This window comes from Parus major, chromosome 1A, assembly GCF_001522545.3.
Source record: "Parus major isolate Abel chromosome 1A, Parus_major1.1, whole genome shotgun sequence".
Lineage (NCBI taxonomy): Eukaryota > Metazoa > Chordata > Aves > Passeriformes > Paridae > Parus > Parus major.
The window spans coordinates 53,120,071-53,264,249 of NC_031773.1; the positions used below are offsets into that span (position 1 = coordinate 53,120,071).

General features: G+C 36.5%; 5 protein-coding genes across 11 annotated transcripts in view; 3 read left to right on the plus strand and 2 right to left on the minus strand.

Moving 5' to 3' along the window:
* Positions 1-23,191: 23,191 nt before the first annotated feature.
* PARPBP (PARP1 binding protein) lies at positions 23,192-64,826 on the minus strand. Of its 3 annotated transcripts, XR_002001774.1 has the most exons (12): positions 64,737-64,826; positions 63,492-64,014; positions 56,196-56,423; positions 55,207-55,314; positions 53,678-53,848; positions 51,965-52,119; positions 41,444-41,627; positions 37,126-37,304; positions 35,843-35,924; positions 27,121-27,262; positions 24,716-26,456; positions 23,192-24,618 (listed from the first exon to the last, which is right to left on the minus strand). XR_002001774.1 is itself a non-coding variant. In XM_033514539.1 (11 exons), exons 2-11 carry the CDS (start codon positions 63,639-63,641, stop codon positions 26,152-26,154), a joined length of 1,704 nt encoding a protein of 567 aa, XP_033370430.1. In that variant the 5' UTR covers positions 63,642-64,014; positions 64,648-64,666; the 3' UTR covers positions 24,920-26,151. The 3 variants fall into 3 exon arrangements, 2 of the variants coding, with proteins under 2 accessions (XP_033370430.1, XP_033370431.1); XM_033514539.1 differs by lacking the exons at positions 23,192-24,618; positions 64,737-64,826 and adding an exon at positions 64,648-64,666 and having other exon boundaries at positions 24,920-26,456; XM_033514540.1 differs by lacking the exons at positions 23,192-24,618; positions 56,196-56,423 and having other exon boundaries at positions 24,920-26,456.
* Positions 24,531-25,604, plus strand: PMCH (pro-melanin concentrating hormone). The gene is made up of 2 exons (XM_015628980.3): positions 24,531-24,789; positions 25,323-25,604. Exons 1-2 carry the CDS (start codon positions 24,538-24,540, stop codon positions 25,602-25,604), a joined length of 534 nt encoding a protein of 177 aa, XP_015484466.1. The 5' UTR covers positions 24,531-24,537.
* Positions 64,827-64,914: 88 nt separating the features above from the next.
* On the plus strand, positions 64,915-86,011 carry NUP37 (nucleoporin 37). 2 transcript variants are annotated; one of them, XM_015628219.1, is made up of 10 exons: positions 64,915-64,993; positions 66,503-66,714; positions 68,369-68,493; positions 69,834-69,906; positions 73,494-73,588; positions 80,892-80,982; positions 83,202-83,383; positions 84,294-84,344; positions 84,762-84,855; positions 85,658-86,011. In XM_015628219.1, the coding sequence occupies exons 2-10, from the start codon at positions 66,559-66,561 to the stop codon at positions 85,769-85,771; spliced, it is 981 nt and encodes a 326-aa protein (XP_015483705.1). In that variant the 5' UTR covers positions 64,915-64,993; positions 66,503-66,558; the 3' UTR covers positions 85,772-86,011. The 2 variants fall into 2 exon arrangements, with proteins under 2 accessions (XP_015483705.1, XP_015483706.1); XM_015628220.3 differs by lacking the exon at positions 64,915-64,993 and adding an exon at positions 65,069-65,093.
* A 4,084-nt stretch (positions 86,012-90,095) lies between these two features.
* WASHC3 (WASH complex subunit 3) lies at positions 90,096-119,205 on the plus strand. Of its 3 annotated transcripts, none has more exons than XM_033514298.1 (7): positions 90,096-90,222; positions 91,688-91,786; positions 94,043-94,108; positions 95,376-95,501; positions 97,054-97,164; positions 100,398-100,462; positions 119,183-119,205. In XM_033514298.1, the coding sequence occupies exons 1-7, from the start codon at positions 90,172-90,174 to the stop codon at positions 119,184-119,186; spliced, it is 522 nt and encodes a 173-aa protein (XP_033370189.1). In that variant the 5' UTR covers positions 90,096-90,171; the 3' UTR covers positions 119,187-119,205. The 3 variants fall into 3 exon arrangements, with proteins under 3 accessions (XP_033370189.1, XP_015483709.1, XP_015483707.1); XM_015628223.3 differs by lacking the exon at positions 119,183-119,205 and adding an exon at positions 103,390-105,169 and having other exon boundaries at positions 97,057-97,164; XM_015628221.3 differs by lacking the exon at positions 119,183-119,205 and adding an exon at positions 103,390-105,169 and having other exon boundaries at positions 90,097-90,222.
* Positions 119,206-130,055: 10,850 nt separating this feature from the next.
* DRAM1 (DNA damage regulated autophagy modulator 1) overlaps positions 130,056-144,179 on the minus strand; it is a 14,774-nt gene continuing 650 nt past the window's right edge. Inside the window, exons 2-7 of one of the 2 annotated variants that reach the window (XM_015629197.3) lie at positions 138,489-138,556; positions 137,144-137,286; positions 135,132-135,309; positions 134,070-134,128; positions 132,688-132,780; positions 130,056-131,361 (exon numbers count right to left, since the gene is read on the minus strand). In XM_015629197.3, the coding sequence (XP_015484683.1) occupies positions 131,314-131,361; positions 132,688-132,780; positions 134,070-134,128; positions 135,132-135,309; positions 137,144-137,286; positions 138,489-138,556 (589 nt within the window). In that variant the 3' untranslated portion in view covers positions 130,056-131,313. The other variant, XM_033514631.1, reaches the window with a different exon arrangement.

Sequence of the window (144,179 nt, forward strand, 5' to 3'; positions counted from 1 at the left end):
TATTTTTTTTAAATGTTCCTTTAAACTGTAAATGTATGTGACACAGAAAGCTTTACTTTACATCTGAAAAACAAGAAAGTATTTCCTTTGTGCAAAAGCAATAGCTGAAATTTGAAGGAGGCATAGATTTCAGATTCATGCAGTATCCTTTCTATAGCTATATTATTTTAGGTTCTGTCTTGTCTCGAGCAAATTCTCAGCAGAGACTCAGGGCTACACACGGCCTGCAAAATGTTTGGCTCTCTAAAATATATTTTTTCTAAAAAATGCATATTTTTGGTGACTTACCTTTCAATAACACAAAAATCAAGGCCAGTTCCCTACCTCAATAGCAATGGAAATCCTAGGATTTTACACACACTTATTACAGTGCCAGTGTGAAGATATTTACAGTTAGAAGGGTATTTCACTGCTATATTGTTGTTTATTAGAGAGGGGAAAAAAAAATTAAATCTGATTTCTCCTCTTGGAATTCCACAGATGTAAAGCAGCCAAAAGTGAAAATTTCTGCACAACACAGAATTAAGGAAAACCAGACGGGAAAGGAAAATGAAGTATGCTGAGTGGAAACCTCCAAATGAGAAAGCTTCAGCCTGCTCTGAGCAAGAAAGAGGAGGAGTGACACCAAGGAGAAAACATCCTTAGAACCTGGAGCATAGGGAACATTTGCCAGGGATGACTGACTAGGCTATCTCTAAGGAAGATTATGCAGTGCACATTTGGTTCCTCTGCCCCTTGATTTTAACAAATGCTTTTTTGCTTACTTGCTTTCAGCCTTGCCTTTTTATTCCTCTTCTAGCTCACACCACCCCTGTTTGCTCCTTAGCTTTACTTCTCTAATTTTCTGCAGCAATTTTAGCCTCAGTATATTCAGTGAGCTTCGTTGAATTTGGCACTCACCTGATGATTTAATGTGACAGACACAGAACCTAAAGAAGGTTTGGAGAGAAGTTGCAGCTCCCTGACTTCAGTATAGCTGAATGCATGACAGCTCAAATGTGATGCAATTCTGACCAATGGAATAATACCACTCATACGTTACGTGCAGTGGATGACAGCAGCTCAGAATATTTCAATTATGCATTCCTTATATTAGAAAACTAAAAATAGTTCAGCTATAAGCCTGCCTAAAAGCCCCATCCAAAATAAAGTATGATCAGTTGAAACCTCTCATATTAGTGGAACCAAAGAATGATTTCAGGTCGACTGGTGTTCGGTTTTGTTTGTTTTACTAGAAAGACATAGAGCATGACTACTCTGTAAAGCAAATATTTTTACAGTCCATCAACCTTGTAACAGATAAGTAAAAACACAAGTTGGGGAAAAAACATCTACAATCCTTGTGAATGTGTTTATGGCATTCAATTCAGAGAGGAAATCAAGACTTTCAACTCTGACATCTTGTTTTGGAACTGGCTAATTGAACACATAGTGTCTCTCTGTACAATACCAGCTACAGGTTTAGCTCCTACATGTAGCAACTGGTGAAGGCACTGTCAAAAGAAAAATCCTGAGTCTGTGCACAAGAATAAACTGGAAACTTATCCTTCCCAACATTATGAAAAACACACTCATGATATGGCACTGAGCTTTAGAGTGCTAACACGCCAAGGCTCATGCACCAGGCAACATTACTGTCAGCCAATTTTACATGCCAGATGTCTTAGAGGAAATGAGATCCTGGAAGAGAGAAACCAATAGAAAAAAATACTAGATTTATTTCATGAAAACATGATCAAGTTCTTTTAGTGTGGAGAAAACTACAGACCAAATTCTGAAAGCCTTAAATACCACTAAGTCAAGAAATTCACTGATTATAAATCATAGATTTTGGCTTGATATGATTAGTGTAAGACAAGACCTGTAGTACCATGCAGTTAATGCAAATGTTCTGGGGATAACAACATTTCCCACAATCACTAAGCTCATAAAAACATAGGGGAATGGGAATAGGAAACTGGGGGGAAAGTGGGATTTTAACCATTATCTTAAGTGGGTTTCTATGCAAAGCTGTATTTGATAAATTAAAACATTACCTAAAAGTTAATAAGAAGAGCACATGGGACTAACCAATAAGATAGAAAAAAAAAATCCTCTATTTCCATAGCTAATCCTAGAATGGTTTGGGTTGGAAGGGACCGTAAAGATGATCTGGTTCTTGTCCAAAAGCAGGGACACCTTCTAACTAAGCCAGGTAGATCAGAACCCAATCCAATCAGGTCTTGAACACTTGCAGGTATGGGACATCCACAACTTCACTGGACAATCTGTTCCAGTGTCTCACCACCCTCACAGTGAAGAATTTCTTCTTAATATCTAAATGGAATTAATGTATCTTCATTTTCAAATCAATCTGAGAAAACTGCGAGGATGCTGTATCCCTCACCCTGAGTAGTTGATCAAAACCTTGATATATTTCAGAGCAAGATGTTTTATTACTTATTTTTATAGCCTGCTATTTGTATGAAATTATGGTTCTTGTAAGTCATACTTCAATGGAAAAAGAAAAAAGTATTATACTATTGATTTTTCTGCTGTTTGCATTTATGTGTGTAAAAATTTGCAAGAAAGAGACTCAAAGCCTTCCACACATTTCTTCAGGATAAAATTCTAAGACGCTTGTCCAGAGTGAGATGCCCCCCAAGTAAGAAAACCTGAACTAGATTTAGCACTTGTTACTATGGGTAAGCACCATAAAAATTTTGCCTGATCTGTTTCATTTGAAGACACATTTCTTGTCTGTCCCTCAGTGACATCTATTGAAAGATGGTGCATAGAGAAGACTAGATATTAGTGCAAATTTGCAACTGGAAAATAATTATGCTCAGAAGTTAAAAATTATTAAGGGGAAGAAAATTTTGAAGTAAGGGTAATTAGGAATCTGATAAGGGTTACTGAAAAAATACGTTAGAAAAAAACATAGCTAGCTACTGACAGTTGTTTTACATTTCATAAAGATTATATTGGAGATTATTTAACATTTATTTTCAAGGTAATGCAGACATGCTGGAAGAGAGAGAAAATGCTTTTTGGCCATTTTGAGGGAGTGAAGAATAGACTATCAACCAAAAGGAAAGATTGTATGAACAAGGTGAGTCAAGATGAGGTTTTTCTAGTGCTGGTTATGTGAAAAGACATCTCCTGACAGCAGAAATCAAAATGCCCTTGAAATAAATGGAAGTAAATGAAATTAATGAAATTTTACTATTCAACAGCATTAATTACAACCATTGCACCTTAACTGCAGACTTACAGTCTTACTTACACAACTTACATAAATTTATACAACTTCAGACACCTACCATATTTTTTTTTCATTTTTTTAAACTGGAATGAGAATTGCTCAATTATTATACACACTTTACACACTAAAATGACATGCAGAGGTGCTAGGAGATATTTTAATAGGGAGGGGGGAAGAATGCGATGTTTCAGGATCAGCATATCTATAATAAAATTATTAGGAATAACAAAAATACATCAATAAGAAAGTTGGGATAAATTTTAGAATTGTACTTAAAATATGGTTTCCTCACCTAAATAAAAATAATTTCCAATTTTTTACATATGAGGAAAGAGTGAGAGAGCTAGGGTCATTTAGCCATGAGAAGAAACATTTGGGGGAGAATGTGTGTAAATCTCAAATGCAAGCCGCTACAAAAGACCAAGCCAGGCAATTTTCAGTAATCATTGAAAGTTAAAGAGGCAACAAAGGAAATTGCTCTCATATGCAACAAAACCCCTTTTTTAATGTCAGAGTTGAACACCAGAACAGGTTGTCCAGAGAAGTTGTAAAGTCTTCACGCCTGGAGATAGCCAAGCCCACCTGCAAATGGGCTTGACCTCCAAAACAGTGTGCTGTAATTGACCCTGCCTCAAGCAAGGAGGTTGATCCCTTCACACCACACTGAGTCCATGCTTTTGTAACAACAGAATCAAATAAAGGAGGTTTATTTGATAAAAATTACAGTAGATAATTAAAAGTTAGAGTAATTAATTAATGACTTGAATTTATATTTGCCAAATGAAGTACAATAGAAGTATAGATGCTTTAGCAAGAAGTGGAGAGGTAAACAAATCTCAACAGCAAAGTTTGCTGTCTCTTTCCCAAATGACCAGCTTCTCTCATTCTAAAAGAACTATGAAAGCAAGAATTATTTTGAATTTCTAGGTCTAACAAGTAGCGCAGAGATGTCATCTAATAGTATCTTGAAAGTAATTTTAGTATATTTGATGATTTATTCAACGTTATCTGCAATGGGTTTGCCTTAGCTAAATGAAGAATATGACAGATCATTGAGATAATCTAATATTCCCCTGTCCCACAAGGTCTCTTACAGCTTCTCACCGGATTTTAAAGCTTTAACTGTTGACCATTTTGTATCTGAACTTCCCCAACTTTATGCTGGACTATTATTAAAGAGGTTGCTGATTAGCTAAGACCACAACTGCCTCTTCACAATACATTCTTGATAGTTTTGCCATAAAAATGGAATCTCACTTTCATGTAAGAAAACGTAAGCAAAGGAAATGCCAACAGCATGACGCCTTCTAAATGGAAACATCCACATCTTTTTGGGTTTATTTTCAAACTTCACAGAAGTAAATGTAGATTGGTAGCTATCAGTTAAGCACTATTTGTAGATGTTCAGCATTGAAGAATTATAGGTGACTAACCTGTGCCAGGATGGCTCTTGAAAGAACATTTACTTGTGTTAGAGCCATGTAAACCCCCATAGTGAACTGTATCAAATGTAGACATTTTATGTCAACACAAAGATTTAAAGGAAGCAATATTATTTCTGGTATCACTAGCAAAATAAAAGGTAATTCTAGAGAAGAGAATTAAAACTATCAAAATAATTGAGAATCATCAAAATTAAAAGAATATTCCATTGCTTCCAAGAGGATGTTTCATATTTGGATTAACACACATTCCCACTGTGGATGAGCCTTCCCCAATATTTTTTAACATCTTACTTGACCTACATTTAAAACCAACATTGAAATACTCATATTCCCGTGTTTGCAAATCAATAAAATTCTCCTAGAAGTTTCTAGCCCAATGTCCTTGAAAGCACTTTGATGATGAAGAAAGCAGTAACCAGCTGCTGCTCACAGATGCTGAAAAAGCATGGAACAAATGATACTGATTGTAATGATATGTTGCAAAAGCAATAGCAGTAGAGCACTTCTGTTGAAGACAGCCTTCCTGTTAAACAGAAGACCAAGCACAGACTCTTCCTCTTGTTCTGTATAATATCACTGCTACAGATTGCAAATCTCTTAAAAAGCCAACAGGGTTTCTGACTAAAATTGAAAAGAAATTAGAAGACATCCAGCTAAGGGCCAAACAATATGAGCTGAGACTCCAGTGTTAGTGGAAATTATATAAAGCTTTCAGTTAGCTAGTAGGAAATGGGAATTGCAATCAGACAACATCCAAGTACAGATTTCTTAAATTTAAGTTAATCTACTAAAATTATTTTGTTTTCCTTAAATTTTGCTTGAGACACATTTCTACTGAGAGCTACAAATCTTACTTTCCTGTTTTCTAAAAGATATATTAATTTTTCTTAAAACATTAAAACATATTTGATTGAAAACTGGAGGTTGTCTGCTGCCCAGAAAATGCCAACATAAAAAAAAAAAAAACAACAAAAAAAAACAAAACCACAAAAACAACCCACAACCAACCAACAAAAACAAAAACAACCCAAAAAAAACCCCTACCAAATCAAAAAAATACAGGAAAATAAAAATCCAGGTAAGAAAAATATAAATACCAATTTAGAATTAATTACACAAGATTTTAGTTTTCCAGTAGAGAAAAAAGTGTTCTTACAGTGTTTGTTGGCCCAGACTAAAAACATAATTTGACATGGTACAGAATGAAGTCATACTAAAATCTTGGAGGAAATACAAGATGTTAGCCATCTTAGGAGAAATAAGTAATTGAATCTCTTTGCCAAATTTTATGCACTTGGAAATACTGGGACTGACAATAACACCTAGCATCTTAAAAAATATTACTTACAGTGAAGAATACTCCTTTCAAAATTTATTATATTTGTACAACAAAGGTAAACATGCGAAGTGTTACTATCATTGCTGCAGTGACGGTTCTCTGAAGAAATATGTAACTTATAAACAGGGAATAGTGAATTGTTAGCAAACATAGATTTTACATTCTGTACAAAGGAAAACAAAGTTTTGGAATTGAGTGGGTAAGTATATAATTTTAAAGACGAGAAATTCACATGCTTTGATGAGAGATGATTACAAAGTTTGGACCACCTCTGAACAGCCAAGGACCATTGGCTGAACTACACCAAAACACATTTAAAAACAAAAAGGGAGGGAAAAAAGTGGGAATAAATGAATACTTATTTCAGACCATCTTAAATACCAAAAACAAATTTATGTCACCAAAGTGCATGCAAAGAATTTATTTGCCTATCTCTTGGGCTCACAGATCTTGAATTTTTCATTTCTGAACATGTATTTAATGCAGTTGAGATTACACAAACCTGATGGAATCAGCTGCATGACTAAGTAACATCCTCACTGGGTCTAATATTTTTAAGGGGAATCAATCTGATAAGAAAAGAGCAACATTTTCTGTCAAAAAAATTCAGACTTTTGAGTTTACTGACAAACCTGACAGGTAGTCTATTTAAAGCTTATTGAAGTCCAAGATGCAGTTACTGTAGTAGTTGAATGCCAAATCAAGAAAGGAACTCTTCAACCTTGTTATGACTGAGTTATGTCACAGCTGGGGCAGTTTCAATCTCTTAATACTTAATTCACTGACTCTGATAACAGGGTAAGATCAGAGACCTTTTGGGGTGAAAATGTGCCGTTTATCCCTGAGAGAAAGAGCACCTCTCTGTGTCTGGTTTTGGATAGGTCAATATTATATAAACTTCCAAAAATTACACCAGTTTTGGGGGGTCTACAGGTATATTTCCATTATCACCACAGCCAAAGGTGCTGCCAGACTTTATACAGATCTTGACAGAAACAGGCAGAAACTGAGGCTTAATTGAAAGTCTTTTAACTTTCTTCTGCCTCTTGGTTGTAAGACTTGTACTTGGCCATCATATTGCACCAGATACTCTTTGATAGGGCTCACTTGACCTTATATTCTTCTGTTCCTGACAATCTTTTTTTTCCATTTGCTGACTGCATATGAGATGCAATAAAACTTAAATGACCTTAAATAACTTTGCTTCTCTCAGGAAAGTTCCACCTTGGTAGCTACATAGACCCATCAGCTGAAGAATTCCAAAGCACAAGTTCCTTCTTGCTGACTCCACTGTTCACAGCAGGGCTGCTTCCTAAATTCTAAAAGAAAAATACCTGATTAAAAAAGAAAACCCTGATTTTTAAACCCATTAACTCCTTTCCATCATTTAATTGGCATTTCCACAGGATTCTCTCTTACATGTATTGTAACTTCAGAGCCAGCCTCGTGTCTGGGGACCCAAATCTCCATGCTGCCATCCAAAGTCAGATCATGCAGTAGAAGCAGGTTGCTCTCAGCAGAAACAAAGAACTACTCTGACAAAGTTATACACAGTAACTCTAAGTGAGAAACTGTCATGATAGTTTTTTTCCCTTATAATGGTCAATCTTAAAAATGCTTTAAAGTATTTCCCCATCTGCAAGTTTCTTACTACATTTTCATAAAAGTCAAGATTTCAATTTAAAAATGTCATATATATATATACACACACCATTAATTCTTACTGCATCTGGAATTGTTTGCTGCTTTAAATGATTCTTTAAATTTTAATATATTTGCTTAGCAAAGGTTATTGTGGGCAGACAAGATAGACTTCTAATGCCTGCATTCAAAATTTTAAAAAGGAGGATGTAATGAGTCAGAATTATGAAACAATGCAAGAAACTAAATCTAGTAGTTTGGTCTACATTCTAACTAGAGTTATTTGAATTACTTTTGGCACAAAATATGGCTAAATATATTTATTAATTTTCATAACTATGCATTCATCTGGAAAAGAGATATTAATATCTCTGGCACAAAAATTTCAAAATCTAAGACAATCCTTCCCCTACAGTCTTTTTCAGTGTTTTTCCATCACACTGAAATCCACATTACTGCAAGAAAACAAATATATTATTCTACTAAGTACAAAATAGCCAGACTTCGTGCAAATGTCAGCTCTTCTGACTAACTCTTTGTTGTTAAATAGGAAAAAGTTAAGTTCTCAACAAAAAAAAAGGAAAAGAAACCTCTTTTAGTTTCAATTACCAAATTCTTTTCATCTTTAAATAAGTAAAATGTTCATCTTTGTTGCTATCAAAATGCTACCATGACAAATAGAAAATTTTAATGATAAGGAGCAAAAAAATAGTCCAAGAAGAAAATTACTTTCATCACCCAGATCAAGAAGTATCACAGTTGTAAGTAATACACAGAAGTTAGAAAAAAGTGCTAGTGTGGAATTTCTGCTTCGACAGCTATTAATCTGAAAAACTTAGTATTTTAAGTATGCTTTTCTCATTCTTAGACTTCTAGTAACTTTATAGATTTTTGACAGTCATCCAAATTCACCAGTGCATAGCAGCAGCAAGTAGCTACAGAGACGTTAATATCCTTTCTAGTAAAAGTAATGTATTTAAAAGTCATAGTAACTTCAGAAGGAGTAATTATTTATGCTTCTAAGTACTTTGAGTTTACTCAAGTTCCAAAGTCATATTTTTGGACCATACTTGAGCACTTTTAAGCAAGATTTGGAGCCCAGTTTTGATGTAGTCTAAATTTAGTTTTAAGCAGCTCTGGCCTACCCAAGCTACACTGATCCAGGCTGATGCAGTGAAGGTTAGGTTTTTGGGGGTTGGGTTACAATTTTTGTTTTCCTGTTTAACAAATTAAAATTGTTTTTAAAATAACCCAGTACATAAGGATGCAGTAAGAGATATTGGAATAGTATAAGTTTTTGTGTTTTAAGTGTCTAGGCTAAGCTAAAAAGGCTGATATATTCCTTATTTCATGCTCTATATGGCTGCAAGCACAAGAAGTCTCCAGGAAAAAAAAGAACTAACCATGATAGCGTTATGAATATTGGGCAGAAAGAGATTGTGAAGTTTGGAGTAGAAAGAACTGACCAGTTAAAATTTGTGTGGTGGAAATCGTCTCAGTTTTTCACAAAACATGAATCTGAAATATATATTCATATGTAACAGCTTTCAGTAAACAAAACCCTAGGTGCAGCTATCTAAATTCAAGATCCTGAACTATCAGCTGCCAATAAATCAGGTTCACATCTACTTATACTGAATATTCACCATCTAGAAAAATAAATCATAATATATTGTTGCATCAATTTTTGTGAAGGATAATCAAAGCTTATAACTTTGCCAGAAGAATCTGTTTTATCTGTATTTGGCCAAAGTATTGTAACTTGCTCAATTTACAGAAACTATATTTCCATAGAATTAACCCTAATTTTTTTCCTTTGGTCCCTATAAATGAAATCACAGTCTCTTTTGCTTCTTCACTTCCAAATTAATGCTTGCTTTGTTATAAATAATCTAACGTGAAAAACTATATACACAGTGAATTCTAGGGAAAGATGTGTGTATATCAGAAACCAATGGAGGTTACACTTCTCATATCCCCAGTTAAGGCTGCCTAAAAAAGCAAACAGTAAGTCAGAAATGGAGGTATGCCCAGTCTCCTTAAAATGTTACCTTGCCACATAAAGGAACTCAGGGTTAACTGAGGACTAACTTTATTTAACCACCTGCCAATATTGCCATCATGATCATACCAGTCCTTTTAGCCCATTTAAGCAACAGAAAATGGAAAAGCAAACTCTGACACAGCAGCAGTAGAGGTACCACTTTATCCTATTGACCATGGGAACACATGATAACTTCAACTTGCAACCCAACCCAGAAGCTGATATGCATTTATCACCAACCTAAAGTCATATTCAAGGTATAGGGCTGAATTGTGGTAGGGGGAAGGTCACAGTTCTGCTGTCTGTGCTGTGTCTGTTCAAGGACAGAAGGAAAGTTTCAAAGCTGAATCAGTACCTTTTACCAGCACTAAATTAATATTTGGAAAAACAAGACATAAAAAGGCAATGATTATAATATTCTAAATGAGAGGCAGTCCTCTAGGCCAACTATTATTATTTTTGCCTTCAGGCTGCAATTCTTTATGCCACTAAGCTTCTGGTGACTCACACCACCATATTGTACCAACAATGCTCTCAAAATGCAAATTGCTAATAACTTCTTTTAGCCCAATACAAACCTCGGAAACAAGCATAATTCAGTGCAGTGTTTTCAGCAGTACCATAAACATCTTTGCTTTTAAGTTTAAACTAATGGCACTCAAAGTTTTATCTCATGCCTAAAGCTATTATCATACTGAATAGCTGTGATATAATATTTGGAAAGGAGTACCATTCTTGCATATAGCACACTGCTTCACAGAGTTAACATACCTTTAATATACTTGAATGGGTATCAGTAGAACACAACAAATGCTTTCCCTTTTTAAGTATATTTCTATTATTTTTACCACTTTACCATTTTCAACTATTTGCCTTATTGTGAGCAACTATTTCTGGAAAATCATCCTGTACACTGATACCTATTGCACTGGGAATAAACACAAGGAATTAAGATATCTGCATGCAATTGCAGGACCATGATATTGTTATGCTCATGGAGACATGGTGTGATGGCTCATACACCATGAAACAGATGGAAACAGGCTCTTTACAAAGGACAAGCCATGAAGATGAGGCACTGGAGATGTCCTTTATGCCACAGAACACTTGGAATGCATGGAGGCAACTGAGAGCATTAAAGAGCAGCCCAGTGTGGGTAACATTACATTGGATGTCTGCTCTAGGCTACCTGGCAAGGAAAAACAAGCACATGAGACCTTCTACAGACAGCTAGAACACGAGTTCTGATCAGGGGTACTATTTTCACTTAATAAAAAGTAAAAGATGTTCCAACAAAACTAAACAGCGTGCAGATCACCTGACCCTTGGGCCACACATAGAAGACTAGCCTCACATTAATTTTGTGCCTTTTTCCCATTATTTTCAGATCAGACAAGGCTAGGTAATAAATTCAGTTTCTATTCAGATACAATGTTAAACCACGAGTACATTTCTCAGTGAATAATCTACAGGTGAATAAATTACTTAAGTCTAGTGAGGCACATGTAAAATATGCAGTGCAAATGTACTCACTTCTCATCAATTTTTGGAGCCAGACAGCTATAAACCAAAGAACTGAACAGGATGGTGGATGCCAGAGAGAAGTACTTGTTTCCCAGCCTTCTGCTAAATAAGTGTTTTTTTTCAAATCAGTGTTAGATAGTATTACATTAATGCAATTTTTTTTTTCTTTTGAGGATAAAATTAAATGCTAGTGACAAGAACTACTATTCACCATCATTGCACTAAATTGCCTTGATCAGGTATGAAATCATTAAACTGGAATAGGAAAAGACCTGTTATAATGTTGCTGGCAATACCACTGTAGAATACCACCTATCCCAGTACAAAAGAGCAGTTGATGAGCTGATATACACTGACATTAAAAAAACGTTTTAAGTAACTTTGATGGCAATAGAACAGTGTAATCTTTGTAACACAGTGTTAGCACCACTGCTGCATAATGCAGGAGTTACCAGTTAATCACCAGCTCTACTGTTGACATAAGTTAGAAATGGGGTTAAGTGCTTTGTTGATATAAATCCACTTTACCTTTTATTCTCTAAAGAGGATGAAGCAGATGTCATTATTTATCATCTCATTTTTCAGCAGTTCTTTGTCATCCCTCTCATAAATAGTATTTCTGCTACTGTAGTTTCTCACTTTCAGAAGCACTTAGCACAAACACAGAATAAATTCTCAAAAAAAATATTTTTATGGCTGTCTTTATATGTATTTTATATGAAAGATCACACTATAGCAAGTGTTCTAATTAAAATGCAATAATTATATATCTGTGAATGCTTCAGACAGACCTTATTTTGATTCTTTTATTTAGTGCTTAACTAACACATTTCACTTCTGAAAGTGACAACTGAACCCCTTGAATAAATTACACAAAATCTACTTACCTTATTTACCTCACCCAAACCATTGTACATATCAGGGAAGTGAAGAATAAAAGAACACAATTGCATGAAGCTTCTCTTATTAGCTAAGCACAGGACCAGCTCCTTTTTTAAACTTTGCCACTCATAGTTTATACTCATACCAGTGAATTACTCATTGATTTATTGGTTTAGAAGGCCTAATTCTCCATCATAAGAATATTTTCAAGGACTACAGATACATTATGTGGTAGACAAATGAATTTAAAATTAACAAATTGCGTTCTATAATTTCCTACTGTTTTCTTTTTCAAAATTATCTCCTCAATTCCCTTTAAAACCTATTTTAATTCACCACTTAAAAAATGTATTAGTATTTTTAACCCTTTTTCCTTTATCTTAAAAACAGGTATTGTATATATGTAAGGCAATTATAAAACCCCATGTTTCACTAGCGTAAAACTAAAACAGTATTTTTGAAAGTGAATTTGAAATATGCTAGAATAATGGTAAATTACTAGAGCAGATACAGAAATTATGTCAAGAATTTTACAAATTTTATTAGAGACACTGAGAAAAAAAACAAACAAAACTGACAGAAATTATCAGGAAACCTTAAAACTACAATGCTTCTTATGAAAAATGCAAGAATGCTGTATTGGAGAGAACATCTCAATTCTTGGAATAAACAACACAGAAACAGTGGAGCATGTTACACTAATGAAAAAATTACACCAGACAAAGAAAGATTAGACTGTAGAAGTGAAAAAATGGCTCTTAGCATCCAGAAACAATTTTGTATGTTCTATGCCAGAAAGAAAATCAAATGTAATACCTCTTGCATACCTACCTATGGCAAATGAAAAAAACAGCAGAGTTCTGGTTATTACTGTTAAAATTTAAAAATACAGCCTCTATTCTCTTCACTCCAAAGTGTTTTGATGATGAAAAAAAAAATCAAATACTGGGCTGCAGTCACACTCTCAAATATGTTGTGCATTATTCTAATCACCTTTGCAGGTGTTTCTTCTGTTTACAGGATACGTTTTCCAGTGGGTGATTATGCAGCCAGTCACGCTAAAAGAGGATTTTCAGACAGACACTGTGCATTTCAGCTTCTTGCTTTAGTGTAGCCATTGGGACACTTCACTACCCAAATACAGGGGCTGCATAGACTGGAGGATTGATTTCTCATTAGTTTTGTGAATATCAAGCACCACATGAAAAATTACATAACACACTTCATGCTCATCCAAGCTTTATAGCAAAACCGAGGAAACAAAAACAAAAAACTCTGCATTTAATTAAAATTTACTTTTATCTTAAGTGTTGCAACTGATTTGACAATTAAATCTCCTTCCTACTTGGGAATCCTACAGGAACAGAAAACACATAATTTACCATAGGTGTTTATATAAACTTCTGATTAAATTTTGATTCATCTATCAAAGAAAGCATTGGTATCTCACTTATTCCCAAAAGCACAGGAGTTCCCATGAACTTCCAGACTTATCTTGCATTTTCAACTCAATGTCAATTTGAAAAGTTCATTTCTTTCCTAGGCTCTGCAAAGAGAATATCATTGAACAAGATACAGTTCCAGAACTCTTGATTTTAATTTACAGACTAACCAGGAATATTAGGAAGGAACATACAATGTAAAAGCAAGCTGTTTTATAAAAGATAACAAAAAAAATGAAGGAGCAGCATAATTTTTGTGAAGGTAAAGAATAAAGGAGCCATGGTCCTCTTTGCACCTGTGAAAATAATATTAGATATGCAGGTACTATCAGTAAGTACAGAAAAGTTCTGTTTGCTCAGCATGCAGGGGTCACACCAAGAAAGGACTTAGAGATGAACAGAAAAAAACCAGCAGTAATGAAAGGAACCACTTTTACCTGACCAAGAAAAAAGCAAACAAAAATGGTTCTCCAAATAGGGCATAGCATATGATCACCTTGAAAGGGAAAAAGTTCATTTACAGCATATAGCCTTTCCTCATCAGCAAGACCTGAAAGCCTCTCTAAATCACAAATTAACCTTACAACCATCAGCACCAGCTGGCAGAAGTTATCCTCTAGGCTTTCCCTTTGGAAGCCTCCAAGGACAAGTGTTCTTGTGCCCAGACTAGTGAACATAACCCTTTCCTACAAGCTAGAGTGTTCACAATTACAATCAACACTTACACACTTAACTGGTATCTTACTTGTCTTTTAGAAAAGTAGCCAGCTGTCTCCAAGATATTGCCAGACACTCAAAGGGGATGCAATATAACAAAATTTATTACTGACCTTTGACTGCATTATCTACCTTTGGGCACCCTTTGCTCAGCATGTGGGGATTCCAATAACTGCTGTTATTAATTTCATCAACTACATTACAATTATCCAGCCTAAGTTCTAGTCAGTCATATGCCAACAACATTTGTTTCTTAAGCCTGTGACATTTTAACATACAAGATGACGTACTTCATTGTCTGGCTAAGCCAGAAATATCAGGGCAAAAGATCTCAATGAGGCTCATTTTTCAGACCCAGAATACTCAAAGAAAACTAATGTTACTATGTTTTTTAATATGTGTAGTTGTACACAGATGGCTTGACTTTAATGAAGCTATTGGTGGTCAGTACAATAAGTATTTTGGATTTATATTAATTTTCTACCTATGAGATCCTTTGGACTATTGCTAATTAAATATTCTGTTGGATTTTTGACCAAGGAAAGGAAGAAAGATGCATTCAGACATTTTAATTCTTAAAACAATTGTTCTATAGGAGGTAAGTATATAGGGAATGCATTCAATGATCCCACTTATGTATGTCATGGATTTGACATTTGTGAGACACTAAGATCTCAGCCTCCAACACATGAAATTTCTATGTGACAGAGACCCCCTACATTTGCAAATTATTGTAAATCTTGGCACATACAGGTTACGAAACTTCATTTTCATTTGCAGACTTAATTCAGCATTAATCATACTTTTCCAAATAAATAATGAAATTAATCATCTACATAAGTTTCTTATATTTGTATTTTAAGCCATAACTCACAAATACTTCTAACATGAATAAACCCTACTATTTCTCTACCTTTTCACTATTCTATTTCACTGTCTGATAGTGAAATTCTACTGTTTCCTAGAACAGGTATGTCTAATTGTAATTTTAACTCCAGTCATCTCTTCTGGTTGATAAAAAGCTTACTGATTTGACAAGCTTAATCTATAAATTATTAAAAAGAAGAAACAAGTTAGCGTTTAAAATTGAAAGGAAATGTTACTCAGCTTCTCTTGATAATGAAAACCAGTTTTTCATTAAGCACTACAGCTCTCACAAAAATATGTAAAGTTAATGACAATACCTAGCAAAATGTAGAGCTTGATTATTTCTAATGAAAAATTATGTAAAGAACTGCAATTAAGTCATCGGAAGCATGATTTTGCATAATCATCATGTGGAAAATACTGCAGGGATGATCTTATTCAATATAATCAATGTCATATGTAACTGTTTAGCTTTTGTACCCATTTTAGGATGCTGATGATAAACAATTTCCTTACCATTCTAGAAATGTTTGCCTGTTTATGAAAGAAAATGCGATAACAGGAAAAAATCTAGATGATTGCAATTGACACATTTTCCTAACATAAAAACACTGTTGGTTTTTTGGATTATCTGTGACTTCATCCACAAAAATACTCAAAAGATTATGTAATCAGAAATAATAGTGCAAGGAGAGTGCCAAAAAAGGACTAATACATAATTGTGCTTAAGCAGCAGCTTACTATCAAACTATTACAATAACACTTAGAAACCTTTCTTTCTCCGTCAACTTACATATGCAACTAGGAGGCAAAGAAAACAGCTTGGCATCTAACCTGGACATTCTCATATCTTATCAAAGAGTTTTTAACATATTACTCCATGACTTTGAGGATAAAAAGTATTCAGTTCAGAGACAATATTACATATTATACATGAATCAGAAATAAAGTCAGATTCAGAAGTCAATTATGGCATATTCTTTGTACAAAATTGCCCAGAAGCATGGAACTATACCACATGAATTAAATTCTCTCTATTTTCTTCAATCTCTGTTTCTAACAATGTTCAACAACTCTAGGGAATGTAATAAATGTGAACTTGTTGCCCATTCATTAAATATGAAATGAAAAAAAAAAGTTCACCACTTTCCACCAATTAATATATACGGCTAAATATGTGACACTTCATAATTTCTCACCAACAAATATAATGTTTCCACTGTCAAAAGTCTTCTGTGCTCTGGAATGTTCTATGGCTTTATTAAATATAGTAACAAACTATGTTAATGCAATTACATTTTAAAATAAACATCATGATAAATATGTGCTAATAAGAACCCACAAATATAAATAACTGAGAAGAGTTGTTAATGGTAAAAACTTCATGCAGAAAGTGGTGATATTGCAAGACAGATTTTTTTACTTGCAAGACAAAGTAAAAGTGTATCACTTCAGGTTAAAAATACCTGTGCTAAATGTTAAACTCAGACATTCATTAAGTGAACTAGAATAATTTTCACTACAAAAGATAAGAAAGAACAAATTCATTATCATCACTTACAGATAATGTTATTAAACTTGTTTCTACTCACTTTTACACCCTGAAGAAAATGTTTTTGTTGAATATTACAGATTACTTTCTAGATGAACTAATAAATCAGGTAGACAATGCAGGTTAAATATATATCTAGTGAAACAGGAGATACAAATGAGAGTTAAACTAATGGCATACTAATATTTAGGAAAATCTCAATTTAGCAAACATATTCCCCTGTGGTGTAAAAGTGAATTCAGCAAATCTGAATCCCTCTTTTCCCCAGGACTATCACATGGATTTGTCCAAAGCAGAACTCTAACCACAGCAAAGTTAATTTCTCTGAAATTCAAAGTTGTGATCTTGCCATGTTCTTTTCTTCCAGGGTCCTGAACACCATCATTTTATGGTCACTGCAGACAAAGCTAAGACAATCTTCATACCCAGTTCCTAATTATCACCACCAAGTCCATTAGAAAACTTTGCCTCATCAGTCAGCCCATGTCAAGAAGTCATCAGTGCACTCCAGATGTCTCCTGGGATGAGTGTGACTTGCTTTGTTGTCCTTGAAGCAGGAAGGAATTTATAGATTTTATCATAAAATTCAATCTTAAAACCTGATTGTTCCTTGCCATAAATTTCTTAACACGTTTATTTGAAATTAATGTTTGCAATTATAGATGGCAACTCTGAACGAACAGGTAGCGGTCACCAAACTTGACCATGACTGCATATTAGCAAAATCTGAGAAACTGTAAACTAGTTCAACTGAATCTAATCTTAGCAGTTCAAAATAGCTAATGGTTGAAGATTCAATAAACACCAATATTTATGAAATAATTGAAATTATTAGTAGCTCAAGTTTACAAATACTTTTACTTTGGCATGGGTAAGCAATAGGTAAATGTAATCTCTGCCTCACATTTTGGTCAAGAAAAACATTTGTCAAAAATATACATGAGATTTCAAGACTGTACCTACATAATTTATCCCTACATAACTAAGACACCGGTGGGATGTTTTTTCCCCTCAATAGTCCCATTATTTTGAAGGGCTAACTTGTTTGAAATGTGATATTGTAAACAAAGATGCAATACATGGTAAGGAACATTCAGATCCTAAGTACAACAACATTGGCAAATCACAATAGCTCCAGAAAGAGCTACTATCCATGCAAAGTAGCAACACATCTTCTGGCTGAAGCTGTAATCGTCATTAGTTCTATTCTTTGCATACGTGTATTTTTTATAAAAATCATGATCTCAAACAGAACTATCAAAAGTACTCAGCTGCCTCATACCAGTAAGTAGAGCATAAAAGGCAAGAACCCTTGCCTACTTTGCTCACTTAAAAATCACTTTCAACTCCATGTCCACAGCAGGCAGTGCCAGCAGAAATGAAACAAGAATATAGTATGGGAAGTGTGCTGATAACATCTTAGAGAATTGGACATACTGTCAGCAAATAATTATTCTTTGAACATGAGTCAGTACGGATGCAATAATGAATGGCAGACAGCATCCTCCAAAATGGTGAGACAGAATAATTTCAGCTCCAAATAATGCTTCTAACCAAAACCTGGCTACTGAATCAATGACCAAGTCCGTGTTTGGTGAACGTCATTGCAACAATACATTTATCAAAGAAGGTAGTTATTTTTGATTCCCTTTGGGAAAATGACACTTAATATTCAAAATATGATGCATGTAAAACAAGTGATAAACACAGGAATATCCTAGGCTAACCATTTTAATTTTTTGCTTGGAAATAACGGAATCTTATAAAATACAAAACTCTAAGGTGAACCTTTCGTAGTCCTGTATCAATGCAAACGATGATTGCTATTTCACTAACAGCAGTGCTATCTTCCATAAAAGCCATCTCTGGTTAAAACAGCACTAGATCATAGCTAGAATAAGATAATTTAAAGCAGGTTGGTTTTGCTTCTAATTAAATAGCATCTGGTGTAATTCTTTACCTTGTAGCATTGTTCTTTGTAGACCTTGATGCTCATCCATCCAGTGGACTGCTGCCATGACTAACAGCCCTGGCGCCAGTGCATATAGACTTGTTCAAAGCCTGCAGAAAGCACTGGATAACAACAATCCACCCATCTGGATTGTCAACACTAAAGAAGCAGACATCTGCCAGAGTAATTTGGCTGACTCTGACAGGCGCTCATTTATGGGAATTACCAGGCATGCTGGCATGAGGGACATGGTATGTCCAGAAAGTAAGTTGATTTCTCCTGGACAGCTTCCATCAAAATCTCCAGTATGACTGCCATTCTGTGCAGGAGCTCTTGAGAGCTTTTATAAGTATCTGGCTGTACTTTTGAGTATCAGTGGTAGCACAGTCTCTTCTGCAGACAAAGGTAATACACAGTAGAAACTGTATGATTAACAGCCTGCAATTCCTCTTCCTCAGAGTCTGTGAGACAGATGTTTCAATCATACACAAAGTTCACATACTTGGGATGAAAAAGGCCTTACTGGAATTGATATAACAGAAGCAGGTACAATTTGGTTAGATTGCTGGCATAGATAATAAAGAAAATATGTTCAAGGATACGAGAGTCACTAAATCATAACATGACTCCTAGACCTTGGATGACTACCACAAGCATTGCAATAATTAAGAGAACACACATATTGTAACGTTCTGTACCACTGTTCTAAGACCATATGAATGGCAGGAGTAACATCACAGAATGGTTTGGGTTGGAAAGAACCTTAAAGATTATCCGGTTCCAACCCCTTGTTGCTAGGGTAAAGAGTAGAACAGCCAAAATCATAAACTGGTATGGCAAACCAGAGAGAGAATACTTGGTGGGTCCCTTTGTAAGTTTTAAATTTTACTTCACAGTAACAACACTAAAAGATAAGTGATTCTTTTTCCAGAATGCACAAGGAGAAACCCAGCTCCACACCGTAGGTATGTGGGCTCAGCTTGCCATGTGAAAACTACACTAGAGCATTTCTGTGTGTAAACACCTCTGACGTCTGTGTTTATTTAAAGAAAAACTTGCAAAACAGCATATCTCAAAAATGTACCTGACATCCAAAACAGTATAAAAATATTTCATGGACTCATAATGCAACATTATTGTTCCATAACAACCAGGATTCCAAGCAGCTGAGACTTATACTGTCATAAGAAAAAAGCATTAGTAGAAACAATTCAGATGAAAATACAATTGTGTTTAAAAGAGACTGAAATATAAAAATAAAAAACTAAAATCAAACAAAAACCTAAATAAAAATTGATATTATTGGTAAAAAACCCAGGTGACAGACAGCAAATTATTTGGATTTTGACGAAGTGCCAATCACTTGCTCTCCTAAAAAGAAATTGCATAGAGTTGGATTTTCCTCTATCTCCATGAGAGCAGCTTCTTATCACACAAATTGACTCGAAGGATCCAGCTCAGTAATAGAACCTGGACTGACATGTGTGGGACAACTACATCAATAGGATTCACAGATAATATGGACAATACTGATAATAACATTCCTTTACGTTACCCTGGCCCCTTTCACATAATAGCACAGAGAAGAACTGCTGCTCCTCTCGAACACCAGCTGAGGTCAGTCTTACAATCACAGTGCACCAGAAACACCATTCACTGCCATTCAGGGGGCTTAATCCACCAATGGCTCCAGCACCATTGGTAAAGAACTGTCAAGAATCAATATTCCTAAAAAACTTCTGCCTTCATGTTAGATATGCAAAACAAATGACTCACCTCAACACTACCAAAACCATATGAACAGTTAAAGGTGAAGAGTAGAAATCACAGGAATTTTAGCAGGCTTGCACTAGATAGCCAGCTTCAAAGCCTTTTATAGACATCCTGTGCTCAAATGAAGCTCAAAATTGCAGTTGCACCACCTGCTTTTTCCTGTATTTTGTTTCTTGGCTGAAATCTTCTCATCTGCCTGGAAAACAAAGGGGCCCAGTCTTTCGTATTCTTTAGTGTTCTCATAAGGAAGTTCCTGCAGTTGGCTGGTTACAGAATAATTGACTGTACCTTGTCCACAACAATTTTGTGGACTTCTCTCAGAAAAGCAGATTTTTACATGAAAACAGAATATTTCATTTTCACCAGTTTTTTTCTTAATTAAGAAGCTAGTATGGCTTGAGGAATCTCCCTTCCTCTTTTCCTCTTTCCACTTCATTGATTAATTTGGCATCCTAAATAGACTGACATAAGGACTTTTTTGCAAAAAGTCCTCCAGAAGAAGAAACTTAGTTGCTGGGGGAGGAGGAGACACATTTTAGAGGGGGTTAATATGTTTTTAAAAAGTGAATCAGTTCATTCTAAACATAGCGTATTGGCAAATTATTCCTAGAAGAACAGACTATTTTATATAATAGAAATAATTCTAAAAAATGACAGACAGTGAACCAATATGCTTATCACTAACTTTGCTAGAGGAAACTATGCCTAAATTGTTCTCTTCTGCTGCTGCACAGTTTCTGAAGAGGTATTTGCATTTTTATGCACTTCCTCTAAATGAAATTCTGAAATGCCTTTCAAAACAAACAGCAGAAAATATTTTAAAGTCTTCCCAACTGTGAAATTAATTTGTAACACAAACAAGTATAACATTTCATTCTATAAATACACAGACTATAATTCAACAGAGGACTGAAACGGATACCCTGGATCTTGGGCAGAAATTTGGTAAAAATCATCTAGTTTGTGGGGTTTCACCCCCATCCTTTTCTTGTACATTCTCCTGATGCATTTATAGAGGATGACTTTTAAGCTCTCCAAATATTTAGAGCTGTGCTCCTGCAAAAGTCCAGAGCTGTCCTGTTATATGCAGCATTGTGCTTATTTCATGCTACTTCATGCAATTTGCTGATTCCAGGTGACTATCAACTCATCAAAAGGAACAACAAAACAGTGATAGGCAAGAGTCTTAATTTCCTACAGTCAATAATAAAGTGTGCTAACTAGCTCTTATCTGCCCCATGAACTGCTGACACGCTCTTTCCATTATTAGCACAGAAAATCTCCACTTTAACACCTGCTTGTTGGGTTTGGTGGGAGGGGTTTGGAACTAAAACACTGAGGTATTTAGACAGACCAACACATAAGAAGGGATTAGTATTTCCACAACTCAGACAGAAATACAGCTGTTTGTATAAAATGTACAAGATCCAAACTAAAAACAAACAAACAAGCCCAGACCACATTTTAAAATCAGAAGTAGTAAGCCACTGGGAAAATGAACACTGACCAAATATTTTTGTGGTGTTTTAAGATTCATTAAAATGATTTATTAAGGTTGCTCAAACAGTTTCTTTTGTATTGTGAAGATTTTCAATTCTGATAATAGAGAATAATTGACTTTATACAGTACATACCTGCTCTATTTATTCTTCAGCCAGAACTAGGCATTAGGTTCAAGCATTTGTACATGGCAATTACAGTAGCTACAAGACCAAATAAAACTATTACAATTGTTTTGTAATCCATTCCTAGAAAAAATCAAAATGAGAATAGAGAAATTCCAGGCATGTTATCGCCTAGATTTAATTTACTTACATACAATACATGAGATTTCAGATGTTAAGAGCTCGTATTTTGTTGAAACTAGATGCAAAGTAGAAGCAAGAACTTCTCAAAATGATTGTTATTGTTGTGAAAGCAACAGTATTATATGGGTTAATATATACTAAAGAATAAAAAAAAATTCCCAGGTAATAGTAAAACATAGAACCCAATGTATTAAAACATTTTGCGTATTTCCTAAAATTAAAAGTTGCAAGATGGAGAAATAAAAGTGTAGACATCAGAGTTCTAGGATTCCCAAAAGCATTATGAAGAGCTGTACACAACACACATTGCAAGTCTGCAGGTGCACAAATGTTTTCTGCCTATTCAGAGCAGTTGCTAAGTCATTGAATTTACAGACATGTGCTCTGAATTTCTAGGCAGCCTAATTAGAAGTTTCTACTCATTATCACCAGAATCACCTTGGATCTGTAATACCTTAAAAATTAACAATGACTTCAAGAAGCACTAGAAGAACTTGAGGCAAGTAGCATAAATTCTTTCACAGACATCAACTTGTGTCTCATAGCAGACAAGACAGACGCTGTAGATGGACTTCCTGAATGATCCAGGTCAGTTGTACTTGTTGTAGCTGTGCTTTGTATTAAATTACAGAAGCATTTGAAAGTGAGCCCTGTGTGAGATGCTGCACATCTGTGGGTGCCAGAGCTTCAGAGGAGCAGAGGCTCCTGTCACCTACCCAATTATTGGGCTGATTGTTCATTCTCCAACTCTTAATTGATAGACCAACATATAATAAAGAACAGCTTGCTGCCAACAGCTCCAAAGCACTCCTCCTGTTCTGCCAAGGCTGAGCTAAATGAAAAGTACCTGCAACAGAGCATACATGGCTTTTGCTTTATTAATTGAACAAAACTGTACAATTAATTGAACAAAACTGTACAAATACTTAGAGTGAGGGAAAAACATAAATTAGCAAACACAGATTGGATGAGAAATATCAAACCATATACAATCAACTCTCAAATTTGTCTCCTCTGTAGCCAGGCAATTAAAGTCAAAGGAAAGAAAACATTTCAATTGCCCAAAGGCAAGTACAAGCTCTACAGCAAGGAAATGAAAACAATAGGAAGCAACAATTCTGTTTGTGAAAGATGCTTTGCCTGGAAAGGATTAAATGCACTTTCCTCATTTGGAGAAAAGAGGGTACCAAAAATGTTTCTGAGTCAAAATCTGCTTAGTCCAGCATGACATATTTTCCTATGAAACATCTTACCAAGAAGGTACTTTGGAAAGGCAGGTGCTTTTCCACAAAGTTTAGCAGGGAACACTGGCCAGTTTCCCAATGCTTTGCCTTGAATAGTAGCATGTTTAGTTCCCCCCATTAGGCTAAAGGATAAAACATGAAGTACTAGCTAAGAGGCACACAACCACTGAATGTTTCTATCACTGACAAAGAGATAAGCTAAATTTCAGCTGACCCTATTTGCTTTCCAGCCAAGGCAGAAAAACCCTAAATGAAACAAAAACAGCCAACAACAACAAACCATCCCCACACAACAACAACAGTATGCAGAAACTTCTACATTTCCTTCCACAGGGTAATAGATACATTTCAAAGACATTTTAAACTAAAAACTGAAGTTTACTTTTCTTTCTACATTATTAGCAAGCATATTTGACTATGTTATATTTGTAGAAGAGAAAGGTCCACTTTCAATAAGAAAATACAAATGTTAATGAGGTGCTAATAAATATTTCTAACCGTTCACTCTGTATAAAGCAACCTGACATAACAGACATCAAAATACAAATTAATTATTTCAGCTTTAACATGGTAGCTAAGCTATCATCAAAGCTCAAGAATTTCAGCTCTCCAGTGAATCCAGTTTTGATCAAAAGCTATGATACATTACACCTTTACAACAGTCCTCCTTACTTATGTAGATGAGTTCCTCTTCTTAAATTGCCTTAACCAGAGGTAATTCTTTATAAACACAAATGGACATCACTTTCTCTGTGAACTTTGTTATACTGATCCACCAAAGGGAACTAATCCCTTCTAAAAACATACAAAGAAACAAATTAGGTACGACAAAGAAATGTTGTAGTTCTAAACAGGTGGGATTAGAAGGATTATAGAAAAGGTTACTCCTCAATATGAGTCATTTTAAAAGAATGAACTCATCAGCCACTGAAGTAGTTTCCATTCAACCTGTAAAATATATAAAGTGTGCCATTACAGGAATGGAAAACAATTATTTACCACTGGAAAAGTTCTTAGAATTTGAGAAGTGACGAACCTCTATGCAAGCGTTAAATAACTAAAAAATGTACATCTCATCATATATCCTAATGCTCTCCTTTCTCTCTCTCTTTTCTCAAGGTTTTCTGTTTTCAGTTTCAAAATCCCTGCAAGAGATAGAAGATGAAGATATGTTGCTGCCTACATTAAATCTAGGAAAAACTCTACAAAACAGAGACAAACCTATGAACAGAGGAGCTATACCTTTGCTCAAGTACTACAAGACTGAAGACCGCAGTGTTTTCAATGATAAGAATGCTGGAAACATGAAGTTTTCGGTGAGTTCAGTTTTGAATTTTGGCTTAATCGTAAAACTGAAATTCATTTATACCTTTTTAGAAAAAAAAGTACAACAATTTAAAGCAATAACCAGGTAAATACACAAAAACACCAGTTTACATAACATAGTAAAGAAAATAAAATTTAAACTCTATATATCCAATGCAAAGATTCTAAATGCATAACTTTGAGAGTTCAATTAAATCTGATTTCCAGAGATAGTAGCCAAAATTTGGAGGATATGGGGGAGGAGGGGAGGGGAGGAGGGGTGTGGGAGGGGAGGAGAAGGAACCTGTATTTATAGTTGATGCATGCCCCCATATGCAGCAATAGGTTTTTAACTTTGCCAAACACAAGACTCCTCATTTAATTATGTCCATTAAACCATTTTTGCCAAAGATGTAATGCATATCATTACTTTTAAGATATGATTCTGAAACATAAAATAACTGCATTTTTGAAGTATAAAGTACAAAATGTGTGTGAACACAACTGACTTTAAAGATAAACATCTTGTCTTCCCTCAAAACAGGACAGAGGTTCCAGACATGATTTCTTCAATCATGTTACGCCAATCAACTTAGGTAGAAATCAACTACCTTATCCTGCACTGAAGGGAACCATGGCTTTTCCAGTTGACACTGAAATTCAAAATATTGAGTCAATACAGGAAAGAGAGACCACAGAGGAAGAAAATTCAGCTAAATTTCCTATAGGAAGAAGAGATTTTGACAGTAAATATATTTTATTTTTACACAAACAATTATTTCATTCTGGTAAAGTACACTGCAATGTCAATATAGCGATTTGGTAAAGGTACATTTAGAGACTCATTATTGTTATGATTTGGTGCATGGGGGAGGAAGCATTTGTTAAATTAATATTTCCAGAAGCCATAAGAATTATGGTTCTTTGATGATTTAAACTTTCAGGCTCTCTTTTTTTCCCCCCTCTAGTCCTCAGGTGTATGCTGGGAAGAGTCTATCGACCTTGTTGGCAAGTGTGAAAACTACTCATCTCTCACCATCTCTGAAGATTAAACATTTCATTCTGAATTTAATGTAATTTGAAGTTACTGAGTGTTAACATAGCTGTACATATGCATCCAAAAATAATTTTTTGGATTGCATTGCAGAGGAATACATAATTCATTACCAAAAGTAACAGTGTAATTATTAACAATGTATTGTTATTAAAAAATAAAATACTTCAGCATAATCCAGACTTGTAAGTAGTTGTCTAATATAATACACAAGCGGCTTTCAGTTATTTATGTATGAAAGGAAGTAATTAATGAATTTCACCTCTTTTCTTGCAGTATTTTATAAGTGTCAACATAGCCTGTATGTGAAAACAAAAACTTAGAGTTGAAAAAAGCGAGTTAGTTTTGCCTGACCAGCAATCAGCTTATTCTTACTTGCAGCTTTGGTCTGTTTTCTTTTTCCACCAGTTTTGCTGTCCAATTCCTTCTTAGAGCTGTCTGAAGTCTTAAGTCTTTTAGTAATTTTTTGCAAAGATGGTTCACTTTCCTTGTCACAGATTATTTTGCCGTTATTCAAATCCATCTGTTCATTCCCAGAGTTCTTGTTCCTTGGCTGACAACTCAGCTTTCCCATCTCTGTATAACTTCTAGTCTGGTGAACACTTTCAGAAATAGTTCCAAGCCCTAGTACATCAAGACATGAATTTGTACCTTCTGTCATGTAAGAATATCAAAAATATATGTGAGGAAATAAAAAGTTACCTGGGATCATACATCCTTTTTCTATAAGGACTGCCATGTTATTTCTTTTTAAAATCAAAAGTATTGTATTACCAATAAAACAAGCAATGCTGGTCATTGCTATTACATTTGCTATGTGTCCATAAGTGCACCGCCAATTTAAAATTACATTGCTCAAAAACATATAATAAATAACATAGGGAACTAGATTTATAACTTTAAGATGTTGGAAGAGAGGGTTAAAGGGCATAAAAATTTTATATATTATGAAGTTTGTAGTGGAGTAAAATGAATTTTCCCCCTTTTAATGGCAAAAATATAAATTTCACTTGGCTTACTTCTGTAGAAAAACAACATGTCATATATGCAATATATATCACTTTTTTACCTCAAGATAGCATCAACATGTTTTTCAAACATTTATATTCTCAAAGCATTGATATTACAATTTTATTGCCAAAATATTTAACTGGCATATGAGACATTGAGAATAATGAGACATTTTTGTTCTTTTTCTTGAAAACATTTGAGTTCTACTAAAGACTTTTTGGATAGTATTTAAAGTATTACCCATCACATTTATTTATTCAATCCTACCACAGCTTACCTGTGCACTTTTCAGCTTCTAAATGTTGCTTTGGTACAGGATGTTTGCAGGTTGGAATTGCATGGGAATGCTGACCACTCATTTCACTCAAATCATTTTTATATGTACAGGCAAACTGGGATTTAATTGAAGGTTGCTTCATCTGCAAATACCAATTTGCTATTAGCTTTCATGATTCACAAAAGTTAAAAGACAACACTTGCAAGGCTAGTATAATAATGAGCTTTCCCATTCTTTTCACATAAAATACCAGAAAAATAGATAAGCTCACATTAAAAAAGAAAATTAGATATTCATTTACAAAGCATAAGGTCTTTCAAGAATAATTATTATTCTATTAAAAGTACTAAAATCATTCAAAAATCTTTTTTCAGCTCTTTCAGAAAGGTACACATTAACTCTTACAGCTTCAAATTAAAGTTTTCTTTCTTAAGTTAGCCCCATCTTCTGATAGACTCCACTATTTTGAGTAGGTGGTGTAGCTACTACAGTCAATTTTCATACTTCTGCAGCTCATCATCTATAATTATATCTAAAAGGGGAATATCAAGTACTAGTTCAGATTTCCCATTTATTCACAAAATGAAGCCATTTTACCATTGAATGCCAATGTCTAACTTCACGTCTTCCAAAACAAGCCCGTTTAATTCAAGTCACAGGTAAAATTTCCTCAGCTTATTAAGTTACATCTTCACATCAGCTGAGAATTTCAGGTCAAGCTCTGTATTCTTTAAGTTCTGCAAACCATATTCTGCCCTGACTTCCATTTGAAAGTGCACTGGGGATTATGCAAATTATACTGAAAGAGGTAACAGGGAGCAGATAACTACAATAAACCTGGATTTTTAGCTAGTAATTCTATCTCAAAAGCACAGGCGAATTTAAATAAATTTGAGCTTAACAGGTGCTACAGTAAAATCATCAGAGAAAAGAGCAAGTAATAAACACTGTTACAAAATAGATATTACTAGATAAATAGATAGAAGGAGCAATTTGTTGAATAAGAGGTTTACAGATACTTTTTCTGATTAGAAGGTTTGCACTATTAAAGTCTACTTTTCTTCTTAGCACAAGCAAGATTAAACCTCATAGTTCAGATTTGACCCTTAGAGATATAATTTTCTTCTAACTCAAATTCTCATATTAGGAGAGAAGGAAAGAGAATAATGTTCCCAGAAACCTCATTTCACAGAGAATTTAGTCCACAAAATTCAGTCACAATTGATGCCACTTTGATCAGATCCTGCTTTCATACATATGGGGTAACAGACTTGAGCTTATAGCTGAGATGTAACCTAGATATCTCTTTATGGTAGTGCTGTTGGCCAAGGGAATACACTGAGTATTTGGAGAAATACCTCATTCATTTACAGAAGTAGGTTATCTTCCTGGTTTAATACGCCTGGACATAGTTTTACTTTAACAGTCAGTATTCCCTTCAAGAGTCAAAGAGACCAAGTTTTCCCTGTTGTCTATCACTCCCAAACAACAATTTATTTGGGCCAGATAACAGACTGGGAAAGAAAATGAGATTTAACAGGGCAAACTAGCAAGCCTGACTCTAAACAACTCAAATCTCTTAACAGTGTTAATCTCAAAATCTTAAAACTCAGAAGTGTTAATTTACTTTCTACTTCAAAATATTTACCACAAAATAAGCACTACATACATAAACATTTACAAGGTTTGTAGGCTTCAAGATTATGCCTCAGCTCACTGACTCTAAGTAGAATTAGACAATATTAACCATCAACTCCTGGCCCTGCACAGGACACCTCAAAATCACACCACATGTCAGAGAGCATTGTCCAAACACTTCTTGAATACTGTCGGGCTTGGTAGCGCAACCATTGCCCTGGGAAGACTGTTCCAGTGTCCAATCAACATTCAGGTGAACAACTTCTTCCTAAAATCCAATCTAACCCCTTCATAAAGCTTAATATCATTCCCTTGTATCCTATTGCTGGTCACTTGACAGAAGAGATCAGAGTCTGCACCTCCTCTTCCCCCTGTGAAGAAGCTACAGACTGTGTAAATCATTATACTCTTTTCAGAAAGGGTTTTGAAGGATTTGAAGGTTTTGAAGAGCCATAGTCTAGTTTAAATTTTGTGAACATAATATTGTACAATTACAATATTAAGATAAGAGGCTTGCATTTCCTTTAAACTTCAGATCACTGTAATTTTAATGAAAAATATTTTCCAATATTTGATATGCTTCTGAAAAACTTCATCTTAATCCTTTAAAAATGTCTCAATTCTCAATTATTGCTCAGTAAAGGACACACATCAAAAATTATGCAACAATATCTTGAATGGCTTTCTATCACATTCATATTACAAGAGGCAAATAAGCTACAATTTTGCAAAGCTGATGAATCTATAAAAAATACAGCATGAAGAACATAAAATTTGAGCAAGAAAGCCTGATAGTCATCATTCTATAACCAATAATAAATGCAGTTATTTTTTTATAAACAGTATTTCTTTTAACCACTCCCATCTGACCCTTCACTAATTCATTTTGTAGCAACAGAATATGTGGAGTCAAAGGACAGAAGTCAAGCTCAAATACTGAAAAACTCACAACATAAACCCATCTGTGTTTCAGCTTCACTGAAGCTTGAAATATGTCTATTGCATCACATACCACTCAGGCATTTGCAAACAGTACACAAAGCTCTACCAAATCAGACTGTGGATGCTAGAACTAATCTAGAGGGTGAATATATAGTCTAAGACAACTTGTTGAAGCAGACAAACTTCTCAACTAGTCTAGGAAAATATGTTCACTAGTATAAAAGACTGTATTACATTGGGAGAAGGAGCAATAAGCAAATTTTAACAGCCTGAAGACTGCACAAAGGAGCACAAGTCTAGAGTTGAATTAGAAAGTAGAGCTTCACTGGAATGTTTTTAAGTAGAAAGATCAACCTAAAATTTACTTGAAGCACACAATAAAGCCTGTCAACTGTTTGAAAAAAGCTCTTAGAAAAAAACACCCTTGGAGTTTTTTTACATTAAATTCCCTCAAATTCACTGCTTTAAGAGTGCTACTTCCATGACCCACAGCTCTGTAAGGGAAAAAATGTTGGGAGATCAGTTTGTTAACTAGGTAGCTGCACACAAATGGCCTAGAATAAACTCAGTCTTATTACTCCTTTTCCTCTTCCCAAGCAAGTCAGATGTTGCTCTTATCCCCATACAAATAAAGAAATTCAGCAGCATTTCAGGAAAAAAGAGGTTCACTGATACCACTCAAGCTGGGAGAAAGTAGGATAGAATTTCCAACTGTTTCAGCACAAGCAGGTTGATTAGAAATACTAATAAGCAGCTAAAGCAGTACATTCTCCCACCTTGACATCTGTATGTAGAGAAACGTTTCAGTTGTTCAAGATGCCCATATAAAACATTCATTTTTATGTGAAATATTAATGGTGCATGCTCTATTTATTTTTAAAAGTTAGATTATAATCTGTTCCAGATCTCCTTCCAGCATCTGCATACAGACAGTACTGCCAATATTTAGTCACTAAGAACGTTGAGATTTGGTTTTTATACACTGGAATGGCATAATAGAATTTGAAAACCTACATCAGTAACAACAAACATATGTTTTTATTTTCTAGCCAAACAACTAGAGTACTATTTGGAAGAGAAAAAGAGATAAAAAGAAAATTGATTTTCTCTATCCTTACCCTTGTCCTTAGACAAAAAAAATATTCAAGGTAAGTTGAAAGAGGACATTGAAAAAGGGAAAGGAGTACAAAGGGAAGAGTAACAAAACAATAAATTATATCTTTGCCAAACCAAGGCACGTTATTAAAAAAATATCCTGGATAACTCAGGTAGTAGCAAGTTTTTATTGTACTGAAACTATTTTTTTTTTTAGCATGATATTGTACCAGCCTTTTGCTATTCCAAAATAACCTGCTACTGTTTTGAGAACAAACCTCAAATCACCTCATCATTGGCTTTCAAACAGAGCTCACAGCTATGGATACTAAACAAAGTAGTTTAGGGGTCTTGTAGAAATAAAAATGGCATTTTCTACACAAATGTGGTTTAACTGACACCAAGTCTTTCCTCAGATTTGGTGCTGGACCTTTTCATTCCCTTCACTTCTCTACTAAACTACCAGTCAACTTTGGTGTTCTCCATAATTATATTCCACTTAGGAAATAAATATTTCTTTCAACAATAGATGAGACTACTACCTGAAGAAGATTGTTTTCTCTAATCCTGTGACTCTTCTGTTCACAATTACAGTGGGCATACAAGAAAACTCTTGATAACTTCCTGTTGATAGTTTTCCAAGTCACAGTTTATTTGTACTGGAATCACAAATAGGCAGAACAATTCTCTCAAGTAACAGCATCTAGAGAACTAAGCAGTGAAAAATAACAGCAGTGCATGAAGCTAGGTATTAAGTCATTTTATAGAGACATGAAAAAGTCACATGAGAAAGGCAGACCAGGATTTCTGCTTTGTGGAGCTTTTTTCTTGGAAGGATTTCTATACACAGTAAAATTACAATGAACTTCAAGTATGCCAAGATTTGTTAGAGTTCTTAAGCCACAAATTCTTCTAAAAACTAGAACTGCAGCTATGTTCCCAACTGGAGGGAAATAGTGCCTCATATAGGAAAGGTTGTCTCCGGTTACATTAAGAAAAAAACACGCCAAACTACTGAAAGTCCTTGCAGCTGTTTCAGGGTAAGTCTGCTAACAATGCAGCAGGATTTCTAAAACAATATATCAAAAGGCCAAAAAGATCTTTATAAAAAAAAAATCTGTTACACTCACATATACTGCATGCTTACAGCCTAATAACTTTAGTTCTTCCTTTCTTAACTCCTGAAGTTCTCAGTTTCACTCAGTTCCATTAGTTCAGGAAAAGTATTTCACTGACAACTTGAAAGTCTCATTAATATTTTGCAGTGCAGCTCAAAGATGAAAATCTCATAACATTTTTTGCTGTCCTAAGTTGCTCCTCAGCCTAAACAGTTGTCACAACCTGTTCATTCCCCTCTCACACCACTAAACCGGGCTTTAATAACCGATTGAAATCAACAAAATAACTAGTCAACAACCAGGTATCTACTCATTTCACTTAAATAGAAATATGGTTCAAAAAAGTGGACATAAGGCTGGATGAACCCTTTTCAGATCAAATAACTCCCCTGACAAATTAAGCTTATGTATTTCTATAAAGCAGAAAGGACAGCTGACAACACTCAATACATGTTCCACAGACCTTTCTGAATTAAAGACTTCTTCTACAAAACACCATTCACCAGAAGAAATTTCACTTAAACAATAGATAAACTTGAAACTAAATTGTCTCCCAAGGGAAAACCAAATTTCATATTCTTACTCTTACCCACTTCTGCTAGAGGAAATGAAACAATGCAACATGCTTCTTCCTCATCAAGCAGTAAAGAGCAACAGCTTTGCTTCCAAACAAATGCCAATATAGTTAGGTGATCTTTCTGTGCTTCTTCCAGTATTTAATGAGGATTGAAAGACAAAATATATTTCTTTGTCATTCACTGTTGCCAGGAATTTGTTTTGGCACAATGGAAATATCCACAAGATTTATTTTATTTCTGAGCACCAATCCCAGTTCATAGCTACCTGTTTATTTTATCCACTGTCCTTATTTTTAGTTTCTATAACACTTACTGATGACGTGCCCTAGGTCTAAATATTATCAATCTGATAATTTGAATCTGAGAAATCAGTTCCTCTTAAGGAAAGAGTGGGCACAACAATTTTTTCTCTTGCTTTTTAAAAATTTTATTTTTAACTGAGGTGTTTCGCTTTTTAATTTTTAATTTTTCCTAAATTTCTTCATTTAGATAATAGGGACTTGGCATACAACCAAACTAATCACCACTACTGTGTTTTAGTTCCCTTCTCAAATATCATGGAAAAGGTAACTTTTATTGAACAAGTCCCAGTGAGACATCCTTAAATTATACTTTAGACTAACCACCTAACACCTATCAGAGGTAGCATGGTAAAAAGGCCCTTAGAGAAATCTTTTGGAAATAAAGCTGCCATCACACATATGGCAAAAGAAACTTCTCTGAAGGATCACAGATACTGAGAAGAAACATCATATTGCTATTCACTTATTCAAATAACATATCTGGTATCTCTTCTGAATCAATTACTAACATGAGTGCACTATGCAAAATTTGTACCTGAATTTTACAAGCAACCTGTACACATTTCAAGATGGTTGCATAGAATAATAATGGAGACTGACACACAGTGTAAGAAGGTGGTAAATATTACTACAGCACTTGAGATCTATAGCCATGGACAAGGAATTCTTTGTGCTATATGCTGTACAGTAAGGATGGAACAAAATTTATTTCTACCAAGAGACATTATAATCCTAGACAAGAAATATATGGATTCACAGAGGAAAGGAACTAAAATTAGTCACTGTAATGGGAATTTATCTCAACAAAAAAGCGCTACTAAGACTTGGGGAGAGGTTGATTTAAAGGTACTGAAAAGTTTGAAAGGAGTATAATGAGTTCTGCAGATCTCCATGGGAAATCCCTTCAGCCAGAAGAGAGACTGTAAAAGGGTTTATCTGAAAATTAACAAATTAACAACAAAGACTGGTATTGCAGGCTGAATATAAGCAAGGACAGAGCAAAGCAGCAAAACAAATAATCAATGGATTCAGACAGGCTGAAACAAGTAGTTTATATGTACCACAGCTTAAAGGAACAGACTGAGGTGCAAACAGTAGGATGGCATCTAGTGTCTAACCACTTTGATAATAGCTTTTTGAACAGCAATCTCAGTGAAGGAATGTAGGCCAAAGTTGCAACTATCAAGTCCAAGAAAAACACACAGCAGGACATCAAAAAGTAAAATGAACACCTAATAATTTACACTTGAGTAGACAGAGATAGAGAAAAACATTCCAGAAGTGTCATGGAGTGAAAATATAACACATACAATACCTTCTTCAGCATTATATAAATATATCAGGAAGGGCAGACCTACCACCTCAAGATCAAGAGTTAGGTATCCACAGGATAGTGTAGAATTAACAGAAGATATCAGTTTTGACAAAAGGGACACTTAGTTTACACTTGATCTGTGAATTGCTGATAGCTGGAGTTCTGTTTGTAGATGCATGCAGCCACAAATAAGGTATAGAAAGAGAACATAAGAGAAAGATGGGGACTTAAATGTCTTCATAAAAAAAATAAAAAGAATATGGAGGAGTAGAAATATACAGAGAACTGTAGAAATTGTGAGAGGTAGAGAGAAAAAAACCCAGAAAAATAAAATGAAAGATCCACATTTTAAGAAATAAGATTTTATGTGAGAGGCTGAAAATCAAATATGAATGGCAGAGAACTGAATCTCACTTATAAAAGTCATTAGCTGTTCAGTAACAACCATTTTAGTTGACTCATTTTTGCTTGTTTCTATCAAAAACAGGTCAAACCAGAAAATGTCTCAAAAGTGACAGGTAATTACTTTTAGATAATTTTTGCACTTTGATACTGAACCCAGCTGTTCATGCATCCAATTACAAAACTTTCATGAAGATGAGAGAACGATGTATTTCAAGACTTCATGCAAACAACATGACATGTTTTTCCTATTTGCTGAGTAAAGCTTCAATTTAAATACACTGTTTGCATAAAATATTCTTTATCAATTTTTCATAATTTGCCTATGAGTTTTAAATTAAATTTCACACTAATTAGTGTGTGTATCCAAAATGCTGATTGTTGACCCAATCCAGAAAAAAGGACTCAAAATTAAGTCGGAGCATATTTAAAATGCATGCCACAAATACTGACAGTGCTTTTCATTTTTATCTTTCTACTTCTTAGACATACACTATGTGTTCAAATTTATCTAATGTCCAGTGAAAGATTTTCCATTGTGCTGTTCTAAAACCAGTTCTGATGACTTAGAACATCTCTTCTTTACATATGAATTAGATCTGTGTTTTTAGATATTCTCAGGACTAAGTCTGTAAAAAATATTATGCTCTACTTTTATTTAGCTTTCTGTTGAAATACTGCAGAAGACAAGCTCTGCCTCCATCCATAGTCCCAACATTTAAGTTTGCCAATTTTAAGGAAAAATAGTATGTAAAATGCAGTGCACTGAAAGACAGAAATTTTGAGAAACGTTCTTTTGAATAGAGCCCTCCACAATACCAACATACTCTTGTAAAATTCCATGTCATCTACAAAAAACAAACATTAGAACATTCATCGTATTTTTCACAAGCAATGTTATAGAAATGTCCTAAATTTGGTACAAATAAAAAGCATCAAAAGAATAAAAAGCAATGAAACCATCATTACTACTTTTTCAATGTCTGTTTTAGCAGAACTAAAATCAGGTGCCTGTATTCAGTTTTATCTTTGTTTTTAGATAGCTTGGTTTATTTCTATGGTCCTGAAATACACAGATAGATTAATTCAGTACACTTTCACTAGAAAATTTTCATTAGGAAGTACTTTTAAGTTTAAAGCCTCTCTCTTCTGGAGTTTTATATATTTCTATTCATATTACAGTACTGCTCTACTTGGGCCAATCACTCCAGGTTAATTACAAGCTTTAGCTATGGGATGAAAATCTCAAACACCTGGCTGAAATGTAACACTTTTATTTTATCACTATAATTACAATGCCTCTATAGTTGCATAGCAGTTCCTACTGAGTACCTTAATTACTTTTTCATCCATGGACTTCAGAATACGTTGTCTAAGAGGTTTTGGAGAAGATCCATTGGATCGTGCTGGAGATCTATATTAAAAAGAGGTAAGTATTTAGAACATGTAAAAGCAATTCATTAATAAAATTTTTTTCCATACCAAGTTCCTCAGAAACAGAGAGGCAAATACCTTTACTCTCCAAGCTTTACCTTATTTCCAACCTTCCTAAGGAATGGCATGTACTGTGACAAGTGAAGACAATTTCTGGTACTCGTTTTGCAGTGTGTTTCAAATATTGCAGTTCTACAGACACAGTATTATTATTATTATTTGTAATGCTGGTGATGATCTTCTAAGCCACCATTCTACTTATACCCTGCTGAATAATATCTGGTTGATATTCAATATAATTTTCCACAGATTTGCAAACTTCTCAGCAGAAATACTCACATAAAATGTTGCCACTCTTTTACATGTCATGTAATTAGTTACGTACATCAATGAAAAATTTGATGCCTATAATAAAAAAATTAATGATGCATATAAAGGGAAATTTTTTGGTCTTGAAATAAGAACTGATCTATGCATTTTTAAGTAATTACTTCTGTCTTTACCGTCATGAAGAATCAATGTGCATATGAGAATAGGTTTTTGAACAATAATTAATTATCTAGCTCATTTTATTCATTATTTTCATAAATAAAATTTTGTTTATTTAGCTTGTTATTTATTTTATTTATTTCTAGTTGTCTGTGGTGCAAAATTTCTGCCAGCCTTGCAATGGTTCTCCAGTTCTAATTGCCAAGATATGTAGCTTCAAAACAGCTTCATCATGTTACTGTCTACACTATTGTTCTGGTTCATGAATCCTCTTTGTAACCAATAATGTCAAAATTTTCAGCATCCTGTTTTTTCAACAACTAATGATTCCTCAAGATCAGGGACCAAGTAAAGCTTCTTCAGTGCATTGATAGGTGAGCATCCTTGCTGGTACCCACAGATATGGGTTTGAGTGTCTTTCATAGAGTTAGTGCAGCCCAGAAATGTACTATCTCAAAAAAAATCCATGTTAAGAAAGTACCTTGAAAATACAGAAAATGCAAATGAAGACTTAGAAAACTTTTCAAAAACTCAGAACTATTATAAAATTGCTTTCCCTTTACACTTAAATCTCACAGCACACTGCACATTGATTGTTTGCTTTGTTTAAGTAACGTCAATGCTTTGCTGGACTCCCAGATGCTTAAAAAAAGCCCAAACAAACATAACAAAAGCAATCTCCTAATACTCACCTAAAGAGAGTCAAAACAGAGGTGATGCCACACAAATTTAAGCTTTCATTGTCACACAACAGATCTGCTTTGTTCTGTGTAGGAGGATTGACAGCCTCTTCATCCAGAAGAGCTAGCAAGACCTTTACAGTATCTCTGCCACAATATGCAGTGCCATGATTTATGGAATGCAATTTTGGCTGAAAGTAAATAAAAAAGGAACATAAAACAACAAAGTTCAACTAGCCAGACCAATAGCTCACCTCCAAAATCAATCCACATTAGCACAAGGTGTGAGAACCTCCTCCTTTCCTTTTGCAGTAAGCCTTTATGGGGAATCTCTCCATGGGAAAGTTTCTCTCATCCCAAGTAGTTAGTGGAATTTAGATCTCTGATAGCTACATGTATACACTGACCAGCAAGTCACACAGAAAAATATACACATTTATGCTGAAATTGTGCAGCAGAAATGAACATTCTATTTTCTAGTAGACAAACACATTCTGGTGAAGTCCAACCACTCTGACTAACAATCTGCTAAAGCAGTTGGTTAAAAGTGAGATTTCCATCAAGATTTGACAACAGAGGTACTTGGCACAATTTCCTGTTGTTTGGGTGAATTCCTCACGATTTTCCACAAAATAAAGAATTCCTTAAAGAAAAAAAAAACAATCCGCATCTGGAAGTGCTCAATGCAACCATCAGCAGTACAGATGGAGAAATCCATAGCCACTGTGGGACTTAAAAAATTGAAAGTTAGCTATATTTTTCTTTAAAGGTATGAAGAATTCCACAGAGAAGTTTAGGGCTTAATACACAGTGGTAGTTTTATAAAAAATATTTGCTCTTATTTACTAATACACAGAAACACTGAATACTCTGACTTAATTCTGAAGGGCAAGACAAGCAATGAACTGCATTTATCTAACCAGTTAACTGCTTTTAAACACAGTCTTGAAAAGATAATATTCTATTTTTCTCTCTATTTAATTACATCAGTGTATGTAGCTTTCAAGAAACCATAGCAACACATGTCAGCTACTATAAGTTATAATCAATAGCTAGAAATAGCAATTTCAGAAATAGTTATTACTTGGCTTTACAGAATTGCCCTATTTCAGTATCAAATTTTATTCTGAACCTCTTCAGTCATTACATCATCATAACAGATTTTTATTAAACATAGATTTTCATTAAACATCATGTGTGTCACTGTGAATTTGTCTTAATGACAAAAGTACATATTTGGAGTCATCTTGACTAATGAAACACAAAGGAAAAATCTCTAGAAATAACTTTTGGAAATCTCAAGTACTGCAACACCAGAGACTCACTCTGTATATTAACCATGGACAAAAGTCCAAGGCAAAATAAGAACTCTAGGTAAGACAACAAAAAGATCTCTGTAAGACAAAAAAAAATCTTGTTTGTAAATAAGCTTAATCATTAATCAAATTATTAAATAAAAGAGGTGCCCAGTTTTTCAAGGGTAGTGACCACTAGCTAATTCAGACTATTCTGGTTAGTTCCATCCAGAAGATCCAGCCAGATTCCATTTACAGTAGTAATTTTCTTAGGAAGAAATAAATCATAATTCCTATTAGTCACTTGTGCAGGCTTCAACACAAAATAGTGCTTCCTGCTGCATAAAGCAATAACTTTTCCTGGAGCTCCAGATTCTTATACACCAGGTATTTGCAGAAAAACTGAGCTATGATGGAAGAAAGCTGACACTGCCTGGAGAAAAGCAAATATTTTTCTAACAAAGTTATGCTTTTCAGGTACATTTTATGAGGAGGCAGCTTTACCAGGAACTAGTGGAAGCATAATTTTCAACTCTATACTTAGGATCATGTTTTAAATTTGCACTCAAAGAAATTATTCAGTCTCTTGCATAGGAAAAACCCTAACATCCTATCAAACCAGAACATAAATTGAATGTAGATATTTTTTTCTGAAGCTATAGCATCAGGGGATTTCCTTATTAAGTGAAACAAAACCAAAACCCCCAAGCTCTATGCAAGAATCAGAAAAAACATTAAATCTTTGCTGTACTGAGATCTTAATAGAACAATACAGATGCTCTAATTCCTAATAGAGCTTGAATTAATTTGGAAAGCTTACTGGACTTTTTCAATTTTACTTTCTTTTTTCTTTACAAAAGGCAACCTATCCCACCATATGTTTAGTAAAATGTTCCCGCACACCACTTTCACTAAAATATGCTACTAGATACCACTATCTTAACATTTGTCTAAGCTCCCTTTTCCACCCCTTCTCTATGTGAATCATTATGCTTAAGGATAATTGTTAAAAAAGACAATTCATCACAATCTTCACAGACTTCAATTACACCAACAAAAAGAATTCCCCACACGAAAATAACAAACACAGCACTGACGGGGACAAACAATTGACATATTCTACCCCTCGGCCCTCCACAATTACAATAAAAAAAGCACATTTCCCCACACTTGGACTATTCTCTATCAATGTTCAATCCACATTTTTCCCATTACCTCTCTCAACTACTGTCCTGATCTCTATTCCCTCAGGCCCCACTAAGGACTGTGCTGGCTGATCCCAGTTTGCTGCCAGGTGCTTGCCAAGCTGCTCTATTCTTCCTTCTCCTAAACAGAACAGCAAGTGAAAAAATCTTGAAAAAAGCTCATGGGAGTAAGATGAGGACAGGTGGTTCACTTACAAATCACGGGCAAAATAGATTTGACTCTATGAAATTTACCTAATTTACTGACATTTAATCATAATGGGACCCCTTCCTTCTTCCCAGACTCAACATCACTCAACTTTTCCACCTCCTTCCCTCAAATGGCATAGGGGGACAGGGAATGAGCTCCTAACACTTTGACCTTCTGCTTCTTCCTTATGCTCTTCCTCTTCTCTATGTGGGATACCTCCCATGGGATACAGCCCTTCATGAACTTCTCCACTGCAGGTCCTCCTCACATCATCAGGATACAACCATCTTTGCTATCTTCTGCCTCAACAAGGATACTGGTAAACATTTCTACAGAGTCCTTAGACTATGAACTTCTGGACAACAGTAAGAAACAAATACCATTTTGGAAAAGCAATGGTGAATTTCTATGAGGAATGAAATTTTAATAAAATGCTTTTACTTGGCTTATAATGAACTACAGAATTTTTTTAAATTTTATTGGTAACACAAGTAGCTAAATAAAGACAGAACTGATGACAGTTATCATTTTCTAAGACAAATAGAAGGATATGAAAGGGAAACAGGGAAATACACTGAACAAACACTCATAGGAAACAGGAAAATGAGGTTGAAATATATATCCAACATTCTCAGTGGAAAAACATGTTTAAACCAGCTTAACTAGCCAATAGGGTTTTAGCTGTCTTAAAAAAGAAAAAGGACACTGAAGGTTTGATTAAAACTTGTTAAAAAATCTTTTGTTACCATGGCATAAATCCAATAATTTCACAAAACAAAGCATCCTAACAATTCTAAACACATTCAATTCAAGGGTATCTATATTTTTTTAAAATTTGCTAGAAAAACAAATTACATTACATATCTTATACATCAACAATGTAAAATAAAGTTGATTTTTTAATCACAAAACAATTATAATCTAAGCCTGAGTAGATTCACAGTACATGAACAACAAATAGAAATGCTGTATTATGCCCTCAACACCTCACTTACAGAATTTTCAATACCCCAATTCCTTCCATGAAAACAAAGTCATTAATAGTTTCATTAATGTCATGAAACACTAAAACAGAAAAACTTACACATGATTTGTTTGGGGCTTTAATTCCCTTCCCACTACACATTTTACCATCCTTATTTCTTACATATTTCACCTTACTTTGAATGCCTTACCCTTTGAAATACTTGATGATGTACTAATTAAAACCTGTGTATTTTAATAAAAAATTACTGATAGATGTTCTCAAATCTTAATTCTACTTTCATGAGGGTTTTTTTTTGTAAATTTGTTATACATTTACTGCTTTGACATTAACAGCAAATCTGACACTTCTAATTATCTACATTTATAACTGCACAACCAAATAAAGCTTTTAAGAGTATTTCATTTGCAATTTTGAAGTAAGAAATTTAGTTTATGTAAATCAGCTGTTTGATAACCACAGTGTAATCCTCAAGTTTAAGTCTTTCAACAAGTTTAAAATCACAGCATAGAGGAAATGACTACTCTTACACAGTTAGGAAAAAGATTATACTCTATAGATAGTCCTTGAAAAATGAAAAAGAAACAAAACAGGCAAAATATATTTACTTTCTTATAAAGCTAAATAATAAAAAGAACAAAAGAAGTCCCATTACCCGTGCTGGACTGACTCCAGTAGTGCTAGCAGTCAAGGCTTCCTGTTGTGAATCGATAATATTTTTAATCTTCAAATCCAAATCTTGTACAACTTCCTCTACTGCCTGACAGAAAGGATCCCCATTGCTTCGGCCTTTTATCAAATGCATCTTCACTGTTGACAGAATTCGCCCCCCTGCGATTCTGAAAATAGGCACAGGGTCATCTCCACATTAATCTTGGCAACACTTTAGTGTACCTATTAATGCTGAACATAGCCAGCCTTCACTGTTCCTCAGAGAGAACTGCTTTGATCTTTTAAATCAAGCAGCAGTGTAGACGTATTGTCCAACACAATAGTTTGCTAAAATAAAAAAAAAGATTACAAGGAAAGTAATGAATTAAGCATTTAGTAATACTCTGAGCTGCAATACAAAACTAACTTCTCATTAGAAGTGCAAAGAAAAGTACTTTCTTAAAACCTACATTTATGGTTTTGCTCATGAACTGTCAAGTATAAACCAAATTTTTCACTCAAACATGCAGTCCTGTTTAATACCCTATTAGATTTGAGTCTTTTCTGCTTTGTGAAGTTGCTTCAAAATCCCAATCTTCTTTCAATTTTATTTAAATAGATAGTAATTAGACCACATGAACATCTCTATTAGCTATAAAGGCACACTATTAATCTCTTTCTTCAGCAAACGTGACTGACTACATTAATTAATTAAGATTTTGTGAAAGAAAGAAAAAGCTCCTTGAGCTAAAAGCTTCACTTTTTCCAGTAGCTAAACAAAACAGTATGTTTCACCATTGCTAGAGCTTGGGCAAAGAGAAAAAAGCATCACAAGGACCACTCAGCCCTCCTGTATAATAATACATCTCTTCCCAAAAATTTCTTTTTATTCCTAAATTAGGTTTACAGTCCACATCAAAGCAGAAATGTAGCATCCTGGGCTGCTATTGGCACCTACAGTATAATTTTTATATTCATTTATGATGCTGTAAATGACAGTTCTGTCAAAACCCCAAAGCAATGGCTTCATTACTCCAGGTCACGTAGCCAAGAGTGACATGATGACTCAGTTTTCTACTTCCTCCATGTTCACCGCTTTCCTTCATGCTCCTGTAAACTTGCCCTAAAAAGGGTATCTTAGAAATGCAAATAAAGATGTATTTTCTATACATTAAATAATGAAGATAAATCTTAGAATTCCAATTGAGAGAACCGTTATCAAATTAAACTCTGCATGTCTACATTCATATAAAATGTAAAATAATTAGGCAAAACTAGGTAAGAATAGGAACTGAGACAGGAATAATAGTTTGTTTATATTGTTTCCAATTAAAATACATGTAAGGAACTGGGCCATGGACCTTACTGTTTTGGTTTATTCTGGCTGAACAAGACTCCTGTAAATAACTTGAAAAACCTGACATTAACATGAAATTTGGGGGGGGGGGGGGGGGGTTGTTGTTTCTTGGGTTTTTTTTTAAAGGAAAAAAACCAACTATTTCCACACAAATCTCAACTTTAGCTTTTACAGACTAAAGATGATACAATTCACATTAGATTTCCAGGCTCCATTAAACAGAAAAACTTATGCTTTTAAAGAAATTTAAGCACTGTGCATACACTTGGCCAAAAGAAAAATCACCATGTCAAGTCTCTCTATATACAGGTCAAGACACATCCAAATCTTGGAAAAGACAGTTTAAAAAAAAATTTAAAAGTCTATTTACCACTTCTCCAAACCCCACAATTTAATCTAACCACAAAAGAAAGAAAAGTTCAAAGGGAAGTGAAAAAAAAATCCACCACAAGTTGTCAAGAGGTAAGGGGAGAGCACTGTTGAAGAAGAGTTCTGTTTCAGAGATGCATATGGGAACTGTAGCCAAGTCTCCTGATGATTCATGCCAGACTGATCTGTTTTCCTCAATCATAAACTTATATTTTCCAAAATCATATCCTCAAATGAGAAACGCATTCTATTAAACGAGAAATGAACCTAGAACTTCAAGACAAATCAGCAGGTGAAGGGTTTGACTGAAATTCCCTGTGAAAACCAGGTTCAGTTATTTCTGCCTACAGACATGTTCAACTTATTTGTAAATAAGTAATAAATTTATAATTTCCACACATTTTATATATATCCCCATATGCATGCTGGAAGAAAAAATATAAGTAGTACTGGGGACTAGCACAGTTAATTAACATAAGCATGCCCTTAATTTAAATGCTTTGCTCTGCAAAACTTGATTATAGATTTATAGATTGTTCAATGGGAAAAAATAACAAACTTTTCACAAAAACATTTTTTACATTTTTTTTTTGCCTCTACAGCTCAATGCCAACTAAAGATATTTGTTAGTAGAAATAAAGTTCATTTAATCTCCTCCCCATACTCCTCCTTTTCCAGAAACAAGTTCCAGTCTCCTATCAGATACACAGTACTAACTAGAGCAAGGAAAAGGAAAAGTTTATTTATACTTCAGCTAGAATTTATATCAACAGGCCAAGACAAAATGCTGATTTTATGTGTGAGGATTAATACTGAAATGCCCTGCCACAACTTATGCCATTTTACACCAGAACATAAGTTATATTATTAGTCATATATATATATATCCATATATATACACATATATACACATAAAATGTTGAATCTAGATCCATTTCTAGTGAGGTTCAAAAAGATTAACTAAAAGCATGATGATAAAAGGAAAGTGTGGTAAAATAGCACCTGGCTTGTTTGAGGTTTTGCTTATTTATCTTACAAAGATGACACCCTATTAGAGATGGCTCTGATACTCTTTTATAGAATTATATTACTCAGAAGATCAGTTCAATTTGAATGAACTTTAAAATATCTGATATTGCAGTAAAAAAACATTTAAAGGAATTAAATAAAGTTGGAAACTGTTATCCACTTTGCAGCTCCTAACAGCTGGAAGGACCACAAAGGTTTGTTTTAAATATGGAATTACATGGGCATCTCTTATGATAACTTTTACAGCAGCAAAAGTTAAGGATTTTTGTTCTTTTTAATTCTGAAAGGGAAGCAAAAAAACTTGCTGAATTCAAGAATGAACTTGATACATTAAACAAAGCAATGCCATTTGTCTAATGCAATTGCAAAGACCTTATCCTTTCTAGTTAGTGCTCCTGCTAAAAAAGTTTTCTGTCATGTCCTGTTCAGATCACAGGCTACTGATATGAGGTACTCTAGGATAAAGTGCTCCAGCATCACATCCATAGTCTCTTAAACTATATTGAAGGACTCTTATCAAATCCAGTAAGCAAATATAGTTATCAGTTGCCACTATGGCAGAGGTTGTAAAACATTATTTTTTTAAAAGCTAGTAATATGCCTCTCTTCAGAGTCACATGCAACATTTCTTAGTTCAAAACGTATAAACTGAAAACAAACTCAACCAGAAAACAAAATTTTATCATTTTCTATGACAGAAATAGCCAAAGAAAATTCATCAGTGTAATTATAAATGGAAGAAAACCCTTACACTTTAGAAACAATCACCTTCCACTACTACAATGTTTAAACACAGATGCCTGAAATCAGTAGTACAATGGCAATCCTTCAATGAATGGATCTGATCAAGTCCAAACATGACCATAAGCATGAAGACTCAAGTATTTCAGACCAGCTGACAGCAGGATTACCTTCTTACCTTCCTCAGACTTAACCAGCACTTAAATGGTAAGACAGCCCAAGCAAGATTCAGCTCACCTGTCTCATAGATAGAGAAAAACAAATGTCTACATATAGATAAAATTTATCATATGTTAAAGATACATTATTTGCACTAGTGCTTCTAAAGAGAGTTTAAAAAAAACTACTGCAGTGTAAAACTCCACCTGTTACCCAGGTACTGGACAAATCTGATCTTCTGTCACTGGTTTCTTCTACTAAAAATATTAACAGATCTTGTACCCACTTGAACACTTTTTGCCTTAGATCATCTGAGCCCCAACCTTATCCTTTTCTAATTTTCTTTATCAAACCATCTTTTCTTATGTAGAAGTATAAGAAACTCATAGCACACCTTGTCTATTTTGTTTCCACTGACATTGTCATATAAACAAGCTCCCCTGCTTACCAAAAATCTAAATGACATCAGCAAAAACTCATCCTCCAGAACTCAGACCACAGTGTGAAAAGTTAATATGATGCAGGAGCACTTCTATTTATTTTCTTGAAATACATCTTTTTTGGAAAAGACTAAAATAGCACAAGCAAGGAAAAAAAACGTTGAGGATATGGACAATATTCAAAACCTGATAAAAAGCAGAGTCCTGAAGTCTATTCCAAGAACAGAAAAGAATATATCAAAATTCTATTATACTAAGGTCAACATTTTTAATCATTCATTTCAGCTTCAACAGAGGTAAAAAATAGATGACAAATATAAAGCTAACTGACCTAGGTAGTAGGAACAAGTGTCTTAAAATAAATCACAAACATCTAGTGATCAGGGTGTAGGAGGAGATCACAGCCTTTTTTCCTCATTATGGATTTAAAAGATGATTTAGAACTTGATGACAAATGATCAGTTATCCAATTTTTTAATTTAGAGCTATAGGAAGAGAGCAGCAGTAATTCCATTCTCAAACACAAAGCAGCAAGATGTCAACTGGAAATCGATATACCTGGTTAGAAGTGCAGGAAAAAATCTATGAAGCAATACAATACAAATGCTTCTAACAGAGCAGTAACCGTGTTGTTTAAGTAAATCAAAGACTTATTTCTTAGGTTGTAGGCATACATTTCAAAAAATTAGCAGTTCATGTTCATTTAGATTTCAAAATTTCAACAAAATCATATCACTGTGCTTATCTATATTTAAAATATAACTGTAAAAGAAAAACACTATATCAAAATATTCATAGTACTCAAAAATTCCACCTCCAGCAATGGACGTATGATTATTAATCTAATTTTCTAACAGATATCAACATTAAGTGAAGATTCTTCCTTAGATACTCTGGAGTTATTATATCCATAAAAACACACAGCAAAAAAAATAAACCTGTTGCAGCACATTTTTCCATCTTGCTGCTACTGCTTTTGCTGTATTGGCTAAAATTACTCTTTCAGCTTGGTGGAAGAAACTAGAGTGACTCTTCATATTCTCCATCCCAAGTTTTGCTACCCAAGTCTGGTGACAAAGTTACTATAAAAGCAAACAAGTATTCTTCCCAGAATACGTCTTGATAAGCAGCCATTGAATTCCCTGTGAGAAAGTTCTAATAGGCAAAGGCGCTCAGGCCAGCTGTTATTAATTATAATAACATAAATTATATTATACTATAATAATATTATGAGCACAGGACCATTCCATCACAATACTTAGGAAAATATGCAGAAATATCAGCAGACCAGCTTGGCTAAAACAGTAAACTGATGACAGAGCTTGAAAGCAAAAGAGCTTCACACAGAATGGTGAAGAAAGGACAAGTTACAAATGATCTAGAAGCATCACAGGGGCATTTAGGGATGTTATCAGGAAAACCAAAGCTCAGCTGGAGTTGAGAATTACAAAGAATGTTAAAGGAGCTTCACCTGATGAACAAAGAAAATGAGGGACCTTTGCTGAAAGGCAGATTTTGCAACAGTGTGGACACAGATAAAACCAAAGTACCCTGTGTGCCTTCTTTGCCTCAGTCTTTACCAACACACTGGAGAATTTTTCAGAAAAAATACTGCCAGCAGTGGATAAAGATCAAATCAGGCTTCACTTGACAGTACTGAGTATGTTCAAGAACATTGAATGAAATGGATTGAATTCAAGATCCTTATGAGGGAAATGCCCTCACATAAGACAACTTTATATTGGCTTTGAAAAGTCATGGTGACCAGGTGAGGTCCCTGACAAGTGAAGAAAATCATTGCCAAAAAACAAAAACAAAACCAACAAAACCCAAAATCCTGAAAAGGACAGTGTGGGGGACCACAAGTTCATCAGCCTCACTTTGTTCCTCAGGAAAATAATACAATATATGTCTTCTAAGAACACATGTATGGGCACATGAAGGATTAGGTGATAGCTGGTAACTATAAACATGTAGTTATCAAATGTAAATTATTCCTGACCAACCTGCTTTTCCCCTATAATTAAATGACTCGATTTGCAGACCAGGACAGAACGGTGGGTGCCACTTCCCTTGATCATAGCAAGGCTTATCAACACTGAGAATCAGAATACACTCAATATAGGAGTATTGACATTACAGTCTGGATGGATGGACAATTAGAGGAGTTAACAACTGGTTGGATCACCACGCTCAGAAGGCAGCAAATGTGTTGTAACAATGGAGTAACATAGGGGCCTATCCTGAAACCTGTTCTTTTTTCTATGATCTTTGGCAGTGACTCTCTAAAATTGCATGCTCTTCAAGTTTGCAGATGACACCAAATTGGATGGAACAGTCAATACACTTGAGGGCAGAGCTGCCACGCAAAGATACCTAAACAGACAAGAGGAATGGGCTGACAGGAGCCATATGAAATTCAACAAGACATGCAAAGTCTTGGAAAGGAATAACCCCTTGCAATGATACAGGCCAGGGAGCAGCTCTGTGTAAAAAACCTTGGTGCATGTTCAGCAAGGGAGCTGCGAGCCAGGAGCATGCCTTGGCAGCAAAGAAGGCCTACAGTATCCTTGGCTGCATCAACAGTAGCGTAGCCAGTAGTCTGAGGAATGTGATTATCCCTCTCTAATCAGCACTCATTGGACCAAATTTAGAATACTGTGTCCAGTTTTGGGCCCCCAGTCCAGGAAAGACACTGATAAACTGGAGCAAGTTCAGCAGAGAGCTGCCAAGCTGGTCAAGGAGACATGCCCTGTGAGAAGCAGCTACGGGAACAGCTTGTTCAGGATGCAGAAGAAAAGGCTTCAGGGGGATTTACTAACAGATTTCCAACACCTACAGGGTGGCAACCAAGAAGATGGAGTCAGACTCCTCATGTTGACAGACAGTGAAAAAAGACAATAGGGATAAACTGAAATAAGAGGTCCCAACTCAATATCAAGAAAAAAACCCCACAACTTTTCACCGTGAGGACAAAAGCAGTGGAATAGGCTGCCAAGAAGGAGATTAAAAGCCTCCAAGGATGGAGTCTGTACAAAGCTTGTCTGGATAAAGCCCTGATTAACCTGAGCTGACTCCATAATTGACCCTGCTTTGAGTGGGATGTTGGACCAAAAACTTTCTGATGTTCTATCCAACCTGAATTATTCTATAATCCTAAATTTAAGCAATCCTATATACAATGTTTTGCATATGCTTGCACAACTTTCCAGCAACTTTAGACCACAAACCTCCAGGGCTGTGTGAACACTGTCCAATTAACTCAAACATCCAGCACAAGTCTATCTGGACTCCAATGTGCTTTCTCTCCCCAAATAGCACCGCACCTCGAGATGCAATCACGGCTTCCCAATGGAAGCACGTAAGAAACAGCATTTTTCCTGTCGAGGGGAAGCAGAGAGCGTTAATCCACATGGCGAAGGAGAGCTGTGTGATGCTCCAGCGGGCTGCGGAGGCTGCAGGGGCCCGCGATGCGGAGCCGCTCCGGAGCACCGCGCTCGCTCCGATGGGGCGAGCGGGACCCGGCGAGCGGGACCCGGCTCCGGTGTGAGCTGGGCGATGGTGACACCCAGTGGCCGCTGGCTGCGCCGAGGGCAGCGCCCAGCTGCGGGGAAAACACGCTGCCAATCTCCCAACTTGGCTATCTACAAAATCAGTGGGCATTGTTAAAGCCTATGTATACGAACGCACACCCCACACATCCCCCCATACTAACCATGGAGCACAGTAACCAACGTGACAAATGACCTTCTGTCCTTCAGTTCTAACAAACTTGGGAAAAGTCATTTCAGGAGTTCTTTGGCTTAAAAGAAAAGGGTTTCCAGAATGATGGATTAGAACTGCAGCTTTTCATTTATACCAACAGGAAAGGGTTTTCAGATCCTAAGGTGCATAATAATCATCCATTTCACTGACAAATAAACCACTAATGTGCTCCTTGTCAAGAAACAGATGTAAAAAAGTAGAATATCCAAGTTCTCCATTTACTGCATTAACATTGTCCAATTCTTAGATGCACAAATCTATAAATATTTTTAGCATTACAAGTTTTACTGCACCCACAAATATTAATGAAATATTCATGCTTGATTCTTGAAAGATTAGTGATGTCTTCTAATATTAGACATCTAGCGAATAAGGAGAGGCAATTTCAACACATCAGAGACTTGTAGGAATGTTCAGTCTTCAGTGACTACACCTTGAAACTACGAAATTTCATTTTGTCTTTCCATTTCTCCTGCTATCAGGAGATATTTGAATCAAATCACCATAATTTAATGAAACTTCCACTCTGTTTGACAGATTTCCCTTTGTTCATCAATCTACTGTTCACTTTCTCAGCTGAATGATGGGGAGATGAGAAACATTTTATTCTCCACAGGTTAGCGGATATTGCACAAGCAAGTTCAAAATATTCTTAAGCACTTCCCACCGCTGTCCAAGGTCTTCAATTTGGTTTCTAGATTCCCAAAGCAAAGGAATCAGGCAGATGAAGAAAGCCTCTTTTCAATGTGTCCCACCATTTCTTTGGCTACTTTGTATTTTGTGCAATTACAAGTTTCATAAGATCTCCACTAACAAAAATGATGAGAAATTTTTTATTTGTTTATTAAGTAAAAATGCAGCATTTTTCTTGTGGCATAGCCAGTACAGAGGCCTAGTTAATGTAGGCTGGCTAATCTCTGCATGAGAGAAACAGCAATACTGCAGACAGGTCATCTAGTTTGCTCTTGGATCTCTCAGCGGCCTCCTACAGACCAAGCAACTCAGGAATTTGCTGCATTGTTGCCTTTTCCCCCCTCTGGTCTTTACTTTGCAGCAGTAACAGAACTAGAGAAAAATTTTTGCATAGAACTAGATCCTCTGAAACTCTCAACTGCCACATGACAGTCAGGACACACAGTCCTCATCCATGTGACATACCAAACACTTGGAAACATCTACAGATACATAGATAAATATATTTTACACTGTGAGGGTATAAAGCTCATATGGAGTACAAGAGGTACTACAAATATCACAGCACAGCCACCTTCCAACTTGGTCAGCAAGACAAAGAGCAATACTTACATGTGTACAGCCAATTTAATGCACACACCAGAACCTGACATTAACAAGATTTATATCCCAAAATAAATGGCACTACAGGTGCAGCAGGGAAAGCTACACAATAAATATCTGAATGCTATAAAGCATTCCCAAGCTCTAGAGAATTCACCCAGTGAGAAACTGGTAACTGCCAGCAACTATCCCACTTGCATTTTTCTCACATTTAAACATTCTCTTTTAAACAAAGGAGTAATTAACAAGATACAGCATTTTAGGTTACACTTTTCTGAACTGTATTTGCCTGAAAAGGTCTTTTCATCCTAAAAAGTTCATGCACATAAATATTGTTCCATTTCTCATTTTTTATCAATATACAGTGCCAGATATTATTTAAACAAAGAAAAATAGCATATACTATATGTTGAGCTAATAGTTTTCTTTAATCATCAGCACAGACAGTATGTCTCTGGCATCCAGAATGTTGAAACGAAAGAACAAAGAAGCAGAATAAAAAAAACAAGACAAAACTGCAAAACAACTTCAGAAATACTTCCCACTTCCAGCTTCAATGGAAAATGAACATTGACTTATATAATGCTTAATTATAACATTTTGTTTTCCACTGTGAGGATTAGATTCAATTCAAACTTTTTTTAAAGAAAGATTATTTAGTATCAAGGACAGAACTATTATAGCTGATTTGCCAAAGTTTTGTATGGAAAAAATACTGATTGTAAATGACAAAATTACTAATTTCTATAAAGCTTAAGAAAATAACTCTTCTCTCTGTAATAACTTATCAATTCAACCCCCTGTGTTACATTTACACTTCTCTAATTAATCACACATTTATAAGCCTGCCCAAAAGAGTAACTTCAGTTCTTCAAACATATTCAAAATCAGATTGCAACTCCACCAGAGCCTCCCTAAGATATAATTCTTATGTTTCACTTATAGAACTAAAATGAAAGAAGACTAAATAATCAACATTGTCATTTGTTAGCAAAAATAAAGAGTCGTTTACATAAGCGTAAACAGAATGAAATAACCAAAAGGAAGGAATTAACTAGCAAGAAGCAAGGAACATATCAGTTTATGTACCAGACTCACAAGATGGAAATCTCTGTAACTTCATTTACAACTAGGGGAGTAACCAAATCACCATACATACATAGAATTGATAATGATTTAATATTAAAAAAAAACTTCAAAAATTTATAAGATCACCCCAATTGTTTTTCAATTATATTTTCAAATAAGGTTTAACTTTTAAACATTTACTTTGAATTATTTAGTAAAGTACATTATTTGATTTTCTTTTGTTCAAGCGTAAGAAAAAGAAGGGCTCACCTAGACAAAAATCTAACAGAAAATCTATTACCTTGTATTTAAGATTTCACCAACAATTTCTTGCAGCTTGTCAATAAAATTAACAAAGCTGGAAAGCCCTTTTACATGTGCTCTTAAAGGATCATACAAAGAAGATGCAGAGTTTCTTCCTCCAAGTTCTATGGTCCGGATAAAAGATGTTGCCATCTGTTAGGAGAAATAGTCAGATATCAAACTGTAGACAGACATGGATTGTACATATGTTGAAGTGACTCTTTCCTATAGGTCTCTAAATTGTGTAACAGCTGGCTGATAGCAGAAATAACTTACCTGAAATCAAACAATGGCTCTTAATTGCAAGCTTTGCACATCTCACCATAAATATTTGTAATATCAATATTTAAATAGTACAATCGTATTAAAAAAAAGAAAACACAAGCCAAAGTAAAAATAACCCAGCCAATTTGATGTTTACATCAGCCTTTTGAAAGCTTAGGACAAAAAACTTATTAAATCATGGCACAGAACTCTTTTGTTGTTGTGGCTGTTTAAAATGCTCCTGCTGGCCTTACAAAAACTACTCCTGTATTCAAAGTGCTCTCTATGTCCCAAGGACAATTTTAACCTGAGCATGTAAAAGCTGACTTCAGCTTATAATAATTTTCAGAGATGCAAATATATACTCAAATCTTATCAAAAATCTTATAAAAAGTAATGACAGCTAAGGCTTCTGTCATTCTGAAAGTATCTATATCTTTTTATATGCTCTAAAAAAATACAAAGTGCCAAAAGCATACCTTAAAGTACAATCCCGAAATTTTAAGGCAACAGTAAAAACCCCAGCAGTTGTCCAGGAAAGTGAAAGTAAGGAGAACAATCCAATGCACTTCACACAGATGCAGTAATGTTAATTCTACATATAAATTTTAATTTCAGAGTACAGAGCTAAATCATAAAGCTCTTAGGACTGGAAACGGGAAAATTGGAATTATTCTAGCACATAAAGTAAACCTGCCAGTATTCCCATCTTTGTGCTAAAGATCCCCTATGGTTCAAGCACACAGTTCAGAGGACCTTGCCTTCCCAATGGGAAATACTCTAGTTTTCAAGATTTCTAGAAGACACACATGCCAGAAAAGATGACTTCTTTACACAGAGAAGTTTCCCCTCTGGCAACTGTGAAGAAGATATGGTAAATCCAGTCCAAACACATACTTTTTTTATACAATGTTAACAGAACATTAGGAGCTAAAATAATTAAACCTGGAACTGAGATTTCACAAATTTTCCATATTTATTCAACCATAAAAGTTTGAGAATGCAGCTGCTTCAGTGACTACATAGCCATACTGTTTTTAACTCAGACTGCCATTGCCTCTGCACTGAGGTTACACTGCATGCAAAATTTAATGACTATTGAGTATGAGAGACTACAGTGGTTCTTTGGAGAAAGAATTTATTTACCTTACTTCAACTATTTTTGAGATGGCTCTGTGCTGACAACAACTACTGCAAGATTCAAATTTAGAATTCTTGACATGGACACAAAAAATAGTTTCTGTGTGTATCTTGAGATCCCATGACCAAATAAGCATCTGTTTCTCCCCACAGAATCTCTTGTCTTTTTAGCTTTAAAATTGTTTTCATGGTGGTATTTAACTTGGTTTGCAAACATCAGTGTTGCATATTAGATGAAAGCCACATTCTCTGTTTAGAGATCTACTTCATTGACCCTGAACTCCAGTAAGAATCATTTGACACATACCAAGAAAATGGACATTTTTCTCTCCTGCGAGACATGTTTCAGGTTAGTGAAGGCTTCTCTACCAAGTCCTCTGTCAGGAACATTTAGAATATGAGCCAATGCCACATCATCCTTAGAATTCACCAAAAGGCTTAAATATGAACAGACAGACTTCTTTGCCAGGATTGTCACCTGCATGAGAAAACATCACACAAGTTGGTCACCCCGCTGCTAAATTATGTTCCATTTTATTTTAAAGTTAATTAGACATGTACCGATGTAATTTTTGGAAGAGTAAGAATTCACCTTGCACCATTTCAAAGTACTACTTTATGCATGAAGATTCTAGAAGTCTTGATGAAAACAAACATGATAAATAAGTTAGAACTGCATATATGGTACTTGAATATTCACAAGGTGTTTGAGGGTTATTAAAATTGGTTATAAATTTCTGTTTAGAAACCTCCTCACAGACATCCTTCTTCTAGCTCAAGGCAAATATTAGCACCATTAAACCATGTAAGAATTTGTCATTAACTTCAAAAAGACTAAGGTTTTAAACTACTTGCCAGCTCTGGCACAGATTCAGTAATTTTTTCTCTTGGCTTTCAGACATAAATTGTAACCCAACCCCACCCATATAACTAATATATAATATATAATTGTAATTGCCAATATGGCAGCACTGTTCTGGACCCTGTGAGAACATCAGCCCCAGAAGAGAAGAATTTGTAGTTTTGCTGCAAGCAGAGAAAAAAAAAATATTATACCTGCTATGGATTATCTTCTCATACCACAGTACATATGCAACAAAATATAGTTTCAGAACCAAACAAGTATATGGGACAGTCTGCAAAGACAGTCCTCAGAAGAAGAAAAAAGAGCAAAGAATAATTTTACTGCACAAGTCAGAGCAGCAAGAAAACCACTGTGGGAGTGGTAGAAGTGCTGTTCAGGGGAGAACCTCAGCTCAGAAGATATTTTCTTGTTGAAAAATATTTTGATTTATACCCAAATATTGATTCAAAATTGACATTTATTATGAGAAAAGCAAGTTTGGCTATGACTAAAACTTCAGCATTTCAAACACAGCTTGAAAATACTCAGATTTTTATTTTGGTGGTTGAAAGGGTAAAGGGAAAGAGTCAAGTCTTCTATTAAGACAGCCAGACTTTGTTTTGCTACACCTACTACTCCAGTGGCTATTCAGATTTCTTCCATATGTAAGGGAGTAAAAGCTAATAAAATTAAATCAAAGGAGATTACTTCATTTATTTAATGCTCAGTTAAGAAAATGCTTAAGTGATGCCGTATTTGTAGAAAAATTTGTTCTACATCAAGTGCCTTCCATTCTGGAGTGTGTTCCAGAATATAAATTTCAGCACATAGCCCCTTACACACCTACAATATACTCAAGGGATACAGTATGGATACACAGGTTTTATTTTTTTTAACCCAGCCACATCTGAATTACCATTGGAAAATAAATCTATGTTATATTTAATCTTTTCAATAGATACAGAACATTACAAGACAAAAATAATTTTTACCTTCATATCCTCCTGGCCCCGTCTGTTGATTTGCATAGGAGCAGAAAGAACGGAACCATTATCTTCTTGTGCATTCGTTACACCAGAAATAAATTCCAACAATTGAACCTTTAACAAAAAGACCAGAATAAACTTAAATACGCAGATGACTAGAAGGCAAAAGTGGTTTTAAAATCTGATGTAAACCTATCTCTGTCACTTTGCTAGTGTTTGAGGTTAGCACAGCCCTCACAACCTACTTTTAGCTTTAATCTTCAATAGTATAACTGTTCTAGTAGAGAAATGAAGTGTAAGATTAAAATTAACTTAGAAATTAACACAAAGTTATGTTATACACTTGCTCTAAAAGCCACTGCTTACATTTTAGAGAAAATTGAGTATGTTTTGCCAAGTTTAGGAAGAGCTTGTTGACCCACCCAAGTTTATCTTCCCCACGGAAAGCAGGAGGAAAAGAACAACACATTAAAAACCCCAAATAAAAGATCTGAAATAAACAACAACAGAGCTGTGACTGAGTGTGGCTGAATTGGAACTTCAGAAAAAAAAAATACCAAACATGCAAATACATCTATTTTACAGAAGTTCTGTTTACAGAGAATGGTGTTTTCAAAATGGCAATCATTAAAAATATTTTGGCTGCACATCAACATACAACCAAAACTCCATCACATGTTAATTATTAGTCTTTGTTTCAGTTTTATCAAATCTCTACAGTTTATTTCTCAGTCCAATTTATGGCAAGGAGTCATTTATTCATAGAGGAGTTGCGGGACTTCACAATCCAGCAGGACAACAGAGAAGCAATTTTTGAGTGAATTTAAGCTCCATTTATAATATTTAGTAATTTAAACTCAAGTGCTTCCCCAACAGAGAAACAAAGTAACTTGTGAATAATCCAGAGCTCCCATGTATAATTAGAAGTGTCATAAATCCATAACTGGAACCAAAAATACATCAAAACAACATAAGAGGTCAAACATAATACTTACAGGAGATATGCTTTCATCTTCAGCTAAAAGTCCAAGACTACAGCACTTCTGATATATGTCTATTAAATCTAACATATTGCTTCTTGCTAAGAAGGCATGATAGCCTTTTTTCACTTCTGCAAAATTTTCAGGTTCTTTCATGTTTTCATATAATCCCAGTTTGTCACGTAACAAATAATTCCAAGTTTCCAACACATCACTAAGTGATACTGTGAAGTCTCCATGGTACTAATAGAACCAAAAAAAAAAGCAAAAAATATATATTTCATATTCAGCACAGCTGTGAAAATAAATTTAAAACAGGCTGCATAGATATTTGAAAATCTATCATAACCTAAATTTATCACAAAGTCTTACTTATAGTTGAGGCTCTTCCACTGCTTTGCATTTACAGTTGAATTTTGTTATGTTCTGTCAGTATTTGTTCCTGATCTTCAAAGCAGCAGGCATGTATATCAAATTTTACATAAGAAAATACAGTGAATGATGCAGAACTACTTTTGCAGAAATTGTTTTTAGCATGGCAGGCAATTATTTCCAAAAGGCAGTAAATATGGCTCCCTTACTTTGTTTCAAGCAGTTGACTGGGAAAACATATGTCACTTAAAAAAAGAAGCTTTTCTTTCTTGTGTTAGTACAGTTATACTTTATCATAACATTGACAGTGCTGCTACACAGTTCTAATAATTACACTAGAACCATGCACACCCCTCTGTTACTACTACTATAATTAACATCAACTATACAGTATAGACTGTACCCTTCCTGTCAAAATTACGAGATTATATTCCATGTGCCCCTTTGCCTTCTCCTCCAACTACTTGCTCTTATATTCTCTTTCACAACTCATCTTCCTTATTTTTGTCCACACCCTGATCTTTAAACTGAGTACCAGTCTCCAATTCCTGCTGGTAAACTTATGGCCACACTTCCAGTATCTAAAGCATTCCCCAATATCTAGCAGCAAAACAGTTGTTTTTCACCATGTAACATGAGATAAATGCCCTGTGACCAAGTTACAGCCCTTACTTTGCACTGTCTATAATGGCAGATGGCTCCTATCTAGAGCAAAGGTTTAATTCTATTTCATTACATTTCCACATTAAGCAAATTAATTACTTATAAACACCATTCGCAACATATGAAATAAGAAAACATGAGAAATCCTAATAATTTAAGTTGTTACAGTCCAAATGATCCCTCCTTTGGGTTCTAGGATATTTAGCACAACTTTCTCAATAGACTTCATTAAATACACAATTCCAAAATCCTGAAAGTCAACTATTTTTATATTGTCTAGGCAAAGAACTAGGAGTGAAAATTAAAGGACACTCAAACTCACACATTTTACCTTCAGAGCACTTTTCTGCCTTCTAACTTGTGCATGGGTTATGATAAATAGCTTTGAACTTACATATTATTCCACATATCATCAGAATATTAAAACTGCATATGTGTTTTCTGAAAAGTATCTGATTTTTATTTCAGCCCCTCAAAAAATTAAACATATAATCATATTATAACCTAATTTAAACAGATCAAAGCAGCAGTAGATGGGGAAAAAAACGTTTTTTTCTCACTTTATTTTGAATCAAAATGCTTCAGGAGTACCAAGTTAAAGTACAACTTCATAAGGTATCTAATAAATCAAAACCTTTCCTCACCAGATCAAGGGCCTGCAGAGATTAGCCAAGTTTATGCTAGTACTGCAAAAATATTTTAAATAAAAATATTGCATTCCAGATATTAACCTTTGTGATCAGGCATCCACTGTGATTGCATATTCCATTACTTAAACAGTCAATTTGTCAAGTCTCTGGTTTTAAAATTAATTTTAAAAATACTGTGGTGTTTTACAGTAAGCATTTGTCAACAGGTTAATAGCTTAAGGAAGTTCAAAAAGTCCCATGTTTTCATTCTATTGTAGGCAGAGAAAATATTTCATTTCATAGGAATAGGCATTATAATAAGGTATTATAAAGCATTTTTACTTCCAGGTAATGAAGCATATTAACTTAGGACGTTTATTTTAGAATGTCTGAAATCCAGCAGCAACATTTCATGCTTAAAGACACCATTTTTTACTATTTTGTAGGTACTGTTAGTTTTCTAGTGCTAACTACATAGCAAATCAATTTCTATTTTCACAACAAATTGTTTTAAAAACAAAGTTATACATCTCAGCATCAAAATGTTGGCTTCCGCCTTCCCCAAATAAATGCTCACCAACCTTTTTAGGAATGTGTGTAAAAGACTGCTGTGCTTAACCACCACCCCTGTGTTGGGTCTATTCTTTCCAGGCATACTCCTGGACTGCAGCATTGTTTTCTGGTTTTTGTCATTTGTCCTTGAGTTATGCAATTCTGCACACTTGTCACCTCTAGTCCTGCTCAGCCTTCATTGCTTCCCTACACTCTCACACAGCAGAGGTGTTTCTAGACTGTGGTACATAAAGCAAATTCAGGTAGGATAAAGCAGCATTTTTAACAAGTTTCCCATCATGCTGAAAACGTTGTGCACAGATTGAAAAACTGGTTCATGTGAATACAAGTGTGTGGACATCTGGCAGTTGTTAGGTTGTGAAGTGCAGTGAAGGTGTTACAGACAAGTAAAAGGTATTATAAAATAAAGCCCTTATAAAATCAGGCCTTGCTCTACTGAATTAACAGCTACCTTTTACTTCTTCTAAGTGCATGCCAAACAATCTTGGAAACAATCTTGGAAACAAAGTCCATTAACGCAACCTACTCTTGGAGGGAAAAACAAGTTTGCACCTGCATCAACTATGAATCTGTCCCCTGAGAATCAGTGAAGAAAATATATAAACATATCTAGAGAGAGCAAATTTGATAGACATATACAATAGCCCTTACCAACCAATAAACTGTCACTGTAGAGCTTACCAGTTAGGTTTAACACAATGCCTTCTGATATTTTCTATAAACATGAGCTTTGTGAATAAAGAATTCACTATTCTGCATGAAAAAACTGAGTCCCATCTGCTTTATTACTGCAACATGAAGTTACAGGCCAATAGTCCAAGCCTAGGGAAATGACAATATTGTAAAATAATAATAAATAAAATTACAATGGCATGGGTACTCAACACCTTTTTCTTTGGGTGGGTAAGGGGGGTGTCAAGAGAAAAAGTACCAGGGCACAAGAGAGTAGAGGTATGCTCTGTTTAAGGAGGACTAGAGAGGTATTGGATATATGGGTCAGTAGAATAGCAGAATCATGAAATAGGCAAAGTAAAAATTGCATTCACCCAAAGAACAAACCAGAACTTTCTAAAGCCAATGCTATCAATTATAGTGGTAATAAAAACACAAGATTGAAAATTTAGAACCCTGCTGGTCAGAAACAAATGAAAGTACAAAAATCCCACACATCCTTGCTTCCTCTTCTACCCCTCAAAACACCTGTAATTACCACAAATTATACCTGTAATACTATAGAAAAAGGGGTGGGAGGGAGAAGAAAAAGTCCTATTGATAAGCTAGGGAAGATGCATCAAGACTTACATAGCAAGAGTTTAAACATCATTAAAACAATCCTAGTTGTTAAGCAAAACAAAAATACATTAAACTATCTTATAGTTACAGTTTGATTACACAGGGTATGGGAAAGAGGACAACAGTCTCAATATATAATTTCCTTTAAAAAAAATCCTGGGAAATATTTATTACTCTGAATTCTTTTCAAAAGAAGTGTAGAGAAGGCTACTCAGCACTGGTGAGACCACATTTAATACTGTGTGCAGTTCTGGGCTCCTCAGTATGAGGGAGACAGAGACACACTGGAGCAAAGTCCAAGGAAGTTCACATATCATCCACAGACTTCATTAAGAGACAGGAGCCCCTCTCACATAAGGAAAGGCTGAGAAAGCTGGGGCTGTTTAGTCTGGCTACTAAAAGAGAAAAGAGTGCTCAGGGAAGATCTCCCCAATGCATACAAATATCTGAAGGGAGGATGCAAAGATGACAGAGCTAGGCTCTTTCCTTAGGTGCCCAGTGGTAGGGGCAGAGACAATGGGCACAAACTGAGACACACACAGAACATCTGGAAACACTTCGAGAATGCCTGAGTAGTGGCACAGGTTGTTCAGGGAGGTTATGGAGTCTCCATGCTCAGAGACAATTTGAAAGACACCTGGACATAGTCCTGGACAACTGGCACTGCCAGGTTGCTCTATTTGAGGAAGGCTGGATAAGATGACCTCCACAGTTCCCTTCCAAATTCAACCCTTCTGTGAGTCTGTGAAAAAATTAAACATGCTGAAGAAAAGCCAAGACAGCCTCTCTTAGTAGCATCATTACAACGAGTTACAAGCAACATATCACATAAAATTGCTACAAAGTTAGTTATGAGTATCTCATTACCACAAGGGAGACAGATAGAACAGTTTAAGGGAGTAACACTGTTCAACTCTGCATTTTTCTTCATTTGCCAACATGGAAGCAAGACAATTTGGGAAATCATTTCAAGAAATACAAGACACTAAACAGAACATAATATTCTTCAGTCAGCATACAAAATGCACTCACAGAACTAAAACACACCAAAACTGCTTTTAAACAAAATCAGAAATATACAAACACAAATTTCTAAAGGGAAGATACATTTCTAAAATCAACAATAAAGCAGTTTTTCGTCCAGTATCAAAGCTCTCATTCTAGAAGAGATTGACAGCCCATTTTAGTTGGACACTTTAAACTAGCAGATTCTGGAAAAATAATTGTTTTATAATAACTATTATGATAAACAATTATTAAATAATAATAGTTTTATTCCATTTCTTATCCCACTAGCTAAAACAGCCATAGTCTAAAAATGACAGGTGATTATCTGACCTAATCACTCTTCTTCTATCCCTTCTGATCCACAAGTATAAACAGTAAACTTAAAGCAATTACACTCAGCTGAACTCCATCCTGAAAACTGTTAGTACTGTCAAACCTTGAGGAAGGTTCTTCTCCTTGAAAATGTTCCTAGATTTTAGATTTATACTAATCAATCTAGGTGAAAGATATTTGCTTCCACCACAGACCTTATGCAACATGGCTACAATGTTCTACAAACCAAAGTGTTTTCAGAGTGATTCAGAGGACAGATTTTTTTTTTTTCTTTCACCCTGCTGTTTGATCAGGGTTTATCACATTTTTTGCTACCCTCATTCTGGTGAAATTTAAGATTCATAGATTATGAAGCTTTTAAACTTTTATAGAGTACTCCAAAAAGCTTTGTTATTTTTCATCTCCACTATGGATACAGGTACCAGTTAAAACACCAAATCCATTAAAATTGTCCAGGCTTTGGAAGGAAGAGAAGTGTATTTTGGTTGTTTGTGATAGCTTGGATGTGTTGGGTTTTTCTCAATATGGCTGCTCAACAGCCTGTTAATGAAACTGTTTTATTGTAGTAATTGACTTTAAGCAGATTTCCATTCTACAGGTGCTAACAATTCAACATTATTGTATTTAAATCAGAAACCTAACAAGGGACATGCCTACAACTGTAATACTCTGCATCTTAGTTTGAAGTTTCAGTGCTGAACAAAATAAACAAGACATATTTTGCTTTAAGACTGAACATCAAAATTAATACCAACTAAAGAAATTGTGCTTCAGAGGCAGCACTTGCAAACACTAAAATAGTTTTAATCCACATATACAAGCCAAGGTTTGTCTAATTATACCAACTAGTATAATCAGAAAAAACAAATCAGGTTTTTGAAAACTTGTTCTTTCTTCAGATCTGAAGGCAAAGCTAAGCATTTCAAAATTAAATTAGTTGAAAATAATTGCAATATTTTTTGTTTGATCATCCCTGAAAGAAAAGGCATTTATGGAAGATAGGGATATTATCTGGAAGACGGAAAAAAAAAAGGAGAAAGTAGACTAAGCTAATTACCCCTACAGAAAGGAAAAAAAAAATATTGTAAGGGAACAATGAACCATAACCTTTACATGTCTGTAAGTTTTGGCATAAAACAGAACACATTTTAGTTCCCGGAGCTGGCTTTGGAAAACTGTTTGCAGTTCTCCCTTGAGAATCACAACAGACATGACAGTGATTGCCTCCATGTGCAGTTTTGCATTAATGTCTTTTATCTGTTTTCCAAGAGTTAATTTTGATGCACACTAGTTTTCTCATTTTAATCTACACAGGTATTGTGAGTACATTCCAAGAACTACAAATGTAGTATCTTGGCATTCTAGTATCCTTACTATGTTTATAACAGTGGGGGATGACTTAATGTTTAGACAAGAGATACTCCTAGTCTGCACATTTTAGACTACAAATTTATTTCTGATCCACAAACTGAAGCAGGTTTTCTGTTTGTTTGGGTTTTTTACTCACTATGGGATTTCACTTCAATGTGGCTCTGTTATTTGTGGTATGTTTTTTGATTTGGTATGCTCCTTCTGGCTTTCTTAAACTAAATCTTTGTACTACATGTATGACCTACTATGCAACACTTGAGTAAGTCTTCCAACAACAGTCAGTATTGTTTTCATCAATAATTAGGTTAATTTGACCTAAAAAGGTATCTTTAGTTTATTTAAACAAGTATTCCAGTTCTTCTCCTTAAATGAGACACAGGCAAAGGCCTAATTGTACATTGCAACTGTTTCTGGTATGTTTCAGATATCCTCCAGCTCTGACAAGCCACAGCACTTCTTTCATAGACACTTTAGGGTTATATCTCCTCTTCACCATTTGACAGATACTTCACATACACAAACAAAAAAAGCCATGTAACTCCTACTGGTACTGGGTATGTATTCACAAATAGGTCTTCACCTGACAAGTATCAGGAAAAGCTGGAGGCAAGAATGGACTGTGGCAAGTACAACTCACACAAACCATACCAAATCAGTTTTATATTTGTGTTCTTCACGTGTCATTCAAAAATATTTTTGGAGCATTCAGAAAAAAAATGCACCCCAAATACCATAGTTCTCCCACCCTGATCAATAGCACAAAAGAAACATTGGATGGAAATAAAGAGGAGTTACACGATCAGCAGAAATACACTAGTGTTTAAAGATGGGACCTGAAATATACACATAAAGCACTTCTATCCTCCCATCTGTCTTGCAGTTCCTTTTTCTAACTCTGCTTCAATAGTGGACTTGATCATATTGATTTTCTTGCATTGCTGCATCTGGCCCTCAGACACACCTTGTTTTAACAAACAGCAAGGAAGTGGCCAAAAAAGTAATTTCAAGTTGGTGCAGCAAAGAAACCAAGTCTGAGGTGTACCAAGAACATACTGAAAAGAATGCTAACCTGTTTATTGACTTCAGCCATGGACAGTTGTAACGCCATCAACATGCAGTCTGCTCCACACACAGTAGTCCTTTCAGAGTTGGAAAATAAAGGCCATTGTTTTCTAAAACACTTAACCAAGTGTAAAATTTTTTCCCGGAAAGTAACCATTGTGCAGAGTAGAAGATAGATATAATTGAGAGAAAAATGAATATAACTACGCCAGAGGCATATGCATATGTCTTCACCTCCCAACAAGCTGTGCAAACACTGTCGTAGCTTCTTAAAGACCAAGTTCCTAGAATAAACTCTTTCAACTAAACCAAACTTGCCTTACTGTGACAGAGCAACTGTGAAGGAGTTAAAAGTGCTTATGCATGTCACGCCTTCATGAAGCCCTTACTTTCCTTGTACATTATGCCAACATAAAGGAATGTTATCACAAATATGACAGTCTTTGTCTCCAAAAGCAGCTTCAGAGTGTCTTCAGTACTTTCTGCATTTGCTATACATTCAGATGAGTGTCTATGAGGATGTCTTAAACCTGGAAAAAAAGAGATTTAATATTTCTAAGACTTACTAACACAGACAACTCTAAACACTTTTCTTACCAGTATAGCATTTTTTCCGGGTTTTTTTTTTTTTAATTTGGGTTTAAATTCTATAAACCATTATCTTCTCTGACTATAATTGGACTATGTCATGTTTTAGTCTCTCTCACTTTCCCGCATTTATCAAGACAAGATACATGACAACGTGGTACAAACTTGCCTTTAAACCTGTTATTTTCTGAAACTAAGTTCCCTAACACTGCAGTGACAATACAGGAGCCATACCCATTCCGTTTACTTCCAGAAGACAAAACTCAACCTTTGACCTTTTTCCATAAAGCTGAGGCAGAGCCCACAGCCCGTTCGTTTTTTGGTTATCGGTACGATGGTAACAAGTGAGGAAGTGTGGCAGGGAGGACGGGGCACATCGGCAAACAAGCACGACTGCAACAGCAGCTTCTCACTCTCCAAAATGTTTGAAGGGGACAAGGCACTTCATAATGTGAAAGTCACGTGTGGCTCACAGAGGATGAAACAGGTGGGCAGCAAGTCGGCGTGGGGCCCAATAAAATCTCTCCGGAGGCTTTCCTGTCTCCCCACCCTGCGAGCTTTCCAAGGGACCATACCTGCCGCTCCCAGCGAAACAGCCCGAACAAGCCAAAACCCCTGCGAAGCCACCCCTAACCCCCAGAAGCCGGAATCGGCATTCCCATACCGCCGAGCGCTCCCGGCTGCGGCCGCGCAGGGTCCCCGGCCGCCGTCCCCTCAGCACGGTCCGGGAGTGCCGCCGCTGTGGCGGGGCCGGGCCGGGGCGCGGCGGCCGCGTTCAAATCCGCCGCGCGGCCCAATGGGCGCGGGGCCGCTGCCCCGGAAGCAGCCGCGCCGCTCCGCCGCCCGGGGGCGGGCGCTGCCGGGGAGCCGCGCCGCCGGGCCGGGAGCGGGGCCGTGCGGGAAACAAACGGGGCCGCGGAGGTGCGTGTGAAGCCGGGCTGGGCCACCCTCGGCCCCACTGAACCGGGACAGCCTGGCTGGGGAGCAGCAGCTGGGCCCTGAAGGGAAAAAGAGGGAGTAGGAGGGCAAAGGATGCGCGTGGATGGGGGGAGGTAACGCGCACCCATGAGGCTCGCTTGCCCTGATCGCCTTTCTTAAAGAAGTAAAGGTAGTAGTGCTCTTGGTGTTTTCAAGATGGTTTGGTGACGGATGATTAGGCTGAGAAAGTTGGCGTTCAGCCTGGAGAAGAGAAGCCCGCGTGGAGAGCTCGTAGCACCTTACGGGATCTCAAGTGGCACTAGAGGGAAGCCGGAGAGGGATTTTGTCAGGAACTGTAGTGATCGGACGAGGGTACAAACTGAAAGAGAAGAAAGTTTAGTTACACGCCAGGAAGAAATTCTTCGTGGTGAGGATGGTTAGCCACTGGAACAGGTTGCTCGGGGAGGATGTGGATTCCCCAACTTTGGCAGTGTTCAAGGCCAGGTTGGATGAGGCATTGACAGCCTGGTGTAGTGGGAGATATCTCTGCCCATGGCAGCGGGGTTTGGGACTACATGATCTTAAAGGTCCATTCCAACCTCTTAACATTCGAAGATTCTATAATGGCTTGTGTTCATGGGAAGCCTTGAAGGAAGAAAACTTTTGGTGGGGTTAAAACTTGCATTTGGCCTTAGGAGCAAAGCTATGCAAGATACATGACGAAAGTATTTATGGTAAAGTATGATAGTTTGTTGTATGAATTAATAAACAACTAACTGTGGAGAGCCTCTCTGTGTTTGAGTGATGCCTCTGTCAAACCTGGCTGGCTCCCAAGCAAAACATTCACTCTGAGACCTTCAGATCCTTCATACACCAAAATCTGTCGAAGGTCTGAGATTTCAAGCTGTTTTTCCACATGGTGTGTAGTTAAAGGTCTGATTTCCCAAAAAGACATAAACCAATGTCAAATCTATTCTGGGACTAAAAGGAGTGATTCTGAAATCAATTGCGTATCTTGGCCTCTTGTGTTCTAGCACAGGAACCTGATTTTCATGAAAACTGGTTGATGCACAGCAGTATTTTCATTTACAGTTTTGCGACCTCGGTTTTAGTTTTTAGTTAGACACACAGTCTGTAAAGAAGTAGATAAGTAAAGAGAATTTGAAGGTAGCGATCTGTAGTTTCTTGTTTGGTTGAAAATATTAAAATGTTGTATGTGATATTTTTGATATGTGTAGTTACTTGATGTTTTGTTTTGGTGTTGGGTTGCCAAGGGTAGCACAAAATCTGCAGTTATTGCTGAAGTCTGTAGAGATGGTTTTGAATATATGTTAGTTTAGAAAATATTTTGATTGCTGAGACAAACAGACTGCATCTAATAAGCTTAAGTGCAGCTTTTGTGTTCTTGAACATGTTATAGGAAATTTTGATTTGCTCTGCCACAAAAGCTACATTTTTTATTTATGCAAATGAGCCATCTATGCTTTTTTAAATTTTTGCGTTGAACTGTAGATTTTCATCCTGGAGAAGACATCGCTTCCATGATACCTTGACTTAGTTCACTGAAAATGAAGCAAGATTCTACTAGAAACACTTCTTACACTGTGGATTGTGAAGATTATGTGCATGTGGTAAAATTCAATCCATTTGACAGTGGAGATTCATGTTCCCTCATTGCTTATGGTGGCAGCAATTACGTGGTAGTTGGGACTTGCAGATTCCAGGTTAGTCTGTGTTATTGTTGTTTTTGTTAGATGCTTCTGAAACTGACTTTGCCAGCACCTCTACTGCAGGAAGACTTTGGTCACTTTCCTGTTTCCTCCTCTCCCTGTGGTAAACAAGGGAGAATTTTACTTGTTTGTTACACTAACAAATCTAGGATACTTGGTCTTCAGGAAAATAGAAGTATGTATACATACATACATATATATACATATATATATGTAAAATACACATTGATACATCTGTGCTAATTTTATAGGTATTTATTTCTATGAGCTGTAGAAATACTTACCTAATTTTTTTCCTCCCAGTTGCTTTTATTGGATCTCCCCCACAGACAGTTGGAAACAGTAAAATTTCTTATATTGAAATTATTTAGAGTTATATTGTGAAAAATTTTAAAATGTAAAATATTGAGTATTGTACATTTTTATACTGGATAAAATGTTTTTCATTAGATGGGGTTTTTTGCCTAGATGCTAGACAATCAATTGGAGACAATTGTTTGGAATTTCTAAGCTTTTTTCCTTCATCTTGCTTCTTTATTATACAATACCATTTTTGTAATTTTTCTATTCTAAATAATAGTGTAACTGATTTTTTTATTATTATTATTATTGTTATTCCCCATGGTCTTACTGTTGGAAATTTTCTGAAGAGCACCTAGTGCTAGCCATAAAAACATACTCACATTTGTATTGCTCTCTACCTTGTTTCTGGCATCAGCCTTGAAAAGGAAGTGATTAAAACTTTGACAGCCACCGGCACAAGGTGTTTTTTCTGTAATTTTCATATCCTCCCTTCCTTTCCACATGGGGAGTCAATGGGTATTTCAGAGTAGGAGAGGAAAATGTTATTCTTTCTTCCTGTGGAGAAGCATTGAAAAACTGTGGGTAATTTAATGCATCCTCAGCTGGGTTCTGCTTGGCCTCTTCGTTATGTAGAGGGCATACAGAGAAGTTCTTTACCTTAAAGCAGAATTGTGACACAGAGAAAATTGTGTAGGAATATCATTTGAGATGCACCATTGGATGTTCTGAAAACTTTTAAAAGCTTTTTAGAGGTCAACTTATTGATGGAGTCCATAATCCCAATTCTTGTTTTATTTTTCCTGTTATCTGGTGTTCTTGCCAGTGGTAAGAATAAGCAAGCTTGTAATTAGGATTAGATGACAGAGGGCACCTTTTTATCTCCTGCTGTTTGAAGAGTGATGCTCTGGAAGTGGCATCATTTTTCCATGGTGTAAAAACAACTCAGAGAGAAGACAGTTTAAATTACATGCTTGCTTTTGTTCCCATTGCTTCTTCTTACTGCAGCATGTGCTAAATTGCCATGCTGTTTTAAGTGGCTTTAGTTGTATCTGTGAGGATACTTCTTGTACAGGGAATGAGTTCAGCATCTTCATAGCTCAGTTCCCATTTTTCTGCTCTTTAATGGCCTCTGACTTGAGACTGCAATAATTTAATGTATTTCTAAGTACTTAAATATTTCAAGTAAATGCTTTCTGTATGTTTCAGGTTTTCATTTTGAAGGCGTTATGATCTGAAAAGATCCCAATATGTGTAATTTTGAAAGCCTTTTCATTTCATAGCAATCTGATTTCTTAGAAGTCACCAAGACCTTGTCCTGAATCAGCTAACTGCAATATTTCTATAGGAGGAAGATGCAGAAGTGGAAGGCATGCAGTATAAGACACTAAGAACATTTCACCATGGAATCAGAGTTGATGCCATAGCATGGAGTCCTGAAACTAGACTTGATGCTATACCTCCCCAGATAAGGTACTTAACAGTAAACAACTACAGGGAATCTTACCTGTTTTCCCAAAGTCCTTAATATTGGACTGCTCAAAGTTTATGAGTGAAATCTAGCTCCTTAGAATTGCTAAAATCTTCAGTAAAACATTTTTATTCTTATAGTCTTTTTTTTGTTGCTCATTTTCTTATTTTTTGTCCTACTTCTTGTATTCCTTGACCTGCTCCCCAGGGAACAAGCAGTAAATAATATTTTTTTCATTATTTTTATGGACCTCAGACCTAGTTTCTTTCTTTGTACATCTGTGAAGAAGCATTTAAGAGCATTAGTAAATGTGAGATCATTTGCCTGGCCTCCTTTATAAAGCTATTTGTACTGATTGGCATAATATGTGCTGTGTTTCAGTGTAGGTTAAACAGTATTTGTGATAGTCTTTGAGGTGTAAATCTGGAAAATCTAGAAAGCTAGTTAGCTATTAAATATGAAACTTCTGAATTAAAATGTACTCACCAGCTTGTTTGATTCTTCAAGATTACCCTAGTTGCTTACTGCTCCATTTTTGTACAGTCTTGTCGCTCTATTAGGAACGGTGAGAAGAACGACACAGACTCTCTTGGGAGTCAAACTGGAGAATTTCTCTCGGTTTACTACTTCAGATCTTTTTTATAGACCAATACATGAAAGTACAGAAAAGAAAACTCTTATTGGTTAGTAAACTATCACCATCATTGGTCAGTGGGGTACACCAGCCCTCAGCCTTCTCTTGCAAGAAAACAAGGAACAGACAAATAGCACCTGCAAGGCTGTTTTCTGTCTCTGAGGATTGTTTTAATTCCTCCTTATAATTTCCCAGGCCACTTTCTCAGGCAAGACTGAGAAAGTTATGTGGCCTGCTGTGCCACAGGCACTATGCTGCCTGCTTCAGAGTAAGCATCCATACAGTCTTTTTGGTTAAAATATGTTGAATAGAGATTAGTTTATGAATTTTATATTTCAGTATTTTAAAACATTGATAATGAGAGCTGTTTTTTGTGCCCTACCACTTCTTTCATGGAAAGTTTCAGCAGGGTATATAAGAGATATTTCAGGTAATTGGTAATTGATCCAGATTTAGCTTTGTAAAATGTTTTGCATTTCTTTCTGTGAATAAATATTTGCACTTGATGCACACAATTTTACAGGTAAGCTCCAGTTGTAACTCTGCTGGTTGCCAAAGCAGGAAAGATAGATGCTTTTGTTTTTTTTCAAAATCAGTTTTTTTCTTTGCATCTCACTTTGCCTTTTTTAAATGAAGGAAAACTGATAAAAAGTCAATGATTGCAATGTTGATTAACTGAAGTGCCTTTTTTTTGTCCGTTGAGTACAGGTTTTGTACTGCAGCTTCTGATAGGAAATTAAGGCTCTTTACTTCTGACTTACAGGACAAGAATGAATTTAAGGTAAGGGCAGCTAATGTGATTTTTAAAAGATTATTTAGTTTTTAGTGAAGTCTAATCTTTAACTACCCTTCTGCTCTATTTGTGACAGATCCTAGATCCATCACCTCTAGAGTTAATCACTGTACTGTAAATACTTTTCTGTCTTTCAAGTGGGAATAATTGTAATTACCACCTACATGATCTTCTGATTTCCTTCAAAATTCTTCCTTTGAAACAATGTCTCAGTCCAAGTACTACTGTTAATTAGATGTTTGTGCTATCCAGTTTGAAGTTTTTTGGTGTGGTCTTAGCTAACAATAAGCAAAGCTAATTGATAAAAAGAACTGGGGGAGAGTCTTCCTTGGCTTTTACTGCTTTAGAATATGATAATGCCTCTTTTGATGAGAGTGGCTTATTTGGTATAAAGGAGAAAAAAATCGACTTTTATTTTTGGTATGTTAATTTGTATTAGTAAGCCAATGAGATTTGTCATACAGAAATTAAGTGAATTGTGGATGTCATTTATGTGGCCATCCTGATAATAGAATGCATAAAGGCAGGACTTAAGTCATAAAGATGAATGCTACTAAATGTCTTGAAAGAAAATGTTTTTTATCTTGCTTCATATATGCACATACTTTTAATTTCCTTCTTACAGTGTTGGCTGTCTGACACGATTTTGCCACTGAGCAGTGGGATAACTGACATAGTCAGCTTGATGGGATTTCTGACAAAATAGTTCTAAAAGTCCTTTATGCTCTTTGCTTGTGAGTTGATGTCTGTCATTCCATATTAAAGTTATCCATTTATATAATACCTGCCAGTTTTGTGAATTTCAGACAGTGGGCTTTAATGTTAAGCTATGTGTGAATTAAATCTTTCAACTTAGTAGAATGTAAAGTTTCTTTAACATTAGCTAATGTATTGATAATAAGTTGAAATAATGAAACAATGGGATCAGTTTGGTACTACAGACTCTAGAGAGCTAAATTCAACATCTAATTTTTTAATTTATTTTGGATTAATAAGGCCACAAGAGCTAGTGTGGTCAGCAGGAGTAAGGAGGCATTTGTCCCTCTGTACTTGGCACCTTGAATTCTCTGTTCTGTTTTGGGCCACTCAGGACAAGGAAGACATTGAGGTGCTGGAGCATGTCCAGAGAAGGCAGTGGAGCTGGTGAGGGGTCTGGAGCAAAAGTCCTATGAGGAGCAGCTGAGGGAACTGAGGTTGTTCAGCCTGGAGAAAAGGAGGCTTGGGAGGGACTTATTGCTCTCTACAGTCACCTGAAAGGAGGCTGTAGCCAGGCTGGGGTCAGTACCCCAGCCAACAAGTGATAGGACAAGAGGCAACAGCCTCAAGTTGTGCCAGAGGAGGTTCAGATTGGATATTAGGAAAAAATTCTTCTGTAAGAGAGTGGTCTAGCATTGGAACAGGCTGCCCACAGAAATAGTGTGATCACTGTGTTCAAAAACCTTATAGATGTGGTGCTTAGGAACAGACCTGGCAGTGTTAAATTAGTGTTTGGACTCAGTGATCTCAGAGGTCTTTTCCAACCTTAATGATTCTATGATTGTTTGGTGCATATGCAATACAAATGAGAAGTGCTGGCCTGAATTTAACAGTAAAGCTATTAGATTTGTTTATGCTAGCTCCACCACTGAAATTAACTGTCCAAGAACTTTAGTAAGGATGTACTCTGGCTGTGGAAAAAGTAAAAATATATATTGTTACTGGGTCAGGCTTGCTCTAATGTTAAAAATAATCAGAAAACAGCTAAAAATACATATTTTTACCTATTAGTGAGGAACTCATTAACTAAAAAGAAGGAATGTGGACTAGTGTGTTTATGTCAGTAACAGTTGTGTTTTAAGACTGTCTTCTGGGGTTTTTTGATTTAAAGTGTGGAAAACCCTTTCTGGCAGTCATCTTAATTTCTTATATTTGGGCAATCATTGTACTCTAGATTTCTTGTCAAGAAAAGTTAACAGCTAACTCTGATTTAAAGCACATGCAAAATCCCAGATGTTCACAAATTCTGGGTGAGCTATGCGGATCTGGCTTTCGGTAAAGTTTGATACAGTGGCTTCTTATTAACAGTTAACTGATACCTCAGACAACTTATTTCAAAACCTGAGGTTAAACTCACGATGAACACATGGAAAATTTTGATCCATTATACAGTGCACACTTGACGCATGGGATCTTCAGGAGAGGTCCAGGACATGGAAACAAGGCTGAGGGAAGTATGTGACTACGTTCAGAATGTAATCTCTGAACATTTTGTCTTTTATAGTAAACAATTGGTACGTGTTGCTTCTGGAGGGATAGACAGAGTAATCTTACTCTGTTTTCCCCGTGGAAAAACTGTCTTGATGTAATTATCAAAAAGGAACTTGAAGCACACTTGAGTTTTCCATTACTTTGTCGACACAACTAATCCAAAATTTATGGGTTGGATCAAGCCCAGAGCAAAAAAACAAAAGGTAAAATATGACTGATGGATCTTCGTGAAGCCTTTTTCTTCTTTTGAGGTTTTCATTTGGAAATGAATTATGGCTTCCTTGTACTGCTTCAAATTTTGCTTAATAAAAAGCATATTTCATCAGAACTGTAGAAGTAAAATGAAGCAGGATATTTGAATTCAGAATGCTGAAAATTGTCAAAAGACTTGGCATTCTGTCTAAATAGTTTAGCATCATCTTAGAACCTATTAGTTCTAGTATAATCCATTAGGTTTTAATAAAATAATGACTTATTGGAAAAAAATAAGTTGGCTGCTGAAAATGTTTCTGTATTGAATTGATGAGGCATTCTTAAAACTTAGTGAGGGGGATTTAGTTCTTGTGCGTGCTTGAGATTTTTTTTTATCAGTTCTGCATTTGTTCCTCAGAATGGCTACATTTAAAGGTGGTGTGTTTTTCTTTCAGAAAACTGTGGAACTTGTTTTCATTCGACCTTGTTTTCCTCTGCAATCTCTTGGTCTCATGCTGTTATCGAGAGGATATTTTTGTCTCATTTTTATGATACCTTGCTGGGCAAAACAAAAGCAGCTGTGCCTTGAGACGTAATCAGTGGGACTGAATAGAAGAGGGTGTAACAGTAACAGATACATCTAGACATGGAAATTTGCCTGACTTAAAAGTTTTGTTTCTTTCAAAAACACCATAGTTGTGTTTAATGAGAGAGTCAGAGATCAGAATTACTTGACAGTAATTAGAGTTCTTTAAGGTAGGTAGGTCATGCATTCATTTCCAGATCATTCTCCTCTTCCTTTCCGAGATTTACTATGTTCTACCTTCAAAATTCAGTGGTGGAAAAAAATGATAAAAAGCTCTGGTGTGATTCACTGATTTCTGTCAAGCAAAAGCATCAAACTGACCTCTGTGCTAACTTCAAGGAGTAGTGGGGGGATCTTTTCACCTGCAGTATGAACCTACACATGAATTAGATATTTTAAAGAAATCCACTTACCAATAAAAACTGGTTTTTGCCTTCTATTAAAATGATAGTTTTATCTTAACACACATCTTTCCATTAGCAGGTTTGTTAAATACATTGGTGGAACAGTCAGCTCTAAGGTAAAAGTATTTCTCTTTTCTGGTTGGCAGACATTTGATGGCCACTCAGATTACATTAATGATCTGGTCTTTGCTCCCAACGAAGGTCAAGAAATTGCAAGTGTAAGTGATGATCACACCTGCAGGTATGCATTTTGTTCAAAACACTGGTGAAAAACTAGTATTGCACTTTTTCTAACTGTGAATGTTTTATATGTCCACTTAAATAAATAAGCATTTATATTTTTATTTTTAGTGTGCCTCCCTGGCCCTCTAACAATACTAGTCCACAAGATAAGAAATGGACTATTCTTTATAATTTAGGTTGTGGGCTGGCTTTTTGTTGTGACATGTGGGTTGTCTTTTTTCAAAGCAATATTTTGAACCAGCTAGATTCAAAATTAAGAAAACTTTTGTCTTGGATTTGCATACACTATTTCCCGCCCCCTTCTGTGATAGGAATAAAATGAGAATAGGAGAGAGCAGGCATGAATTATAAAGGCCCTCTCTCTGTATTCTGTCATCAGGTGTGTCAAGTTTAAAACCAGTATACATATGAGAACTTGTCCACTTACCCAAATTTATTGGCCTTACCAGGAGGGTGGGATGACAGCCTGAAGACAGCACCATACTAATACAGTAGTACTGGCAGTTAAAAATACCATGATTGCAGCTGCTTCTAAGCCAGGTGTTTGGATATTTATAACTGGAAGTAGAAGGGAAACATTGTTTAATGCTTTGAAGCATCCTGTATAAAGGTTTTTGATGCAGGAGTTTGTCCTTGTCACCCATCTTCCACTTCTAGTAGTGTGTATGAATGTATTAAGCTGCTCTTCCTATCCCTCTGGTGCAGTTGGACAGATGAGGAGAGCAGCTATTGCAGGCTTTTCAGGTCAGTGCAATAGAGCAGCAGGAGAGTTGGGAGAGCATCATCTTTGACTTTCTTTACTCTGATGAGTAGGCAGTTTTTTCATAGATGTCTAGAGTGTATTTCCAACAAAATCATTAGGAATGAATAGTAGAAATGTATGACTTATCTGTATCTTTTCCTGATTTATTTCCTATCCTTGATTTCTTCGTTAAATCCAAATTCAAATTTGGCTTATTCAGCAAAAATCTGTTTGACTCTGTGGCCTTTTCCTCTTTATTTTATGAAATGCTCAGCTTTCCTGGGATGGAAAAAAAAGGTTTAAAAACAAATGTCTAATTGATACTAATTTAAAAGGAAATGAAGTTATGTAATTAATATATACTAACAAGATTTCAGCTTAGTAACTATGAAAAACATTTTATGCCATAAACCATAAAGTCTTTGGTTAAAAGCCATGGGAAATAAGTAGGTTTTTTTTTGGCTATTTGAGTTCTTATTTTTTCCATTCATGCATGTGGGGCATGAAGACTTTTTCAATTGAATTTAAAGGTTACACTTTCAAAACTAATGGAAAATGCATTCCTTGGGACTTACCAAAATCATTCTTTACTTACTCTGTAATTTGCTTCAGTAGTAATGTAAGAAGAGGAATAATTCTTTTGTCTGTACTGAATTTCAATCCTGAAATTGTTCTTAGGACACAAAATCTGCCAATGCGTGTGCAGTAAAGTTCTAGAACAATTACTACACATCTTGAGTTCCACTTTTAAATCTTAAAAATGTTTTAAAACAACTTTTTAGAATGTACTGGCTGTATACAAGCATGGTTAGGTCCTCCCTGGTTTTCACTCATGAGAAGGTTTAGGTTGAAGTTCATCAGAGACCTGTAAGGAAGTAAGATTTTCATTTTTCATCCACTAAATAGTCTTGCCACAAGCTGCTGCACTGTGATATCTCAGAGAGGAGTTCAGTAATTTTGGTTGGAGGACAGACAGTGTAAGTTGGATACTGGCTATATCCAATGTTCTTAGCTTTAAATTGCTGCTGCGTCGCTCAGGATATCTTGTTATTTCTTGCATGTGGTCTTTACTGGCCTTAGTCTCACGACTCAAAACTTTTTTTCAGCTGTGAAGTAGAACTGCACTAAAAATAATTGCAGTGGTCATCTTTGTTATGATAGCTTTAAGGAATATTTAGTTTAATTCCTTGAAATAATAAGGCATTATACACTTTTTTGAACATTTGCGTCAAGTGTAGGAATGTGTGCATCCCCCTTTGTTAATGAGATCTGTGTGTGTGCAACTCCCTGTGCACCACTCTTCAAAAAAAAAAAAATTACTACTGGCTTTTTCACTGTGTGGAAACACAGTCTAGGAGTCTGCATAGATTCAGATGTACAAATCATTTTGTTCTGATACTTAAAGAAGCCAAAAAATTGTGGGAAAAGTTTGGAAAACACCATGAGTTCAACTGACAACCTTCACTGTTGGTGGTTATAGACACTATCTGATGTTTCTGGAATTTCTTAATGCAAAATGCCATCCTGTCAAAACCCACTAATCTCATATCCATGCTAAAAATAAACCTCTTGACTGTCAAAAGGTTAATTCAGTCTGATTGATAATCACCTCACACTCCCTCCTTGCGTGGAACTGAAAGGTTACTGACAGTGTCAGACTCTTAAAAATACCAGCATGGCAATTTCTTCTGGTGTTTGAGTGCTGGAATGGCTTGTATTTTAAAATGCTGAGAAAGACTCATCCATCCCTTTCTCTCCCTCACTCTCTCTTTTTCTTTTAACTATTTATTGAAATACATCCTCTTCCTCTCTTTTAGAGTGCAGAAGAATGTATAGCTGAATTATCTTCCATGCTCTCTGTGAGTGTACTTGCTGTTTGATTCCATTGTTCTGTTCATTTCCTTAGGCCATGGCTCACATCACTTCATAGAGGACTTTGTGAATTTATCAGTCACTCTGAAGTTCAGCCTTCTTTGTTGCATGTAGAATAAATGCCAGTCCATGAGAAGGTTAGTTCTGTTCCCTAAACAGGGATTAGGGGGAAAGGTTTGATGTCACTGAGAGCTAAATTAGCTAGAGTCTTAGGACATATTCTAGTGTTTTATCTGGTTTTAGGGGGGTTTATCTGTAGCATATTTTTTTATATGGTACTTTCATGCCCTACTTATTTGGTGTAGATTTTTCTCTGGACAAATGGTAACTCCTGGGTTTTTTTGGTTTTTGTTTGTTCTTGTTTTCTTTAATGTATTGCCAGCACAAGTTGCACTTGAATCTTACCTTGTTTATTCAATAAATATTTCAGATTTCAGGTATATTGAGAAGTGCTCATTATCACTTATTTCTGTCTCCAAAACCATATTCTCTTTGCATCTTCCCATTCCTAGTGCAGTCAGGTATGGATTTCTGTCAAAATTTTTATGAAAGTTATCTAATTCCACATTGTTCTTGCTTCATCTGTTTGTATGATTGGATTTTCTAGTGTCCTTTCATATAAGAAATGTCATACCAAAATATTAATTCTGTCTGAGGTATGCTGGTTACATTTTATCAAGCTAGTTGTGCATTTTAATTTAGAAAAAAAAGAAGTCTTGATTTTATTTTTTTTTCAGAGTCCAGTCTTTGAATTTGCACACTTGTATGCATCCCTGTATGTCCCCCAAATGTCGTCTTATACAATGCTATATTGTATACACATTGTACAGCCACGATGCAATTATTAACCAACTGGTGTTGGACAGTGCAAGAATTAACTGGTCTCCTGTCAACTTAAAAAAAAAAAAACAACCAAACTTTCTGGATTAAATGTTTGGAACATTTTTTTCAGTCTGGACTTAATAAACTTTTAGTTAGGAAGTCTTCAAAATATGAGGATGATGTTGTAATTTCCTTTGTGACACATTATGGTTTATGTTAAGAGTCATACAGTCCTAGGATGTAATCTAGCCTATAAATTGTTTTTAAATATAAATCATTGCATTAGATTTGTTTAGAACTTTTATATTTTAGAGAGCCATCAGTAGAATTTGTAGTTGAGTTTCTCAGTAGCATACTGCAGAAGCATTTAGTTTTATATCTACATTGGGAACAATAAGCTGATAGCTCTTAACAGCCATTTTTTGCTTTGGTTGAAAGGACAGAGCTGAAACTTCACATTTTTTTCAAAAATGCTGTGTGGTCTCTGGTTTTGCATTAGATAACTTTAAAGGTATTTCAGTAGTAGTAGTAGAAATGTGTATTTCTGGACTCAGTTTTGAGTGTGCATGGCCTGAAACGTGTATAAGTGAAGTGGAGATACTGCACTGTGTCTCCTGCCTCTATCAACACTGCAGGGTATAATTGCAGCCCAGAGTTAGCACTGAGGAATAGATCAATGTTTGCATAAGCAAGTAGATATTACAAGAAGCTAGAGATAACATGTTTTTTAATGCCAAGATCTGAAATACTATAATTGCTAACTCTTTAGGAACAACATCATTTCCTTCAATCACCAAAAGAAAATGGTGAACATGCGTCAGCTTTCTGAATGAATATTTCTACATTTCCTCTGTGAAAAGACTTCATAAAACATTCTTCGTCAGTAAAATAAAATTAATTGCTTGAATATTACAACTTTCTCTTCTTCTGACCAGATAGAGGAATTTCTGCAGTTCCACTTCAGCCTTTTATGTCCTGCCTAGTACCCTCCAGGTCTGCGATAGCCAAATCAATATGGAGTTGGCAGTAGACCTTAAAGAAAGCCAGTGTTGGTTGTATTCTCTTCAGTATTTCCTAATCTCTGCACTTTCATGTTCCTTTTCTGAGATCTTCTCCTCACTCCTTGTGCTCAGTGAGGAGCAACTTCATTCTGCCTTTGTGTGATCTCAGAAGCAGGAATCTTGCCCTTCTCCATAGTCCTCTAGGCTTTTCGAGAGTGATAGGATCTTCCTCACACATGGAATGTGTCTGATGGAGATATAAAGAAATGTATTAGATAGTAAAAAAACCCCAGCAAAACCATGTTGGACATGAGTAATCTTTGAGTAATGGATCAAGTATAGTTGATCATGCTTTTTGGTTGAGAATCAGATGTCAAGGTTTGTTCTAGCACCCACCCACTCACTAAAATTGTTTGAAATCTTTTGTTGGAAGAATTCCCATTTTTTGCTCTGTCTTTTGGGGATTTGAGAAATACCTGAAGATTACAATCTGGTTTAGTTCTTTAACTACTGAAAATGATGATTTTTATACAGTTAGCAGTTGGTTCTGCTAGTTAGAATTATTCATAATTCAGAAAATTAGAAGGTAAAATAAGGATCATCTGCATTGCCATAAGCTCGGTGACAAGTCTATTCCATGATGTTTGGTGGGAAGAGAAGGAGAAGTACAAGAGTGGCACATTGCAGGGTTACAAAGGTAACAATGTTTGGAGAAAAATAAGCAGTATTTTACTTTGGTATAAAATGATGGGGTTATTAGTAAAGTTTCAAGATGTTTGAATGGAAGACAAAATCCTCAGTCCTTTTGGATTATTTACATTATAGGAATGTGGACAAAATGGGGGAGGAACCATCTGTAGCTGATTTGGTTATGATTACTGAGTAGTTAACTTATTGAAAATCAGCTTGACTAAATTTTTGGGGTTTGCACATATTTTACTTGGGTTTTTCACAAAGAAATATTGAAAAGAGTTAATTGAACACATGTGTAATTGTATAGATATGATGCATTCATACAAGGATCTATCTTGATACGTATTGCCTGGTTTGTATTTTGGGTGTTTTGGTTTTTTTTCCCCAAAACTAAATTATATCATCTTTGGTATCAATAAAGAAAATAAAAAAGAGGCTTTTATCCCTTCTCCTCCACATACTGTTTGTTACTAACAGTCCCACCACTCTTACAAAGTAAAAAATACAAATTTGGTAACTTTATAAATAACGAAGTTATGGCGGTAAAAAGCATAAATTTCTGTCTCAACACCTAATAACATCACTCATTTCAGGGAAGGAAACATAATGGCATATTCCTTTTGCCAAAATGATTCACCGTCTTCTGTTGTATCATAATTTTCTCCCTGCACAGTAAATACACATGGGAAGTGTTGATTTGACTTGGACAAATCTACAAGGCAAAATTTTTGGCAGTAGAAGAAAGTATTGTATGTTTCTAAATTACCTAATCAAGTAGATATTTCATTTTTTAAACACTTGTCAGGTTTTTGTTTTGACTTTTTTTAGTAAGGACACTGATTCTTCAAGATTAGAGACCCTGTGTTTTCTATGGGGAGAACAAATATTTGATCTATTGTGGTTTGGCATAAGAAAACAACATTGTTCATTAAATATATTTACTTTATTCCCATATATTTTGTCTAGACTTATGATGTATTAGTTAAGAGTTTTTTTAAAACTTTTAAATATAAGACTCTAAGCACCCTGGTGAGATATAAACTGAAAAAGTCTGAAGGAAGTCAGCAAAAATCCTCTAGAATAAACAATAATAGTATGTAGTCACTCATCTAGCTCAAAAGACTAGGCAGAACACTGCTTTAAAAATTGGCCTTTTCTCAAGTTTTGCATTTCAGAGAGGAGGGATATATGTGTATGTTTTGGTGTCCAAATCCATATAAATAGTATGTGGTTCAGATTGACATTCACAACTGTGATGGCTTTGTTCTACAACTGAGTTACAGATTTTGTAGGAGAAGAGGGAGTTGAGCAGTGGCTGTGAGGTAAAATAGGCTCAGTTTTGGTTTTGTTGCATTTTAGAAACAAAGTAGCTCCATGGCTTATTTAAAACTGATATTGAACACATCCAAAGAAAATTCACCCATCACCTAACTTAGTTTTGGTGTTTCAGGATACACTTTCCTGTCAATCCATATTGACCAAATGCTGTTGATTTTTAAATTTTTTATAGCTGCCAGATATGTACTGTCGGTGTTTGTAAAGGAAAAGGTTAAACTGGCACATGTGATTTATCTGTTGAAAGGTCTCCAAGACCCGTTTTTGGCTAGTATTACCTCTGCCATAGATTCTTCTGTTTGCCTTAGCTTCATTTCTGGTTTACTTATATTTCCATTACTCAACCTTGTCTTACCAGGAAATACTGGAAACTTACATTAGGCAGCCAAAATACTTCAATAAAGGGTCTTTCCCTTTACATGGCAACATGGATGATTGAATTTGTTTGGTACCTCACTTTAGGTTCCTTGTATCAGCTGGACCAACAGTGGTTTTCCTGCTTTGTACTGTCTTACTGCCATTTATGGTATAGTACAAAGGCTGTAATGTTCCCTTATGAAAAAATGGGAACATCTCACTAAAAAATCATGTCTAGAGAACTAAAATGTCAAATTATTTGAATAGTTAAGCAGAGGCTCTGCCTAGCTCATCAGTGTTAAAATACATTATCTGCAGCACTGGCCACTTTCACTGACCTTCAAATGGTACAGCATGAACACTATTTCATTTGGTCACTTCCTCTGTGAATGTAATGAGTCACTGAAAGTTAATGTATTTGCAGTCAAATGGCAATAGTTTAGTACTTTACTTCTTTTTTTTCTTTCTTTTCTCCCCAGGGTCTGGGATTTGGAAGGAAATGAGAAAGCCCATTTTGTTTTACGTTCTCCTGGAATGAGTGTTTGCTGGCATCCTGAGGAGGCTTTTAAGGTTGTGGTTTTCAGCTTTTCTCCCTCGCCACCTTTAAAATAACAGGAGAGGGGACACACCTAAAGTGTGAATCTTTTATGCTGTAGTAACATTGAAGTTTGAGGACCTAGTTTACACTGTAAACTGGATATTGGTTGGATCTGCTAATGTGAAGTGACTGTAAATGAATTCTCATTACCATTCTTGTCTTTTTATCCTCAGTCCCTTACTCCTCCCATCAGAAATATTCCTTCTTGATTATGTACATCAGTTGTTGATAACTATTCTGCTGATTGAATTTTAACTGACAGTTACCAGCTCAAGTTTTTCTCAATCATGGTAACACCAATAATACAGACTCTTTATAGAACATGCCAAGCTTTGAAAAGTATCTCTTTGAAGTTAACAAGGGACTTTTCTGTTGTTGTTCTTGCATGTATGAAATATGTTCTGAAAAATCACATCAATAGACTGATTTTATACTTATCTTGTTATTGTAGTGGAGAGGATTAATCAGCTGGTATGTACCCAAATATCCAGCTTCATTAATGGTCTAGTCCCTGCAGTCTTGGATTTATTATTCCTATTGTGCCTATCAATAACTGCCTTGAGCAGCTACAAATGGTTATTTGGGTTACCACAAAAACACATACTTAAAACAGAGAAAAGCAGTCAAATAAGATATCAAAACATTTACACAGCAGTAGGAAAGGAGGATCTCTAATTTCATCGCACTTTCCATCAGTACCAATATCCATCCTTACTAAGAAAGGAAACTGTTAACTAGGAAAACTGTTGATTCAGGTGGCATCAGAATTAATGGGTTAGCTGCTGTTTGCTACTGGGCAACTTTGTTAGCACAACAAAATTAATAAGACTTCCCCAAAAATACTGCAATAGTATGCCAGTTTAGATATTACTAGCATGTTTTTTCTTTGACCATTATCAAAGACAGGCACAGGGTTTCGTTTGGGTGTTTTTTTAGGGTTTTTTTGGGATTTTTTTGTTTGATTTGTTTTGTTTTGTTTTTTAAAAGAAAAGCCCATTCCAAAAGCTCATAAAACTTGATAGACTTAGTTCTTGCTGAAAAGCTTGTTGCAGGTCAAAATGCTTACTGCACCATGACCTTTAATTTGCAGGAAAGCATCTCTTGGTGACCATACTGTTTTTCCAAAGAGACCAATACTACTGGAGTATTTTTTTTATGCTTCTCTGCCTTTCTAAGTTATTGTTCATGATTATATGAAAGCCATTTCTCTTCATAAAGAAAAATCTCATTTCATCCTCTGGGCATTGGAATGGGTTGCCCAAAGAAGTTGCGAAGGCTCACTCCTTGAAGTGATCAAGACCAGGCTGGATGGAGCCCTGAGCAATCTGGCCTAGTGGAGGGTGTTCCTGCTCATGGCAGAGTATTGCAAGTAGAGGATTTTTAAGTTCACTTCCAACCCAATCCTTCTATGATTCTATAATTTAATCAGGGAGCTATTTCTACAATATTTAAAGAACAACTGCTTTAAGTATATTACTGTAATGATAAATGCTTAGATAAAATCTGTTGCAGATTTCTTATTTCCTTAAAGAAATAAGAGATATTATATAAAATCAGTAAGTGATTCTACTGATTCTACAGCTACACTAATTAATACTTTGCTTAGAATGATAGAATCATTTAAGTTGGAAAAGACCTCTAAGATCCTCAAGTCCAACCTTTGACTGAACACCATTATATCAACTAAACCATAGCACTTAGTGCCATGTATAGTCATTTCTTGAACACCTCCAGGGATGGGGACTCCACCACTTCCCTGGGCAGCCTGTTCCAGTGCTTGAAAACCCTTTCTTTTTTACAGCACTGTGTACTTAAAACAGAAGCTATTGAGTGTTAAAATAATTACTTTTTGCTGTGTAAAAGCACAGTGTTTTGGTGGTTGTGAACTGGTGTTTCTAACCACCAGAATTATACACATAGATGTCTATATATATATATATATATATATATGTATATATATAAAAATAATGTAATTGTGTGTAACAGTGTAACAGTAGTATAGATTAAAGTGGTTTTTATTTATTGGTTAAAGAGTGTCCAGGAGAAAGTTTTCTGGTATGAAATTAAAAACTGCACTTCATTTAGTATTAATAATATTTGTTTGAATGTATTCTATATTTCTATAGAGTAGAAAAAATTTAATTTCCATTACATGCTAAGTTTACCACATTCTATGAATTTCTTTTAACAGCTGATGGTGGCAGAGAAGAATGGGACAATACGATTCTATGACCTGATTACACAGCAGGCCATTCTTTCCCTGGAGTGTGAACAAACACCACTGATGTCAGCAGACTGGTGTTTAAAAAATCCCCTTAAAATTGGAGCAGTTGCTGGAAGTGATTGGCTGATCTGGGATATCACTCGCTCCAGGTATTTTTATACCCATTGCATAGGTTTCTTTATTCTCTTCCTAATCAGTACATGAGGAAGTGCAGGTATTTGGCTAACAGAGCATGGCAGTCACAGAATCACAAATGGGTCAGGTTGGAAGGGACCACGGTGTGTCAGCAGGTCCAACCTCCCTTTTCAAGCAGGGTCATTCTAGAGCACAAGGAACAGGATTGTGAGTATCTCCAGGGAGGGAGACTCCACATCCTCTCTGGGCAACCTCTTCCAGTGCCTGGTCACTTGAAGAGTAAAGAAGGTCTTCCTCATAATCAGGTGGAACTTCCTGTGCATCAGTTTGTGCCCATTGCCTCTCATCCTATTGCTTGCAGCACAGAACAGAGCCTTTCCCTTGATACCCTCCTTCAGATACTGATGGACATTGGTGAGGTCTCTCAGTCACCTCTTCTCAAGGCTGAACAGGCCCAACTTCCCCAGCCTTTCCTTGTAAGAGATGCTCCAGCCCCTTAATCATCTTTCTAGGCCCAATGCATAAGCTAAATAAATGAAAATTATCAGGAATTACGATATTGATACAGACCACTCCATGGTATTCTTTGTTTCATCTTTATCAATGTTTTCTGTTAAAAATACAGCATTGTCTGCCTTTTTGTTCATTTGAGATAGCATTTCACATCTGTTCACCTCTCACTATATGTGTTTGTTAAAATTTCATTCCATGTCATAAATAGGTAACTATTGATCCATAATAAACTGGAGAACTACTTCAGTTTTCCTACCCTAAATTGAGGTTAAAGCTGCAGGAATGCTCTGGTTTTCCCTCAACTGCTTCACAGACAGTAGACAATGTGTCCCCTTCACTGTGCTTTTGGTACTTATAGTATGAGCTGTAGTTATTTGCAGAACAGTTTTTTACCTTGAATGTTTGTTTTAGTTATCCACAGGATAAGAGACCTGTCCATGTTGATCGAGCCAGATTATTCAGGTATAAATATTGTCTCAATTTTGTGGGATTTATCTATTGAAATCTATGTCTATGCCAACAGTTGTGAGTTTAGTAACCTGGTTGTGTCTCACTTAAGTCATTTTTAGGGGGACTAGGTTTATAAACTTGGTGCAATTTGTGAATGACCCACATTTAGTATATATGTGTAGCATTCATGTGGTATTTTTTTGTTTTATAATACTGTGCATGCGGGGCTGTGGTGGGGAATAATTTACAAGCTAATTCACTAAATCTGTTTTCTCTGCTGTTAGTAGAATATGTAACATCTTCACATGTTTAGTTAGTCCCAAGGGAGAGAGCTCCACTTTGTCGTGCATACTGCACTTCTGCTGGTATGACAGGGGTATTTGGAAAGTACATTCATTTTATTCATAAGTGGATTCATTTTATTCATAGGTGGTCCCGAGTGAATGAAAATCTATTTGCAACGACTGGATATCCAGGAAAGACAACTACTCAATTACTGGTTCATCATTTAGGGCATCCCCAGGTAAATTTTTGACTGGAGTTGCATCTAGTCTTCTCCAATCAGACTCATTTTACTTAAAAGCTACAATTAAAAATTAGCCCAAACCATCCAGCACTGCTGCTTGGTGTACTTATTTTTTTAATTTTTTTTTTTTGCTTTGTGGCATTCAGACTAAGAAACAAAAAATTGGTGCACACTTAAACTGGTATTTCAAAAGCTGCTTGATCTGTATGTTTTAGTTTGCTTTGCCATATCAGTTCTAAGGGGAAGAAAAACACCTTTACCTGATATTTAATAAATCTGGAAATATTTCTAGTTCTAAGGAGACTAAAAACACCTAGTGGTTTATTTTTGTGGTTTTAACTAATTATATTTTAAATCCTTAAAGAAAATGCAAAGCATAGAAAATATTTTGGTTTTGCTGGACTCAGTATATATTTGTAATGTTTACATTACCTCCAAACGTAGTAGTTATGAGTACATTGAAATAACAGAAGTAATTTCATTTAAAAAGGTTTCTGACATCATGCCTTTATAGTAATAGTGTTTATAGTAATGTAAAATGTTGAAACTATTTGTTATTATGGAATATTTTGCTGTATGTTACATGTAGTAAGTAGCTACTGGAACTATGTAGCAGAGAATCACATTTTTCAGTAGAATTTCTGCAGTATTTTAACTATATTTATATTTAAGTATTAAGGAGCATTTAATCTGTGGTGTTTATTTGTCTATGCAACTTGGTGTCTGCAGTATAGAAATCATTTTAAGGGAAGTTGTATTGATATTTCTCTCTCTCTCTCTCTCTCTTTGTTTTTTAAAGCCCATTCTTAGTGGAACTGCAGCTGTAGGATCTGGTTTGACATGGCACAGAACTCTTCCATTATGTGCAGTTGGAGGAGACCATAAAATTTTCTTTTGGGTTACTGAAATGTAAAATAAGCATTTGCCTTCAATATGAAACTTGACAGTATAATGCCTTTTTTCTATTAAAATGAAGAAATTTACTCTTTGTAATGGTTTTCACTTGGACAACAGAGAAAAGAAGCAAGCAAGATATAAATCATTTGTATTTGATTTTTAGCTTGCAAGTACAAGAGCTTTTGTAAAATTAACTATCATACATCTGGTTCTTGGTTATTTCTATTAAAATAAAATGTACTTTTTAAACATTGTATTTTGTGTGAAATGAATTTTGAGGGGTTTTTAAAGAGATTTTGTGTCCTAGCATCTCAGTCTGATAATCTTCCTCAGTTAACACAGCTCAAATAACTGAAATTTTGCAGAGTACCTACAGAAAGAACACCTCTCTATATTCACTTTCCCAGCCATGACTATCTTACAAGAAAAAGAAATGCAGTAGTGTACTGTTATAAAGTGTTGTTCCTGGATGTGTTTGAATAAACTGGTTACCACTACCAGTGACGAAGCTAATGGTGAAAACAGAATGATTATTTGAAGCAGTTTTGTTTCTCTCAAAATGATGGAGGGATTTACTTCAAGCCTGTCAAACAGCACAACGAGGTTTTTTTCTGGTTACAGCCTTTTACTTCCAGTCTTTACAGGAAAATCAAAGGCATTCTGCTTTCTAGAAACATCATATTGGTCCTGTCTTTCCTATACAAGACCCAGAACTGAAGTAAAAGAAGAAGACAGAAATAACTCCTGTCTTAAGTATCTTTTTTGCATGCTTTTGCAAGTGAAGGGATGTCAGGATGTTTCAAATAGCATAACAGCTCCTTACAGCATCATAGCCATCCTTATTTAGTTTTATTTTAAAATACTCGTTCGTTTGTTCCTATATATATGGGACACATAAAACCAGTTCAGAAGTAGGACATCAGAAAGTGAGACTACAGTCACCTTTTGAAACGTAAGACTGTATTGTATTTCTCATAATCCTTTATCCTTGAGAACTTCTGCTTTCCAGCTGCCACTAAAGTTTACCTAAAATGAATATAAAGTTCCTTTGACGTTCCAGTGGACTGGTGTGTGCCTAAATTTTAAATAAGCAGATAACAGCACTCTTTACCTTGTATCCATTGTCTGACCAGAGATAGTAGGCTTAAGGGGAGGTTTAATTCACTTGTAGCTAAAAATCTTCGTGGGTCTGGAAGAATTGGTCTAAGGCACTGTTAACCTTTTGGTGTGTAGTGAAACTGAAACAGGCATGGGTTTTTCTGTCCTCAGAGCGCACTTCACACAGCTCCTGCCTTTGCAGAATATATCCACTATACTCAGGACCCATACAGAAAAGGATTTGCACCAGCTATGTGCAGGTGCACTCTTCAGTGAGACTTTTTTGGTTTACAATTCTAAGATCCAAGAGGGCAAAGGACAGAAATTCTTTTGTTCCGCAGTTAATTCAGAAACCAGGATGTTTGCTTTTCATACGCTGTTTTTAAGGACTACTTAAAACTGTTTACCCAGGAATGATCTTGCCAAGTTCAAGGCTCTTTATTTTATACTGGAACAAAGTCATATAGATTTTTTTTAAAAAATAAATAAATAAAAATGAGCAGCTAATGTTTTTAGCATGTTCTCCATGCTCTTTTGTACAGAACAAAATAATTAGTTAATCCTCTCATGTTGTCTTAGCATAGTACTTGGAAAACTGAAACTTGACAAAACATTTTCAGAGAACTGCAAACCATTTATCATTTAGTTTCCATTTTCTTTTTTTTTTTTTTTTTTAAAGAAAGCTACATAATGCCTAACATTTTTATTCTCACTATTTAACTGTGAAGGGTTGATAATTCTCTGAACCGTTTGCAAGATTTGTAAAAATTCTGGCACACTGAAATTGTTGAGATTGGGAGGGACATTGCTTAAATTCAGCATAGAGAAAAATCATTGAGGCAATATCAGTTTCATAGGGAAAACTTCACTAGAATACCCTTTGCAAGCATGGATTTAGAAGACTCCATGGGAAATCAAGCAAATGTTAATCCACACTGATTTTTTCAGCTGTTCATTGGACCACCTTATTTAAAACAACTATTGCCCCTTGTGGAGGATCAGGTGACACCACGTCTGGAAATTTTTTTGGACCAGCTCTTTGTTTCTGTTTAATTTGTCTCTCAGTAGTATAGCTATTTGAGTTCTGGGCTGATCCTAACCAGAATGTGGTGTCCTGGGACCTGTAACAGTGTATAAGCACACAAGATGCATATGAATGAACACTGTAAGCTACAGTAGCACTCGCCAGTTTTTCTCAGCTTGTGCAGTTTTGTTTCGAAGTTGACCCGAGGCTCTGATTCGGTGCAATATATGGAGCAGATCAGTTTCAACGTTTTGAAACCTGTGTTCCTGCCTTTACTTTTCTGTGTGTCCTAATCACAAGTCAGGTATTTTTTAGTAAAGATAGAGCTCTGATTAGTTTTCTGTACACATGGCTTTCCCATCCAAGTTAGCATTAGCATATGGAAAGTTGACATCTTCAAAATACTAACACTCAACCAAACTTCATTTTGGTAATTTTTAAACACACTTTAATCTTTTCCTTCACTGGATGGTGGAGCTACACAACTGGGCCTTTAAATGCCAGCATGTGTATGTACACATGCATAGGGCAACTGCCAGCAATTACATACAGTACAGTACTTATTCCTCCGTCTGACATTTATCATCCAGCATGGGTGCTGGTAAAAAAATACATTTTCAAACCATTCACACTATAAATCTGAATGTTATCACTCAATTATTTTTTATAAATCCTCTCCTTGGGAGTCCAGTCATTTATATTTGCAGCTGAACAAGTTAGTTCAATTAAAACATTTTTAAGAGGTTTTGGAAAATTTGGATCATTTTCCTCTGTTCTCTCTTTTTCACTTTTCATACCCTGCATTTCCTAACTCCAGCTGGGAGGAAAAAGTGCTGTGTTGCACTTTTTCATGCAGTATTTTTGAGCAAATTAAAAGCAGGAAGTACCAGAAAGTTCACGAAAAAGCATATTCTTGGGAGATTTCTTATCCAGCTTTACAGACCAAGACATTCAGATAAGATCTGACTATGCATTTACATTCATTTTCCAGTTTCACTGCCTGGAAAAATTGTATTATAGACACTTTATCATAAATTAAATTGGTTCTTCTTGAATTTAGTTGGAATTTTAAGGTAATTAAAGTGGCAAAGTAAATAAGTTAAACAAACAGCTCCATTGCCCAACACAAATTTGCACAACTCTTGTAAGCTAGGAATTGAAAGCTAAACCCGCTGAATTTTGTAGGTTAGCCTGCTGCTCTTCCTTTGGGAGACGCAAGAAATTGAGCCAACAACATGTCAGTGGTCCAAAGCAGAGTATGAATCACAAGTTATTCAATAATTCAATTAGTATAGACAAAAAGCTTTGCTACACAGTCTTAGTTGGTGAGTAATAATGATGTCCATATAACAGCAGGCTAATAAATACATTGTGAAAGTAATAAAGCTAAAAAAAGCTGCTTCAGTAAATAGAATTTTATGGCAACTTGAGTAAATAAGTGCTCTGTGTACAGCCACTATTGATTCTGTATATGGATTATTAGAATGCTTTGGCAAACTGTAATGATTTGGATGTAAACTGAGAATTTTGGTAAATTTTAAACCAAAATTAGCATACTACATTTGGGATCTAATCTTCAAAGTATTACAGTAATTAGTGCGCCTTTATTAATTTCATCACAAGAGAAGTTTCCACCTGACAGCCTGAGTATGATGGTTTCTTAACTGAATTTAGGAGGGTTTATTAAGTGGAGCGGTATTTAGATGTAACTGTGGAGAACTCCCACTAAATACGGAAATCCACAAAAATCTATTTAGATTTACTTCTGTAAACAGAGACTCCAGATGACCCCAAATATGTCTTTTTCAGAAGAACCCAGGGCCATTCAATGCTCCTTATTTTTACTCCCCACATCCAAAGTGTGGCACTTCCCCACTCAAATTACGCGTATGAGCACAGGAACACTTCCTTCCCTGACTTTTCTCATTATTTCCTTGACGTTTGGCCGCAGGGGACGACACTGTTCCCAGACACCACTAAGCAGGCCTGCGTCCCGAGGCCTGGGGAGCGCTGGGTGCGACCCCTGGCACGGCCGGGCCCCTCAGCGGCTGTCACCACCTGCCTCGCACAGCGGGTGCCCAAGAAGGCACCCCAGAAGCTCGGGGTTTATCCTCGGCGTTTCTCCCGGGGCACAGCCGGCCACAAGGACTGCGGCCTGGGACTGCGTTTCCCAGGAGGAAGCGCGGGGCAGCAGCCGCGCCCCGCCCCGCGGAGCTCGGGGTTTGTTTCCGGGCCGCGGCTGCGGAGCGCGGCCGAGCAGCGCAGCGGGGCCGCGCCCGCCCCGGCCCGCGGGCATGGACGAGGACGGGCTGCCCATCGTGGGCTCCGGCATTGACCTCACCAAGGTACGGGCTGCGCTCGCCCGGCGCTCCGGGGCTGCCGCTGCTCCTCCCCGGCGGCGGCTGCGCTGGCCCTGGTGCTGGGCGAGCCCCGCGTCCCCCCGGCTCCCGGCCCAGCGGCAGCGGGCGAGGGGAGCGCCCCGTGCGGTGACGGTGCCGCCCTCGTACCCGGGAACGAGCGGGCTCTGCTCCTCACTTGTGTCTCCAGCTCTTTCCGGAGGCCTTTTGCTGCAAGTGCTGTGATAACGTTGTATTTAAAGGCGAAGCCGTTTCGGACACCCATCTGGGAGGCAAATGCCGTGCGAAGCTGTTTATTCATTTCTTTTAATGTTGCAGAAACTTTCTTTTTAAACTTAGTCTTCTCAATACAAAGCATAAAGGCAGGACAATTCCAGTTGACCCAGTGCTTTTTCCATGCTCTGTGCTACCCCACAGATTTCTGCTAAGATCATAAGCACTGCTTGGTGAATTTTGGAACCACAGAACTGAACTTCAGCAGGTGCGAAGGCTGAAGGCTCGAGATGGTAGCAACAAAAGTCTCACAAAAAAGTCAGGATGTTTTAAGATGGCCATAGTGAATTGTATATTGGACGACTGGTAAATCAGCCACTAAAGAAGAGGTGAAGACCAGAGTGTCACTGTATTCACAATAAAAGTGCAGCAGAATCTTGACTGCCAATAATATTACTTGTAAATCTTTCACTTAAATCAATGGCAACTTCATAGGTTAATTTCATCTGCGAAGGTTAAGACTTAAAACAGTTGTCCAAGGTTATTAAGCCTGAGGCACTAAAATTTTACTCATAAACTTTTGTGTGAAAGTTCCTGATTCCAGTTTTTTGTAATGGTTTAAATAAAAATGCCAACTCTGTGTTACGTATGTGACCACCATTGTTTTTGGCAAACATGAGATTCTGCATTTTAGGCTGAAAAGTATGTAAGCATTGAAACTGATTTGGAGGTAATTTTGGGTACCCTAAATGAGAACCAGTAGGTTAGCCACTAAATACTTAGACAGCAGCATCACTAAACTTTAGTTTTGGCCGTGGTGTTGTAACTGAGTATTAGTATGGCTGTCCAAGTTTGCTTTTCATTCTTAAACTCCTGATCTAATTTCCTCAGTGTTTCTAAAAAACATTAACACTGATTTTTAAGAATATTTACAATTTCATCTAAAGGTGGTTTTTTTTAAGATAACAATCCTTCATTTTGTGGGTCTTGTTGTCTTTTCTATGTAACTTCTTGTAAATTCTCAGCTCTCATGTTAGATTTTTAGTGGCAAAGGATTTGTATGAATGCATATGTGTATTAGAAAATGGTTTGTGTATGTATGCATTCATAGCAAGCACACTTAAGACAGATTTCCAAATAATTTCTTCTAAAAAAATGTGCATTTTTTAACAGATATTTCAATCCAAATGTGAAAATTGATATTGAAGTGTAACCTAAGTTTCTTATATTTTTAATGCAGGTTCCTGCTATTCAGCAGAAAAGAACTGTAGCATTTCTAAACCAGTTTGTGGTTCACACAGTGCAGTTTCTCAACCGCTTTTCTACTGTTTGTGAAGAGGTATGTTTATTATTTTCCCAGCTGTCCCTTTATACAATTAAAAAAATTCAAGAAATGAGAACCATTCATTTAAATAGTTTTGATGCAGTAATACTGGTAGCTTAAACCAAAAAATGTAGTCTGCTTTCCATTCAAGGTTTCCCTTGAGCCTCAAGTGCTTAAGACAGAATTTTTCCCCAAGGGAGCCACATGAACTCCTGATTGTGCTACACTCAGTCCTGTTTCCTTAAGCTTTTGCATTTGGCACAGTCTTTGAACTTTTTGATACAGGGAATTTATTCTGAGCAGCTTCATCTCTGGCTCTTGTTTGTTATGAAAGAAGGATGCTGTGTTCCTGTGGTGCATCAAAATGTACTTTCAGATTTTACCACTTTTAATTTAAAAGAGTGATACGCTAAGCACTGAATGTACATTGGTTTTTTTGTTGAAAAAAAGGACACTTCTGTCAAGTGATTAGTATAGAACATGAAGCCCTTAACTTCAGTTTCTTGTAAAGAGAGAAAAATAAAAATATTTAGGTTAGTAAGTTTATGTGATGACTTTAGAGTCAATGGAAATACACCAGACTGACAAGATTAGAATTGTCCACTGAACAGGACAAGAGTCCTCCTTGTAAAAAGGGTATTTTCTAATGTGGCTTTGAGTATAACCTTTTTGTCTTCAGAGGTATTTTGTACTTTTTCATTAGTTTATTCAACAAAGAATGCTATACAGCTCTAGCCAGCTGAACTAGGGCAACAGTCAACTCCAATTAGACTAAGCTATGTAATCTGAGAAATTCTGTTATTTGTTGGTGGAGTTTAGAGTCAGGCCTGTGACAGTTATAAAATTTGGCTACTATATGAATATATGGAGCTTCAGAAGAAAAAAAAGTCATTTTTCCTAGGTTTTTGAACTTGTTGTAACTTGCTAGGTGGGACAGTTTAACAGCCTGATGATGCTGTTGTCAGTTGTACAGAACTCAGTTGTCACCTGATCTCAGTATTCCCTCGTCCACAGGCGCTGTGGAAATCAGAACACGTATATTTAAAGCCACTTTGAGCACGCAGCAGCACTGTGAAGTCTGCCTAATAAAACAGTTATTAGTTAACCAAAATGTGTTGTTACCCAAGAGACTAAATAGTTGCTTTATATACTCCCTGAGAAGTTTTTCGTATTCATAAAATACAGAAGTGTTTTCAATGTGAAAAGTCAACAGAAGCCAAGGAACTCAAAATCAGGGCTGACTCCATCCTTAACTCTAAATTTCTTGGCACTTGTCTAGTCAAATAGACCCATAAAATTGCATAATTGTCTTTTGTACATCTTTCCTCCCCCTTACTCAGTTAAATGTGGGACACATAGTTCCTCCCAATAGGAACTGACTCCTCTTCATGAACAAAGGACCATCTGTAAACAAGTCAGTGCACTATCCAAAAAGACTAACTCCTGTCAGTCTCCTTCTACTTTTTCTAGCATGTTGGCAGAGCTGCCATTTTCTTAGGGTGTTAAAGTTCTGCTTCAGAGCCAGGCAGAATCTTGCCAAGGTGCCAGAAAGCTGTCAGAATGGTACATATCTGCCAGCCAGCATTCTAGCCAACTTCACTTGAACAGGTCTGGTGGAGTATGGTAGTGATTAGTTAAAAGACTGGCAGTTCTTATGGAGTAATTTAGAAAAACTTAAGTTGCATTTAAAAAAAAAAAAAAAAAGTCAAAATTTGATTGAGGTGCACCTGGAGCATATAAAGTGTCTGGTTAGTTCTGATTCCTTGTGGATTTTGACTTTGTAGGACTTCGAATCACCTGCTGTATTAATTAACAGGTTTTCTCTTTATATTTGCTCAGTTACATACACACACATAATTTCTTTTCATCTTCAACATTTGGAAAGATATTTGAAGAATGATCTTTTGCTAACTGGAAGAGTACAATATGTCTATCTTTATTCTACAGTTACCCAGTGTAATACCTTATTTACTTTGGCTTTCTTTTGTACATAGTCTGTTTTTGTTTCTGTCATTGTATGGGAAAACCAACTGCAGAGTAAAATTATTTAAAATTTGTACTGCTGTAGCTACTGTACTAAAAAGGACATGGATACTGTACTAAAAAGGAAATTGCTTCATTTATTTCATAATGTGATAATCTCATTTACACTGTACTCTGCCTTCAGCAGGGAGAAGACAAAAGTGATTTTTTTTTAACTAGATGCAAACTGTTTTATATGTCCAAGTGCATAGGGGAGTGTTTTCACATCCTAATTCTTTTCTGTTGTAGAAATTGTCAGCACTCTCTCTCCGTATCCAACAAATTGAAACCACGCTCAATATTCTGGATGCAAAGGTTTGTATGGATATAGACTTCATCTTCTAACAGTGACAACCTCCTGGATTATGTGAACTACCTTCTTTTTTATGGCCTGAATCGAGCAAATAAGTTTTCATAAGGATTTAAAGGAGCTAATATAAAATCCTGATATCAAAAATCCTGGTTTTGCATGCCTTGCTACTTATACTGAATGGTAACATTTGAATATGTAGTTGATACAGAAGTAAGGAATCAACAGTACCTAGTGGAAAATTTGAGTTTATTAAGCATGTGGAACAGAAAAGGAGCACTTTTTGCCATACAAACTCTGACAAGGAAATTCTTACCCCCTTTGTAAAACATAAGTATCTTTGTATGTTACTGGACTGTAAGGACTTCAGGTGATATAAGTAATTAGATAGAAGCCTTATAAATCTTCTGATATTGAAATGTGACCTGAACTGGATCTAAGCTAATGTAAGTGTGTTTGATATAGCTTCTTTAACTGAAATGACAAAAGGATATAATCTGTGGTCCTCTATAGGAAACACAGTATGCTGTTTACTAGAAGAAAAAAAACGAATAAAATTCCAAAGTCAATAAATTACTAGTATAAAATTTTAACAAGTTCTTCTTCGAATAATGATGGAGGCAATTTTGTTGGCTTTTCTGGGAGCAAGGGTGGGATATTTTGAAAGTGTTCATTAAGATCTTTGTGGAGAAAAAATAGTGTAATAATACAAACAGAGCTTACTAACTCTTATTTATTTCAAAATATTTAGGAATGATCCGAATTGATGATTTTTGCACAGTTCTTCATAATCATGTTAAATAGAAATTCCTTCAGATAGATTTGTGGTGTGTTTAATATCCACTCACAGCATTTCCTTAAAAAAAGTGAAAGATGTAGAAAATTGAAAAATTTGTAACCAGTCTCCCATCTGTTAGGTGATAGAGCTGTTCTTGCCATGATTTCTTTCACTGTAGGGGAAGTAGCAGAGACTGCATGGCTCTCATGTGCTTGATAAGTGCAGTAGCAATATGCTGGGAATGTGTAGAAGCCTTTCCTACTCTGCAGCCCTGTGTTAACAATGAAAGTTTTTGTTGTAGAAGGCAGCTGAATAGACAGGTTTGGTTTTTTTCCCCCCCTATCAAAATACCAAAACTAGGGGCAAAGAGTTAAAATTTTACTAATGTAAAACCTATCTGGTCAGTAAGTGGTAAGCAGCATGATGCAGATTTTGTTGTACATGTAGACTTTCAAATGGCTCATTGCTTATTTGATGATGTTTTTGGCATTTAGTTATCCTCAATTCCTGGCCTAGAAGATGTCAAATTTGAAGTGTCCAGTGAAAATGTGAATGTTACAAATGGTCCCGTGGCACAGATTGCTACAGATCAACAGACAGCTGCATCACCTCAGTCTGGAGTAAGTAATGAAGCACAGATCATACTTTGAAGGAATAGAGCTCTCCAGGTCAAGTTTTTAATGTCATTTGAAGGAGACAGAAGAAGCAAGTCTTCTGGAAGTGAACAATCAACTGTGAAAGTCTAAGATTAGGCTTTTCTCCCCTGGCACTGTTAACAAGTGACTTAAAACATGAAAGGCTATACCCTTTCTTAACTGTGTGACTTAAATAATAACTAACTCAAATCTAATGCTAAATTTCTCCTTCCTCTTCTTCAATCACACTATAATATGAACATGTATTATATCAGAGGTATGGGAAGGTCATGTATGAAAATAACAGTTCAAATCACATCATTGCAGCTCTTTTCTCCTTTCTTCAGAACGTGTGCTTTTAGCTCAAATTGGAATTTCTATCATACTTTATTCTAAAGACTTTATTACATTGAAGGTTTCCTGTATATTATCTACCATGTACAGAAAATGCCAGCTTATTACAAGCATACTATCCCTGCAACTAACTTTTTGTCATTCTGGGGAGTTTATTGTGTGTGGTTGGTTGATTTTTTTAACCCAGACATTTAAATCCCATGATCACCACTTAGTTAAGTGAGGATTTCTGGCCCATTTGTAGATGGAGTTCTTTTCCTGGTTTCCTCTTAGAGTATCTTCTCATGGAATCCTCAATTCTAATCTCTGCTCATTATCTTATTTGATGGCAGTTGCTGTGGAGAAGCAGTAGCTGGAGCACTCTGCTGCTTTTGCCTGCCTGTCAAAGATTGTAACTCTGATTTACAGGCAGCAGCATAGGAGAGACATTGGACAGCATTGCATGTTCCAGCCACATTAGATAATGACTCACCATGAGTTAATTTTCTTTAAAATGTTCATCCTGTCAGATATTAAAGTATATAAGGTATATATAAGTATATAAAGTTTTTATATTTCTGAAAGGATCTTCCCAGTGCTGCTTTCAGGTGATTAGTTTTGTAGAAAAAATACACTTTCTGTGTTCTTTTAATAGTGCTCAAACTTCTTGTCATTTTTAATTTATTTTAAATTAAATACTTTCAAGGAATCTTTGATTTCATTACATTATCCTTTAAGTAATGATTTATACTCAAAAGTATGGTTCAGATGTCACATGATCTGTATGAAACCTTTGCCAGGGAATCAAGTATTTTGAGGAAAAAAGGCAGTGGACTACTGGAGGAGATTTATAGATAATACTCCTTATAAGTATTTTTTATAAAAAGACCATTTACCTTTAGTACTGTTTTATTCATTAAATACAACTTATCAGGGTTATGAGGGACTTTCTGGTATTTTATGTTCAATAGCTTAAAATTGTATCTAAAAGTAGAAAGACACTCTTGTAACAGTGAACAGCAAAAGAGCTGGATTTTGTGATTTCATACCTCTAGGAAACCTCTAATTTTGTGAGTGTAGATTAGAATAATCTTGATGAAGAAGAGTTGCACTTTACCTAAAATACCCACCTTTATGGATTGGAATCTCTCCATGGATGTGGTGTGTACACCTAACCATGAAAGGGTTTGTTCTTCACATACAGCAGAACAATATACAAGAAGAAGGCTTACAGAAAACAGAGGTGGTAACAGAAAATGTCACAACTGTGGCCAAGGATCCAAGATATGCCAGATATCTCAAAATGGTACAAGTGGTAAGTCAATTCTCATGTCATTCTTTGGCTAGGATGTTATTTTTTGGTGGAATGCACTACACAGCTGTAAGTGAACCTTAAATGTCTGAAAACATGTATTGCAACAGTAATCTTTAAGGTAGGATAACATCACAATATTCTAGCACATCTTCTCTAATAAATGAATTAATGTAATATATTCCATCAGACAGCTTCTGGCAAGATCTTTCTACATAATTCTGCTGGTAGACTTGTGAACTGAAGGTGTGAAATGTGTAAATGCAAAGTGATATTAGCCGGAGGCACAGAAGATGCCACTGAAAGTGGAGTTGTCCTGGCAAATTGGAGTCATTCCCTGCATACAGACTGATTACAGTCTGATTTTACTGTAGGGTACAAAGTACAGCTTTGCAAGTATAGTCCAGAACAGAAATACTTTATATTTCTGTAAGGACCAAAATAGAGATACAAGGATTGCTTCACTATCTGGTTCCACTCCAGTTTCCTGTTACTCATGATGCAGGTTTTGTTTATGCCTTTATCTGTGGTCTGTGCTACAGATAAATTAGAAATAATCTCAATATTAACATGTTTGAAATCTAATGAAGGAACAACAATGTGAAGGAGGCTATTTGTGATATTTTTAAGAGGTCATTTCACCTCCACAAACTTAAAAATGAGATTGGAAGCAAAGAGTTTATTTCAATTTATTTTCAATTTGTCAGTGGAAATTTTCCACTAAAATATATATTATAATTCAGGAAAGTATGACTATGTCATAGTATTAATTAAATGTTGCTTATGTTAAAACTAACTTCATGGTTTCACTCAGTCTTCAGAGAAATTATTACAATTGGTCTGCTTCATCCCTTGAATGATATTCCAAACCTTATTTTTCACTTGAATCACGAATTGGCACTTTATGGATAGCTTATTACAAACCATTTGGAAAACCTAGCAGTGGGATAGTAGCAGAGAATAGAACACTATGTTACTGTATCAATTTAATGCCAGATTTCAAAGTGGATTTGAAAGCACTGGATGGTCTAATTACTTTGATTTTATTTTTTTTTATTTTTTTTTTGTAACTGCTAGAGGAGTGAGATCTCACTTTCCACATTTCTCCTGTGTACTGGCAGTTCCTGGTGACTCCTCTGCCAGTTGTAAACAGTGTGGTAGGAAAGTCAAACTAACATACTACAAATTAATGTGTGTTTTTGTATTTGCCAAACTTGTCTCCTTGTCCGGTCAAGTATTTCAGTTAGTGTCATTTATTTTCCCAAATTAAGTTTCTAGCTGAAGATTTGTTTGAACTGATAATTTATTTATTACTCACAATGTTTGTAGTATAAAAGAGCACCATTCTACACTAAAAGTAGCTCTTCTATGAAATTGTGACAAACTAATTTTGGTGGAGTGCAATTGAGGATACTAAATTCTTACTTTTTAAAATTTACAGCAATATTCCAAGAAATCGTAGAAAAGCAGTACCATATTTGTAGCTTAAAATTTAGGAAATCATGAAAAGTAAAGTAATTGTAATGCCCTAATTGTATTGTAAAAAGATATAGGTACAATCTTAATTGTTTTGCTTCAGATAAGAAGTCTGAAAGGGCATTGTGACTAAATTTCAGATTAGTTTTGTGAATCTGTAATATATGAGGGTGCTGAGAGGATTTTTTGTCACAGATTTTAATGCACACAGTGTTGAAATAAAACATACTCCAAGTGTGAACATAAAAGCAACCTATTCTTAGAAGTCCTTTACCAAATTCCCTTTGATTGAAATCAAATATGAATTCTTCTTTGCCTGATCTGACTCAGTTCCTTTCACCTGGTTTGAGTTGATGTGTAAACAACTCATCAGTGACTCTGAGGTGGGGAAAGGTACCCTAAGAGCAGTCAAGCAGTGGCAAAGCATTAGTACAAGACAGAGTGTAGACACACAATCCCTGGTGTCCAAATCTATACTAGAACAACTGAATTTTTAAACTCTCATGAAATACTCGAATAAATATTAAAAATATTCAGGTTTGTAATGCACAAACAAAAAATATTAGTTATGAAGTACTGAGATGTTCTTTTATTTCAAGCTATTACATTGCAACTATTTGAGTGACTGTTTTTTGACATTATGCCTGATAGATTGCTAGAATTATGTGTGCTGTTCCACAGTGCTCATGCACAAGCCTTGATTATGATTCTTACTGTGGAACTAGAATCACATCTTTCTCTGTATCATTAGTCATAGCTGCCCTTTATTTCAGCACTATTTTACCTGCTTTTGCAAAAAATATACTAGTCTTACACCATTTTTCATTTAGAATTTCTTAGACCACCTAACTTTGTCCCTTTTGAACCAGAAATTGTATCCTCATTCGGTGATGGGGGTTTTTTTTCTGATATTTTATATTGGCATGGAGTGGTCCAAATGGTATTTCTGATGGTTTCCAACAAGAGATGGCAAAGCAACAAGTTGCCTTTGAGCAACTCTAGTGGAAACGTAGCAGCAGTTTGTTGGAATGTCCTCATGAGAGGACGTGGGTCTCGGATATGTGATCCAAGATAAGAGGATGTTTAGGTGCTGATGAATAAAATAAAGTGCAGAAGTTGTGGAAGGACTTGCAGTGAAGGGAAGGAATTTTTTTAACATGTAGATACTTGGCTGAAATCTGTCCACAAGTCATAGAAGATTCAAGCCTGACAGCACAAGCAGTTGTATTCAGAGAAGTCACTTTTAAACTGTGCTTCTGCTCTCATGTCCTGTTTGCCTTTTTTTCCATGCTTTTTAGACTTTTCCAGTTTTTAGCACTTCCTTAAGAGATTCTTCTGGAGGGGTAGCAGATCTTCCTGGTTTTCCTCTCTCTCTTGGGTATACCTTCAGCATACCCAAGTCTTTCCTAGCACAACTTCACTGCTGTCTTTGTGATACTTTGTGCTTTCTCCACATTCTTACCCATACAGATAACTTCAGCTTCATGATTTTGTCTGTATGAATTGCAATTATATCTATCCAGTCTTGATTCTCTCCCTGCAAATTTCTCTAGATGTTTTGTCATAAATATAAGATGGATTAAAAGGGCCTTTAATCTCAATCGTTTCTTGCTTCTAAGTACATATTGATGGTAACTGAGATTATTGTTCCATGCTGTTGTTTGACAAGTGACATGCATAAATTTATATGAAAGTGTGGTTTATTTAACTCATCTGTTTGTGTCCAGTAGTTTTAAATTATTCTTCTTCCTGCTACACAGGGTGTTCCTGTAATGGCAATACGAAACAAAATGATTTCTGAGGGGCTAAATCCAGATCTTCTCGAGTAAGTAATTTGTGACTCCCAGTAGGGCTGCAGTGCAGCTGTGTGTTTAAAAAACTTGGAAAAACATGTGCTTAGAAAAGGTTGTTCAAGGTATTGTGAGCTATAGCAGTGACAAGCTAGCATTTTTGACAATGTGCACTTAGCAATGAGGACTCAAATAAAAGGTCAGTAGCCATTTTAACTGCCCTGTTTAGACTGTGAGGTTTTTCCCAGATACTTACTTTCAACACTCCAATAAGAAAATGTCATTATTGTAGAGAAGTGAGAGCAAACTCAGTCTTATTTTGCTGCATGCATGAGGGACAACACAGTTGTTTCCAGATAACCTGAGTAAATGTAGTGTACTGCATAACTTCAAAATTGACAGTGTAAATTGAAGTCAGCATTTTAAAATTTTGGCTGTTGATTGAGTTAATCTGATGTGAAGACTACTAAGAATAGATAGTCATTTTCAAAGCTTCTTGTCTGGCCATAAACATTAATTTTAGTCTTAATTTACAGCTGGCATTTAATTTGGTTCTACTGTATTATTTCACAGAATTTGTTAAACTGATGAAAGTATTAACTTTCATTCTTACATTATAGATACCAAAATGTGTGAAGTATTGTTGCATTCTTTTCAGAAACTGTCACAGTATTAAAAAGCCCATTTTTTCCTTTCCAGTGAAGTCTTTTTACATTTTGTAAAGGCTTAATCTGAAACTAGCTACTTGTTAAATAAAATAAACCTGATGAGTCACTTTAGCTCCCATCTACTTCCAGGTCTAGATAAGCCTGAAGTAGTTATAAATCAGTTGCTTTTATTTTTACTGATTGAATGAGAAATAAAAAAAGACCCTGTGCAAGTTGGAGATAGGTTTAGCCAACATGGGTTTTCTGTATCTGTGTTAAATGTATTGTATTTTTTGCTGTGCTTTCAAATCCACAACTTTCTATAAATGTTTACATTTCTTCATGTTTGGGTAGATTTTTATAGTAGATAAAACAAAATGTAACAGTTTAAAACTTCAAAAGCTATTTTTAAAAAAGTGTTTGCTTTTGGATTGTCTGTTTTGCATTAAGACAGAAACATTACTGTGGATTGAGGAACACAATATGTTTGGGGTTAGATCTCAAAATCCATCTTCAAAGATCTGTGCAACAGTAATGCTTAGTCAGATTTTCTTTAAAATGTTATTGGTTTGAAAACTGGTTAAAGAAAGCTAATTATTTGGCAAAGTGCATAATGTGGAACATGTTAAGATATCAGGGGTGACCTTTCATTTTTCTTGCTGTCTTTTCTTGATATTATAGGCTTCTTCTTTTAAATGTACCTTGCCATTCACACCACATTTCTTGGGTCTTCTACTTCCTTAGGTCCAATTGCTCAGTCCCAGAGAAAATTAGGAAAATGCACTGGCTCTGTGCTCAGTCACTTACTGCAGACTCCCCCAGCCCCTGGCCATTGGCTGAGCATGGGTTATTTGTGGCTGTAGATGTGCTAATTCTGATGACACAATATAGTTTCTACATTCTCCTCTTGACTTTTCCACCTCTGTATCGCTCCTTTATCAACTTTTTACAGCTTTTGGTAACTGCCTGTTCTATCAAGCTCCCAATTTACCTTTCGTTTCTTATCCTTCCTCTCTTGCCTGTCTTCAGTTCCGGAAGAGCTTGTCCTGCTCTCATGAACTAAAGGAATTCATCACCATCTTCCTCTTCTTAATAAAAGAGAGGTTTTGCACTGGTCTCTCCAGATCACATGTCTTTGCACAGCTCTTCTGTTTTGTCATTACTGTAGCAACAAGGAATAATATTGTGAAGTGATATTTGCATGAGAAAGCAAATGCTTTCTTCATTTGTTTTAGAGGTGTGCAGGGGGGAGGGAGAAGGCTCTTCTGCAGTTCAACACACTTCTCATCTCTGCACTGAAAATGTTTAGGAGCACTTTGAAGTTGCCTTAGGCATTCCCAGCAGAGAAATTATACTAAACAGAACTAATGTTGGAAAAGAAATTCTATACCCCCAAGATAAATAAGAACAGGATGATTAATACAACTGTCAGCTTAGTTTAAAATGCAATATTTTATCCAAGAGATGTTAACTGTCATGCAGGAAGTAAGTTGCTCTGAATATCATTTTTCCCCAAGTAAAATTAAATGTGTATTTTCTACCTTGCTTTCAGCCTTTATCAGGCTCTGTATTGCTTGTATGTCAAATTCATTATATACATAGGAGGAAGAGTCCATGGAGAGCCAGCATCTTCAGGCAGTAATATTAGTTAGTCTTTAGATGGCTTGCTTGTCTCACCTTCATTTCCAGTAGGTTCCCCAAGCAAACATTTTGCCACAGTGTTAAGATCCATCCTAAATATTCTCTTTAAAGCTAAATACAAGAGGACTGATCATTTGTAGTCAATAAAAATCCCATGGCTGTTCTTGCATGTCACATTTAACCCAATGTTCTAGCCAAATTCCACTCTGAGTAATTCTTTTTTGCTTCACTAAATTATCCCTGCAGTTTTAGTTGGATACAATATTGTTCATTTCCTGTCTTATTTTTTTCATGTACTATTTACACTGCTCAATGGTGTACAGAATGTTCCTTTCAGCCCTAGAACCTCTGAAGATTGAAAAAAAAATTGAATTAATCATTATTGCCTGCTTTCAACTCTTTCTACAAGTGTTTCTTAATGACCTGTCATCATTTCTGATGGCATCAAAGGCATGCATTCACACTGGTGTCTACAGAGTTTTGAAGTCCAGTGAGTTACAGTTTCTAGTGTTTGCCTTCCAGTTGTAGGTGAAGCAATACCACTGAGGTGTGAGTTTGTGAACCATAAACAGTTAATGTGTTAAATGTTGTGGTGCAAGGACGTTGGTGTTACGTGCTGAGTTGCTTGTGTTCTCGGCCGGATTTGCAGCACGGAATGTTTTTGTTGCCTGCAGGACCCCAGATGCCCCTGTGCCTGCCTGGGGAGATGATGGCAAAGCAGAAGACAGTTCTGATAATGAATCTTCATTCAGTGACTGAAGAGATTGATTCCAACCTTTGGAAAGCTTTGTTAAGTGCTCATGTGTTTGGAGCTTTGGCGGACAATGGTTTTGTGTGGATCACATGGGTGACATGGATTATCTGATGGCGTTTTTAAGAACTAAGATCCTCTGTGTTCTCTTCTGTAAAGTTTGGACAGGCAGTGTCTTTCAACCTGAACCCTTCCCCCATGGAAATGAATCGTGAGATCCTTGCAGCTTCTATGCTGCATCAGGTCAGATTCGTTTCTGATTCTGCTGAAATGACTTTGTAGAGCTCTAGAATTTCACACCTCTAAATCTCCATGTCTCTAAAACTGCATTATTATTAGATCATTATTAATGATCATATTAGGTCATTATTAGATTTTCTGTGTAACACAATTAACCTATGTTGCCTTCTTTCTGCCCCATAACTTAAAGGTAAACTAACGGTGGAAAATGAAAGTGTTGAATTGATGGACTGTACTTCTTTCTCAATATCCTCTATCTGCAGTGATGCAACAAGAATTGCATATAAATCAGCTCTCTTACGTTGATTGCGAATCAGTGATACTCAGATTTGAGGAAAACGAAAATACAAGTGAAAAATATATTAAAAACCATTTTGAATCTATTTTCAAAACATGCACTGCTATTCAGTGCCACATTAGAGTCTGTATGAAGCAGTTAAAGGAAGTCCTACTCTTGAAGGGTTGATTTATTGAATTCAGGTTGCAGTGTTGTAGAAAGGTACAGATGTGGCAAGGTTGATTTGAGAATGACACTGGGAAAGAAAGCAAGAGACTGGGAGATCATTAATAGAATCTCACTACTTGTTCATTGGTATGTGCATCAGTTGAAACCATTTTCTGGTTTCTTTGGCCTTACTCAAAAGAAGCTGTGGCTGAGCAGTTTGTTTAGAATGAGAAAACACCTCCAAGTTGGTGCTTTTGCTGATAATTCCAACAAAGAAGCTAAAATTCAGTTTGTGTAAGGATAAAACTAACTTGGCACATATTGAGGATCAATATAAAGAAATGCCTGATGTGCCCTGAAGATTCCCCTCAAGATTACTTGATGTACTCCATGACTCAAAAATGATATATCATTAAAGAATCGTATTTAATACAATTTGTTCCACATGAAATCCTTCACAATCTGTTTGAATTCCTCAGATTGTTGTAATTATACCAGAATGCTGTGTGCCAGGCAGTCATTAACTTTCTGATATTTCACATTCTTGCTGTGACCAAGAGAAGACTAAAACTGAAGCTCCAACTATGTAAGTTTGTTAGCCTTTATGACTGAGTCAATACCTTCTCTCTTAGTTATTTGTGCCACTTCAGTAGGTTACCCACTTTTTTTTTGTCCTGTAACTTAAGCATGGTTCCTAGCAGACATATTTATGCCCTCCATAACCTGTAAATCAGAGTAATGCCTGAATCCCTACAAAAGCATATATGCACTAGAGGATATCTAGAGACGGTATTTCAATGATGGGTTAATTGCTATTGAACACTTTAAAATGTACTTAATAGTTAACACTTGGTAAAACACAAAAAATATTAACATATTAGCAATAAGTATTTCAAATGTAAATGCGATAATGTTATTTCAGAATGTATATATTGAAAAACTCATGACTTTTTAAAATCTATATTTGAAAACTCATTTAAGCAGTGTGTATAATAAAAGCTATACTTTGTAAACCAAAGTTGTGGTTTTATTTCATTCCTGTATCTTGTTCTAAACAAGACAATGAAAATTCTTCCAAAGTCTCTGCAATCTGTGTTTCTGCACAACCCACTTTGCTGAAGGTGTATCAAGCTGCTAGCCTAAGGGGAGAGTTTTGGAAATTGGGTTTTGACATTAAAGTTAACCCACAGTGGCACTCTGGCTACAGGAGAACTGAATATCCCATAGCCACTGTTGTAAGAAGCAGATTTAAGGAAGGCTGAAATTAATAAGTATTACATGTTTGATACTTTTGAACTGACATGAACCTATGTAGGGAAGTAGCGTAAAGAGTTGAATTGAGACATAGTAGTTAATTATTTTTCTAAAGAAATAAGCAAGGTTACCAAAAGACATTTAAGAAGGTGTAGCTTCCGTTGTTTAACATTCTGAAGAAACTTTTTGTGTAAAATAATTTTAGTTTGAAAAAAACCCCTAAAATCAATTGTCTTTTACACCACTGCAGATACACTTTTATGTGGAGTGAAATAGAAAGCCTCTGGCCTACAGACACTTGTTAAAATAAGGAATAATTAATCAGTAACTATATATATGTCACAGACTAACTTTCATTAATAGGGATTGTGAATTTAACTGCTTAAGAATTGGATTATTTTTTCAGGGTAGAAGTTTATTTTGGAGTAGTGCAATGCTGGTAAACTTTCAGAAACATTAAGAAAAATCTTGCCACTTTGTCTCCTCTCCCAGCTGAGTGGTGACACACTTCACAGAAAAAATATAAAAGTCTCAATTGTGAGGAATTGGGGGGAAGAAAGGATAAGACCATTCCTTTTTTCATTCATTGTCTCAGCAGCCATAGTGCTTCCACTACCTTTGGAGCCTCTGACCACTTTAGGCTCTTCTGTGCCTAAACACATCCCTTTGCTCTTCAGCCAAATTCAATCTGAGATGTTTCAGTTTAGGACACATGCTGACACATGGAGCTGTTAAGTATGGGGAGGTTGGTTTGAGACTGAATTATGTCAGCTGTGCTGGTCCTCCTTGATCTGTAGCAGTTTTCTAGAAATGTGGTGCTAACCCAGAAAGCTGGAAAGTCCTTAACCGCAAGCTAAATACTATAAGTGGAGAATATTCCAAGGTGCTCATTATTTGCCGTCTGTTTTGGAATAGAAGATGGAGGGAGCATTTCAGCTTGGCAGCACAGTAATCAGATATATGTAATACTTTCAAGGGGAAAAGTCCATTTTTAAGAGACTTTTATTTTTAAAAGTTTCCAACAGCAATGAACTTTTAGAAGATATGGTATACATGAAAAAGTGTCAGTAGTACACATCTAATATACCCAAATTTTGCATGGATTTAAACTCATCATCTGGGGCAGTATTACAACTTGTAGACATGAAAACTACTGCAGAGCGTTGCTGGAATAACCACTGAATGCATCATAGTACTAATTATGTACTAGTAGTAAGCTATATATTGTTTGTTTAAACAAACTTTTTTAACCCCATCACCATATTCATTATTTTGCAGGTGAGTGGCAGTGCAGAATGCATAAAGGTCAGTTTCTAAACGGTATTACAGGCATTTTAAATGCATGTAGATGCCCTTAGACTAGATGTATGTCTGTATTTTTGTAAGAAAACCTCAAAAAACTGTCAAAGGCAAAGACAACATCTGGACATGATGATAACTTTACAGTGAAGTCCTGGTTTAGCAGTTGTAATCATTAATCTGTTCCCTCTCAAGACTTCTGTTCAGCTACATTTGAAATGAAAATTGATGGTTCTTGTTCCAAGCTGAGCCTCTTCCTCTCTCTTGTTTTTCTTTCCAGTGTGTGTTATTTACACCAGTGAGTAAGTGTACAGTTTGATGTTCTATGAAAAAAAAAATATAACAAACTATAGCCTGTACTTGGAAAAAGAGAATATCACTAAGATCAGCACTTTGAGCTGTGTGTATCAGGTCAGTTTGGCTTTCCTTAGTGTAACATAGCAAGAAACTTAAATTCATTGTGGGCTCAGTCTGTCTGGAGATGCAGTTTTCTCTCTGAAAAGCCGACCTGAGGTAACAGTCTCACAACGAATTTGTCTGCAGAACAGGACATGTATTTTGTTACTTTTCTGAAAATTTGACATCCTGTTGTCTAAAGTGCCTGCACTGGTGTCCAGGGTGTTATTCTCCTGATGCTTCATGTGATGGTGTCTCCATTCAGGGCACTTTGCAGGCAAAACAAAAACAGCAACATTAACTGGGGCCCCTGGCTAGCTTAACTATGCAGTTCTGTCTGCTAAAAGTCAATACCGAGCACCTTAAGGGAAGATGTGAGGAGCACCACAGTGTTCCTGCAGTCCCTTTTCCTGTCACCAAGACTTCACTCCAGCCACGAGCAGAGACCGATGTTCAGTACTAAATTACAAGTTTGTTGGTGCTTCCAAAAATAATTTCATTAATTTGATCAGCTGTGGGTATTCCTGCTTAGTGTTTGACTCACTAACTTTGCTAATACAATATTGTTTTTAGGGAGTTCCTTGGGCTTGTTCATTATGAGGGTAACGAAGCATGAAATTAAGATATTATTCCTCATGCCATACAAAAAATGATTGACAGAAACAAGCTTAGCGTAGGATGTGTCACATTCTGAAGGAACAAGTCTGAATAGCTATAAATTAAAATGCACATCATTGGGCAAGGACAGATGCAGCACAAAGTGCTCCGGTTTTTTTGCTCGTTTTTTTTTTAAAGAAAAAAATTTAGGGCTGTGTCTTGACCTTGAACTAATGGATTATTTTCTCATTCAATATATTTCCCATTTTCAGGTTAATGGGTAGAAAGGAAAATTCTGAATAAACATTCACATTTGCAGACAGTTGATTTTCTTTGCTTCAGACTTCAAAACTGGTGCCCTCTCCCTGAAGGAATGAAATGGTAAATATAGTATTCTCTGATTTAGGTAGTACACTCTTGGCCCTTCAAACTCCTGTATGTTCTAGAATATGTACTAGAAATCCCTTCCTAGGTTTCATTATGGCCTCCTGCCCTGGTCTGTAGAATCAGAAGTTGTAGTAAAGTAAATGCTAGGCTAGTCTTTTACTGGAAAGAGCATGTATCCCGAGTGCTGAAAATACAAGGCAGAACAAAGGGATCTGAAAATAATTTATATGAACAGTTCTTTTTGTAGGTGATTGCCATCAAATGTTTGATAAATCTTATCCTTTAAGTCACTTGTAGTGGTGAGAAGTGGTGAGTGGACTAACCTGCTGTGAAGAATTGGACAGTGAAAATAAACTTAATTTAAATAATAGCTCTCCTAAGAACTGTGATTACCCTTTTTGCTTTCGAGCAAACAATCTCTAGTGTTCAGTTGACTCCATGCTTCCAGCAGATTGCATAATCCTGGTGTGATTTCCTATAGCACAATCCGGGACATGGGGATTCCTTCCCCAATGAGAGCCAAAATTTTCACAATGAACATCTTGCAGTATTGATTTCTCTTTATTACTTCCCAACAACTCTTTGGAAAAGAAGACTTCTGTGTGCTGAGATGACCCTTTGGTCTTCTGGTTCCAGTTCACCTACTTTTAAAGTAGATCAGAAGCAGGGAGGGAAATGAACAGAGAAAATGAGTTGTCTTTTCCTCAGCTGTTTCATCATTTGCTTTTCCCTCAGGGGATAGCTAATATTTTTGTAAAAAACAGATTCAGTGAAAAAGGGTTCATAATGCTTTATCATGTGTTTGTTGTGGTTTAGGAAACTCTTAGAAGCTTGCCTGCCTGCGCAAAAGCAGGCAGAAGATGTCAAGAAGATAATTTCAAAACAGCTGAATTCAGTTAAAATATCATGGGTGGGAGTTGATTAGTAGTATTTTTGCTACTGTGGCTTCTCCTTGCCTCTTGGCCTTTTTATTTGCTTCCTCTTCTGTTGAAAATGTGAGGCTTTGTTGCTGTTCCTTCAGCCTCCTGTCATCCTTGCTCTTCAACCCTTGTTGAGCTGACCTATTACCATATTTGTAACCAAGCTGTCTTTTGAGCTCTTCCATTTTACACAATAACTCTGTGATGCTTTCTGCATATTTCAATTGTGAAAAGAGATTAGCATGATTTACTGTGGAAAACCCATCACTTTATACATGGATCTGTCCTTAGTTTCCCTCAACATTCAGAACCTGTTGGCTAGTTTCAGTCACATTTGGGTAGGGAGGAGAGGAAGGCATCCCAAAGAGTAGGGTTCTTACAGTTTTGATAAAAAATAAATAACCAAGTAAAAAGGAGAGATGGTGTAACAGCATTTGAGCTGAAGTATCCCTAGCTGGAGCCTTCTTGTACCCTGAACGGTCCATGCCACAAAGAGGTGTTATCCTGTACCCCATTCGTGCTTTTCCTGTGAGGCTGGGCCCTCTCAACAGAAGCCTTTAACCCTCTCTGGTTACAGCCCTAACTCAGCTTGGTCACCTGGATTTTGTTTATTCAAGCCACGTGAAGAGCATCAAGAACACCACAACACTGTGGTGAACACACATCATCAGTGAGGTTATAACCAGTGGTCTGGCCAGCAGATAGAACCTCAGGCGTAGTAAACAGAGCTTCCCTTTTCCAGGGTCGCCTGTAACATTTTATGAGCATAAGGCTGGTCTGTAGCCCTGCTGCAGGAAATGCACACGTGAACTTGCATCTTAGAAACCAAAGCCAGTCAGGCACATGCTTGAGCTCCCTAGGAAGTCAAATTCTGTTCATTTCCCTGAACTTCTTGCTCTAAGTATACAGTTACCAGAAAACATTTCAAAATGTGACCAGCTCAGATCAGGAGAGATGCCATGCTTTTGTGGTGACTGAAGCCTTGGCAGAGAGGACAGGAACAATGGGATAGTTCTCCTTGGGAATTATTTATATTGTGCTCACAAGGAGACCATGCTGTGCTGGCGTTGTGTAAGGCAATCCTCAGGAAATCAGGTGGGAGTGCAAACTTTCCTTTTGCTGTATAAACAGAGTATGTTGCATAACTGAACTTGTCTTTCTGCTGTTAGGGATGCTTTTTTCCATTTCAGTTATTGTGTCTATATCGTCACACATAGCCCACCCTGCACTAGCTGTTTTTTCCAGGACCTGTCCCTCCTGGGCATCCATCTCTTCACTCCATTACATGCTGTTACTCTCCACAGGATGTCCCGGCTTTGCAATGAGCCTCAGCCACCAGCAGCACCAACACAGCTACCCATTGTCAGGCCCCAGCTGGCTGCTGCTCCCTGTGTTGCTAATCTCACCTCTCCTGGGGACTGAATTGCTCAATCTTGCCCAAGTATTTGACACTGGATTCTTTTGTCAGATGCCTTTGCTGGGACAGCGTGATAAGTAATGGACACGCTGTCAGGAGCAGGCTTTGCCAGATGACACACAGTGGGGCTCTGCTGACCCAAAAACTTGACTTCAGGATCTGTGAGCCCCACATTCCCCTGGAAGGGCTTCCTTTTTGAGAATTCGCTATGGTTTTCGTGTGCGTGTGTGTGTTAGCTTTTATTATGTCTCTGTTGGGCAGCTCACCTACCATTTCATTCACACACTGAGCACGCGGTAAAGCTAGAGCCACAATTAATGTCACACAATCAACTGTGGTAGCAGCCATGCCATTTTGAATGCCATGCTTTGGCCATTTTCCAGTATGTATCTTTGTTGTGGGAGACTCCTTATCACACAGGGATCACCTGCCAAGAGTGCCCTGCCCTTAGGAAACTTCCAGTCAGAAGTCGTTTGCTCATCTGTTCCAGGTTTTGTATCTGTCAGTTGCAAGCAGTTGTCACCAGCACATTTCATGTCCTTTCTTCTGTGCACATCGGCTTCTGTAGAGGATGGGCAGCATTTCTGACTTTAGGTTTGCATACCAAGTTCACTTGAGTGACAGTCTTCCCTTGATACTTTCGCTTGATCTTTTTCTCTCTAGCTTACATATGAAAACACAGTGAACTGGGGAGAAAAAAAACATTCGTTGATGCTTAACTTCGTTATGGACAAAATATTTATCCCCAAATTTTGAAAGTTTTTATTACATGTGCTCTTTCATGCCCCAAAAAAATGCATCCACTCATATGCATTCTCACATGCATACTCCTAAATTCCCAACGTGTTTATATTTTCAGTTACAATTTGTAACACTTCATCTGTTCCTGTGCAGTGCACATTATTTATTTATGTTCAAGATCCAAGCAAACAAAATTCCTTCAAACATCTTTCTGAATTAGAGAAGGAATTACAGTGAAAAAAAAAAAGCAAAGCAATTAAATTCTCCCCCACTTATATGAAAATTTTACTGAGGCTTGTTTTGTTACATAGTGTTATAGTGAAAACAGATGATATTTGAAACTTGGCTTTGAAGCAAGGCCTCCCTTCAGCCTCCACAGGCAACCAGACATTCCCCTTCTGCACATCACTTCCAACAGTTCTTTCGTGCAAAACCTTTCCCTGTTTATCCCCAGAGAAATTACAATTGCTGGTCTAAAGTCCTTTGTGTACAAAGAAAAATTATGTGTTGTCAACCATGGTCCCCCCTCCTCTTTCTAAATCCTTTCTTTCATAAAGAATGAAATGAAGAGGGAATTAATTCATTGCACTTCTTTCTTTTTTATTAAGATGTAAGGGTGGCTGCAGTGGGATCTGCTGATCGGTGGACAGTGCAGTGAGCAGCAAATGCAATCAGCCTTTGTACCTTGCCTGATGCCCAGGCTCAGGGAGCAGAGCTTCAGCAACACTGCTGACACCAGAACAGCAAATCCTGCTTTTACCTCCCCTAATCTGTGTTCTTTGTAAAATGACTGTGAACTGTTTAGGAAAATGTTTAGCTCATTTTGATAACTTGTAAATAAATGGTAACCACATGTTATTCACGGCCGAATAGTTTTGCTTTGTTTGGTTTTATGGCAGCATTTACACAGTATTTTCTTGCAACCTTAGTGACCTACATGAGGTTTTTGTCTACAAGGACTACTCTTTTTCTTTAAAAACAAAGAATTAACAAAATAGATTATGGCAGGTTTGGTTTTTAACTATAGCAGCTGTTAAGTTGATGGAAACCACCTCCCATAAACTTCTTTGGTGTTTACAGAGATCAGAAAATCTTTTGCTGCTGTCCCAAGAGCCTTTAAAAGTATTCAGTTCAAGTTCATTAAGTCCGGGAGTGATGGCAATACACATTACTATTCTCCATAATTCCTGCCATCACAAACCATTTTCTGGCTTCTCCTCACCTTGCTCTGAAGTGGTTTTTCCTTTGGTTTATAGTGGCTTTTTAACTCAAGATTTGGAAAGAAGGGGGTACATTGTGATGAAACCTTCCATAAAATCACGTAAAATCACCATCACACTGCAGTTACAGCTTTGGTCTATTTGCCTTAAGGCATAAGTGAAGATCATATGGTTCTAGATCAGGAAAGAAGAAATGGGGAAGGAAAAACCACATAAAAGCTTGTCTTCTCTGTTCAGGAGTCCCAGAAGAAATCACAGATATGTTAGGTCAGCCTTACAAAAATTGCTCTTTAACAAAAGACAAGTAAAAAGGGAAAAACAAGACCCAAAGCACTAGGTTGTTCAATATCTGAATTATTTCATGGTAATATTGGGAAAGCAGTAGCAGAATAATTTTGTGGTTTGGTTGGTTTCAAGACAAGATAGATTTGTAAAGTTGCATGACAGGGAACAGAAGCCTCTTAGTTAGGATTTCTAAATAGAAAACATCCTAGGGCTGCTGTCTTTTTCCTCTTCTTCTGGATCATTTTTCTCAGGAAGCCACCTGTAATTCTCTTTGTGAATGATCTGTGCTGCATGTGAAACAAGGAAGGAAGAAACAGGGGAAAAAATCAAAACAACAGCAGCAAAAATCACCAAAAAAAAATAAAATTGTTGAACAAGATGCAGTAAACTAAGTATTTCTGAAAATGTTTGATTTTCAATGAGGGGCATCTCCAGTTCTTGGTTTCAGTAGTGTGTGAGGAGGGGAAAGTTACAGCTGCTTTAATCACTATCAGCTCCATTTTACTCCCAAGATGACATACTTACAAATTGAACTTATAGTTGACTGCAAATACAAGAAACACCAGTGCTACTATTTCTCAGTGTTTCTCTATGGGGTTTGTGTCTTACATGTAGAAGCTTTTTCAGTAAAAGATAAAGAATACATCATGAGCATAGGCTTTCTTTTCCCCATAGTTAAATGAGTCACTGAGATTAAACAAAGGCTAAAGTTCAGGGGTCTGATTTAAGAGTCTCTTTCATTTCTACTGCCCCTAGAGTTTTGTCTTAAATGCTGTCACATTTTTCATTCCTTCTAAACCCTTTCTGCATGACGTTAATTTGCATAAGCAGTCCCGTGGCAATAGCAGGAATAATATTTAAACCAGAGCATTTATCCATACTTCCCAAAAGCTTGTCAGATACGAGCGCAACTGGTCAAGATGCCACTTGAAATTCCTGCCAGCCCTTACACTCTGGTGGTGAATCTGAGCTGGTTGCAGCAGCGTGAGTCAATTTTCAGTTCATTTTTCTTTCACAGGAATGAGGAAAGGCTGGCCTGCTCCTTTTGCTTCCTCCAGCTCCTTCTTGATGCCTCACTGACTTACCTACTCCCCTCTTTCTATGCTTCTCCTCATCCCCTGCATCCATTTCCTGCACAAGGTCAGAAAAATATTTATAAAAATTTCAGACGCACCTAGAGAAGATTTTTAGACCTGTCATGTTACAACCATTGGGATGAAATATTCCAGACCAGGTGCCCTGCTTGGGATGATTTGTTTCTGAGACTTCTAGTTCAAAATTCTTTCTTGAGAAAGCTAAGAGGGGGGAAAAAAATCTCATTTTTTTTCTGTATTTTTTCAAGAATACTAATTATTAAAAGTTTCAGTGTTCTCACATTTAGATCAGAGGGAAGGCCTTTTCCAGGCAGCACCAAGGGCAGGTTCTCTTCTCCTGAGGGAGGGCAAGACAGGAACTGAGGCTGGCAGCGAGGCAGGAGCAGAGCTGGTCAGCACCAGCACAGTCCCACTGACCATGCAGGAGGGGAGCAGGCAGGGTCCAGACCCTGGGCCCAAGTTGAACCAAAAGTCCAGATTACAGGCAAATCCATAGTGGCGAGGCAGGTTTGAAGTGAAGTGGACTTTGCAATTCCCATTCCAGTCCAGAGAACACCGAGTCATCGCACACTGCACTGATCACCAAGCATGTTTGTCATGTGGAGGGAGCCAAGCTGGAAAATCAGACCAGAGGGTTTTCTTAAACAACTTCAAGACTGGTGATTGGCCTCCTCAGTTGTCTCTCTCCTCCCAGAGAGGTGCAGCCCTGCCAGAACTTTACAACCTTCTGTAAAATCTTTTTAAGCCCCACTTGTCCCCTTGTGCAGTGAGGATGGTGCCCCTGGTAGCTGCCAGCCTGACACCACAGCAGCAGGAGTGAGAGGGACACAGCACCTGTGCAGCAGCCCACAGCAGGGATTTCCCTGCCCATTTCTGCCACAACATTTTCTGCTGAGCTCCCCTCAGCTTAAAAGTGTCCAAACACCATGTACAAGAATCGTGGAAGCTGTGGCTGCCCTGCACCACCACTCAGGAAAGGTAACAAAATTGGAGGTTCCCTGTGGGAATACAGGGCATAACTGCAAAATCAAAACACAAATGGCACTGCACTTACAGAGGAATCTCAGGTTATACTGTTGCAGAGGTAGCTTTAAAACTGATAATTTACAGCTTGCGTGTTTAGAGGAAAAAAAAACGCATGATGCTCTCAAAGTTTTGGCTTGAAACTATAATACAGCAGAGACTGAGAGAAAAGGGTTGACTCATTCTTCTTGTGTGAGCAAGGACAGTGTGGAAAAGATACCAAATAACACCTAATAAAAACTAGGCAGTGATGCATATAAACTAGATGTTGGGAGGAGGTCTGGTAAAACTTTATTTTCTGGCACTAGTAGTACACCCTGAAAGGCTGAATACTGGAGGGGTTTCTTGACAGAAAACTGAAAACTGCAGTTGTAGTAAAAGGAAATATTTTTCTGACAGAGCAGTAAAAAGGTGCAACATCTGATATATATACCCAGTTACCCAGTTACCACAGGCACCTACAACGCATCCTCTAAACACACAGTCTTTTGCTGGTGAAGTGGAAAAATGGGGAAATTTGGGATTAAAGAAAATTCTATTCCACTTTGAATGTCTGGAGAGTGCCTGAATGGTATAAATTGTGTATCTTGGCCATCTCCAAATATATAGGCAGGCACTTGAGGCAACGTGTTAGAACTGCATTTCCTCAGAGGCTCAACTCAGTTGCAGCCGTCAGTAAATTTGTATTTTTCCATCCGACATGGTTAGTAACTTGGATTCCTGATGAGGAAAAAAAGATAGTAGCAAATAACTAAACACAGAAGTGGTGACATATGCCCCATATGATAGAAAGTTTTCCCTAATTGGTAGGGTGGAACCATGGAGATAGGAAAAGTTAGTGTTTCCCTTATAACAAAAACAAACGAGATCTACCGAAACGACTGTCAGCAGGACTCTGCATCATTTGTCTGAGCACTATGGGGGCAGTAGCTTGAGTTCAACTACACAACTACACAAGGTTTTCATCTGTGTTTGTGCAGCTATTTGAAAGTTTTGAAGGAAAGATTAATTGGAATCTCTGAAAATAAAAAACCCCACTTTTAAAACAGTTTTCTCGGTTTTTAAACCAGGTACTTGCAAGAAGGTGTAATTGATATGTATGAAACTTTAAAACAATTATTTTTGTTACATTCCCTTCTGAATATTTTCATTGCATTCCCTTTAGAAAATCCTTATGGTCAGTCAGACATATTTGTGTAAAGCTGCTAATGAATATATGATGTATTTTATTATCTGCATGCTATACTGTGAGTTGGTTTGGCTTTCTTTTTCATCCCAATCCTGTCTTAAAATCACAAGTAGAAGCAGAGAAACTTGTATTTGTTCTACATATGAAGCCTTTTTAGAATAATTCACACTTAATCCAGAAGCATTACCAAAGAGGAGCTGAATGATCAGGAGAGCCCATACTTTGTCTCATATTTAAAACATGCAAATAGGAAATATCATTGAGTCATAGAATCACAAAATGGTTTGGTTTGCAAGGAACCTTTAAGATCACCCAGTTCCACTGCCCCTGCCATGGGCAGGGATACCTTTCACTAGACCAGGTTGCTGAAAGCCCCATGCAATCTGGCCTTGAAGACTCACAGAGATGGAAGTCTTGCAAGATTCATGTTATGTGATTTTCCCTATTTTAGAAGCTGTGAGTCTTTCTAGACTTTATTAACACCATCAGTCTAAGATCTGCAAAATCTGCTTATTAACTTCCCCAGCACCCTTGCAGTACAAACAAAGCTTGTACTTGCAAAAGGATGACTTGGATTGCACACTGGAAGGCATTTCTGATTGACAAAGTTCTACTGATTGTTGCATTCATTCCTTTTCTCATCTGCATAAAAGATGATTTGCCACGTGGGAGAGGAAAGACTCGAGGGAAAATATGGAACTGTGTGTGTTGCAGGTATCAACTTTTTCATTCTTTCCACCACTTTCTCTGGTCATATACCCATGACAAGACAGAAGGAGAGAGAGCAACCTGGACCAGCATGATAAAAGTTCTGTGAGGTCCCCAGTAGGTAAGGGTAGATCAGGAAGTGTGGGCTCCAGCTGAGCAAACCTTTGTCCTACACCAGCACATGTGGACGTGTGGCCAAAGGGTGGCTGCTACAAAAATGTTCTTGGTATCACCTGTTTTAAAATAGAAAGTATAATAACTGCTAAGCTGTTGCAAAAGTGCAGACTGTCTGGCTGTTTCAATATAGTTAGGTGAATATTTGACAAAATATGAAATTCTAGATACCATGTGAGGCAGGGGCTTTCCTGCTGTCAGATCATTGTAAGGAACTTTAAAAAGATTTAATATTAAATTTTCATTTTTGTTTTCCTTAGATGTCTTAACTGGGAAGCATTCAGTTCCAAAAGTGTCTGGTTTTGGTACAAATGACTCATAAATAAATACTTACTTTAGAAGCTTTAAAGCTGGCGTGTAGTTTTCCACAAAGCAAAATCATAAGGAAATTACTCTCAAAGTGGTGCTACAAATACTAGAGTAAATCCACAGGGTGACTGGGGGAGTGAGATGGAAGACAGACAACCACCTCAGTGCAGAAAATTTAATTTAAAAGATGAGGGGAGTTTTTTAGGGTTTTTTATCTTGCTTCTATGTTGCTTCTTCTGGAAGGCAATCTATCCAAAAGTATTCAAAAATTCACATTCAATCCAAACTAATTCAAATTTGAAATACTTGCATTCCTTTGTTACTTTTTGAATCAGAGGTACAAAAGCTGGATCAAGGGCAGGTGTGCTGAGAGGTGCAAGCAGAAATGTGGCAGATGAGTCGGTAAGAAAACCTTAGTGATAGAGAATCAGACTTTGCTGCTTTATGATAATAACTGGAGACTGGAAACAAGCCTTTGAATAATTTCAGATTTTCCACATTTCAGACTTTTCCAGCCAGTTTATTGTTCCTGTACTTTAGCTTTCTGCTAAAAATAACAATAATTACCTCCCACTGATTTTAATCCACCAAAGGCAGGAGAAGTTGGAGTCCTCCTGCAGGCAGGCTGTGGATTGCCAGTTGTCAGATTTTGAGCTGCCATTTGGTCTAACTTGCAGACAACAGAGCTGTACCTGAGATTTATAGAGTAGTTGTGCTACTTTACCAAGCTAAGCGATGTCACAAGACAGTGGAAACAGCAACAAGGAACAAGAATGGGAGCTGAAAGGAGAATTAATGTCAAGTCTTGCACTATAACAGCCTCTCATGCCAAGACTGCCGTAGTGATGACCTGAAGTGAAGATGAAGGCAGCAGTGAGGAAGACTGTTTTTTTTTTCATGGTGCCCAAAAGTGGCTCCTCTTGGGAATTTTCTCCTTCCTGTGCTCAGCTTTCACAAGTGGCATGAACGTTTCTGACAGCTGGGAGCCCAAAGGTGTCTGTTCCAGCCACAGGTTTATGAGAGCCCAGCAGAGATCCCACATATCCATGTATCCATCCATCCATCCATCCATCCATCCATCCATCCATCTCTCAGTGGGCTGCTATCTGCTCTGCTTCTCCTAGTGCTCACAGTGCTAGCAGCTGCTGCTGCTGCCACGGGCCATTCAAGTTTTCTGCTTCTTCAAAACCACAGCTGAAACCTTGTTTTGGTGAACTAAGATAAAGTCAATGTAGCGTGGCTCCATCCTTCCTGCCACTGTTAGTCTGGCCAGCCATGGAAACACCTGTCCTCCTCCATGTGTCAGCAAGCCTGTGGAAAATAACACCACTGACCTCTAACTTCAAAGAGACTCGAGGAGCAAATTCTCTTTCCAGTTAAATGGAGTGAATCGCTCAAATTCTCATTTCTCAGCTTCTGTATTTACTGATCTGTCATCATATTAACATTTTGGAAATGCACTCTGTAGACTTTTACCCATTTTTAAGAAGAAATTACATACACAGTGCAAAATAAAGCCTGTTTTCTCCAGGTAAAGCATTACTCACCTATGAAAAAACTGTCTTGTTTTCATAAGTTTCCTGCAGGCAATTTGCAGTAGTCAATTAGGTAGTAAGGACAAAAAAATGTGTTCCCTAAACTTCATGCTGTGGATCAAACTCAGTGAAATACTTAACTGACAGCAGAAAAAAAATTTGCTCTTAAGAAAAAGAATTGAGACAAAAAAATATCCCAAGTCAGTAATAATTTAAAAAATCAAAGCAATGAGTTATTGCCAACCTGCAGATTTTGTCTGTCAGGAGCCCGGACTATCAGTGGTTCTGAGGATTGCTATGGATAACTAGTGGTTCACAAACTCTCCTTGGGAATCACTTTTCCAAATCATAACTGAAATTATGACAACTCTTAAGTCCAATTTCGTTTCTATATAGCAGGCAGAAATTTGATATCACTGTGCGATTATTCACATGTTGTTTGGTTGATTTGCTTTTGTTGTTTTTTTTTTTTTATCTCTACAGCTGACATTCTATGTTTTTCTCTGATGAATAAGAGCAGTGTCTGCAGCTAAGACTAGGTATGGATTTACTTGGATATGGAAATATTGATGGGCTTGACTCTCCTTTGAAACATGAAGAATGCTAAGTCAGCATTGTGACAGCTGTGCCTGTGCTCACGTTTTGAACAAACTTTGTTTTGGATTCCTGGGCTTGACTGATTCTTAGCTTTATATTTATTTTGCACTTTGAAGTTCATGTTACAAGATAAGTGCTCCTGCTCCTTTTTTCTCCTTTTCGTTACAAGTAAACAAATCTCAGAATCATACAAAGTTCATGGAGTTTATAGTTCGATTTTCTTCATTTGGTTGGCCTGTCTCCAGAAAAGTTCTTGTGTTTAGGTGTATTCACTCAGCATTAATGGACTTTTCTGCCCAGATTGATGCCACTTGTTCCTCAAAAAGCCCAAAGTGATTCCTGTAAGGGCATCTTTCCTCTTTCATCACATGAGGTGTAGCTTTGTGTTACCACACCAAAAAAAACCTCCCTCATTCCCAGGGAACACTTTCCTTGGCTTTATTAATAAGTCTTATGCAGTACTTTTCTATTCTAGGGTAATTAAATGCTGGCGGCTGACAGTGCAGATTTTTGTAAGAAAAGTTTGTCACCTACATCATTTTGTTTCTCTGTGATAAGAACAGAAAGTTTGGCACTGATTGGCATTGGATTATTTGCAACAAAACAACCAGAGAGACTTTTTTCACTGCTGCTTCCACCCTTGTGCAACAAGACTGCAAGATCTGTTTTCTGAATGAGGGCATTAGTTATTCTGTTCACAGGAGATACCTGTGCCTCATGACTCTGTTTTGGGACTGCAAGAGAGCTTAAGTGCTGGGCAGGGGAGAAAGGCACCTCTTCTCTTCAGGATGCTCCCTAAAAAAAGGCACTATACTCTAAGCCCACCTGCTTAGCACCCTTCCAAGGCTTCTTCCACAAGAATATTGAAGATTTGCTGCTACAAACAGCTTCAGAAGACAGGAATTTAGCAGTTTTCATCCCAGCATATAAAAGAAATTTCCCAATCTAGTATAATTACAGTGTAAGTCTGTGGAGTTTGGGTATGCCCAAAGCTGATATACACTGGATTTTGGCTATCTGTTCTCTGGTTTTCTGCCTCCATCCTGTGTAATTTTAAACACAGGACTGATTTTACAAAAAAAAAAAAAAAAAAAAAAAAAAAAAAAAAAAAAAAAAAAGGGAGAAAACAACCATTTGGAGATTTGGAGATTTCATTTCATGAAACTAAGAGAAGCATCTGCTAATTAGATAACATCTGATGGAGTAGCACCAGCCACTGAAAAGGATAATTTTGAAATTTTCCATTTGGGAGTCCTTAATGTTGAATCTGTATTCACGGTCCAGCACGTATTTAGATAGTTCTGATGAGTACCTATGAGGTAAGAGATGTTTTTTGACACTGCTCCAACAGCCAGGTCAAATAAGGAGTCACATGTGCAGGCTGGACTGACAAAGTGAGCTGTCCCAGACTCCTGTATCTGCAGCCTTATGAAAGCTAAACCCTTGGCCTGCCAGCTCTGCTGGGCATTTCCACACTGTTCCCATGAAGATATCAGCACGCTCTTTATGGAAGCCTGTAGTTTTTGGCAGAGTATAAATGAGCACAAAACTTTCTTTGGCCTTGGCTCTGGGTCTTGTACACGAATACTTGTCATTGGTCTTGCTGTACATGGAGCACCATTTCTGGATAAGAGATTGGGAGCTATGATAAATGAAGTGCCTGTTGTAATATGCTAATTAACCCAGGGTGTCAGGGTGAATAGCCCTGGTTAGTGCCAACCAAGCTGATCTCTGTGATTCCCCTACTGTTATGTCATTGTACAGTACAGGTAGTTTATTCTTTCCAGGAGAAACTCGTGTTTATTTGTGTTTCACAGCAGTGTACATGGCCAGTCGTTCAAACACATGTAGGGGCAATGATAAGCCCATATAAATTTGTACAACTGGAGACAAATTTTTGTTAATGCATTCAACTGCTTGTCAGGTGATGATGGACAGAAAACAGGAATTACACAGCCCAGCCCCACTAGTAACTGTTGTGCCCTGAGTACTCCAGTAGTCAGTAGATAAAATAGTGGTGGTAAACACTGATTACCTGCCTCACAAGTTGCTGTCAAACAATAATAGTAAGCAGTAGGTTTTTTTCTGCAAATGTCCCTCAAAGGCATTGAGCAGATGAGCATGACAGGAACAGAATGTGATTTAAATGGAAGCAGCATGGAAAGATTCCACAAGATTTTGATGTTGTTGAATGAGTCCTCTTGTGAACAGCCTTCTTAACATGGTAGATGCCATGTAACATGGTAAGAAGATTTTATTTTGCTCCTTAGGCTGAATTCCCCCACCCCCCCCTCCCATGACCCCCAATGTCTACTCTTTCCCCTCCAATAAACATGAAAAGGGCAACTGCTCAGTCTGGTTCTCCATCTCTCATAATTGCACCATTATCACTCATAAGGAACCTATTAATGTGGAAGAGGTTTTGAAACCAAAGCCTCTCTTTTCAGAACCCTGATCTAGGAATGCTTTAAGGGTATATGCCAGCTCAAGAATCAGATTCATTTTGGTTCTGGGAATCAAACCACAGCCTCTGAAAAACAATGGAATTCAGGAATTCATGGCTTGTTCCAGAAAGTTAAGCAACAACCTCAGTTTTTTTGCTAAAAGGAGGCTAATAAGGTTTGATGTAACATCAGAGGAGCTAATTCAGAGCTAACAACAGTACTTATTTTTTGAACAATTTAGCCTTAACACAAACAGTTTCTCACTTCATAATTTTCTTTCCTAGGGCCTTCTTTTGGAATATCCTACAGACAGATGTCATACGAAGCAGGAGACCCCTCATATACTTCTAATTTCCAGTTACATTTAAGTATCTACTGGTTGAGAACATTTCACCCAAAGAATCCTCTCTTTCTGTGTGGGATGCCAGATGTTAGCTGCACTAGGATCTGCAGAAAGACACACTGTCTTGAGAGTATTCGGGATGATGGGCTTAGCCATTCCTGTCCTATTTGAAACAGCACTGTCCCCGTGGAGAGGTAGATGTAAAGAAATAATGAGCTGAGTACAAAGCACAGAAGTGTGTTTTGGGCAGAGTTGAAAGGTAAAGAAGAGCCAGTTTTTTACTGCACCAGCAAAAGAATTACCGTGAACAATATGTAGAATCAAAAGCAGCAGCAAACAGGACATGATCTCAAGGGAACAGACACTTCTATTTCTATTTCAAGTTTAAGAGGATCCATTATCAAAACAGTTTTCTCCCACCACTGTAAATACTGATAGAAGAAGTTGCCAGCTACTTTGGCTTTTATAAGGAGCCAGGAGGTACCAGAAGCCTAAATCATTCCAGTTTGTTCTAGATCTTAAACTGCAGCCCTGATAAGCGCTCATAGCTAAGGGGTCAAGGAAAAAGATGACAACAACTGGAATTCTTTAAAAATGAACAGGTATAAAAACAAAGTAAAAAAAAATAGTGAAGAAAAAGGTGACAATATGACTAGGTTTCTGAAAGGAACTTGCACTGGAATTCATATGCTGTTTGCAATATCTGCTGTGAACTTCAGCCTCTATATCTTCCTGCCTGTACCCTGCACAAGGAGTATCTGGTGTAGTTGTAGGCAGCCCAAACAAAACCAGAGCCATGTGCCTCTTCACACACAGCATTGCAAAGCAGAGCACCAGCTGGAAATGAAGTTGTTGTAGGAACAATTTTCTGATTATACCTTAATTACTAGTGAATCAGCTGGCCTTTGTCCAAATTCCTGCAAATCTAAGATCAGTAAGGTAGTTAAAAAAATATTTTACAATCCTAGGAAGTTAAAGGCACTGAAGTGGTCATAAATAAATGTTAAAGAGTAAAACTAGATGTTGAAAAACAGACTCCCCAGATATGTTGGACAAGAGCCTATAAAAGCCTTCAAAAGAATTTTCTTCAAAACACTATGAAAATTAACAGGAAAAGCCCTATAGGAGATTTTGTAATAATTATCAAGATGTTGTTTGTCACTTTCTAAATAATGTGTCCTCTTGTTTAAAGAAAATGATACTGTAAACTCACAACAACCCAAAAAAATGATTAGGGCAGCAACAAACATACACTAAGGAGTGTGCTCAGATTAGCAATATTTTCTGTTAAACAGTGAATATTTTCTGTTAAACAGTGGTTTAGCAGTAGACCAACAGACCTGTCTCCTGTGTGGAGTATTTCATAGATGAGCATTAATTTCATAGGCTTGGTTGGATGAAGTATCACTGCACATTTGATTGATCCTAATACAGGCCAGTATAAACACTGGTAAGAAAAGCCATCTTCGCCCTTTTCTGCTGGAGTCTCTGTCCTCCTGATCATCAAGAGATGTTTTAAGCCTTCATTACATATTATTTGGTAGGTGATCATGCAGCTTGAGGCTCTTCCAATTGCATCATCATAGTCCTCTTCCCTTTATGTCTCCTCAGACCAGTAGTCATTCATTAGACTCACCAGAGGTTTGTAGATCTGCATCCATTGTATTTCCAGTTTCACTGGTTTCCTTTTTTTTTTAAATTTATTTTTTAATTTCAGTGATGAGCAAAGGGCTCCTCACTTAGATTTCAATTTTCCCATGCTTCTTTGAGATGCATTTCAGCCATCACTTAACTGATGGGATGGAGAACCCATTTTAATCAAGCAAAATCTCCTTTCACCCACAGTGACACCCTATTCTACATGACCCTGGGCACAAAAGCAGATCACCAAAACCATCTTGTGTAGCTCACTCCTCAGTGTTTCATTACAGAGACTCTGTTCCTCTTCTAGTCAGTGATTTTGCTGGCAAAAAAAAATCTCCCTTGTGTTCCCTGTGGGACTGCCAAACAATCTGGTGTCTTCCCACCAGAAGCTATATGGGGACCTTTACAAGCAAGAACAACCTCCTGTTATTTCAAATTCTACACTGAAAAATCACAGAAAGGGGAACTCCTCCTGCTGCAATCTGTGAGCAGGACCCTCTTCTCCAGGTCCTGGAGCTGCGATTTCAGTATAACTTGACTCCCAAGAAACCTATCAAGATATTGATCCTTAGTGTCCAGAGAATGGAGGAAAAGTGCCTCCTGGTTCCTCTACGTAATTTGGTGTCATTTAATGTAATTCTTTATGGGGTAATAAAGAGTTCTCTGCTTTTCTTTATGTCCACTGAGGCCAGCGATAAGTGTCACATTCATTTCCACAGACTTTGAGGCAAACTCCTACCTTTTGCTTTCCCTCTTTTCTTATACAGTGACTCCTCTCTTTCTTATCCATTCTCTCAGCTTCCAGTTTTTAGCCCTGTTTCTGAGTCTGTGTGCCTTGAGAGTAAGTGACAAAACTGCTCCAAACACACGGGAGCTGCTGATTCTGCAACGCGGTTACACAATCCAGATGAAGATCTTTCTCCAGCTGCCTTTGAAGAAAAAGACATCACTAATTCCCATTTTGCCTTTCTGTCTAACTGCTACTGTGATTTATGGGATGGTTTCAATAACCCATCCACGGTATTGCTAGGATTTTGGTTTCCGAGAGCTCTGTTTTTTCCTAAACCTCTTTTCCAAAAGAGGTACGCGCAAAGGCAGAGTTTCTGCTCTTCCTAGAAATCCATGAGAGACTTATCTGTCTCCAGTCCCAAGCTGAATGCCTGATGCCCAGTGCTTTCTGCTCACTGAATTTAACTGGGTGGTTTAAGGGTCAACCTCATTTCATCCTTCAACCCTACTCAGGAAGACTCAGTGGTCTGTTGGATTGCATTTTTACTCCAGAAATTGTTTCTTATTTGTCTGTTTGTGCATTTTTCTGCGGTGAATTTTTATCTGACAGTGCAATGAACAGTTTCCAGTCCTGTCTTTCTTTAGTTTCCTCTCACTCCTCTTTAGTCTTAACATTGTTAAATATTTTTGCAACCAGAAGGTATTTTTGGAGTGAATATACTGCCATGACTCTCTGTTTTCAATGGCAACGCTCAGTTCTGGCTGCCACGAGCAGACACAAGATGCCATGTAAAACTGCAAGTTGATTTTTAAAAAACATGATTATATAATATTGTACCATTCCTTTTGGTTGAAATTCCAGGAAAGTAGCGATCGGGATTTTGTATTGTCTACCCTAAACAGTAAGCATGTTTTAAATTCAGTTCAAGACTAAAGAACTATGCTAATACAATAATAGTGTTCAAATTTTAATGCTGTTTGGCAAGGAGGGGTACTGAAAAAATGTCAGCTTCACCCTTTGACAGCACTGGCAATCACCCTTTAAAATCTGCTATAATACTATAATTACCCCAAATATTTGGTTTAAACACTTTTAAGCTAACCAGCCATGCCAGCTGTAGGCAGGATCTCAGCTGAGAGTTGATTTTGGTCTGCAGTCAGGTCAGAGAGCACTCATGACTTACTACCTGCATACGTTCAATATCCCCAGACATCAGATGGAGACCACAAAATGGAGGAAAGTAAGGCTAATTTGTTGACTGTCATGAAGAAAGATGATTTCTGGAACAGAATCACAGAAACCACATCCTAATACTAACATACTGGGAGAGCTGTTTGCCAACACAATTTGTGTGAATTGAGTATTAGGTAACACAGAAGGACAGAGGACAAAGGGAGAAATAAGAAATGGCGCCATCTCCGTGCCCCCAAAACCCAGAGGAAGCCAAGCCAATGGAAAGCTTCCACAATCCTGAGAAAACAAGTGCTTGCTGAAGCTTGGCTCCTGCTTCCTCAGTTGCTTCTAAGAGTGTTACAGCTACTTTGGGATGTCTCAGATCTTGTCACAGTGCCATCTTCACACAGTTGCACTGAATTTCAAATTAAATGTCATTAGAGGCTTAATCAGAACTACATCCTGTTGTACTTGTGATGTTGGTTCTGAGAACTTAGGTCTAAATACTTCACTTTTAACTCTCAATTTCTGCTTCTTCAGTGAGAAAACAAGCTGTGTTTGAGGAGCACAGGCAGAACAAGCAGAGTCTTAGAGCTTGGTGTCTCCTTCAAACTGCTTACAGGGGGATAACTTGTTTTCTAAATTCATCCTTGAAATTATTCTGCTGACACCAGAATCTATCCAGGAAACATCTTCAGGTTCTGTGAACAACATACACACTTGGTCAGCAGAACAAGAAATACTAAAAGTTAAAGCCAGTAGAAGGCTTGTAATTTGATTTTAGTTGATAAAGTCAAGAAGATCTATTTTCCTTCAAGTGAAGGTTTTTATCTCCTGTTGAATTTGTATCCTCAAAGGCTAAATAGATCTCTATAAGAAAAGAGGGGTATTTCATCTGGTGGAATTTCTGAACATTACATTTTTGCCTGAGGAGCAAGACCTATGTAGAAATCCTTTCTAAGTAGTAGACAAGATTTTATATGTAATCCCACTGAAATTTCAAATCAGCACAAAATTCTATTTATATTTTTTTAAGGAAGAAAACCCCACAAGTTATTTCATTATCAAAAAATCCTCTTGAATAATTCAAGCCAGAAGAAAAACCTCCCTACAAACCATCTAATATGTTTCAGCCACTTGATGCAGTGTGAGAGGAACTTTGCACGGCGATCCATCAGCTGCTAGTATCTCTAATAAAAGCAGAGCTACAGAGAATGTTCCTGCAGGTCTCATGATGAAAGTCTAGATGTTCATCAGAGAAACCTTCTTTGAAATGAATTTGAATTGAAATGAATTTGAAAATGAACCTATAATGAATTCTGTGAGTGTGTGTTGGGAGAGTGCTCATGGACTAAGAAAGTTCTACCGTGTTAAAGATGTCTATCAATAATGAATCACTCACACTTTGTCAGAGCACTTTCTATATTAATTTCTTTAAAATCTGTACAACATTTGGTGGGAGTTTCAAGAGGAACATCCATGCTGCTAAGCATAGTTTATTTGAGACTGTGAAAGCTAAACTTGTATCATTCCAGCTAAGATAATTTTCCAAGGCCTGCATTATTGCTACACTTCATAGAACACAATGCTAGCTGTTTTGTTAGGCAAGGAAATAACTGGGAAAAAAAGACATTTTACATACAAAGTGCATTTTAAAATAGATACAGCAGCTACCTTTGAATTTATTTTTTTTTACAACCAGGCGTGTCACTTTGTCTGGGTGCAGACTGGCTGCAATTTTCAAATGTTAAAATCTTGTTCTTTCTGTATTGTTGTCTCATGAAAGCAAGGTCTATATTGTCTTCTTAAGCTCCACCACAAACTGACAGGATTCTACTGAAGCAGCAGAGTGAAATGTACCTTCTTTGTGACAGGGCAGGAAAAACTTCCAAGAGTAGTAATGAGAGCTGGATGTCAGCTTGTGCCAGTGATAACTGCAGCAAGGGGCTCCTTTGACTTAGACAAATTAGTTTGAAATTGAAGTTGCTATGAGACTACACATTGAAGTAGCAAGACATATTTACTTAGATGAAGGCAGGAAGGGATGGCAAAGAAACTTAGATGTGACTTGTTTTCCACAAAGTCACAATATAAATCTCATTTAACCGGGCCTCAGACGACTATTAAAATCAGCTAAAGCTACCCTACAAAACTACTTGCTTGCCTGAACACAGGAAATAAACCCAAATCATGTGGTCTGCTAGTGCCATCTATTGTGTATGGGGAAAAATACAGATATCAACTGTAGGACTTGCTGATTTTCTCCTTAAGATGAGAGAAATGTTCTTTCTGCATTACATTACCAATCCAAAATATAGACAAAGCTCATTAAATCACTGCAGTTTTTTATAAAATACAGCATGTATTTTTATTTCTGTGTATTTCAGCAACATGCAGGACTCTGGCCAGGCCTTGTCATTGTACTGTTGGTGTCTGCATGTGTGACCATATGGGCACTGGCACACAAATGCAGTGAAAGACGGACCCAGCTCTGACAGTTTTTAGTCAAAGCTACAGAGAACTTATAAATTAAAGCCTATTGCTACTTCTCCACATTTCTCCCAAATAAATGGACATTAACTCATCTTCCAAGAAAACAAACATTATCCCTTCTTAAAATACATGCACCATGCACCATGCTGCCTTTCACTGTTTCTTGGAGGAGAGCAGCTCTTCCAGCCTCTCACAGAGACAATATTTCCAGTGGACATGGGAACCAACCCAAGACCCTCTGCAGTCTTCAAACAGATTCTCTAAAGCCTGAAGGCTTGTGAAAATTTGGTCAATATTGAGACAAAGACTGTATTTACAGAGGAATTTAAAATACCAAGCTCTTGAGCATCTTTACAAACTTCAACTGGAATGTCCAAAATTCACTGACATGTTGCTATAATCCCTCTAATCTGCTTGGAAGTTTTGAACCAGTATTAAGAACAAAAAAATAAATGCCTTACCATCAAGATTATTGTACTACTGTCAAACATAGGATGCTGTCACAGGTAAGGCAGTGTGCAAACTGAGCAGACCAGAAATTAAAGTTTAATTTCTTAAGCTTAAGAGAAAAGCCAATGGTAAGGTCATCACTGGCTTAGTGCACATGGGAAGGCAAAGCTGAGTAAGTAACAGTGTCCTAAAACAAAGGGGATTTTAGGTATTTTGAGTAGATAGTTTCATCCTTACATGATCTGGAGCTGTGACAGGGATCACAACAGTGGTATTTCATCAGCAGATCACGCTAGGCACAACCTAGAAAAATAAGCTTTTGCTCATTTTTGGATTTTTTTTTTAACTTTTGGAAGCAGTAGAATGGTTAAGCATAACCACTAAAAATAACAGCAATAATCATGTGATTTACTGTAGTTTATGCAAAAAGAATTACTCCATCACTCTTAATGGGCTGACAAAATAGAGGACATCATGCAGAGTAGATGATAAAAATATTTCTAGCATAGCTTCCAACAGAAAAATTAGCCATTTCTTGTTGCTAAGAAATATGAAAATATAGGAAAAAAGGACCTGTAGCAAAGCAACAGAAATGTGCTGTGACATTATCTGTGCTAACCTCTAGAGATCACTTGCCTGTAAAAAATTAAAGTGCAGCACTTAACAATAGTCAGCCACAGCTAAGTTATACCTTGCTAGAATATTTGGTAATTGCTTGCAACTTGTCAACTCACATTTCAACTGAAAAAAATAGTTAAGTTGTTGACTGAAAATCTGCTTGGAGCCACAGAATAATCAAAGTGTTTTCAATAGTTGTTCACAAATTAAAAAAAGTAATAATCCATTGCCTCTATCTGTATGTCAATGAAGCTGAGGTCTTAGACCTAACAGATTTAATAGAAGGTGCACTATTGGTGTGTTCTTTTGGTCATGAATGTAACTCATTAAAATGTATCACCATAAAGCTCAGAAAAATGTGAAGGATTTCATTCAGTTCTTGAATTTACCTGTTGGCTTCAGGGAACAAGATGATCTTGATTCAGCCACTTTCTCTGAAAATATTTTTCCTTCCCTTTAGGATGATGTAAGCATTGTAAAAGTTGGCTATCATTTGAAATAACAACTTCAAGCTTCTTATGCTTTTGTTAATGAAAGCTAAGAATAAAAATCAATAAAAGAGTAATACACAATGTACTAGGAAGTCTTTTCTTAGCAGAGCCTTGAAAATAACATTATGCCACTTTTTGTGGTTGACAAACATTTTCTTTATGATCTTCACTTGAAAGAATGTGTTTCACTTACAGGGTACCCAATCAGCAAGACATAAGGTTCTTCCTTTAGTCAGTACTAGATTTGATTTTTAACATGGTTGTAGCTATGAACCTCTGCAAGATAACCTGATTACTATGGAAAGCAAATCTGACAGTGAAAAACACTTCTACTGTTTTTATCTGGAAGAACTTATAAAGAAAACATCAAGTCTTTAAGTTGTGAAACAGCTGAATTTAATACAGTTTAAAATACACATTAAAAGAAATATCTACAGATAACTAATCTTAAGACATCACTCTCCAAAACAGACATTAGTTAGTGGATATTAGCAACTGAAAATCATCAATATTTCTGCATAAACTGTGATAGTGTGGAAAATGTAATTTTCAGAGAATGTAAGTGACAACCAAGTTAATGCACTGAATGGAGGTGGTGAATCAGTCCATGAAAGAACCTTTTGCCTGCAGATACTTGTAACATCTGACTTTTTAATTAGGTCCTTTCTAAGTCTTTCATTAAAGAAGTAAGTCTATAGCAGCAAATATCTTCATTACAGATGCTCTTCAGGGTTTTTTTTAATTCAGTTTTATGTATATAATACTCAAGCATTTATTTCTAAGCACCTGAAAACTACTGGTGCCTCTTATTATTTTCCATTCATTCCCAAAGACTTTTTCTGAGACTTTCTTCACTCCATTGTAGATTAAAACACAGGCTGGAAAATTCTGCTTTATATTAACCAAACTGTAATAAGTTTTCTCTTTAGTACATCATGCTTAAATGTAAATTTACTTTCTATTCCCACTTCCGTTTTTTGTTTCCTGTGGCCACCAGTGCATAAAAGGGAAAAAGGGGTGGATTTTTACAACATATACTGCAGTGATGATTTGAAAACATTCTTCAAGCAATACAGTTTATATTTTTCTTAGGATTTGCATTTGCATTACAGTGCCCGGTATCAGAAATATGTAGCATAGTGTTGCCATCTGCTAACTTCAAATATCTTCAAACAAAGATCCTGCTCTCACCATCTTCTCCAGCCCTTGCACATTAACTGAGTAGGAATTCAGTCCTAGTGATTTCTATTGCCTTTACACTTCCCTCTTTGCAAAATGTACTTTCTAAGGTTTAAAACTAATGCTACTAATCACACTACAGAAAATGAAAAAGTACATATAAGTCCAAAATGGAAGAGCTGAGATCAAGTCCTTGAGTGATTTTCCAGTGCTTCTAGATATTGCTTTTATTATAGTATTTTTAACATACTGAACCATACAAAAATTTTAAAATATTGCAAAAAGGCAGGAGGAACCTTGCTCTGGATTTTTAAAATCTTTTAGTGGTTGCTGGTGCAGAGTTAATGGCATGGGTTCTTAATACAACTGTATCAATCCCTGTCCCTCTGCCACTTTTTCTGTAAGTAAAAAGAAACCTAGAGCATTCATAGATAAAAAATATTGTTTTTTCACTACCAGGAGTCTTCATGTATTTCTGTCGATATCCTTAAAGAAAATCTCTAAAAGAAAAATAAAACAAGATCAGCTTAGGATAATTTATCTTTCTGCCATATAAAGTACAAGGAGATGAAACAAAACAAAGGAAAAAGGTGTTAAAGTGAAATAAATACTGTGGGAAAATTAGAAAAAACTCTTACTTTTCTTAGAGTGTGGCAGGGTTTTTTAACTGAATTAATAGTTTGGTTTTCTCTGAGCACTGGTAATGACAAAAAGACAGTAGAGTAGAATCTAAAAAAAATTTTCTGCCGTTGTCAAACATTAACATGAGATTCATGCTATTTTATGGCCTGTGATTTAAAATGTCCACAATTCCATTTTGTTTAATTTCAACACTTTCTCTTATTTTCATAATATTTATATTTAGTAAAAGTTTTTATGTGTCTGAAGCAGAATTATACACTAGGGATTATTGATAAATATTCTGAGAATCACTGTATTGTCCTGCAAGTCTCTATCTCCAAGGGAAGTGTCTGACTTTTGATAAAAGAGATGCCATCATATGCATAGACATCAGGGAGTGATGGACTGGCAAGAAATGCCTCCCCCCAAGAATGATGTATTAAATTATGCACACATTTTGGAATGGTTCTTCAATAACTCTGTCTATTTTAGAAGGCAATTATATACCCTTAAGATCATGTGTTGTGTAATTTTGAACAACTATTTTTTTTTTCCAAGAGAAGTGTTTTTTTCTGCTGAACTTAGCTTTTTTTTTTTGTTTTGTTTCTTTAATTTACTTCTTTTTTAAATTAAGGAAAAGCCCTACAGCCATGGTCTATTCAGTACTAAGTCAAAACTAAACAGACATGGAAATGTTTGCTATTGTTTAGCAAAGTATGTTAACTCTGAATCCAACTACTCAAAACAGAAGGTTTTTACATTAACACTTTTCCAAAAAATATTTCATATTCTTTGCACTGTGAGGAAACATCCAGCAAATGTGTAAAGCATCAATCATTGAAATGCTTTGGATTATAATAAAAAATCCCTCAGGTACAAAGAAATGAAGTTTTAGTTGCATTATTTATCTTGTTATTATGTCACCTTTAGAGGGCCTCTTTCTACAAAAAGATTAGTAAATAAGAAGAACATATTAATTGACTTCTTAATTCACAGACACATTGAACTATTAAAGTGAATTTTATGTTTTATAATCAAGGGGGAGAATATTCATAATGTAAACAGAAATCAGTTCTGTGACTGGTAAAATTTGTTTCTGTATAGGTTTGATGCATCTATCTAGGTAAAGAATGGTAATTTTCTATTGCTTTTGTTGTTATAAAATTGACAGCACTTAGTCACTGCTAAAATATGCAAATACCAACCTGAAAATCTCTAATGAATGTTAAAAAAAAGAAGATGAAACCAAAGGCCACCGTCCATTCACAGATTGCACTCATAAAATGGTAAGTATAATCCTGATGGAATGAGACATAAAAAAAATTTACAGATAAAACAACTAAACAAAATATGGGTGGAATGATACAGACATTTACTTCTGTAAATGCAACAAGTAAGATTTATGACTTTTCATTCCTGTTGTATAAAAGTCATTTCACATTTTGTTTGTACAGAATGGTGAGTAAGTTTATCAAGGCTGCATGGATTACATTGTCTTGTAAGTAACGTCAAAGGCAGCACAAGAAAACTACAATTAGCACAAAACAACACTTGAATATAATACAAACCTGAAAACATTCAGTAGTTACATTAAGATTACCAAAGTGCCCATGCTCCAAGCTTTCACTCAGGGCCACTGAGATCAGTAAATCTGAGCAAATTCTCAGCATGTTTTGAAATGGAGGGCTAGCCTTTATGACAGTTCCTGACAAGATTTTGTGTTCATAGAAAAACCTATGTCACATGGCACAAACAGAATGCAAAGTGTTTCCCCACATGCCATCAACAAATATGCCATCTGTTTCAGTAAAACATTTTTTTCATCCTTGCATTTCATAAAAACCCACAAAACCCCTGAAGATATTACTAAGATTGTCTAATTTGTGAAGGTTTATCTCACAGCTGCCTTGCCACTGTTTGGTTGAAGTATATTTGCTCAGTGTGTTCCTATTAAGCTCTTCGATCAGGATATACTCTCTGTATTATTTAATCTGTTTTTTGAACACCACCTTTTAGCAAAATTTATCCAAAAAGAAGAATTAGTTTTTGTAGCTGTCATTCTGAAAATACTGAAATCAATCCAAATTCCTAAATCAGCTTTAGTATGTTTTAGGTCAGACTCCAAATATTGATGGCAGTACCAAAGACTATTTAAAAAGGAATGATTAAAAAGCTGAGAAAACTAATATTGTAAGAAACCTCAAAAAAAACTTGGAGAAGTTCATTTTCAAAGTCAAAGAAAATTGACTATAAAAGGAAGTAGAGTAACTAATTTCCAGAATACCTTTTGGGTTGTTTTTTTTTATTTTTTTTTTTTTTGTAGTCTTTTACTATGAGAAACTTTCAAATTCTTGGTGAAAATGAAAGTCTAATTCTTTGAAGATTGATCATCCATGACAAGTTTTCTTACCCACACCACAGACATCTTTCTGATGAAGAAGTGACTGGAGACCAGCATTGCACAAATCCATTCATGACAATGTACTATTTGAAGTCTCTGACATGTTTGTAATGCTTTAAGATAAACATAACAGCATTCCCCAAATAATGTCATACAAGATAAGTTGGCTACCTAGTAAGATTTTACCTTTTCACCTGGAGTCCAATCAATTTTTGTCATGGAAATTTTTGAAGCAAACACAATCACTGGGAAAAACAGTGTAAAGGAAACTATTCAATATTAGTGAGTAAAAGTGAAAATGTCTGCTTACAAAAAAAAACCCAAAAACCAGACCATCTTCCCCTTCTGTAGCACAGGAGATCCTAAACAACCAGAATATCAAATCAAGGTATTAAGAATACAAGTAAATGAAACACATTATTACAAGGTAAGTGGCAGCAGAAATCAAAACACATTTCTGCATAAATGAAGGTTTCTGTAGTTCTTCCTAAGTATAGTCAGGGTGAAACTCCAAAACTTAGGTGACATTTGTGATCAAGAACTGTGGGAACAGGGTCCTGCACTGCTGGAAGTGGAACAATGTTGGTTTCCAGTGATGCAAGGTAAGTGCCCTGATCTGTTTGTACAACTTCCTCTCAGGTCTGAGGCCCTCTTTCAAAGCCCTTTCGCAGCTGCTAAAACCAAAAGCAGGCTGTAGCTGGCTGACTCATGTGATGAGCTGCTGCAATCAGTTTTCAACTCTGGCAGATCACCCAAGGCCCATAAAATCAGTGAGATGAGTAATTACAGCATGCCAAGGGAAAAGCCAGGAAGTTGTGCAATGTTCCTTTAAGAGAGGTGACTATTGAGGTCAAGCACCAAGCAACATGATCAAAATCATCTGCCTAGGCTTGTGTGCCACCTGTGTTTTTAACTTCTGTGTGTTTGGTTCATTGTAGAAGCAGTGGTTCCCTTTTTCAGACCTTCCTCCCTGCTCTCCTTCAAGAGGAGGTTGGAAAGTTGCTCTGTGAAGAGCACTGGGGCATTATTTTTAAATATACCACTGAAATCAGAGATAAAGCTTCATAGAAGCCCCCAAAACTCATCTTTATGCTATTAAAGGTGTCTCAACATGCTATATTATATACACTAGAGACCCCTAAGTAAAGAGTGTGACCTCCTTTTTATTCTTTATAAGCAATGATTTAACTTAAAACGAAAACCATGAAGACATAAAGGGAAAACCACGGGATACACCATAAAGGATACTGGGAATGAAAGCAATGCATGATATGACAGATATGGCCATCCTTATGTGACACACAAAGTAAGTGTTCCATCGCGGGCTGGACTTGTAGGAGATTATAGACTGAAGTGTGATGTATACAACACCCGAGCCAAATGCCACCAAAGCTCCTATGTCATGGACACTGGGAACAGCCAGCTCCTGGAAAGAGAATCAGCACAGTGCTTAGCTGCTGTTACCTGAAGAAACTAGCAGGTAGTGCACATGAACGTAAATTTTCTACACAACAGACTGATGAGAAGAACTAGACTGAATACTAAGGAAATAATTTCTAATTCCATCTTTGCTTTGATCTCCTGACTTGAAGCAACACCTGACCTTGAGCAAATTTCACATCCTCTTCATGTCTCAGTTATTCAGCAAATAGGGATTGGAATGTACGGTTCACTGGTTGTACATATTATACAGTGAAAAGATTGAAGGCTTGCAAGCCACCATTTCCAGTTTCCTGGGCAATTAAAGATCCTTGAAAATCTGCTAGATCAGATGCTTAGCATCTAATAGATCATTATGAGCATCTAATAGATCCTTATTATGCTCAGAGCCCTTTCACAAACTGCACTTAACATGGAAAGCAGGGTCAAAGCAGAGGAAATAGAAATAAGGTGAGGAAGTAGTTTATGCACAGGCAATGAGACACATCAGAGATTAGATAAGAACCAGTGTGATAACTGTCAAGGAATCCCTTTGGAAACCTTAGGATCAAAGTTTCTGCTTCCCTTACTCTCACAAATTATTTTGCATTCCCAATTTGTGTTTTCCCTGCTGAAGCTGAGTTTGTCTTCTATTTAAGTCAGGCACCATCCAACTTTTTTTTCTTTTTTTCTTTTTTTTTTTTTTTTGGTGCCACATATAAATCTTATCAATAAGAACAGAGATGTTTTAAAGTAAAATATGATTAGAATAGACTGCAGTACCTGTGGTGTTTGCAATCCACACACACTGCCTGGATGCAAAGCTAAAAAGAGCAAGTTATCATCCTAAGGCAGAGGGGGCTTTTGTCTAAAAATACCATTTCTGTTACATGTTAAACTGTACTGGCTGTTGAAGCCCCAAAAATCTTTATTGTCAATTTCTCTGTGTGTCATAATGTCACTATGTGAGTACAATAGTATTTAACAAAATGTTCCAAGGTAGACCATCCTTTAACAGAAATAATGTAGCTGTTTCCACATGTTTTAAGGCAGTATCTCGAGCTCCCTGCCAGTTAAATTTGATTCTAGGCTGAAGCTTTCAGTGCAATTGCCCTAATACTTATGTCAGAATCTACCTAATTATACACTTCCTCACTAGAAGAGGTGAACTGGAGAATCTGTTTCAGTACTTTTTCTCCCTACTGAATTTTCTTTCAGACACTGAGGTGTGGACTTTGGTTTGTAATGAGATGTCTAACCCTTTCTGGCAAAGTAAGCAGTAGTTCTACATGTCTCCATCAAAGGATAAAACATGTTATGCCATCTCCTGCAGACTCAGAAGTTTAACAGGCTGGTATTGTGCTCCATGCTCTAACCTGTCATATAAGATTAGTTTATTTTGTAGAAAATGCTGCTAGTGAGTGAGCCATCATTCAGCCAAAAATGCAGATGCTTTTGTTAGTCTGACTTATTCTGCCCTATCTGATTATAAGCAAATTAAACTTGGAATAGCAAAGCTTTTTGCATTCAAATTTTCAGAGAAGAAAAATTCCAGAAAAATATAAAAATCCATATACTACAGGCAAGTACTGTTACAAGACAAATACACAGAAAACTCCTTAATGGCATAACTGCATGAGCAAAAATTCTCATGTATAGGGAGGAAACTAATCTGTTGCTGTAAAGCTACTGAAAAAAGACAGGAGCAAGAAAGGCATTCTTACTCCATTTTCCAAGGATCCACATGAGCATAATGTTAATCATTGTTATCTACTTGAAACTTTTAATGGTAAAACAATCTTATTTTATTTTCATGTTTGTTATGAAATTTACGGTCATACCTGAAAAGTTGCAACTATGCCCATTCCAGTGCAGCCCATCAGTCCCACACACAGTGTAAACATATTGCATGAAGACCAAACAAAGTGTGATGATTCATTCTGCTTCTCTATTAATAAATATCTGATGTACATTGTAATTGCAGCTGAAAAAACAACAACAAAAAGTGTTTTGTTCAATAATCAGATATTGATTACATTTTAACACCTTTTCCTGTAACACATGACATGCAGAATAAAATTGTAAACGTAATACAATAAATAATACTACCTTTAACTCTACTGGAATGAATACGTTAATTCAGATGAACTTTCAGATAGAACTTCAACATTATCTTTGTCTCAAAATTGCACATTATTGCTATCTAGAACTAACTGCACATCATTTGAAGAAAAGCACTAATTTAAACCCCATTCTCCTGGGTGTTTTGGGCACAGAGGTATTGCCATTCCATGTCAGGAGCATATGTCACAGGGAGATAAGAACTATAGGATGGAGGTGGGAGGCTTTATTCTGCTCTGAGATGCAGTCTTGTACCAGAACTACATCTCCTTATAACGGATGGTCTGAAGAATTAATTCCTTTTTGCAGAGTCCCTGCATGCCTGGCCTTAATACGCAGGTCACTCCTGGCAAACCCCTGTACTGAATTAGGAAATCATGGTTCTTCGGGATATGGTAAGCTGTAGGCTGAATTCCACAGTTCCATAACACAGAACACAGTTTCAGTCTCTCTACAATTGGAAAAATAAACCAGGTAACTTTGCCCAGGCACAATGAGGGTGCATAAGCACACCAAGATAGTGTGACTGAACGAGGCTCTTGTAAAAGGTAAAATAGGTGATTTTTACTTTGCCTTAAGGCCATCGTAGCTGCATATATACAGAGGTACCCCGCTTTTGATCCCCCATCCTCTAAAAGATAATAGAAAATGCCAAACTTCCTGACTCACATCAGTCATTTTGTAGAGAAATAGGCCCGTTGCAGAGAAAACCAGGTGTTGTTTCAACACTGTTCTTCCCTTTGCTGCAGCATCTTAGAACCTAAAGATCCCCTACATCAGAGTTTTTGCAGAGTAATTATGCCATCTTTGTTCCACTTCTATTTCCAGGGTATTGAGTACTTTGCACTGATGAGATGCTCTGAGGAGACACAAGTGCCTCTAAGCCTGCCCTGGCTGCTCCTAAGGACCCAGCTCTGCAGGTATTACTTACATCTACCTGATACTGCCATTTGACCATGGAGAAGTTTTTCTGTAGAATACTGAATACATTTCTGTAATTAAAGCAGGCAGCTTTCACTAATTCTCATTTCTTCATTCCATTCAACCTAAATACCTTATACATACCTAGAAGTGCTGAAATATTAATCATAAAACCAAAGACACCGCTCTCCGGAGGTTTAGTTCCAGTGTCACTAAAGCAGGAAGAGAGACAAATTTAAAGTTAATTGAGACCTGTGAAACATAAATGAGACAATTGAAATCTCAAGAGAAATATAACTTATGTGAACAGCTGCTGTGTGTGTAAGGCAATTCATCTTCTGTTGCACTCTTAGCCTCCATTTGTAGTAGAAAATCCTTCTTTACAAAAAGAAAGCATATTTTGAAAGCATACTCTTCAAACTGTATTTCCTCTTTTTCTGAATGCAATATGCAAAGATGTGACAGACCTGTACTTTGCTCATGACATGATTACATAAATGACATTTTAGAATTCATGTTTCTTTTATCTGCTGAATTAACACTGTGATAGAGTGAAATATATCTAATGGCAGTCACTGTCTTCAGAAGTGAGAGAACTGGGTTTAATTTCCTTAAAAGGACTTCACCCTATGAGAGAAATTGTGTTCCAATGCCCAGGAATGTTCCTAGCAACTGTTTAATTTACTAATGTAGATACAGCTTAAGAGTACTCTATCTCCAAGGTGTTGTCTCTTCTGATGAAACACTTCACCTGTATAGGGAATAATTAGAAGTTCACTGGACCAGAGAGAGAGTGTGAGAATATCTACAGAATTTATATACATATCTACATGCGTGTCTATATATATGAAAATGTAATGTATACAAAATATTTGTTATGTAGAAAATGGAACACTTTCACCATAGAGTCTTTTTCCTTCTTTTCCCTACATATATGCAAACACCCACCTCAGAAAATACCCTTTCCTCACAAAATGAGCATACTCCTGGGAGTATTTGGGTTCAAGTCCCCTCAAGCAGGACTCTTCTATGGAAGGTAAATGCTCTGTTGAAAGAACAGTACGATGATCTTGCCACTTCTTTGTACTATTGTTTCTTCTCTGATGTCTTCTTTTTCTTATTTAACATACAACCAGTTGATATTTATTTGATCAGGTTCTATTGGTCAAGCCAATGGAGAGCATCTAGTTCTTCCATCTTTACATGATTTGGGTGTAAGCTGAGTTTTCAGTTACTGGGCAGTACCAAGAGTCAGAATAGCACATTTGAACAGAGGCACCCAAAAACTCTAATAACAGGTATGTGAACACATAAGGGTTTTAGCTAATGCCAACGTTTAGTGGACGCTGAGCAAGGATTCTGAGAACAAGCCTTTCTCCTGGAGTGGGAGTGCCAGTGCTGGAGGGTAGGAAGGTTCTGCAGAGGGATCTGGGCAGGCTGGATTGATGGGCCAAGACGAGTGGTAGGAGGTTCAGCAAGACCAAGGTCTGGGTCCTATGCTTTGGCCACAGCGACCCCAGGCAGAGCTGCAGGCTGGGGAGCAGTGGCTGGAAAGCTGCCCAGCAGAAAAGAGCCTGGGAGTGATGCTTTGACAGCAGCTGAAAGTGAGCCAAGCTGTGCCCAGGTCACCAAGACGGCCAGTGGTATCCTGGATTGTACCAGCACCAGTGTGGCCAGCAGGAGCAGGGTAGTGATGGTCCCTCTGTTCTTGGATCTGGTGAGGCCACATCTCAAGTGCAGTTGTGAGTTTGGGCCCCTCACTGCAAGGAAGACCCTGAGGGGCTGGAGCCCTCAGAGAAGGGCAGCAGAGCTGGGGAAGAGTCTGGAGCACAAGTCTGATGAGGAGCAGCTGAGGGAGCTGCAGCTGTTTAGTGCAGAGAGGAGGAGAGAAGGATCAGGGGTGACCTTATCACTCTACAACCACCTGAAAGGAGGGTGTGGCCAGGTGGGGGTTGGCCTCTTAGGTAGCAAGCAATAGGACAAGAAGAAATGGCCTCAAGTTGTGCCAGGGAAGATTTAAATTGGATGTAAGGAAAAACTTCCCCACAGAAGGGGTGGGGACACTGGAATGAACTGCCCAGAGGGGTGGTGGAGTCACCATCCCTGGAGATGCTGAAGGAAAGCCTGGACTTGGTGCCATGGTCTGGTTGACATGGTGGAGTTCAGTCTTAGGCTGGACTCAGTAACCTCAGAGGTTTTTTCCAACCTATGTTGGTTCTGTGATTCTGTATATAATGGGACAAGTAGGAACTAGCTAGGGATATTTTTTTGTGTCATGCAAGAAGATGAATATTCTTCATTCCAGCAGCGAGGCTGGATTAGGTTTCAGTGCTAAGATTCTGAAGCTACCACTGAGTACAGCCAAAATGACCTCAGCATGAATGCTCTCCACACGCAAAAGAAAAAGCACTCTCTATTTAAGCAATCACTTTCAAGGATTTTGATAATTTTGTTAAGTTCAGGACAGCAGAGTATGACCATCTCAAATGACTTGATTACTTTAGAAATTCATGTTTGCTCTCCAACCCCTTCTATATTATAGAAGGATTTGTTTAACCAAAGTTGCTAAGATGATTTACAAGCAACAGGAAGAAGCTTAGGATAAAGGTAGGATCTTTTTCTATGAAAAGCAAATAAAAAAAAATAGAGAAAATTAATATACGACTTTTTACTAGATTGGTTCCAAATTCTCAGACAACAAAAGTTTGGACCAGGCTTTTACATGTATTGTTACAATATATCAGGCATTAGGAATCCCTATTCACATGAATTTTCTTGTTGTAATGCTTTCTGAAGACTTGTTCCAGCTTGTAGTCTGTATTAATCTTGTTTCTCTTTGACAGCAAAATTGATGAAAAGAGTAAACTAAGCAATTTTTTTGTTTGTTTGACACACCTAAAAAACATCACAATTCATGTTTCATTTAGCCCATTTTTTAACCTTGAATTTAATTTTTTCCTCTTGTTTCTGGGGTGTTTTCATCAACACAACAAAGGAGTCCATTTAAAACATGGGCCACTTGTGACAATCTTCAAGGACTTTTTCAAATCAGAAACCACTCTGTGGTAAGTAGAGGACTGTAATCACTTCAAAGCTTTTGAAGGGCTTTAGGTGAGAAGAGAATGGAATTGGCACACACATGGAAAGCCATTTGAAGTTCTTGGAACACATCTTAAGAGCAATCCAAATAACCTGAAATTGCACTGAACTCCTTTTTTTAACAAAATATTTTCTCAAGCTAAAGTCTTATAGGTGATTTTTGCTGTTGTGGATTTTTAAGCTCAACAATCTTAAACTATGCTTTAAAGAAAATTCATACCAGGAATATCACAATCTATTTACAAAGTACTGTGCTGCATTTTAAGGACACTATCTTCTTAATGCTGTATTTTCCATTAAAAATACCTGGAACTAAATGAGGTCTTGGGCTCATACTCATTTTTCTTCAGGTTTGCTCCTTTGGAAAAAAAAAAGGTTAGCAAAAAAACAACAAAAAAAAAAGTATTAATGACAGTTCTCTATCTTTTATAAAAAAAAAAAGAAAAAAAAAGAAATGGTATATTTGAAACAAAAATGTGCTCACATATTTGAGTTGGTGCATAGGTGAGCTCAACCACCAAGGAAAAGATGAGGAACCCTATATGGAAATGACAGCATTTGTGTCACCATCTCATGCAGTAGAATTTTAAAAACAGTCTTCTGAAGAGTGGAAAGACAAGAAGGTTAAGGAGACAATAAATATTTTGCGACCAAAAGACTCATCATTGAATTTTCTTTGGAGCCATCATAAACTATTTCTCTTCAAACTGAAGTCCCAAATTTTTAAAATAGGAAGATTTTATTCTACCTACAGGGATTCTGATTTCTCCAGAGGTACCATCTGGTATCAAATACCTTCAGGAAAATATCCTTTACTCTTTCACTGAGTATTCAAACAAGCACACAGCCATCCCAGAACACCCAAATTGGTTTGGATTTTGAGCAGTATGAGGAACAGGACTAATTTGGGCACAACCTGGTCATCTTTTAGGGGTCACCTGCTAGAAGACACAAAATCATGTTCATTTTATCTACCAAGAAATGTATTTATATGGTTTACTTGATGAAACATTAGCACAGCCTCCATGACAAATTTAGGTGTGGTCTCTTGCTGCAACAGCTGCTACATTGTAAGCAAATAAAATTAATGTTGCTTCAAGGCATACACAGAGTACTTGGGGAATGTATATAAAAATTACAGAAATGTTGAACTAAAGTTTGTCAATATTCTTCTCCTTTGTGTAACTGGAATTTCCCCATATGAGCTCTATTTAATTTTTATAGTTCATTGTAAGATATTGCACAACTGAAATGTTGCAACATTCTTCCTCTTTTTTAACACTCTTAGTTTTACTAAATCACATTCTCAATCACATGATTCAGATTCTTAGGCTAAAGCAATGACCTGAAAATTAAGAATATGAAAATGGTATGACTATTGTCCTGAGTACTTAGAAGAAAACCTTGCATTATTCCTAAGTGCATCATCTATGAAGTTCTCATGCTTAGACCATGTGCCTTTAGAATTGTTGCAGGTGCTTCACCAATAATTAACATATATCCTTATAGTCCAAATTCGGTGTCAAAAGGATGTAACATAAACAAGACTTTTAAAAAGCTTTACTAGTAAATGCAGAGGATCTGAAATGTGAGTGGGAATCACTGGTGCAGCCTCTTATGTCTTTGTTTTGTTTAGGTTTTCTAGGGCATATGAACTTTTATTGTGATTTGATAGTTAAAGGTTAAGAACATTTTTATCTGGGAGCTATTCCATTAAGTTGATATAACTATGGCAGCCGAGATACATTCATTAGAGTTGTACAGCTGTGAGTTAAAGGTTTGGCCCATTCCTTTTAGAATGAATGACACAATTAAGATACCTGGGCTGTCAAAAGCTTAACTGCAAACAAAACTATACATAAAAAAACACATCCCGTTCTCTCATATATTTTATTCTATGACATGGCTTCAATATAAGAAACATAATTTGTCAAATTATCTCAAAATATTTCTAAACAAAAATCATGTACAGTTATACCAAATTATTTATTTTTGTTAGTTAATAATGGATAGATTGCACTGATCACAAGCACTTCTGTGTTAGCAAAGCTTTGTGTGCAATCAAGGATGAGCAGTAGGGTATTTGTTCAAGTACAAGAGCAAGGCTTTCCAAGAGCTTTCCAGATTTGTGCTGAGTTTAAAAGTTTTGCTAATATAAGCATGAAGCCCAACTTTCTCTGGCTCAATTTGAATGAAACTCAGCTATCTTGTGGGTTGTGGTGTCATTTGCTCTTGGCTATGATGAACAAACCCTAATTTTCAATCAAATTTTCTTGTATGTGCCAATCAGGTTAGCAGTCTTCTGAAATTATGCATGTCTAAAAAGTCCTTCATGGAATTAGGTCTAGATGTATCTTTAAAGATATATAAACCTTGTTTAGATCTTCTGTATGTCAGATACACTCTTAGATTTCTGGCTAACCTTCAATCTACTGAGAGATAAATACTAACATTTTCATAGTTTAGATTTAAATGTTAACATAAGCCATGCATAATGAATGATTTATACAGAATTGCACTTAAATGAAAAAGGTTATAGAAAAGAGATGCCAGACATCTCTTGGGAAGTCTTTAAAACCCATCGGTCCTATAGTGAAATATAGAAAATGCATGCTTGGGGGGGATGTGTGTACTGCAAAAGCCATCACAGGGCTTTGAGTCCAGTCATCCTCCTGTGCACTTTGGCCTAGTTCTGGAGTTCTTCAAACAAAATTACACTTCCACCATGTAATTGTC

What these genes read in the sequence shown, in the direction of transcription:
- PMCH (XM_015628980.3), top strand. Translation starts at nt 24,538, where the DNA reads ATGTACATCTCATCATATATCCTAATGCTCTCCTTTCTCTCTCTCTTT. An exon ending in CTGGAAACATGAAGTTTTCG is followed by an intron (nt 24,790 to 25,322) that starts GTGAGTTCAGTT and finishes CCCTCAAAACAG; the next exon opens with GACAGAGGTTCCAGACATGA.
- PARPBP (XM_033514539.1), bottom strand. Translation starts at nt 63,641, where the DNA reads ATGGTTACTTTCCGGGAAAAAATTTTACACTTGGTTAAGTGTTTTAGA. An exon ending in GGTGAAATCTTAAATACAAG is followed by an intron (nt 41,628 to 51,964) that starts GTAATAGATTTT and finishes GCCTATTTTCAG; the next exon opens with AATCGCAGGGGGGCGAATTC. An exon ending in CTGGAGTCAGTCCAGCACGG is followed by an intron (nt 37,305 to 41,443) that starts GTAATGGGACTT and finishes ATTTACTTTCAG; the next exon opens with CCAAAATTGCATTCCATAAA.
- NUP37 (XM_015628219.1), top strand. Translation starts at nt 66,559, where the DNA reads ATGAAGCAAGATTCTACTAGAAACACTTCTTACACTGTGGATTGTGAA. An exon ending in AGTGATGATCACACCTGCAG is followed by an intron (nt 73,589 to 80,891) that starts GTATGCATTTTG and finishes TTTTCTCCCCAG; the next exon opens with GGTCTGGGATTTGGAAGGAA. An exon ending in GATCGAGCCAGATTATTCAG is followed by an intron (nt 84,345 to 84,761) that starts GTATAAATATTG and finishes TTTTATTCATAG; the next exon opens with GTGGTCCCGAGTGAATGAAA.
- WASHC3 (XM_015628221.3), top strand. Translation starts at nt 90,172, where the DNA reads ATGGACGAGGACGGGCTGCCCATCGTGGGCTCCGGCATTGACCTCACC. An exon ending in CTGCATCACCTCAGTCTGGA is followed by an intron (nt 95,502 to 97,053) that starts GTAAGTAATGAA and finishes CTTCACATACAG; the next exon opens with CAGAACAATATACAAGAAGA. An exon ending in CTAAATCCAGATCTTCTCGA is followed by an intron (nt 100,463 to 103,389) that starts GTAAGTAATTTG and finishes TGTTGCCTGCAG; the next exon opens with GACCCCAGATGCCCCTGTGC.